This window comes from Homo sapiens, chromosome 16 (genome assembly GCF_000001405.40).
Source record: "Homo sapiens chromosome 16, GRCh38.p14 Primary Assembly".
In the NCBI taxonomy this organism is placed as follows: domain Eukaryota; kingdom Metazoa; phylum Chordata; class Mammalia; order Primates; family Hominidae; genus Homo; species Homo sapiens.
This window is the reverse complement of record NC_000016.10, coordinates 34,124,705-34,268,353: the sequence shown is the minus strand read 5'-3', so window position 1 is coordinate 34,268,353 and position 143,649 is coordinate 34,124,705. Positions and strand designations below refer to the sequence as shown.

The following is a 143,649-nucleotide window of genomic DNA, read 5'->3' as shown; positions in this document are numbered from 1 at the left end:
CTCTAGGAGTCCTAGACGAGGTCGTTCACGTTCCAGGAGTCCAAAAAGAAGATCCGTTTCTTCTCAAAGATCCAGAAGCAGATCTCGCCGGTCATATAGATCTTCTAGGTCTCCAAGATCATCCTCTTCTCGTTCTTCATCCCCATATAGCAAATCTCCTGTTTCTAAAAGACGAGGGTCTCAGGAAAAACAAACCAAAAAAGCTGAAGGGGAACTCCAAGAAGAGAGTCCGTTGAAAAGTAAATCACAGGAGGAACCGAAAGATACATTTGAACATGACTCATCTGAGTCTATCGATGAATTTAATAAGTCGTCAGCCACATGCGGTGATATTTGGCCTGGCCTTTCAGCTTATGATATAGTCCTAGATCACCCCATAGTCCTTCACCTATTGCTACACCACCTAGTCAGAGTTCATCTTGCTCTGATGCTCCCATGCTCAGTACAGTTCACTCTGCAAAAAATACTCCTTCTCAGCATTCACATTCCATTCAGCATAGTCCTGAAAGGTCTGGGTCTGGTTCTGTTGGAAATGGATCTAGTCGATACAGTCCTTCTCAGAATAGTCCAATTCATCACATCCCTTCACGAAGAAGTCCTGCAAAGACAATCGCACCACAGAATGCTCCAAGAGATGAGTCTAGGGGCCGTTCCTCGTTTTATCCTGATGGTGGAGATCAGGAAACTGCAAAGACTGGGAAGTTCTTAAAAAGGTTCACAGATGAAGAGTCTAGAGTATTCCTGCTTGATAGGGGTAATACCAGGGATAAAGAGGCTTCAAAAGAGAAAGGATCAGAGAAAGGGAGGGCAGAGGGAGAATGGGAAGATCAGGAAGCTCTAGATTACTTCAGTGATAAAGAGTCTGGAAAACAAAAGTTTAATGATTCAGAAGGGGATGACACAGAGGAGACAGAGGATTATAGACAGTTCAGGAAGTCAGTCCTCGCAGATCAGGGTAAAAGTTTTGCTACTGCATCTCACCGGAATACTGAGGAGGAAGGACTCAAGTACAAGTCCAAAGTTTCACTGAAAGGCAATAGAGAAAGTGATGGATTTAGAGAAGAAAAAAATGATAAACATAAAGAGACTGGATATGTGGTGGAAAGGCCTAGCACTACAAAAGATAAGCACAAAGAAGAAGACAAAAATTCTGAAAGAATAACAGTAAAGAAAGAAACTCAGTCACCTGAGCAGGTAAAGTCTGAAAAGCTCAAAGACCTCTTTGATTACAGTCCCCCTCTACACAAGAATCTGGATGCACGAGAAAAGTCTACCTTCAGAGAGGAAAGCCCACTTAGGATCAAAATGATAGCGAGTGATTCTCACCGTCCTGAAGTCAAACTCAAAATGGCACCCGTTCCTCTTGATGATTCTAACAGACCTGCTTCCTTGACTAAAGACAGGCTGCTTGCTAGTACACTTGTCCATTCTGTCAAGAAGGAGCAAGAATTCCGATCCATCTTTGACCACATTAAGTTGCCACAGGCCAGCAAAAGCACTTCAGAGTCATTTATTCAACACATTGTGTCCTTGGTTCATCATGTTAAAGAGCAATACTTCAAGTCAGCTGCAATGACCCTAAGCGAGCGGTTCACTTCGTATCAGAAAGCCACTGAAGAACATAGTACTCGGCAAAAGAGCCCTGAAATACACAGGAGAATTGACATCTCACCAAGTACCCTGAGGAAGGATACCCGTTTAGCAGGGGAAGAGAGAGTTTTTAAAGAAGAAAATCAAAAGGGAGATAAAAAATTAAGGTGTGACTCTGCTGACCTTCGACATGACATTGATCACCGTAGAAAAGAAAGAAGTAAAGAACGGGGAGATTCCAAGGGCTCCAGGGAATCCAGGGGATCAAGAAAGCAGGAAAAAACTCCGAAAGATTACAAGGAATACAAATCTTACAAAGATGACAGTAAACATAAAAGAGAGCAAGATCATTCTCTATCTTCATCCTCTTCAGCATCACCTTCTTCTCCCAGTTCTCGAGAAGAAAAGGAGAGTAAGAAGGAAAGAGAAGAAGAATTTAAAACTCACCATGAAATGAAAGAATACTCAGGCTTTGCAGGAGTTAGCCGACCACGAGGAACCTTTCATGACGACAGAGATGATGGTGTGGATTATTGGGCCAAAAGAGGAAGAGGTCGTGGTACTTTTCAACGTGGCAGAGGGCGCTTTAACTTCAAAAAATCAGGTAGCAGTCCTAAATGGAATCATGACAAATACCAAGGGGATGGGATTGTTGAAGATGAAGAAGAGACCATGGAAAATAATGAAGAAAAGAAGGACAGATGCAAGGAAGAAAAGGAATAATAAATATGAAGTAAGATTACAACAGAGCAGAACTTGCACCCACCGTTTTTTTTTTTACCTGATTTTTGTTTTCAAATAAGAATGTAAGCATTTTACTTAAATTTTACTGTTTGCAAGTAGTCTATAGAAATTTTGTTGTAAGTCTTCAAATATCTTGATAAATAGTAGACTGTATGTTGAAAATTGTACTGAAATAAAGTAGAAAATTGTTACGTAAAAAAAAAAAGAAAACTGCTTCATTAAAAGAAAGCTTCAACACTGTTAGTTGATTACACACTTGACAAACAAGTTTCTGAGAATGCTTCTGTCTAGTTTTTATGTGAAGATGTTTCCTTTTTCACCGTAGGCCTCAAAGCGCTCCAAATGTCCATTTCCAGATACAACAAAAAGAGTGTTTCAAACCTGCTCCACGGAAGGGAATGTTCAACTCTGGGACTTGAATGCGTACATCACAAAGAAGTTTCTGAAAATGCTTCCGTATGCTTTTTATATAAAGATATTCCCGTTTCCTCCGAAATCCTCAAAGCTATCCAAATATCCATTTGCAGATCCTACAAAAAGAGTGTTTCCAAACTGCTCTCTCAAAAGAAAGGGTCAACTCTGTGAGTTGAGTACACACATCACAAACAAGTTTCTGAGAATGCTTCTGTCTACTTTTTATGGGAAGAGATTTCCTTTTTCACCATAGGCCTCAAAGCCTTCGGAATGTCCACTTCCAGATACTAGAAAAAGACTGTTTCAAACCTGCTCTGTAAAAGGGAATGCTCAACTCTGTGAGTTGAAAGCAAACATCACAAAGAAGTTTCTGAGATGCTTCTTCTTTTCATATGGAGATAATCCCATTTCCAACGAAATCCTCAAAGCAATCCAAATATCCACTTGCAGATTCTATAACAAGAGTGTTTCAAAACTGCTCTATCAAAAGAAAGGTTCAACTCTGTTAGTTGAGTACACACATCAAAAACTTGTTTCAGAGAATGCTTCTGTCTAGTTTTTATGGGAAGAGATTTCCTTTTTCACCATAGGCCTCCAAGCGCTCCAAATGTCCACTTCCAGATTCTACAAAAAGAGTGTTTCATACCTGCTCTATGAAAGGGAATGTTCAACTCTGTGACTTGAATGCAATCATCATAAAGAAGTTTCTGAGAATGCATCTGTCCCGATTTTATATGAGGATATTCCCGTTTCCAACGACATCCTCAAAGCTATGCAAATATCCACTTGCAGATTCTACAAACAGAGTGTTTCCGATCTGCTCTATCAAGAGAAAAGTTCAACTCTGTTAGTTGAGTAGACACATGACAAACAAGTTTCTGAGAATGCTTCTGTCTAGTTTTTATGGGAAGAGATTTCCTATCCACAATAGGCCTCAAAGCGCTCCAAATGTACACTTCCAGATACTACAAAAAGCGTGTTTCAAACCTGCTCTATGAAAGGGAATGTTCAACTCTGAGACTTGAATGGAAACATCACAAAGACGTTTCTCAGAAGGCTTACGTCTACTTTTTATATGAAGAGAATCCCGTTTCCAACGAAATCCTCAAAGCTGTCCAAATATCCACTTGCAGATTTTACAAAAAGAGTGTCTGAAAGCTGCTGTATCAAAACAAAGTTTCAACAGTGTTAGTTGAGTACACACATCCCAAACAAGTTTCTGAGAATCCTTCTGTCTATTTTATGGGAAGATATTTCCTTTTTCACCGTAGGCCTCAAAGCGCTCCAAATGTCCACTTCCAGATACTATAAAAAGACTGTGTCAAACCTGCTGTGTGAAACGGAATGTTCAACTCTGTGACTTGAATGCAAACATCATAAAGAAGTTTCTGAGGATGCTTCTTCTTTCTATATGGAGATATTCCCGTTTCCAACGAAATCCTCAAAGCAATGCAACTATCCACTTGCAGATTCCACAAAAAGCGTGTTTGGAATCTGCTCTATCAAGAGAAAGGTTCAACTCTATTAGTTGAGTACACACATGAGGATCAAGTTTCTGAGAAGGCTTCAGTCTAGTTTTTATGGGAAGAAGTTTTATTTTTCACCATACGGCACAAGCGCTCCAAATGCCCACTTCCAGATACCACCAAAAGAGTGTTTCAAACCTGCTCTATGAAAGGGATTGTTAAACTCTGTGACTTGAATGCAAACATCACAAATCAGTTTCTGAGAATACTTCTGTCGAGATTTTATATGAAGCTATTCCCGTTTCCAACGAAATCCTCAACGCTATCCAAATAACCACTTGCAGATTCTTCTAAAAGAGAGTTTGAAAACTGCTTCATTAAAAGAAATCTTCAACACTGTTAGTTGAGTACACACATGACAAACAAGTTTCTGAGAATGCTTCTGTCTAGTTTTTATGTGAAGATGTTTCCTTTTTCACCGTAGGCCTCAAAGCGCTCCAAATGTCCATTTCCAGATACAACAAAAAGAGTGTTTCAAACCTGCTCCATGGAAGGGAATGTTCAACTCTGGGGCTTGAATGCGTACATCACAAAGAAGTTTCTGAAAATGCTTCTGTCTGCTTTTTATATAAAGATAGTCCCGTTTCGTCCAAAATCCTCAAAGCTATCCAAATATCCACTTGCAGATCCTACAAAAAGAGTGTTTCCAAACTGCTCTCTCAAAAGAAAGGGTCAACTCTGTTAGTTGAGTACACACATCACAAACAAGTTTCTGAGAATGCTTCTGTCTACTTTTTATGGGAAGAGATTTCCTTTTTCACCATAGGCCTCAAAGCCTTCGGAATGTCCACTTCCAGATACTAGAAAAAGACTGTTTCAAACCTGCTCTGTAAAAGGGAATGCTCAACTCTGTGACTTGAAAGCAAACATCACAAAGAAGTTTCTGAGATGCTTCTTCTTTTCATATGGAGATAATCCCGTTTCCAACGAAATCCTCAAAGCAATCCAAATATCCACTTGCAGATTCTATAACAAGAGTGTTTCAAAACTGCTCTATCAAAAGAAAGGTTCAACTCTGTTAGTTGAGTACACACATCAAAAACAAGTTTCTGAGAATGCTTCTGTCTAGTTTTTATGGGAAGAGATTTCCTTTTTCACCATAGGCCCCAAAGCGCTCCAAATGTCCACTTCCAGATTCCACAAAAAGAGTGTTTCATACCAGCTCTATGAAAGGGAATGTTCAACCCTGTGACTTGAATGCAATCATCATAAAGAAGTTTCTGAGAATGCATGTGCCTCGATTTTATATGAGGATATTCGCGTTTCCAACGACATCCTCAAAGCTGTGCAAATATCCACTTGCAGATTCTACAAACAGAGTGTTTCCCATCTGCTCTATCAAGAGAAAGGTTCAACTCTGTTAGTTGAGTAGACACATGACAAACAAGTTTCTGAGAATGCTTCTGACTAGTTTTTATGGGAAGAGATTTCCTATCCACCATAGGCCTCAAAGCGCTCCAAATGTCCACTTCCAGGTACTACAAAAAGCGTGTTTCAAACCTGCTCTATGAAAGGGAATGTTCAAATCTGAGAGTTGAATGGAAACATCACAAAGACGTTTCTCAGAAGGCTTACGTCTACTTTTTATATGAAGATAATCCCGTTTCCAACGAAATCCTCAAAGCTGTCCAAATATCCACTTGCAGATTTTACAAAAAGAGTGTTTGAAAGCTGCTCTATCAAAATAAAGTTCCAACACTGTTAGTTGAGTACACACATCCCAAACAAGTTTCTGAGAATCATTCTGTCTAGATTTTATGGGAAGATATTTTCTTTTTTACCGTAGGCCTCAAAGCAATCCAAATGTCCACTTCCAGATATTATAAAAAGACTGTTTCAAACCTGCTCTATGAAAGGGAATGTTCAACTCTGTGACTTGAACGCAAACATCACAAAGAAGTTTCTGAGGATGCTTCTTCTTTCTATATAGAGATATTCCCGTTTTCAACGAAATCCCCAAAGCAATCCAAGTATCCACTTGCAGATTCCACAAAAAGCGTGTTTCGAATCTGCTCTATCAAAAGAAAGGCTCAATTCTATTAGTTGAGTACACAGATGAGGAACAAGTTTCTGAGACTGCTTCAGTCTAGTTTTCATGGGAAGAAGTTTTATTTTTCACCATACGCCACAAGCGCTCCAAATGCCCACTTCCAGATACCACCAAAAGAGTGTTTCAAACCTGCTCTATGAAAGGGATTGTTAAACTCTGTGACTTGAATGCAAACATCACAAAGTAGATTCTGAGAATACTTCTGTCGAGATTTTATATGAAGCTATTCCCGTTTCCAACGAAATCCTCAACGCTATCCAAATATCCACTTGCAGATTCTTCTAAAAGAGAGTTTGAAAACTGCTTCATTAAAAGAAAGCTTCAACACTGTTAGTTGATTACACACATGACAAACAAGTTTCTGAGAATGCTTCTGTCTAGTTTTTATGTGAAGATGTTTCCTTTTTCACCGTAGGCCTCAAAGCGCTCCAAATGTCCATTTCCAGATACAACAAAAAGAGTGTTTGAAACCTGCTCCACGGAAGGGAATGTTCAACTCTGGGACTTGAATGCGTACATCACAATGAAGTTTCTGAAAATGCTTCTGTCTGCTTTTTATATAAAGATATTCCCGTTTCCTCCGAAATCCTCAAAGCTATCCAAATATCCACTTGCAGATCCTGCAAAAAGAGTGTTTCAAATCTGCTCTCTCAAAAGAAAGGGTCAACCCTGTTAGTTGAGTACCCACATCACAAACAAGTTTCTGAGAATGCTTCTGTCTACTTTTTATGGGAAGAGATTTCCTTTTTCACCATAGGCCTCAAAGCCTTCGGAATGTCCACTTCCAGATACTAGAAAAAGACTGTTTCAAACCTGCTCTGTAAAAGGGAATGCTCAACTCTGTGACTTGAAATTAAACATCACAAAGAAGTTTCTGAGATGCTTCTTCTTTTCATATGGAGATAATCCTGTTTCCAACGAAATCCTCAAAGCAATCCAAATATCCACTTGCGGATTGTATAACAAGAGTGTTTCAAAACTGCTCTATCGAAAGAAAGGTTCAACTCTGTTACTTGAGTACACACATCAAAAACAAGTTTCTGAGAATGCTTCTGTCTAGTTTTTATGGGAAGAGATTTCCTTTTTCACCATAGGCCTCCAAGCGCTCCAAATGTCCACTTCAGATTCTACAAAAAGAGTGTTTCATACCTGCTCTATGAAAGGGAATGTTCAACCCTGTGTCTTGAATGCAATCATCATAACGAAGTTTCTGAGAATGCATGTGCCTCGATTTTATATGATGATATTCCCGTTTCCAACGAAATCCTCAAAGCTATGCAAATATCCACTTGCAGATTCTACAAACGGAGTGTTTCCGATCTGCTCTATCAAGAGAAAGGTTCAACTCTGTTAGTTGAGTAGACACATGACAAACAAGTTTCTGAGAATACTTCTGTCTAGTTTTTATGGGAAGAGATTTCCTATTCCACCAGAGGCCTCAAAGCGCTCCAAATGTCCACTTCCAGATTCTACAAAAAGAGTGTTTCAAACCTGGTCTATGAATGGGAATGTTCAACTCTGAGACTTGAATGGGAACATCACAAAGACGTATCTCAGAAAGCTTACGTCTACTTTTTATATGAAGATAATCCCGTTTCCAATGAAATCCTCAAAGCTATCCAAATATCCACTTGCAGATTTTACAAAAAGAGTGTTTGAAAGCTGCTCTATCAAAACAAAGTTTCAACACTGTTAGTTGAGTACACACATCCCAAACAAGTTTCTGAGAATCCTTCTGTCTAGATTTTATGGGAAGATATTTCCTTTTTCACCATAGGCCTCAAAGCGCTCCAAATGTCCACTTCCAGATACGATAAAAAGACTGTTTCGTACCTGCTCTGTGAAAGGGAATGTTCAACTCTGTGACTTGAATGCAAACATCATAAAGAAGTTTCTGAGGATGCTTCTTCTTTTTATATAGAGATATTCCCGTTTCCAACGAAATCCTCAAAGCAATCCAAGTATCCACTTGCAGATTCCACAAAAAGCGTGTTTTGAATCTGCTCTACCAAAAGAAAGGTTCAACTCTATTAATTTAGTACACTCATGAGGAACAAGTTTCTGAGAATGCTTCAGTCTAGTTTTTATGGGAAGAAGTTTTATTTTTCACCATAGACCACAAGCGCTCCAAATGTCCACTTCCAGATACCACAAAAAGAGTGTTTCAAACCTTCTCTATGAAAGGGATTGTTAAACTCTGTGACTTGAATGCAAACATCACAAAGTAGTTTCTGAGAATACTTCTGTCGACATTTTATATGAAGCTATTCCCGTTTCCAATGAAATCCTGAACGCTATCAAAATATCCACTTCCAGATTCTTTTAAAAGAGAGTTTGAAAACTGCTTCATTAAAAGAAAGCTTCAACACTGTTAGTTGAGTACACACATGACAAACAAGTTTCTGAGAATGCTTCTGTCTAGTTTTTATGGGAAGAGATTTCCTTTTTCACCATAGGCCTCAAAGCACTCCAAATGTCCACTTCCAGATTCTACAAAAAGAGTGTTTCATACCTGCTCCATGAAAGGGAATGTTCAACTCTGTGACTTGAATGCAATCATCATAACGAAGTTTCTGAGAAAGCAACCGTCTAGATTTCATATGACGATATTCCCGTTTCCAACGAAATCCTCAAATCTATGCAAATATCCACTTGCAGATTCTACAAACAGAGTGTTTCCGATCTGCTCTATCAAGAGAAAGGTTCAACTCTGTTAGTTGAGTAGACACATGACAAACAAGTTTCTGAGAATGCTTCTGTCTAGTTTTTTTGGGAAGAGATTTCCTATTCCACCATAGGCCTCAAAGCGCTCCAAATGTCCACTTCCAGATACTACAAAATGAGTGTTTCAAACCTGCTCTATGAAAGGGAATGTTCAACTCTGAGACTTGAATGGAAACATCACAAAGACGTTTCTCAGAAGGCTTACGTCTACTTTTTATATGAAGAGAATCCCGTTTCCAACGAAATCCTCAAAGCTGTCCAAATATCCACTTGCAGATTTTACAAAAAGAGTGTTTGAAAGCTGCTCTATCAAAACAAAGTTTCAACACTGTTAGTTGAGTACACACATCCCAAACAAGTTTCTGAGAATCCTTCTGTCTAGATTTTATGGGAAGATATTTCCTTTTTCACCATAGGCCTCAAATCGCTCCAAATGTCCACTTCCATATATTATAAAAAGACTGTTTCATACCTGCTCTGTGAAAGGGAATGTTCAACTCTGTGACTTGAATGCAAACATCATAAAGAGGTTTCTGAGGATGCTTCTTCTTTTTATATAGAGATATTCCCGTTTCCATCGAAATCCTCAAAGCAATCCAAGTATCCACTTGCAGATTCCACAAAATCGTGTTTGAATCTGCTCTATCAAAAGAAAGGTTCAACTCTATTAGTTGAGTACACTCATGAGGAACAAGTTTCTGAGAATGCTTCAGTCTTGTTTTTATGGGAAGAAGTTTTATTTTTCACCATAGGCCACAAGCGCTCCAAATGTCCACTTCCAGATACCACCAAAAGAGTGTTTCATACCTTCTCTATGAAAGGTATTGTTAAACTCTGTGACTTGAATGCAAACATCACAAAGTAGTTTCTGAGAATACTTCTGTCGAGATTTTATATGAAGCTATTCCCGTTTCCAACGAAATCCTCAACGCTATCCAAATATCCACTTGCAGATTCTTCTAAAAGAGAGTTTGAAAACTGCTTCATTAAAAGAAAGCTCCAACACTGTTAGTTGAGTACACAGATGACAAACAAGTTTCTGAGAATGCTTCTGTCTAGTTTTTATGGGAAGATGTTTCCTTTTTCACCGTAGGCCTCAAAGCGCTCCAAATGTCCATTTCCAGATACAACAAAAAGAGTGTTTCAAACCTGCTCCACGGAAGGGAATGTTCAACTCTGGGACTTGAATGCGTACATCACAAAGAAGTTTCTGAAAATGCTACTGTCTGCTTTTTATATAAAGATATTCCCGTTTCCTCCGAAATCCTCAAAGCTATCCAAATATCCACTTGCAGATCCTACAAGAAGAGTGTTTCAAAACTGCTCTCTCAAAAGAAAGGGTCAACTCTGTTAGTTGTGTACACACATCACAAAAAAGTTCCTGAGAATGCTTCTGTCTACTTTTTATGGGAAGAAATTTCCTTTTTCACCGTAGGCCTCAAAGCGCTCTAAATGTCAACTTCCAGATCCTACAAAAAGAGTGTTTGAAACCTGCTCTATGAAAGGGAATATTGAACTCTGTGACTTGAATGCAATCATCATAAAGAAGTTTCTGAGAATGCATCTGTCTAGATTTTATATGATGATATTCCCGTTTCCAACGATATCTTCAAATCTATCCAAATATCCACTTGCAGATTCTACAAACAGAGTGTTTCAGATCGGCTCTATCAAAAGAAAGGTTCAACTCTGTTAGTTGACTAGGCACATGACAAACAAGGTTCTGAGAATGCTTCTGTCTAGTTTTTATGGGAAGAGATTTCCTATTCCACAATAGGCCTCAAAGCGCTCCAACTGTCTGCTTCCAGATACTATAAAAGTCTGTTTCAAACCTGCTCTGTGAAATGAAATGTTCAACTCTGTGACTTGAATGCAAACATCAGAAAGAATTTTCTGAGAATGCTTCTTCTTTTTATATAGATGTATTCCCCTTTCCAAAGAAATCCTCAAAGCAATCCAAATATCCACTTGCAGATTCCACAAAAAGTGTGTTTCAAAACTGCTCTATCAAAAAAAAGGTTCAACTCTGTTAGTTGAGTACACACATCAGAAACAAGTTTCTGAGAATGCTTCAGTCTAGATTTTATGGGAAGAATTTTTATTTTTTACCATAGGCCTCAAAGCGCTCTAAATATCCACTTCCAGATACTATAGAAAAAGGTTTTCAATCCTGCTCCATGGAAGGGAATGTTAAACTCTGTGAGTTGAATGCAAACATCACAAAGTAGTTTCCGAGAATACTTCTGTCTACATTTTATATGAAGCTATTCCCGTTTCCAACAAAGTCCTCAGAGCTATCCAAATATCCACTTGCAGATTCTTCTAAAAGAGATTTGAAAACTGATCTAATAAAAGAAAGGTTCAACACTGTTAGTTGATTAAACACATGACAAACAAGTTTCTGAGAATGCTTCTGTCTTGTTTTTATGGGAAGAGGTCTGCTATTCCAACAAAGGCCTCAAGGCGCTCCAAATGTCCACTACCAGATACTATAAAAAGAATGTTTCAAACCTGCTCTGTGAAAGGGAATGTTGAACTCTGGTACTTGAATGCAAACGTCACAACGACTTTTCTGAGAACTCTTCTGTCTACTTTTTATATGAAGATAATCCCGTTTCCAATGAAATCCTCAAAGCTATCCAAATATCCACTTGCAGATTTTACAAAAAGAGTGTTTGAAAACTGCTCTATCAAAAAAAAGTTCAACACTGTTAGTTGAGTTCACACATCCCAAACAAGTTTCGGAGAATTCCTCTGTCTAGATTTTAGGGGAAGATATTTCCTGTTTCACCATAGGCCTCAAAGCGATCCAAATGTCCACTTCCAGATACTATAAAATGACTGTTTCAAACCTGCTCTGTGAAAGGGAATGTTCATCTCTGTGACTTGAATGCAAACATCAGAAAGAAGTTTCTGAGAATGCTTCTTCTTTTTTATAGAGATATTCCCGTTTCCAACGAAATACTCAATGCAATCCAAATATCCAATCGCAGATTCCACAAAAAGGATGTTTCAAAACTGCCCTATCAAAAGAAAAGTTCAACTCTGTTAGTTGAGTACACATCAGGAACAAGTTTCTGAGAATGCTTCAGTCTAGATTTTATGGGAAGAATTTTTATTTTTCACCATAGGCCTCAAAGCGCTCCAAATGTCCACTTCTAGATACTATAAAAGGAGTGTTTCAAACGTGCTCTATGAAAGGGAATGTTAAACTCTGTGACTTGAATGCAAGCATCGCAAAGTAGTTTCCGAGAATACTTCTGTCTACATTTTATATGAAGCTATTCCCGTTTCCAAATAAATCCTCAAAGCTATCCAAATATCCACTTGCAGATTCTTCTAAAAGGGAGTTGGAAACTGCTTTATTAAAAGAAAGCTTCAAAACTGATAGTTGAGTACACACAGGACAAACAAGTTTCTGAGAATGCTTCTGTCTAGTTTTTATGGGAAGATGTTTCCTTTTTCAACATAGGCCTCAAAGCTCTCCAAATGTCCACTTCCAGATACAACAAAAAGAGTGTTTCAAACCTGATCTATGGAAGGGAATGTTCAACTCTGGGACTTGAATGCAAACATCACAAAGAAGTTTCTTAAAATGCTTCTGTCTCCTTTTTATATGAAGTTTTTCCCGTTTCCTCCGAAATCCTCAAATCTATCCAAATATCCACTTACAGAACCTACAAAAAGAGTGTTTCAAAACTGCTCTATCAAAAGAAAGGTTCAACTCTGTTAGTTGAGTACACACATCAGAAACAAGTTTCTGAGAATGCTTCTGTCTAGTTTTTATGGGGAGAATACTTCTTTTTCACCATTGGCCTCGAAGTGCTCCAAATGTCCACTTCCAGATACTATAAAAAGAGTGTTTCAAACCTGCTCTATGAAAGGGAATGTTAAACTCTGTGACTTGAATGCAAACATCACATAGTAGTTTCCGAGAATGCTTCTGTCTAGATTTTATATGAAGTAATTCCTGTTCCCAACGAAATCCTCAAAGCTATCCCAATATCCAGATGCAGTTTTTACTGAAAGTGTGTTTGACAACTGCTCTATCAAAAGAAATGTTCAACTCCCATTATTGAGTACACATATCACAAACAAGTTTCAGAGAATCCTTCTGTCTAGTTTTTATGGGAATATATTTCCTTTTTCACCATAGGCCTCAAAGCGCTCCAAATGTCCACTTCCAGATACTACAAAAAGACTGTTTGAAACCTGCTCCGTGAAAGGGAATGTTCAACTCTGTGACTTGAATGCAAACATCAGAAAGAAGTTTCTGAGAATGCTTCTGTTTGACTTTTATATGAAGATATTCCCGTTTCCAATGAAATCCTCAAGACTATCCAAATATCCAATTGCAGAATCTACAAAAAGAGTGTTTCAAAACTTCTCTATAAAAAGAAAGCTTCAACTCTATCAGTTGAGTACACACATCACAAAGAAGTTTCTGAGAATGCTTCTGTCTAGTTTTTATGTGAAGATATTCCCGTTTCCAATGAAAGCCTCAAAGATATCCCAATATATACTTGTAGATTCTACAAAAAGAGAGCTTCAAAACCACTGTAAAAAAGCAATGTTCAAACCTCTGAGATGAGTACACACATCACATAGAAGTTTCTGATAATGCCTCTGTCTAGTTTTTATGTGAAGATATTTCCTTTTTCACCATTGGCCTCATAGCGCACCAAATGTCCAATTCCAGATACTACAAAAAGAGGGTTTCAAACCTGCTCTATGAAAGGGAATGTTCAACTCTGTGACTTGAATGCAAGCATCACAAAGATTTTTCTCAAAATGCTTCTGTCTACAGTTTACATTAAGATATTCCCGTTTCCAACGAAATCCTCAAAGCTATCTCAATATGCACTTGCAGATTCTACAAAAAGAGTGTTTCAAAACTGCTCTATCAAAGAAAGGTTGAACTCCGTTTGCTGAGTGCACACATCATAAACAAGTTTCTGAGAACACTTCTGTCTAGTTTTTAAGGGAAGATATTTCCTTTTTCATTGTAGGGCTCAATGCGCTCCAAATGTCCACTTCCAGATACTACAAAAAGAGTGTTTCAAACCTGCTCTATGAAAGGGAATGTTCAACTCTGTGACTTGAATGCAAAAATCACAAAGATGTTTCTGAGAATGCTTCTATGTAGATTTTATATGAAGATATTCCCGTTTCCAAGGAAATCCTCAAAGCTATCCAAATATCCAGTTGCAGATTCTACAAAAAGAGTGTTTCAAAACTGCTCTATCAAAAGAAAGGTTCAACTCTGTTAGATGAGTACATACATCACAAACAAGTTTCTGAGAATGCTTCTGGCTAGTTTTTATGGGAAGATATTTCCTTTTTCAGCATAGGCCTCAATGCGCTCCAAATGTTCACTTCCAGATACTACAAAAAGTGTGTTTCAAACCTGCTCTGTGAAAGAGAATGTTCAACTCCGTGACTTGAATACAGAACATCACAAAGGATTTTCTGAGAATGCTTCTGTCCACTTTTTATATTAAGATATTCCCGTTTCCACCGTAATCCTCAAAGCTATCCAAATATCCACTTGGAGATTCTACAAAAAGAGTATTTCAAAACTGCTCTATCAAAAGAAAGGTTCAACTCTGTTAGTTGAGTACACACATCAAATACACGTTTTTCAGAATGCTTCTGTCTAGTTTTTATGGGAATAGATTTCCTTTTTCGCCATCGGCCTCAGAGCGCTCCAAATGTCCACTTCCTGATACTACAAAAAGAGTGTTTCAAACCTGTTCTATGAAAAGGAATGTTCAACTCTGTGACTTGAATGCAAACATCAGAAAGATGATTCTCAGAATGCTTCTGTCTAGATTTTATATGAAGATATTCCCTTTTCCAACTAAATCCTGTAAGCTATCTATATATCCAATTTCAGATTCTACACAAAGAGTGTTTCAATACTGCTCTATCTAAAGAAAGTTTCAACTTTGTTAGTTGAGTTCACACATCACAAAGAAGTTTCTGAGAATGCTTCAGTCTAGTTTTTATGGGAAGATATTTCCTTTTCACCATAGGCCTCATTGTGCTCCAAATGTCCATTTCCGGATACTACAAAAAGAGTGTTTCAAACCTGCACTATGAAAGGGAATGTTCAACTCTGTGGCTTGAATGCAAATATCACAAAGAAGTTCCTGAGAATGCTTCTGTCTACTTTTATATGAAGATATTCCCGTTTCCAACGAAATATTCAAAGCTATCCAAGTGTCCACTTGCAGATTCTACAAAAAGAGTGTTTCAAAACTGCTCTATCAAATGAAAGGTTCAACTGTGTTAGTTGAGTACACATATCACAAACAAGTTTCTGAGAATGTTTCTGTCTACTTTTCTTGGGTAGATATTTCCTTTTTCACCATAGGCCTCAAATCGCTCCAAATGTCCTCTTCCAGATACTCCAAAAAGAGTGTTTCAAAAGTGCTCTATGAAAGGGAATATTCAAATCGGTTAGTTGAGTCCAAACATCACAAAGAAGTTTCTGAGAATGCTTCTGTGTACTTTTTATGTGAAGATATTCCCTTTTCCAAATAAATCCTCAAAGCTACCAAAATATCCACTTGCAGACTCTACAAAACTAGTGTTTCAAAACTGCTCTATGAAACGAAAATATCAAATCTGTGAGTTGGGAACACACATCACAAAGAAATTTGTTAGAATTCTTCTGCGTAATTTTCATCGGAAGATTCTTACCTTTTTCAACACAGGCCTCAAAGCGCTGCAAGCATCCACTTACAGATTCTTCAAGAAGAGTGTTTCAAAACTGCTCTATGAAAATGAATGTTCAACTCTGTGAGTTGAATGCAAGCATCAAAAAGAAGTTTCTGAGAATGCTTCTGTTTCGTTTTTATATGAATATTTTCCCGTTTCCAACGAAATCCTCAAAGCTAACAAAACACCCACTTGCAGATACTTCAAAAAGAGTGTTTCAATACTGCTGTATACAAGGAAAGGTTCAACTCCGTTAGTTGAGTACCTACATCACAAACTAGTTTCTGAGATTGCTTCTGCCTAGTTTTTACGTGAAGATATTACCTTTTTCACCAAAGGCCCAAAAGCTCACAAAGTGTCCCCTTCCAGTTACTACAAATAGAGTGTTTCAGAACTGCTCTATGAAAAGGCATGTTCAGATCTGTGCATTCAATCGAAACATCACATAGAAGTTTCAGAGAATGCTTCTGTGTAGTTTTTATGTGAAGATATTCCCTTTTCCAAAGAAAGCCTCAAAGTTATCCTAATATCAACTTGCAGATTCTACACAAAGAGAGTTTCAAAACTGCTGTATTAAAAGATATGTTCAACTCTCTGAGTTGAGTACACACATCTCATAGAAGTTTCTGAGAATGCTTCTGTCTAGTTTTTATGTGAAGATATTTCCTTTCTCACCATAGACCTCAAAGCCCTCCAAATGTTCGTTTCCAGACAGCACAAAAAGATTATTTCAAAACTGCCCTATGAAATGGAATGTTCAACTCTGTGAGTTGAAAACAAACATGATAAAGAAGTTCCTGAGAATGCTTCTGTTTGTTTATATAAGAAGATATTCTCATTTGCAAGGAAGTCCTCAAAGCTATCCAAATATCCCCTTGCAGATACTACAAAAAGAATCTTCCATAACTGCTGTATCAAATAAAAGTTCAACTCTGTGGGTTGAGTACAGATATCACAAAGTAGTTTGTGAGAATGGTTCTGTCTAGTTTTTAATGTGAAAATATTTCCTTTTTCACCATAGGCCACAAAGCGCTCCAAATGTCCACTTCCAGATACTACAAAAAGGGTGTTTCAAAACTACTCTATGAAAGGGAATATTCAACTCTGTGAGTTGAGTCCAAACATAACAAAGAAGTTTCTGAGAATGCTTCTGTCTAGTTTTTATGTGAAAATATAACAGTTTCCGATGAAATCCTCAAAGGTAATCCAAATATCCACTTGCAGACTCTACAAACTAGTGTTTCAAAACCGCTCTATCAAAAGAAAAGATCAACTCTGTCAGTTGAGAGCACACATCACAAGGAAGTTTGTGAGAATTCTTCCATCTAGTTTTTATGGGAAGATATTTCCTTTTTCACCATAGGCCTCAAAGCGCTCCAAGCTTCCACTTACAGATTCTACAAAAAGAGTGTTTCAAAACTGCTCTATGAAAAGGAATATTCAACTCCGTGAGTTGAATGCAAGCATCATAAAGAAGTTTCTGAGAATGTTTCTGTTTAGTTTTTATGAGAAGATATTCCCATTTCCAACGAAAGCCTCATAGATAACAAAATATCCACTTGCAGATACTACAAAAAGTGTGTTTCAATACTGCTGCATCCAAAGAAAGGTTCAACTCCGTAAGTTGAGTACACACATCACAAAGAAGTTTCTGAGAATGCTTCTGCCTAGTTTTTACGTGAAGATATATCCTTTTTCAAGATAGGCAAAAAATCGCACCAATTGTCCCCTTCCAGATACTATAAAAAGAGTGTTTCAGAACTGCTCTATGAAAGGGTATGTTCAACTCTGTGAGTTGAATCGAAACATCACAAAGAAGTTTCAGAGAATGCTTCTGCCTAGTTTTTATGTGAAGATATTTCCTTTTTCACCATAGGCCCAAAGGCCCATCAAGTGTCCCCTTCCAGATACTGCAAAAAGAGTGTTTCAGAGCTGCTCTATGAAAAGGCACATTCAGCTCTGTGAGTTCAATCAAAACATCACAAAGAAGTTTCAGAGAATGCTTCTCTCTAGTTTTTATGTGATGATATTCCCATTTCCAACAAAAGCCTCAAAGTTATCCTAATATCAACTGGCAGATTCTACAAAAAGAGAGTTTCAAAACCGCTGTGTCAAAAGAAATGTTCAACTCTGTGAGTTGAGTACACCCATCGCAAAGAAGTTTCTGAGAATGCTTCTGTCTACTTTTTATGTGAAGATATTTCCTTTTTCACCATAGGCCTCAAAGCGCTCTAAATGTCCACTTCCAGATAGTACAAAAAGAGAGTTTCAATACTGCCCTATGAAAGGGAATGTTCAGCTCTGTGAGTTGAAAGCAAACATCATAAAGAAGCTCCTAAGAATGCTTCTGTCTAGTTTTTATGTGAAGATATTCCCATTTCCAACGAAATCTTCAAAGCTATCCAAATATCCACTTGCATACTCTACAAAAATAGTGTTTCAAAACTACTCTATCAAAAGTAAAGCTCAACTCTGTGAGTTGAGAATGCACAACACGAAGAAGTTTCTGAGAATTCTTCTGTCTAGTTTTTATGGGAAGATATTTCCTTTTTCACCATAGGTCACAAAGCTCTCCAAGTTTCCACTTACAGATTCTACAAAAAGAGTGTTTCAAAGCTGCTCTATTAAGACGAACGTTCAAATCTGTGAGTTGAATGCAAGCATCACAAAGAAGTTTCTGAGAATGCTTCTGTCTTGTTTTTATGGGAAGATATTCCCGTTTCCAACGAAAGCCTCAAGGCTATCCAAATATCCACTTGCAGACTCTACAAAAAGAATCTTTCAAAAAAGCTGTATCAAAAGAAATGTTCAACTCTGTGTGGTGAGTGCACACATCTCAAAGTAGTTTCTGAGAATGCTTCTGTCTGGTTTTTATGTGAAAAGATATTTCCTTTTTCACCATAGGCCTCAAAGCGCTCAAATGTCCACTTCGAGATACTACAAAAAGAGTGTTTCAAAACTGCTCTATGAAAGGGAATATTCAACTCTGTGAGTTGAATGCAAACATCACAAAGTAATTTCTGAGAATTCTTCTGTCTATTTTTTATGGGAAGATATTTCTTTTTCACCATAGGCCCCAAAGCGCTAAAATTTCCAGTTTCAGATACTTCAAAAAGAGTGTTTCAAAACTGCTCTATGAAAAGGAATGTTCAACTCTGCGAGTTGAATGCAAGCATCACAAAGAAGTTTCTGAGAATGCTTCTGTCTAGTTTTTATGTGAAGATACTCCCATTTCCAACGAAAGCCTCAAAGCTATCCAAATATCAACTTGCGGACTCTACAAAAAGAGAGTTTCAAAACCGCTGTGTCAAAAGAAATGTTCAACTCTGTGAGTTGAGTACATACACCGCAAAGAAGTTTCAGAGAATGCTTCTGTCTTGTTTTTATGTGAAGATATTTCCTTTTTCACCATAGGCCTCAAAGAGCTCCAAATGTCCACTTCCACATAGTAGAAAAAGTGTGTTTCAAAACTGCCCTATGAAAGGGAGTGTTCAACTCTTTGAGTTGAAATCAAACTTCATAAAGAAGTTCCTGAGAATGATTCTGTCTAGTTTTTATGTGAAGATATTCCCGTTTCCAGCGAAATCCTCAAAGCTATCCAAATATCCAATTGCAGACTCTACAAAAAGAGTGTTTCAATCTGCTCTATCAAAAGAAAAGCGCACCTCTGTGAGTTGAGAACACACATCCCAAAGCAGTTTCTGAGAATTCTTCTGTCTAGTTTTTATGGGAAGATATTTCCTTTTTCACCATAGGTCTCAAAGCTCTCCAAGTTTCCACTTACAGATTCTACAAAAAGAGTGTTTCAAAGCTGCACTATTAAAAGGAATGTTCAAATCTGTGAGTTGAATGCAAGCATCACAAAGAAGCTTCTGAGAATGCTTCTGTTTAGTTTTTGTTTGAAGATATTCCCGTTCCCAACGAAAGCCTCAAGGCTATCCAAATATCCACTTGCAGATTCTACAAAAAGAATGTTTCAAAACTGCCGTTCCAAAGAAATGTTCAACTCTGTGAGTTGAGTACACACATCACAAAGTATTTTCTGAGAATGCTTCTGTCTAGTTTTTATGTGAAGATATTTCCTTTTTCACCGTAGGCCTCAAAGCGCTTGAAATGTCCACTTCCAGATACTACAAAAAGAGTGTTTCAAAACTGTTCGATGATAGGGAATGTTCAAATCTGTCAGTTGAATGCAAACCTCACAAAGAAGTTTCTGAGAGTGCTTCTGTCTTGTTTTTACATGAAGATATTCCCGTTTCCATTGAATTCATCACAGCTAGCCAAATATCCACTTGCAGACTCTGCAAAAAGAGTTTTTCAAAACTGCTCTATCAAAAGAAAAGCTCAACTCTGTGAGATGAGAACACACATCACAAAGAAGTTTCTGAGAATTCTTTTGTCTAGTTTTTATGGAAAGATATTTCCTTTTTCACCACAGGCCTCAAAGCACTCCAAGTTTCCACTTACAGATTCTACAAAAAGTGTGTTTCAAAACTGCTCTATGAAAGGGAGTATTCAACTCTGTGAGTTGAATCCAAACATCATAAAGTAGTTTCTGAGAATGCTTCTGTCTAGTTTTTATGTGAAGATATTCCCTTTTCCAAAGAAATCCTCAAAGCTATCCAAATACCCACTTGCAGACTCTACAAAACTAGTGTTTCAAAACTGCTCTATCAAAAGAAAAGATCAACTCTGTGATTTGAGAGCACACATCACAAAGAAGTTTCTGAGAATTCTTCTGTCTAGTTTTTATGGGAAGATATTTCCTTTTTCACCATAGGCCTCAAAGCCCTCCAAGTTTCCACTTACAGATTCTACAAAAAGAGTGTTTCAAAGCTGCTCTATTAAAAGGAATGTTCAAATCCGTGAGTTGAATGCAAGCATGACAAAGAAGTTTCTGAGAATGCTTCTGTCTAGTTTTTATGGGAAGATATTCCCTTTTCCAACGAATGCCTCAAGGCTATCCAAATATCCACTTGCAGATTCTACAAAAAGAATGTTTCAAAACTGCTGTATCAAAAGAAATGTCCAGCTCTGTGAGTTGAGTACACACATCACAAAGTATTTTCTGAGAATGCTTCTGTGAAGTTTTTATGTGAAGATATTTCCTTTTCCACCATAGGCCTCAAAGCGCTCCAAATGTCCACTTCCAGTTACTCGAAAAAGAGTGTTTCAGAACTGTTCTATGATAGGGAATGTTCAACTCTGTCAGTTGAATGCAAACATCACAAAGAAGTCTCTGAGAATGCTTCTGTCTAGTTTTTATGTGAAGATATTCCCGTTTCCAATGAAAGCCTCATATCTATCCAAATGTCAACTTGAAGATTCTGCAGAAAGAGTGTTTCAAAACTGCTCTATGGAAAGCCATGTTCAACTCTGTGAGTTGAATTCAAGCATCACCAGAAGTTTCTGAGGATGCTTCTGTTTAGTTTTTATGAGAAGATATTCCCGTTTCCAACGAAAGCCTCAAATCTATCCAAATATTAACTTGCAGATTCTACAATAAGAGTATTTCAAAACTGCTGTATGAAAAGAAATGTTCATCCCTCTCCCTCTCCCTCTCCCTCTCCCTCTGTCTCCCTCTCTGCACGGTCTCCCTTTCCCTCTCCCTCTTCCTCTCCCTCTCCCTCTGTCTCCATCTCCACACGGTCTCCCTTTCCCTCTCCCTCTTCCTCTCCCTCTCCCTCTGTCTCCATCTCCACATGGCCTCCCTCTCCCTCTCTTTCCACTGTCTCCCTCTGATGCCGAGCCGAAGCTGGACTGTACTGCTGCCATCTCGGCTCATTGCAACCTCCCTGCCTGATTCTCCTGCCTCAGCCTGCTGAGTGCCTGCGATTGCACGTGCATGCCGCCACGCCTGACTGGTTTTCGTATTTTTTTTGGTGGAGACAGGGTTTCACTGTGTTGGCCGGGCTGGTCTCCAGCTGCTAACCGTGAGTGATCTGCCAGCCTTGGCCTCCCGAGGTGCTGGGATTGCAGATGGCGTCTCGTTCACTCAGTGCTCAATGTTGCCCAGGCTGGAGTGCAGTGGCATGATCTCGGCTGGCTACAACCTCCACCTCCCAGCTGCCTGCCTTGGCCTCCTGAAGAGCCAAGATTGCAGCCTCTGCCAAGCCGCCACCCCGTCTTGGAAGTGAGGAGTGTCTCTGCCTGGCCACCCGTCATCTGGGATGTGAGGAACCCCTCTGCCCGGCTGCCCAGTCTAGGAAGTGAGGAGCGCCTCTTCCCGGCCGCCATCCCATCTAGGAAGTGAGGAGCATCTCTGCCCAGCCACCCATCGTCTGAGATGTGGGGAGCACCTCTGCCCCTCCACCCCGTGTGGGATGTGAGGAGTGCCTCAGCCCAGCTGCAATCCCGTCTGGGAGGTGAGGAGCATCTCTGCCTGGCCACCCCATTAGAGAGGTGAGGAGCCCCTCCACCCGGCAGCCACCCCGCCTGAGAAGTGAGGAGCCCCTCTGCCCAGCAGCTGCCCCATCTGAGAAGTGTGGAGCCCCTCTGTCCAGCAGCTGCCCTGTCTGAGATGTGAAGAGCCCCTCCACCCAGCAGCCACCCCGTCTGGGAAGTGAGGAACATCTCCACCCGGCAGCCACCCCGCCTGGGAGGGAGGTGGGGGACAGCCCCCGCCCAGCCAGCCACTCCATCTGGGAGGGAGATGGGGGGTCAGCCCCTGCCCGGCCAGCCACCCCGTCCATGAGGGAGGTGGGTGGTCAGCCCCCACCCGGCCAGCCGCCCCGTCCGGGAGGGAGGTGGGTGGTCAGTCCCCACCCGGCCAGCCACCCTATCTGGTAGGGAGGTGGGGGGTCAGCCCCCGCCCGGCCAGCCGCCCCATCCGGGAGGGAAGTGGGGGGCACCTCCGCCCGGCCAGCCACCCTGTCCTGGAGGTGGGGGGCACCTCTGCCCGGCCGCCCCTTCTGGGAAGTGAGGAGCCCCTCTGCCCGGCCGCCACCCCGTCTGGGATGTGGACCCAACAGCTCATTGAGAACGGGCCATGATGATGATGGTGGTTTTGTGGAATAGAAAAGGGGGAAAGGTGGGGAAAAGTTAGAGAAATCAGATTGTTGCTGTGTCTGTGTAGAAAGAAGTAGACATGGGAGACTTCATTTTGTTCTGTACTAAGAAAAATTCTTCTGCATTGGGATGCTGTTGATCTATGACCTTACCCCCAACCCTGTGCTCTCTGAAACTTGTGCTGTGTCCACTCAGGGTTAAATGGATTAAGGGCTGTGCAAGATGTGCTTTGTTAAACAGATGCTTGAAGGCAGCATGCTCCTTAAGAGTCATCATCACTCCCTAATCTCAAGTACCCAGGGAGACAAACACCCGCGGAAGGCCGCTGGGTCCTCTGCCTAGGAAAACCACAGACCTTTGTTCACTTGTTTATCTACTGAAATTCCCTCCACTATTGTCCTATGACTCTGCCAAATCCCCCTCTGCGAGAAACACTCAAGAATGATCAACAAAAATAAATAAATAAATAAATAAATAAATAAATGTTCAACACTGTGAGTTGAGTACATACATCATAAAGAAGTTTCTGAGAATGCTTCTGTCTAGTTTTTATGTGAAGATATTTCCTTTTTCACTGTAGGCCTCAAAGCACACCAAATGTCCACTCTCAGATACTACAAAAAGTGTGTTTCAAAACTATTCTATGAAAGGGAATATTCAACTCTGTGAGTTGAGTCCAAACATCACAAAGAAGTTTCTGAGAATGCTTCTGTCTAGCTTTAAGGAGAAGATATTCCGTTTTACAAAGAAATCCTCAAAGCTATCCATATATCCACTTGCAGACCCTACAAAACCAGTATTTCAAAACTACTCTATCAAAAGAAAAGATCAACTCTGTGAGTTGAGAACACACATCACAAAGAAGTTTGTGAGAATTCTTCTGTCTAGTTTTTATGGGAAGATATTTCCTATTTCACCATAGGCCTCAAAGCGCTCCAAGCTTCCACTTGCAGATTCTACAAAAAGAGTGTTTCAAAAGTGCTCTATGAAAAGGAATGTTCAACTCTGTGAGTTCAATGCAAGCATCACAAAGAAGTTTCTGAGAATGCTTCTGTTTAGTTTTTATGAGAAGATATTCCCGTTTCCAACGAAAGCCTCAAAGCTAACAAAATATCCACTTGCAGATACTACAAAAAGAGTGTTTCACTACGGCTCTATCAAAAGAAAAGTTCAACTCCGTGAGTTGAGTACACACATCACAAAGAAGTTTCTGAGAATGCTTCTGTCTAGTTTTTACGTGAAGATATTTCCTTTTTCACCATAGGCCCAAAAGCGCACCAAGTGTCCCCTTCCAGATACTACAAAAAGAGTGTTTCAGAACTGCTCTATGAAAGGGCATGTTTAAGTCTGTGAGTTGAATCGAAACATCACAAAGAAGTTTCAGAGAATGCTTCTGTCTAGTTTTTATGTGAAGATATTCCCGTTTCCAACAAAAGCCTCAAAGTTATCCTAATATCATCTTGCAGATTCTACAAAAAGAGAGTTTCAAAACCGCTGTATCAAAAGAAATGTTCAACACTGTGAGTTGAGTACACATATCAAAAAGAAGTTTCTGAGAATGCTTCTGTCTAGTTTTTATGTCAAGATATTTCCTTTTTCACCATAGGCCTCAAAGTGCTAAAATTTCCACTTGCAGATACTTCAAAAAGAGTGTTTCAAAACTGCTCTATGAAAAGGAATGTTCAACTCTGTGAGTTGAATGCAAGCATCACAAAGATGTTTCTGAGAATACTTCTGTCTAGTTTTTATGTGAAGATACTCCCGTTTCCAAAGAAAGCCTCAAGGCTATCCAAATATCCACTTGCAGATTCTACAAAAAGAATGTTTCAAAACTGCTGTATCAAAAGAAATGTTCAACTCTGTGAGTTGAGTACACACATCACAAAGTAGATTCTGAGAATGCTTCTGTCTAGTTTTCATGTGAAGATATTACCTTTTTCACCATAGGCCTCAAAGTGCTCCAAATGTCCACTTCCAGATACTACAAAAAGAGTGTTTTAAAACTTTTCTATGATAGGGAATGTTCAACTCTGTCAGATGAATGCAAACATCGCAAAGAAGTCTCTGAGAATGTTTCTGTCTAGTTTTTATGTGAAGATATTCCCGTATCCAACAAAAGCCTCAAAACTATCCTAATATCAACTTGCAGATTCTACAAAAAGAGTATTTCAGAACTGCTGTATCAAAAGAAAGTTTCAACACTGTGAGTGGAGTACAAATATCACAAAGAAGTTTCTGAGCATTCTTCTGTCTAGTTTTTATGGGAAGATATTTCTTTTTCACCATAGGCCTCAAAGCACTAAAATTTCAACTTACAGATTCTTCAAAACGAGTGTTTCAAAACTGCTCTATGAAAAGGAATGTTCAACTCTGTGAGTTGAATGCAAGTATCACAAAGTAGTTTCTGAGAATGTTTCTGTCTAGTTTTTATGTGAAGATATTCCCGTTTCCAACAAAAGCCTCAAAGCTATCCAAATATCCACTTGAAGATTCTACAAAAAGAGTGCTTCAAAACTACTGTATCAAAAGAAAAGTTCAACCCTGTGAGTTGAGTATACACATCATAAAGAAGTTTCTGAGAATGCTTCTGTCTAGCTTTTATATGAAGCTATTTCCTTTTTCACCATAGGCCTCAAAGCACACCAAATGTCCACTTCCAGATACTACAAAAAGAGTATTTAAAAACTGCTCTATGAAAGGGAATATTCAACTCAGTGAGTTGAGTCCAAACATCACAAAGAAGTTTCTGAGAATGCTTCTGCCTAGTTTTTATGTGAAGATATTCCCTTTTCCAAAGAAATCCTCAAAGCTATCCATACATCCACTTGCAGACTCTACAAAACTAGTGTTTCAAAACTGCTCTATCAAAAGAAAAGATCAACTCTGTGAGTTGAGAACCCACATCACAAAGAAGTTTGTGAGAATTTTTCTGTCTAGTTTTTATGGGAAAATATTTCCTTTTTCAACATAGGCCTCAAAGCGCTCCAAACTTCCACTTACAGATACTTCAAAAAGAGTGTTTTAAAACTGTTCTATGAAAAGGAATGGTCAACTCTGTGTGTTGAACGCAAGCATCACAAAGAAGTTTCTGAGAATGCTTCTGTTTAGTTTTTATGAGAAGATATTCCCGTGTCCTACGAAAGCCTCAAAGCTAACAAAATATCCACTTGCAGATACTACAAAAGCAGGGTTGCAATACTGCTGTATCAAAAGAAAGGTTCAACTCCGTGAGTTGAGTACACACATCACAAAGAAGTTTCTGAGAATGCTTCTGTCTAGTTTTTACATGAAGATATTTCCTTTTTTACCATAGGCCCAAAAGCGCACCAAGTGTCCCCTTCCAGACACCACAAAAAGAGTGTTTCAGAACTGCTCTATTAAAGGGCATGTTCAACTCTGCGAGTTGAATTGAAACATCACAAAGGAGTTTCGGAGAATGTTTCTGTCCAGTTTTTATGTGACGACATTCCCGCTTCCAACGAAATCCTCAAAGCTATCCAAATATCCACATGCAGACTCTACAAAAAGAGTGTTTCGAAACTGCTCTATCCAAAGAAATGTTCAAATCTGTGAGGTAAGTACACACATCACAGAGAAGTTTCTGAGAATTCTTCTGTCTAGTTTTAATGGGAAGATATTTCCTTTTTCACCATAGGTCTGAAAGCTCTCCAACTTTCCACTTACAGATTCTACAATAAGAGCGTTTCAAAACTGCTCAAGACACATGCACACGTATGTTTATTGCGGCACTATTCACAATAGCAAAGACTTGGAACCAACCCAAATGTCCAACAATGATAGACTGGATTAAGAAAATGTGGCACATATACACCATGGAATACTATGCAGCCATAAAAAATGATGAGTTCATATCCTTTGTAGGGACATGGATGAAATTGGAAACCATCATTCTCAGTAAACTATCGCAAGAACAAAAAACCAAACACCGCATATTCTCACTCATAGGTGGGAACTGAACAATGAGATCACATGGACACAGGAAGGGGAATATCACACTCTGGGGACTGTGGTGGGGTCGGGGGAGGGGGGAGGGATAGCATTGGGAGATATACCTAATGCTAGATGACACATTAGTGGGTGCAGCGCACCAGCATGGCACATGTATACATATGTAACTAACCTGCACAATATGCACATGTACCCTAAAACTTAGAGTATAAAAAAAAAAAAAAAAAAGGAATGTTCAAACCTTTGAGTTGAATGCAAGCATCACAAAGAAGTTCCTGAGAAAGCTTCTACCTAGTTTTTACGTGAAGATATTTCCTTTTTCAGCATAGGCCCAAAGTGCACAAAGTGTCCCCTTCCAGATACTACAAAAAGAGTGTTTCAGAACTGCTCTATGAAAGGGCATGTGCACCTCTGTGAGTTGAATCGAAACATCAAAAAGAAGTTTCAGAGTATGCTTCTATATAGTTTATATGTGAAGATATTCCGGTTTCCAACGAAAGCCTCAAAGGTATACAAATATCCACTTGCAGGATCTACAAAAAGAATGTTTCAAAACTGCTGTATGAAAAGAAATGTTCAACTCTGTTAGCTGAGAACACACATCACAAAGTAGTTTCTGAGAATGCTTCTGTCTAGTTTTGATGTGAAGATATATCCTTTTTCACCTTAGGCCTCAAAGTGCTCCAAATGTCCACTTCCAGATACTATAAAAAGAGTGTTTCAAAACTGCTCTATGATAGGGAATGTTCCACTCTGTGAGTTGAATGCAAACATGACAACGATGTTTCTGAGAATGCTTCTGTCAAGTTTTTATGTGAAGATATTTCCGTTTTCAAAGAAATCCTCAAAGCTATCCAAATATCCACTTGCAGACTCTAAAAAAAGAGTGTTTCAAAACTGCTCTATCAAAGGAAAAGTTCAATTATGTGAGTGGAGTACACACATCACAAAGCAGTTTCTGTGAATTCTTCTCTCTCCTTTTTCAGGGAAGATATTTCTTTTTCACCATAGACCTCAAAGCTCTCCAAGTTTCCACTTACAGATTCTACAAAAAGAGTCTTTCAAAACTGCTGTATTAAAATGAATGTTCAAATCTGTGAGTTGAATGCAAGCATCACAAAAATTTCTGAGAATGCTTGTCTAGTTTTTATGTGAAGATATTTCCGTTTCCAATGAAAGCCTCATGGCTATCCAAATATCCACTGGCAGATTCTGCAAAAAGAGTGTTTCAAAACTGTTGTATCAAAAGAAATATTCAACTCTGTGAGTTGAGTACACACATCACAAAGTAGTTTCTGAGAATGCTTCTGCATAGTTCTTATGTGAAGACATTTCCTTTCTCACCAAAGGCATCAAAGAGCTCCAAATGTCCACTTCCAGATACTACAAAAAGAGTGTTTCAAAACTGCTCTATGATAGGGAATGTTCAACTCTGCCAGTTGAATGCAAACATCACAAAGATTTTTCTGAGAATGCTTCTGTCTAGTTTTTATGTGAAGATATTCCCGTTTCCAATGAAATCCTCAAAGCAATCCAAATATCCACTTGCAGACTCTACAAAAAGAGCGTTTCAAAACTGCTCTATCAAAGGAATGTTCAACTCCGTGAGTTGAATGCAAGCATCACAAAGAAGTTTCTGAGAAAGCTTCTGTCTAGTTTTTAGGTGAAGATATTCCCGTTTCCAACGAAAGCCTCAAAACTATCCAAATATCAACTTGCAGATTCTTCAAAAAGTGAGTTTCAAAACTGCTGTATGAAAAGAAATGTTCAACTCTGTGTGTTGAGTACACACATCACAAAGTAGTTTCTGAGAATGCTTCTGTCTAGTTTTTATGTGATGACATTTCCTTTTTCACCATAGGCATCAAAGCGCTCCAAATGTCCACTTCCAGATAGTAGAAAAACAGTGTTTCAAAACTGCACAATGAAGGGGAATGTTCAACTCTGTGAGTTGAAAGCAAACATGATAAAGAAGTTCTTGAGAATGCTTCTGTCTAGTTTTTATGTGAATATATTCCTGTTTCCAACGAAATCCTCACAGCTATCAAAATATCCACTTGCATACTCTACAAAAAAAGTGTTTCAAAACTGTTCTATCAAAAGAAAAGCTCAACTCTGTGAGTGGAGAACACACATCACAAAGAAGTTTCTGAGAATTCTTCTCTCTAGCTTTTATGGGAAGATACTTCCTTTTTCAGCACATGAATCAAAGCGCACCAAATTTCCACTTGCAGATTCTACAAAAAGAGTGTTTCACAACTGCTCTAAGGAAACGAATGTTCAACTCTGTGAGTTGAATGCAAGAATCTCAAAGAAGTTTCCATGAATGCTTCTGTCTAGTTTTTATGTGAAGATATTCCCGTTTCCAACAAAAGACTCAAAGCTATCCAAATATCTACTAGCAGATTCTACAAAAAGAGTGTTTCAAAACTGCTCTATCAAAAGAAAGGGTCAACTCTGTTAGTTGAGTACACCCATCAAAAACAAGTTTCTGAGAATGCTTCTGTCTAGTTTTTATGGGAAGAGATTTCCTTTTTCACCATAGGCCTCAAAGCACTCCAAATGTCCACTTCCAGATACTACAAAAAGAGTGTTTCAAAACTGCACTATGAAATAAAAAGTTCAATCAAATCTGTGAGTGGATTACACACATCAGAAAGAAGTTTCTGAGAATTTCTCTGTCTACTTTTTATGGGAAGATATTTCCTTTTTCACCATAGGTCTCAAAGCTCTCCAAGTTTCCACTTACAGATTCTACAAAAAGAGTGTTTCAAAACTGCTGCATCAAAGGAAAGGTTTAACTCTGTGAGTTGAGTACCCACATCACAAAGTAGTGTTTGAGAATACTTCTGTCTACTTTTTATGGGAAGATATTTCCTTTTTCAACATAGGTCTCAAATCGTTCCAAATGTCCACTTGCAGATTATCCAAAAAGAGTGTTTCAAAACTGCTCTATGAAACGGAATGTTGAACTCTGTGAGTTGAATGCGAGCATCAGAAAGAAGTTTCTGAGAAAGCTTCCATCTAGTTTTTGTGGGAAGATATTCCTGTTTCCAATGAAAGCCTCAAAACTATCCAAATATCCTCTTGCAGATTGTACAAAAGAGTGTTTCAAAACTGCTGTATCAAAAGAGAGGATCAACTCTGTAAGTTGAGTACACACATCAAAAAGAAGTTACTGAGAATGCGTCTGTCTAGTTTTTATGTGAAGATATTTCGTTCTTCACCATAGGTCTCAAAGGGCTCCAAATGTCCACTTCCAGATACTACAAAAAGCGTGTTTCAAAACTGCTCTATGAAAGGGAACGTGCAAATCTGTGATTTGAATGCAAACATCACAAAGAAGTTTCTGAGAATGCTTCTGTCTAGTTTTTATGTGAAGATATTCCCATTTCCAACGAAATCCTCAAAACTATCCAAATATCCACTTGCAGACTCTACAAGAAGAGTGTTTCAAACCTGACCTATCAAAAGAAAAGTTCAACTCTGAGTTGAGTACACACATCACAAAGAAGTTTCTGAGAATTCCTCTGTCTAGTTTTATGGGAAGATGTATTCTTTTTCACCATAAGCCTCAAAGCTCTCCAAGTTCCCACTTACAGATTCTTCAAAAAGATTGTTTCAAAACTGCTCTATTAAAAGGAATGATCAAATCAGTGAGTTGAATGCAAACATTGCCAAGTGGTTTCTGAGAATGCTTCTGTCTACTTTCTATGTGAAGATATACCCGTTTCCATCAAAATCCTCAAAGCTATCCAATTATCCACTTGCAGATTCTATAAAAAGAGTGTTTCAAAACTGCTGTATGAAAAGAAGGTTCAACTCTGTGAGTTGAGCACACACATCACAAAGTAGTTTCTCAGAATGCTTCTGTCTAGTTTTTATGTGACAATATTTCCTTTTTTACCATAAGCCACAAAGCGCTCCAAATGTCCACCTCTAAATACTACAAAAAGAGTTTTTCAAAACTGCACTTTGACAGGGATTGTTCAACTCTGTGAGTTGAATGAAAACATCACAAAGAAGTTTTTGAGAATGCTTCTGTCTAATTTTTATGCAAAGATATTCCCGTTTCCAACGAAATCCTCAAAGCTCTCTAAATATCCACTTGCAGACTCAACAAAAAGAGTGTTTCAAAACTGCTCTATCAATAGAAAAGTTCAACTCTGTGAGTTGAGTACACACATCACAAAGAAGTTTCTGAGAATTCTTCAGTCTAGTTTTTATGGGAAGATATTTCGTTTTTCACCGTAGGCATCAATGAGCTCCAAGTTTCCACTTACAGATTCTACAAAAAGAGTGTTTCAAAACTGCTCTATGAAAAGGAATATTCACCTCCGTGAGTTGAATGCAAGCATCATAAAGAAGTTTCTGAGAATGCCTCTGTCTAGTTTTTATGTGAAGATATTCCCGTTTGCAGCGAAAGCCTCAGAGCTATCCAAATATCCAATTGCAGATCCTACAAAAACAGTGTTTCAAACCTGCTGTATCAAAAGAAAGGTTCAAATCTGTGAGTTGAATGCAAACATCATGAAGAAGTTTCTGAGAATTCTTCTGTCTAATTTTTATGGGAAGATATTTCCTTTTTCACCAAAGGCCTCAAAGCGCTCCAAGTTTCCTCTTACAGATTCTACAAAAAGAGTGTTTCAAAACTGCTCTATAAAAAGGATTGTTCTACTCTGTGAGTTGAATGCAAGCATCACAAAGAAGTTTCAGAGAATGCTTCCGTCTAGTTTTTGTGTGAATATATACATTGTTCTAGCGAAGAACTCAAAGCTTTCAAAATATCCACTTGCAAATTATACAAAAAGAGGGTTTCCAATCTGCCCTATCAAAAGAAAGTTTCAACTCTGTGAGTTGAATGCACACATCACAAAGAAGTTTCTGAGAATGCTTCTGTCTAGTTTTATGTGTAGATATTCCCGTTTCCAACGAAATGCATAATGAAGTCCTAATATACACTTGTAAATTCTATACGAAGAGTGTTTCCAAACTGCTGTATGAAAAGAAAGAATCAACTCTGTAAGTTGAGTACACACATCACAAAGAAGTTTCTGAGAATGCTTCTGTCTAGTTTTTATGTGAAGATATTTCCTTTTTCACCATAGGTCTCAAAGGACTCCAAATGTCCAATTTCAAATATTACAAAAAGAGTGTTTCAAAACTGCTCTATGAAAGGGAATGTTCAACTCTATGAGTTGAATGCAAACATCTCAAAGAAGTTTCTGAAAATGCTTCTGTCTAGTTTTTATGTGAAGATATTCCCGTTTCCAATGAAATCCTCAAAGCTATCCAAATATCCACTTGCAGACTCTACAAAAAGAGTGTTTCAAAACTGCTCTATCAAAAGAAAAGTTCAACTCTGTAAGTGGAGTACACATATCACGAAGAAGTTTCTGAGAATTCTTCTGTCTAATTTTAAAGGGAACATATTTCCTTTTTCACCATAGGCCTCAAAGCGCTAAATGTTTCCACTTACAGATTCTTCAAAAAGAGTGTTTCAAAACTGCTCTTTGAGAAGGAATGTTCAACGCTGTGAGTTGAATGTTAGCATCACAAAGTAGTTTCTGAGAATGCTTCTGTCTAGTTTTTATGTGAAGATATTCCCGTTTCCAACAAAAGCTTCAAAGCTATCCAAATATCCACATGCAGATTCTACAAAAGAGTGTTTCAGAACTGCTGTATCAAAAGAAAGAATCAACTCTGTAAGTTGAGTACACACATCATAAAGAAGTTTCTGAGAATGCTTCTGTCTAGTTTTTATGTGAAGATATTTCCTTTTTCACCATAGGTCTCAAAGGGCTCCAAATGTCCAATTCCAGATACTACAAAAAGAGTGTTTCAAAATTGCTCTATGCAAGGGAATGTTCAAGTCTGTGAGTTGAATGCAAACATCACCAAGAAGTTTCTGAGAATGCATCTGTCTAGTTTTTAGGTGAAGATATTCCCGTTTCCAACGATATCCTCAAAGCTATCCAAATATCCACTTGCAGATTCTACAAAAAGAATTTTTCAAAACTGCTCTATCAAAAGAAAAGTTCAACTCTGAGTTGAGTGCACATATCACAAAGAAGTTTCTGAGAATTCTTGTGTGTAGTTTTATGGGAAGATATTTCCTTTTTCACCATAGGCCTCAAAGCTCTCCAAGTTTCCACTTACAGATTCTACAAAAAGAGTGTTTCAAAACTGTTCTATTAAAACAAATGATCAAATCTGTGAGTTGAATGTAAACATCACAAAGAAGTTTCTGAGAATGCTTCTGTCTAGTTTTTATGTGAAGATATTTCCATTTCCAAAGAAAACCTCAAAGGTATCCAAATATCCACTTGCAGATTCTACAAAAAGAGTGTTTGAAAACTGCTGTATCAAAAGAATGGTGCAACTCTGTGAGTTCAGTACAGACATCACAAAGTGGTTTCTGAGAATGCTTCTGTCTAGTTTTTATGTGAAGACATTTCCTTTTTCACCATTTGTCTCAAAGGGCATGAAATGTACACGTCCAGATACTATAAAAAGAATGTTTGAAAATTGCAGTATTAGCAAAAGAAACTACCATCAGAGTGAACAGGCAACCTGCAAAATGGGAGAAAATTTTTGCAACCTACTCATCTGACAAAGGGCTAATATCCATAATCTACAATGAACTCAAACAAATTTACAAGAAAAAAACAAACAACCCCATCAAAAAGTGGGCTAAGGACATGAACAGACACTTCTCAAAAGAAGACATTTATGCAGCCAAAAAACACATGAAAAAATGCTCATCATCACTGGCCATCAGAGAAATGTAAATCAAAACCACAATGAGATACCATCTCACACAAGTTAGAATGGCAATCATTAAAAAGTCAGGAAAAAACAGGTGCTGGAGAGGATGTGGAGGAATAGGAACACTTTTACACTGTTGGTGAGACTGTAAACTAGTTCAACCCTTGTGGAAGTCAGTGTGGTGATTCCTCAGGGATCTAGAACTAGAAATACCATTTGACCCAGCCATCCCATTACTGGGTATATACCCAAAGGAGTATAAATCATGCTGCTATAAAGACACATGCACACGTATGTCTATTGTGGCACTATTCACAATAGCAAAGACCTGGAACCAACCCAAATGTCCAACAATGATAGACTGGATTAAGAAAATGTGGCACATATACACCATGGAATACTATGCAGCCATAAAAAATGATGAGTTCATGTCATTTGTAGGGACATGGATGAAATTGGAAATCATCATTCTCAGTAAAGTATTGCAAGAACAAAAAACCAAACACCGCGTATTCTCACTCTTAGGTGGGAATTGAACAATGAGATCACATGGACACAGGAAGGGGAATATCACACTCTGGGGACTGTTGTGGGGTGGGGAGAGGGGGGAGGGATAGCATTGGGAGATATACCTAATGCTAGATGAGGAGTTAGTGGGTGCAGTGCACCAGCGTGGCAAATGTATACATATGTAACTAAACTTCACAATGTGCACATGTACCCTAAAACTTAAAGTATAATAATAAAAGAAAAAAAAAAGAAAAGTAAAAGAAAATATGTAACCTAAATATATTAATAAATTATGAAAATTTGAGATCCCATATATAAATGTACAAAATAAATCATTTCAAATCATAAAAAAATGAAGGTTTTGAGAATGCTTCCGTCTAGTTTTTATGGGAAGATATTTCCTTTTTCAACATTGGCCTCAAAGCGCACAAAATGTCCACTTCCAGATACTAGAGAAAGAGTATTTCAAAACTGCTCTATGAAAGGGAATGTTTAACTCCGTGAGTTGAATGCAAACATCCCAAAGTAGTTTCTGAGAGTGCTTCTGTCTACTTTATGTGAAGATATTCCAGTTTCCAACGAAATCCTCAAAGCTATCTAAATATCCACTTTCAGACTCTACAAAAAGAGAGTTTAAAAACTGCTCTATCAAAAGAAAAGTTCCACTCTGTGAGTGGTGAACACATATCACAAAGAAGTTTCTGAGAATTTTTCTCTCTGGTTTTAAGGGAACATATTTCCTTTTTCACCATAGGCCTCCAAGCGCTAAATATTTCCACTTACAGATTCTTCAAAAAGAGTTTCAAAACTGCTCTCTGAAAAGGAATGTTCAACTCTGTGAGTTGAATGCAAGCATCACAAAGTAGTTTCTGAGAATGCTTCTGTCTAGTTTTTATGTGAAGATAGTCCCGTTTCCAACGAAAGCCTCAAAGATATCCAAATATCCAGACGCAGATTATACAAAAGAGTGTTTCAAAACTGCTGTATCAAAAGAAAGGATCAACTCTGTAAGTTGAGTACACACATCACAAAGAAGTTTCTGAGAATGCTTCTGTCTAGTTTTTATGTGAAGATATTTCCTTTTTCACCATAGGTCTCAAAGGGCTCCAAATGTCCACTTCCAGATACCACAAAAAGAGTGTTTCAAAATTGTTCTTTGAAAGGGAATGTTCAATTCTGTGAGTTGAATGCAAACATCCTAAAGAAGTTTCTGAGAGTGCTTCTGTCTACTTTATGTGAAGATATTCCAGTTTCCAACGAAATCCTCAAAGCTATCTAAATATCCACTTTCAGACTCTACAAAAAGAGAGTCTAAAAACTGCTCTATCAAAAGAAAAGTTCCACTCTGTGGGTGGTGAACACATATCACAAAGAAGTTTCTGAGAATTTTTCTCTCTGGTTTTAAGGGAACATATTTCCTTTTTCACCATAGGCCTCCAAGCGCTAAATATTTCCACTTACAAATTCTTCAAAAAGAGTTTCAAAACTGCTCTCTGAAAAAGAATGTTCAACTCTGTGAGTTGAATGCAAGCATCACAAAGTAGTTTCTGAGAATGCTTCTGTCTAGTTTTTTATGTGAAGATAGTCCCGTTTCTAACGAAAGCCTCAAAGATATCCAAATATCCAGACGCAGATTATACAAAAGAGTGTTTCAAAACTGCTGTATCAAAAGAAAGGATCAACTCCGTAAGTTGAGTACACACATCACAAAGAAGTTTCTGAGAATGCTTCTGTCTAGTTTTTATGTGAAGATATTTCCTTTTTCACCATAGGTCTCAAAGGGCTCCAAATGTACACTTCCAGATACCACAAAAAGAGTGTTTCAAAATTGTTCTTTGAAAGGGAATGTTCAATTCTGTGAGTTGAATGCAAACATCACAAAGAAGTTTCTGAGAATGCTTCTGTTTAGTTTTCATGTGAAGATATTACCGTTTCCAGCCAAAGCCTCAAATCTATCCCAATATCCACTTGTAGACTCTATAAAAAGAGTGTTTCAAAACTGCTCTATCAAAAGAAAAGTTCAACTCTGAGTTGAGTGCACATATCACAAAGGAGTTTCTGAGAATTCTTCTGTCTAGATTTATGGGAAGATATTTCCTTTTTCACCATAGGCCTCAAAACTCTCCAAGTTTCCACTTACAGATTATACAAAAAGAGTTTTTCTAAACTGCTCTATTAAAAGGAATGATCAAATCTGTGAGTTGAATGCAAGCTTCGCAAAGACGTTTCTGAGAATGCTTCTGTCTAGTTTTTATGTGAAGACATTCCCTTTTCCAATGAAAGCTTCAAAGCTATCAAATATCCACTTGCATTTTCTACAAAAAGAGTGTTTCAAAACTGCTGTATAAAAAGAAAGGATCAATTTTGTGAGTTGAGTACACACATCACAAAGTAGTTTCTGAGAATGCTTCTGTCTAGTTTTTATGTGAAGATATTTCCTTTTTCAGCATTGGCCTCAAAGCGCACCAAATGTCCACTTCCAGATACTACAAAAAGAGTGCTTGAAAAGTGCTCTATGACAGGCAATGTTCAGCTCTGTGAGTTGAAGGCAAACATCACAAAGAATTTTCTGAGAATGCTTCTTTCTAGTTTTCATGTGAAGATATTCTCGATTCCAACGAAATCCTCAAAGCTATCCAAATATCCACTTGCAGACTCTCCAAAAAGAATGTTTCCAAACTGCTGTATCAAAAGAAAAATTCTGCTCTTTGAGTTGAGTACACACATCACAAAGAAGTTTCTGAGAATTCTTCTGTCTAGTTTTTATGGGAAGATGTTGCCTTTTTCACCATAGGTCTCAAAGCACTCCAAGTTTCCAGTTACAGATTCTACAAAAAGAGTGTTTCAAAACTGCTCTATGTAAATGAATTTTCAACTCTGTGAGTTGAATGCAAGCATCACCAAGAAGTTTCTGAGAATGCTTCTGTCTAGTTTTTATGTGAAGCTATTCAGGTTTCCAACGAAATCCTCAAAGCTATCCAAATATCCACTTGCAGATTCTACAAAAGAGTGTTTCAACAGTGCTGTATCAAAATAAAGGTTCAACTATATGAGTTGAGTACACACATCACAAAGAAGTTTCAGAAAATGATTCTGTCTAGTTTTTATGTGAAGACATTTCCTTTTTCACCATAGGCTTCAAAGCTCTCCAATATTCTATTTACAGATTCTACAAAAAGAGGATTTCAAAACTGCTCTATTAAAGGGAATGATCAAATCTGTGAGTTGATTGCAAGCATCGCAAAGAAGTTCCTGATAATGCTTCGGTGTAATTTATATGGGAGGATATTTCGTTTTTCACTGTAGGCCTCAAACTGCTCCAAGTTTCCACTTACAGATGCTACAAAAAGAGTATTTCAAAACTGCTCTATGAAAAGGAATGTTCAACTCTGTGAGTGGAATGCAAGCATCACAAAGAAGTTTCTGAGAACGCTTCTCTCTGGTTTTTATGGAAGATATTCCCCCTTCCAACGAAAGCCTCAAAGCTATCCAAATATCTGCTTGCAGATACTACAAAAAGAGTGTTTCAACACTGCCATATCAAAAGAAATGTTCAAATATGTGAGTTCAACGCAAACATCACAAAGAAGTTTCTGAGAATTCTTCTGTCTTGTTTTTATGGGAAGATATTTCCTTTTTCACCAAAGGCCTCAAGCACACCAAGTTTCCACTTACAGATCCTAGAAAAAGAGTGTTTCAAAACTGCTCTTTGAAATAGAATGTTCTACTCTGTGAGTTGAATGCAAGCATCACAAAGAAGTTTCTGAGAATGCTTCTGTCTATTTTTTTTGTGAATATGTACCCGTTTCCAGCGAAGACCTCAAAGCTTTCAAATATCCACTTGAAAATTCTAGAAAAAGAGGTTTCCAATCTGCCCTATCAAAAGAAAGTTTCAACTCCGTGAGTTGAATGCACACATCACAAAGAAGTTACTGAGAATGCTTCTGTCTAGTTTTATGTGAAGATATTCCCGTTTCCAAAGAAATCCACAATGCTGTCCTAATATCCACTTGTAAATTCTACAGGAAGAGTGTTTCAAACTGCTGCATCAAAGGAAGGGTTATACTCAGTTAGTTGAGTACACACATCACACAATAGTGTCAGAGAATGCTTCTCTCTACTTTTTATGTGAAGATATTTCCTTTTTCACCATAGGTCTCAAATCGCTCCAAATGTCCTCGTTCAGATTCTACCAAAAGTGTGTTTCAAAACTGCTCCATGAAAAGGAATGTTCAACACTGTGAGTTGAATGCAAACAACACAAAGAAGTTTCTGAGAATGCTTCTGTCTAGATTTTACGTGAAGATATTCCCTTTTCCAACGAAATCCTCAAATCTATCCAAATATCCACTTGCAGACTCTACAAAAATAATGTTTCAAAACTGCCCTATCAAAAGAAAAGTTCAACTCTGAGTTGAGTACAGACATCACAAAGAAGTTTCTGAGAATTCTTCTGTCTAGTTTTATGTGAAGATATTTCCTTTTTCACCACATGCCTCAAAGCTCTCCAAGTTTCCACTTACAGTCTACAAAAAGAGTGTTTCAAAACTGTTCTATTAAAAGGAATGTTCAAATCTGTGAGTTGAATGCAAGCATCGCAAAGAAGTTTCCGAGAATTCTTCTCTCTAATTTTTATGTGAAGATATTCCCGTTTCCAACGGAAGCCACAAAGCTATCTAAATATCCTCTTGCAGATTCTACAAAAAGAGTGTTTCAAAACTGCTGTATGAAAATAAAGGTTCAACTCTGTGGATTGAATACACCCATCAAAAAGTAGTTTCTGAGAATGCTTCTGTCTAGTTTTTACGTGAAGATATTTCCTTTTTCATCATAGGCCTCAAAGCGCTCCAAACGTCCTCTTCCAAATACTACAAAAAGAGTGTTTCAAAACTGTTCTATGACAGGGAATATTCAACTCTGTGAGTTGAATGCAAACATCACAAAGAAGTTTTTGAGAATGTTTCTATCTAGTGTTTATGTGAAGATATTCCCGTTTCCAAAGAAATCCTCAAAGCTATCCAAATATCCACTTGCAGACTCAAGAAAAAGATTCTTTCTAAACTGCTCTATCAAAAGAAATATTCAACTCAGTGAGTTGAGTACACACATCACAGAGAATTTTCTGAGAATTCTTCTGTCTGGTTTTTATGGGAACATGTTTCCTTTTTCACCATAGGCCTCAAAGGGCTAAAATTTTCCACTTACAGAATCTCCAAATAGAGTGTTTCAAAGCTGGTCTATGAAAAGGAATGTCCATCTCCGTGAATTGAATGCAAGCATTACAAAGAAATTTCTGAGAATGCTTCTGTCTAGTTTTAATGTGAAGATATTCCCGTTCCCAACGAAAGCCTCAAAGCTATCCAAATATCAACTTGCAGATTCTACATAAAGAGTGTTTCAAAACTGCTCTATCAAAAGAAATGTTCAAATCTGTAAGTTGAGTACACAAATCACAAAAACTTTCTGTGAATTCTTCTGTCTTGTTTTTATGGGAAGATATTTCCTTTTTCACAAAAGGCCTCATAGCGCTCCAAGTTTCCACTTACAGATTCTACAAAAAGAGTGTTTCAAAACTGTTCTATGAAAAGGAATATTCTACTCTGTCAGTTGAATGCAAGCATCTCAAAGAAGTTTCTGAGAATGCATCTGTCTAGTTTTTATGTGAAGATATTCTCCTTTCCAAAGAAATCCTTAAAGCTATCCAAATATCCACTAGCAGACTCTACAAAAACAGTGTTTCAAATCTGCTCTATCAAAAGAAAATTTCAACTCTCTGAGTAGAGTACACACATCACAAAGAAGTTTCTGAGAATTCTTCTGTCTAGTTTTTATGGGAACATATTTCCTTTTTCACCATAGGCCTCAAACGGCTCCAATTTTCCACTTATAGATTCTACAAAAAGAGTGTTTCAAAACTGCTGTATCAACGGAAAGGTTTAAATCTTTACGTTGAGTACACACATCACAAAGTAGTTTCTGAGAATTCTTCTGACTAATTTTTATGTGAAGATATTTTCTTTTTCACCATAGGTCTCCAATCGCTCAAAGTGTCCACTTGCAGATTTTACAAAAAGAGTGTTTCAAAACTGCTCTATGAGTAGGAATTTTCAACTCTGTGTGTTGAATGAAAACTTCACAAAGAAGTTTCTGAGAATGATTCTGTCTAGTTTTTATGTGAAGATATTCCCGTTTCCAACGAAAGCCTCAAAGCTATCGAAATATCCACTTTCAGATTCTACAAAAAGAGTGTTTCAAAACTGCTGTATCAAAACAAAGGTTCAAATCTGTGAGTTGAGAACACACATCACAAGTTTCTGAGAATGCTTCTGTCTAGTTTTTATGTGAAGATATTTCCTTTTTCACCATAGGCCTCAAAGCGCTCCAAATGTCCACTTCCAGATAATACAAAAAGAATGTTTCAAAACTGCTCTATCAAAGGAAAAGTTCAACTCTGTGAGTGTAGTACACACATCAGAAAGAAGTTTCTGGGAATTTCTCTGTCTACTTTTTATGGGAAGATATTTCCTTTTTCACCATAGGTCTCAAAGCGCTCCAAGTTTCCCCTTACAGATTCTACAAAAAGAGTGTTTCAAAACTGCTCTTAAAAGGAATATTCAAATATGTGAGTTGAATGCAAGCATCACAAAGAAATTTCTGAGAATACTTCTGTCTAGATTTTATGTGAAGATAACACGATTTCCAACGAAAGGCTCGAAGATATCCAAATATCCATTTACAGATTCTACAAAAAGAATGTTTCAAAACTGCTGTATCAAAAGAAATGTTCAACTCTGTGAGTTGAGTACACACAGCACAAAGTAGTTTCTGAGAATTCTTCTGTCTAGTTTTTATGTGAAGATATTTCCTTTTTCACCATTGGTCTCAAAGTGCTGCAAAGGTCCACTTCCAGATACTACAAAAAGAGTGTGTCAAAACTGCTCTATGATAGGGAATGTTCAACTCTGTGAGTTGAATGCAAACATAAAGAAGAAGTTTCAGAGGATGCTTCTGTCTCGTTATTATGTGAAGATATTCCCGTTTCCAATGAATTCCTCAAAGCTATCCAAATATCCACTTGCAGACTCTACAAAAAGAGTGTTTCAAACCTACTGCATCAAAGGAAAAGTTCAACTCTGTGAGTGAAGTACACATATCACAGAGAAATTTCTGAGAATTCTACTATCTAGTTTTTATGGGAAGATATTTCCTTTTTCACCATTGGCCTCAAAGCGCCCCAGGTTTCCACTTACAGATACTTCAAAAAGAGATTTTCAAAACTGCTCTATGAAATGGAATGTTCAACTCTGTGAGCTGAGTGCAAGCATCACAACGAAGATTCTGAGAATGCTTCTGTCTAGTTTTTATGTGAAGATATTCCTGTTTCCAATGAAAGAGTCAAAGCTATCCAAATATCCACTTGCAGATTCTACAAAAAAAGTATTTCAAAACTGCTGTATCAAAACAAAGGTTCAAATCTGTGAGTTGAGTACACACATCACAAAGGTGTTTCTGAGAATGTTTCTGTCTAATGTTTATGTGAAGATATTTCCTTTTTCACCATAGGCCTCAAAACGCTCCAAATGTTCACTTCCAGATACTACAAAGAGAGTGTTTCAAACCTGCTCTAAGAAAGAGAATGTTCAACTCTGTGACTTGAATGCAAGCATCACAAAGAAGTTTCTGAGAATTCTTCTGTCTAGTTTTTATGGGAAGTTATTTCCTTTTTCACCATAGGCCTCAAAGTGCTCCAAGTTTCCACTTACAGATTCTACAAAAAGAGTGTTTCAAAACTGCTCTATGAAAAGGAATGTTCCACTCTGTGAGTTGAATGCAAGCATCACAAAGTAGTTTCTGAGAATGGTTCTATCTAGTTTTTTAGTGAATATATACCCGTTTCCAGCGAAGGCCTCAAAGCTGTCCAAATATCCACTTCCAAATTCTTCAGAGGTTTTCCAGTCTGCTCTGTTGAAAGAAAGTTTCAGCTTTGTGAGTTGAATGCAGACATCTCCAGGAAGTTTCTCAGAATGCTTCTGTATAGTTTTATGTGAAGTTATTCCCGTTTCTTACGAAATACTCAATGCTGTCCAACTATCCGCTTCTAAATTATACAAGAAGAGTGTTTCAAAACTGCTGTATCAAAAGAAAGGTTTAACTCTGTGAGTTGAGTACACACATCACAAAGTAGTTTCTGAGAATGCTTCTGTCTACTTTTTATTTGAAGATATTTCCTTTTTCACCATAGGTCTCAAATCTCTCCAAATGTCCACTTGCAGATTCTATAAAAAGAGTTTTTCAAAACTGCTGTATGAATAGGAATGTGCAACTCTGTGTGTTGAATGAAAACATCACAAAGAAGTTTCTGAGAATGCTTCTGTCTAGTTTTTATGTGAAGATAATCCCATTTCCAACAAAAGCGTCAAAGCTCTCCAAATATCCACTTGCAGATTCTACAAAAAGAGTGTTTCAAAACTGCTGTATCAAAACAAAGGTTCAAATCTGTGAGTTGAGTACACTCATCACAAAGGTGTTTCTGAGAATGCTTCTGTCTAGTTTTTATGTGAAGAGATTTCCTTTTTCACCATAGGCCTCAAAACGCTCCAAATGTTCACTTCCAGATACTACAAAGAGAGTGTTTCAAACCTGCTCTAAGAAAGGTAACGTTCAACTCTGTGAGTTGAATGCAAGCATCACAAAGAAGTATCTGAGAATTCTTCTGTCTAGTTTTTATGGGAAGGTATATCCTTTTTCACCATAGGCCTCAAAGCACTCCAAGTTTCCACTTACAGATTCTACAAAAAGAGTGTTTCAAAACTGCTCTATTAAAAGGAGTGTTCAAATCTGTGAGTTGAATACATGCATCACAAAGAAGTTAATGAGAATGCTTCTGTCTAGTTTTTATGTGAAGATATTTCCTTTTTCACCATAGGCCTCAAAGCGCTGCAAATGTCCACTTCCAGATACTACAAAAAGAGTGTTTCAAAACTGTCCAAGAAAGGGAATGTTCACCTCCATGAGGTGAAAGCAGACATCATAAAGAAGTTCCTGATAATGCTTCAGTCTAGTTTTTATGGGAAATTATTGCCATTTCCAACGAAGTCCCCAAAGCTATCCAAATTTCCACTTGCAGGCTCTACAAAAGGCGTGTTTTAAAACTGCTCTATCAAAAGAAAACGTCAACTCTATGAGTTGAGAACACACATCACTAAGAAGTTTCTGAGAATTCTTCTCTCTAGTTTTTATGGGAAGATATTTCCTTTTTCACCAAAGGCCTCAAAGCGCTCCAAGTTTCCACTTACAGATTTTTCAAAAAGAGTGTTTCAAAACTGCTCTCTGAATAGGAATGTTCTACTCTGTGAGTTGAATGCTAGCATCACAAAGAAGTTTCTGAGAATGCTTCTCTGTAGTTTTTTTTGTGAATATATGCGCGTTTCCAGCGAAAGCCTCAAAGCTGTCGAATACCCACTTGCAAATTCTACAAATAGAAGGTTTCCAATCTGCTCTATCAAAAGAGAGTTTCAACTCTCTGAGTTGAATGTACACATCACAAAGATGTTTCTGAGAATGCTTCTGTATTATTTTATGTGAAGATATTCCCGTTTCCAACGAAATCCTCAATGCTGACATAATATCCACTTGTAAATTCTACAAGAAGAGTGTTTCAAAACTGCTGCATCAAAGGAAAGGTTTAACTCTGTGAGTTGAGTACACATATCCCAAAGTAGTTTCTGAGAGTGCTTCTGTCTACTTTTTTATGAAGATATTTCCATTTTCACCATAGATCTCAAATCGCTCCAAGTGTACACTTGCAGATCTTACAAAAAGAGATTTTCAAAACTGCTCTATGAAAAGGAATATTCAACTCTGTGAGCTGAATGAAAACATCACAAAGAAGTTTCTGAGAATGCTTCTGTCTAGTTTTTATGTGAGGATATTACCGTTTCCTACATAAGCCTCAAGGCTATCCAAATATTCACTTGCGGATTTTACAAGAGTGTTTCAAAATTGCTGTATCAAAAGAAAGGATCAACTCTTTGAGTTGAGGACACACATCACAAAGAAGTTTCTGGGAATGCTTCTGTCTAGTTTTTATGTGAAGATATTTCCTTTTTCTCCATAGGTCTCAAAGGGTTCCAAGTGTCAACTTCCAGATAATACAAAAAGACTGTTTCAAAACTGCTCTATGAAAGGGAATGTTCAAATCTGTGAGTTCAATGAAAACATCATAAAGAGGATTCTGAGTATGCTTCTGTCTAGTTTTTATGTGAGGATATTCCTGTTTCCAACGAAATCCTCAAATCTATCCAAATATCCCATTGCAGACTCTACAAAAAGAGTATTTCAAAACTGCTGTGTCAAAAGAAAGGATCAACTCTGTGAGTTGAGTACACACATCTCAAAGAAGCTTCTGAGAATGCTTCTGTCTACTTTTTATGTGACGATATTTCCTTTTACACCATAGGCGCCAAAGGGCTCCAAATGTTCTCTTCCATATACTATAAAAGGAGTTTTTCAAAACTGCTCTATGAAAGGGAATGTTCAACTGTGTGAGTTGAATGCAAACATCACAAAGAGGTTTCTGAGAATGTTTCTGTGTAGTATTTATGTGAAGATATTGCCATTTCCAATGAAATCCTCAAACTATCCAAATATCCAGTTGCTGACTCTACAAAAAGAGTGTTTTAAAACTGCTCTGTTAAAAAAAAAGTTCAACTCTGTGAGTTGAGTATACACATCTCAAAGAAGATTCTGAGAATTCTTCTGTCAAGTTTGTATGGTAAGATATTTATTTTTTCACCATAGGCCTCAAAGCTCTCCAATTTTCCTATTAGAGATTCTACAAAAAGAGTGTTTCAAAACTGCTCCATGGAAAGGAGTCTTCAAAGCTGTGAGTTGAATGCAAGAACCAAAAAGAAGTTTCTGAGAATGCTTCTGTCTAGTATTTTTGTGAAGATATTCCCGTTTCCAACTTAACCTCAAAGCTCTCAAAATATCCACCAGCAGATTCCACAAAAGAGTTTCAAAACTGCTGTAACAAAAGAAAGGATCAACTCTGTGAGTTGAGTACACAAATCACAAAGAAGTTTCTGAGAATTCTTCTGTCTGGATTTATGGGAAGATATTTCCTTTTTCACCATAGGTCTCAAAATTCTCCAAGTTTCCACTTACAGATACTATAAAAAGAGTGTTTCAAAGCTGCTCTATTAAAAGGAATGTTCATCTCTGTGAGTTGAATGCAAGCATCACAAAGAAGTTTCTGAGAATGCTTCTGCCTAGTTTTTATGTGAAGATATTTCCTTTTTCAGCATAGGCCCGAAAGCGCAACAATTGTCCCCTTCCAGATACTACAAAAAGAGTGTTTCAGAACTGCTCTATGAAAGGGCATGTTCAACTATGTGAGTTGAAAGCAAACAACATAAAGAAGTTCCTGAGAATGCTTCTGCCTAGTTTTTATGTGAAGATATTCCTGTTTCCAAAGAAATCCTCAAAGCTATCCAAATATCCACCTGCAGACTCTACAAAAAGAGTGTTTCAAAACTGCTCTATCAAAAGAAAAGCTCAATTCTGTGAGTTGAGAACACACTTCACAAAGAAGTTTCTGAGAATGCTTCTGTCCAGTTTTTATGGGAAGATATTTCCTTTTTCACCATAGGTCTCAAAGCTCTCCAAGTTTCCATTTACAGATTCTAAAAAAGAGTGTTTCAAAGCTGCTCTATTAAAAGAAATGTTCAAATCTGTGAGTTGAATGCAAGCATCCCAAAGAAGTTTCTGAGAATGCTTCCATCTAGCTTTTATGTGAAGATATTCCCATTTCTAATGAAAGCCTCAAGGCTATCCAAATATCCAGTTGAAAATTCTACAAAAATAATGTTTCAAAACTGCTGTATCAAGAGAAATGTTCAACTCTGTGAGTTGAGTACACACATCACAAAGTAGTTTCTGAGAATGCTTCTGTCTAGTTTTTATGGGAAGATATTTCCTTTTTCACCATAGGTCTCAAAGCTCTCCAAGTTTCCACTTACAGATTCTATAAAAGAGTGTTTCAAAGCTGCTCTACTAAAAGGAATGTTGAAATCTGAGAGGTGAATGCAAGCATCACAAAGAAGTTTCTGAGAATGCTTCTGTCTAGTTTTTATGTAAGATATTCCCGTTTCCAACGAAAGTCTCAAAGCTAACAAAATATCCACTTGCAGATACTACAAAAAGAGTGTTCCAAAACTACTGCATCAATGAAAGGTTCAACTCCGTCAGTTGAGTACACACATCACAAAGAAGTTTCTGAGAATGCTTCTGCCTAGTTATTACGTGAAGATATTTCGTTTTTCACCGTAGGCCCAAAATCGCACTAATTGTCCCCTTCCAGATACTACAAAAAGAGTGTTTTAGAACTGCTCTATATAAGGGCATGTTCAACTCTGTGAATTGAATCAAAACATCACAAAGAAGTTTCAGAGAATGCTTCTGTCTAGTTTTTATGTGAAGATATTCCCGTTTCCAACGAAAGCCTCAAAGTCATCCAAATATCAACTTGCAGATTCTACAAAAAGAGAGTTTCAAAACCGCTGTATCAAAAGAAATGTTCAACCCTGAGAGTTGAGTACACACATCACAATGAAGTTCCTGAGAATGCTTCTGTCTAGTTTTTATGTGAAGATAATTCCTTTTTCACCATAAGCCTCAAAACGCTCCAAATGTCCACATCCAGATAGTAGAAAAAGAGTGTTTCAAAACTGCCCTATGAAATGGAATGTTCAACTCCTTGACGTGAAAGCAAACATCATAAAGAAGTTCCTGAGAATGCTTCTGTCTGGTTTTTTTGTGAAGGTATTCTCGTTTCCAACGAAATCCTCAAAGCTACACAAATATCCACTTGCAGACTCTACAAAAAGTGTTTCAAAACTGCTCTATCAAAAGAAAAGCTCAACTCTGTGAGATGAGAACACACATGACAAAGAAGTTTGTGAGAATTCTTCTCTCTAGTATTTATGGGAAGATATTTCCTTTTTCACCATAGTTCTAAAATCTCTCCAAGTTTCCACTTACAGATTCTACAAAAAGTGAGTTTCAGAGGTGCTCTATTAAAAGGAATGTTCAAATCTGTGATTTCAATGCAGGCATCACAAAGAAGTTTCTGAGAATGCTTCTGTCTAGTTTTTATGTGAAGATATTCCCGTTTCCAACGAAAGCCTCAATGCTATCCAAATATCCACTTGCAGATTCTACAAAAAGAGTGTCTCAAAACTGCTCTATCAAAAGAAAGGTTCAACAGTGTGACTTGAGTACACACATCAAAAAGTAGTTTCTGAGAATGCTTCTGTCTAGTTTTTATGTGAAGATATTTCCTTTTTCACCATAGGCCTCAAAGCACTCCAAATGTCCACTTCCAGATACTACAAAAAGAGTGTTTCAAAACTGTTCTATGATAGAGAATGTTCAACTCTGTGATTTGAAGGCAAACATCACGTAGAAGTTTCTGAGAATGCTTCTGTCTAGTTTTTATGTGAAGATATTCCCGTTTCCAACGAAATCCTCAAAGCTATCCAAATATCCACTAGCAGACTCTGCAAAAAGTGTGTTTCAAAACTGCTCATCAAAGGAAAAGTTCAACTCTGTTAGTGGGTACGCACATCACAAAGAAGTTTCTGAGAATTCTTCTGTCTAATTTTTACGGGAAGACATTTCTTTTTCACCATAGGCCTCAAAACTCTAAATTTTCCACTTACAGATTCTTCAAAAAGAGTGTTTCAAAACTGCTCTGTGAAAAGGACTGTTGAACTCTATTTGTTGAATGGAAGCATCACAAAGAAGTCTCTGAGAATGCTTCTGTCTAGTTTTTATGTGAAGATATTCCCGTTTCCAATGAAAGCCTCAAAACTATACAAATATCAACTTGCAGATTCTACAAAAAGAGAGTTTCGAAACCGCTGTATGAAAAGAAATGTTCAACTCTGTGAGTTGAGTAAACACATCAGAAAGAAGTTTCTGAGAATGCTTCTGTCTAGTTTTTATGTGAAGATATTTACTTTTTCACCATAGGCCTCAAAGCGCTCCAAATGTCCACTTCCAGATAGTTCAGAAAGAGTGTTTCAAAACTGCCCTATGAAAGGGAATGTTCAGCTCTGTGAGTTGAAAGCAAACATCATAAAGAAGGTCCTGAGATTGCTTCTGTCTAGTTTTTATGTGAAGATATTCCCGTTTCCAACGAAATCCTGAAAGCTATTCAAATAGCCACTTGCAGACTCTACAAAAAGAGTGTTTCAAAACTGCTCTATCAAAGGAGAAGTTCAACTCTGTGAGTGGAGTACACACTTCACAAAGAAGTTTCTGAGAATTCTTCTGTCTAGTTCTTATGGGAAGATATTTCTTTTTCACCATAGACCTCAAAGTGATAAAATTTCCACTTACAGTTGCTTCAAAAACAGTGTTTCAAAACTGCTCTATGAAAACGAATGTTCAACTCTGTGAATTGAATGCAAGCATCACAAAGAAGTTTCTGAGAATGCTTCTGTCTAGTTTTTATGTGAAGATATTCCCGTTTCCAACGAAAGCCTCAAAGCTATCCAAATATCAACTTGCAGATTCTACAAAAAGAGAGTTTCAAAACTGCTGTATCAAAAGAAATGTTCAACTCTGTGAGTTAAGTACACACATCACAAAGAAGTTTCTGAGAATGCTTCTGTCTAGTTTTTATGTGAAGATATTCCCTTTTTCACCATAGGCCTCAATGCGCTCCAAATGTCCACTTCGGGATAGTAGAAAAAGAGTGTTTCAAAACTGCCCTATGAAACGGAATATACAACCCTGTGTGTTGAAAGTAAACATCATAAAGAAGTTCCTGAGAATGTTTCTATCTAGTTTTTATGTGAAGATATTCCCGTTTCCAACGAAATCCTCAAAGCTATACAAATATCCACTTGCAGACTCTACAAAAAGAGTGTTTCAAAACTGCCCTATCAAAAGAAAAGCTCAACTCTGTGAGTTGAGAACACACATCACAAAGAAGTTTCTGAGAATTCTTCTATCTAGTTTTTATGGGGAGATATATCCTTTTTCACCACAGGCTTCAAAGCGCTCCAATTTTCCACTTACAGATTCAACAAAAAGAGTGTTTCAAAACAGCTCTATGGAAAGGAATGTTCAACTCTGTGAGTTGAATGCAAGCATCTCAAAGAAGTTTCTGAGAATGGTTCTGTCTAGTTTTTATGTGAAGATATTCCCGTTTCCAACGAAATCCTCAAAGCTATCCAAATATCCACTTACAGATTCCACAAAAAGAGTGTTTCAAAACTGCTGTATCAAAAGAAAGGTTGAACACTGTGAGTTGAGTACACATATCATAAATTAGTTTCTGAGAATGCTTCTGTCTAGTTTTCATGTGAAGATATTTCCTTTTTCACAGTAGGCCTCAAAGCACACCAACTGTCCACTTCCAGATACTACAAAAAGTGTGTCTCGGGGGGAAGGAGCCAAGATGGCCAAATAGGAACAGCTCCGGTCTACAGCTCCCAGCATGAGAGACGCAGAGGACGGGTGATTTCTGCATTTCCATCTGAGGTACCAGGTTCATCTCACTAGGGAGTGCCAGACAGTGGGTGCAGGTCAGTGGGTGCACGCACCTTGCACGAGCCAAAGCAGGGTAAGGCATTGACTCACTTGGGAAGCACAAGGGGTCAGGGAGTTCCCTTTCCGAGTCAAAGAAAGGGGTGATGGACGCACCTGGAAATTCGGGTCACTCCAACCTGAATATTGCGCTTTTCGGACCGGCTTAAAAAATGGCGCACCATGAGATTATATGCTGTACCTGGCTCGGAGGGCCCTACATACATGGAGTCTCACTGATTGCTAGCACAGCAGTCTGCGATCAAACTGCAAGGCGGCAGCGAGGCTGGGGGAGGGGCGCCCGCCATTGCCCAGCCTTGCTTAGGTAAACAAAGCAGCCTGGAAGCTCGAAATGGGTGGAGCCCACCACAGCTCAAGGAGTCCTGCCTCCCTCTGTAGGCTCCACCTCTGGGGGCAGGGCACAGACAAACAAAAAGACAGCAGTAACCTCTGCAGACTTAAATGTCCCTGTCTGACAGATTTGAAGAGAGCAGTGGTTCCCCCAGCATGCAGCTGGAGATCTGAGAATGGGCAGACTGCCTCCTCAAGTGGGTCCCTGACCCCTGACCCCCGAGCAACCTAACTGGGAGACACCCCCCAGCAGGGGCACACTGACACCTCACATGGCAGAGTATTCCAACAGACCTGCAGCTGAGGGTCCTGTCTGTTAGAAGGAAAACTAACAAACAGAAAGGTCATCCACACCAAAAACCTATCTGTACATCACCATCATCAAAGACCAAAAGTAGATGAAACCACAAAGATGGGGAAAAAACAGAATAGAAAAACAGGAAACTCTAAAACGCAGAGTGCCTCTCCTCCTCCAAAGGAACGCAGTTCCTCACCAGCAATGGAATGAAGCTTGATGGAGAATGACTTTGACGAGCTGAGAGAAGAAGGCTTCAGATGATCAAATTACTCTGAGCTACAGGAGGACATTCAAACCAAAGGCAAAGAAGTCGAAAACTTTGAGAAATATTTAGAAGAATGTGTAACTAGAATAACCAACACAGAGAAGTGCTTAAAGGAGCTGATGGAGCTGAAAACCAAGGCTCGAGAACTATGTGAAGAATGCAGAAGCCTCAGGAGCCGATGTGATCAACTGGAAGAAAGGGTATCAGCAATGGAAGATGAAATGAATGAAATGAAGCGAGATGGGAAGTTTAGAGAAAAAAGAATAAAAAGAAATGAGCAAAGCCTCCAAGAAATATGGGACTATGTGAAAAGACCAAATCTACGTCTGATTGGTGTACCTGAAAGTGATGGGGAGAATGGAACCAAGTTGGAAAACACTCTGCAGGATATTATCCAGGAGAACTTCCCCAATCTAGCAAGGTAGGCCAACGTTCAGATTCAGGAAATACAGAGAATGCCACAAAGATACTCCTCAAGAAGAGCAACTCCAAGACACATAATTGTCAGATTCACCAAAGTTGAAATGAAGGAAAAAATGTTAAGGGCAGCCAGAGAGAAAGGTTGGGTTACCCTCAAAGGGAAGCCCATCAGACTAACAGCGGATCTCTTGGCAGAAACCAAACAAGCCAGAAGAGAGTGGGGGCCAATATTCAACATTCTTAAAGAAAAGAATTTTCAACCCAGAATTTCATATCCAGCCAAACTAAGCTTCATAAGTGAAGGAGAAATAAAATACTTTACAGACAAGCAAATGCTGAAAGATTTTGTCACCACCAGGCCTACCCTAAAAGAGCTCCTGAAGGAAGCACTAAACATGGAAAGGAAAAACCGGTACCAGCCACTGCAAAATCATGCCAAAATGTAAAGACCATCGAGACTAGGAAGAAACTGCATCAACTAACGAGCAAAATCACCAGCTAACATCATAATGACAGGATCAAATTCACACATAACAATATTATGTGTGTTTGCTTTCAATGTAAATGGACTAAATGCTCCAATTAAAAGACACAGACTGGCAAATTGGATAAAGAGTCAAGACCCATCAGTGTGCTGTATTCAGGAAACCCATCTCATGGGCAGAGACACACATAGGCTCAAAATAAAAGGATGGAGGAAGATCTACCAAGAAATGGAAAACAAAAAAAGGCAGGGGTTGCAATCCTAGTCTCTGATAAAACAGACTTTCAACCAACAAAGATCAAAAGAGACAAAGAAGGCCATTACATAATGGTAAAGGGATCAATTCAACAAGAAGAGCTAACTATCCTAAATATATATGCACCCAATACAGGAGCACACAGATTCATAAAGCAAGTCCTGAGTGACCTACAAAGAGACTTAGACTCCCACACATTAATAATGGTAGACTTTAACACCCCACTGTCAACATTAGACAGATCAAGGAGACAGAAAGTCAACAAGGATACCCAGGAATTGAACTCAGCTCTGCACCAAGCGGACCTAATAGACATCTACAGAACTCTCCACCCCAAATCAACAGAATATACATTTTTTTTCAGCACCACACCACACTTATTCCAAAATTGACCACATACTTGGAAATAAAGCTCTCCTCAGCAAATGTAAAAGAACAGAAATTATAACAAACTATCTCTCAGACCACAGTGCAATCAAACTAGAACTCAGGATTAAGAATCTCACTCAAAACCGCTCAACTACATGGAAACTGAACAACCTGCTCCTGAATGACTACTGGGTACATAACAAAATGAAGGCAGAAATAAAGATGTTCTTTGAAACCAATGAGAACAAAGACACAACATACCAGAATCTCTGGGACGCATTCAAAGCAGTGTGTAGAGGGAAATTTATAGCACTAAATGCCCACAAGAGAAAGCAGGAAAGATCCAAAATTGACACTCTAACATCACAATTAAAAGAACTAGAAAAGCAAGAGCAAACACATTCAAAAGCTAGCAGAAGGCAAGAAATAACTAAAATCAGAGCAGAACTGAAGGAAATAGAGACACAAAAAACCCTTCAAAAAATTAATGAATCCAGGAGCTGGTTTTTTGAAAGGATCAACAAAATTGATAGACCGCTAGCAAGACTAACAAAGAAAAAAAGAGAGAAGAATCAAATAGACACAATAAAAATGATAAAGGGGATATCACCACTGATCCCACAGAAATACAAACTACCATCAGAGAATACTACAAACAGCTCTATGCAAATAAACTGGAAAATCTAGAAGAAATGGATAAATTCCTGGACACATACACTCTCCCAAGACTAAACCAGGAAGAAGTTGAATCTCTGAATAGACCAATAACAGGATCTGAAATTGTGGCAATAATCAATAGTTTACCAACCAAAAAGAGTCCAGGACCAGATGGATTCACAGCAGAATTCTACCAGAGGTACAAGGAGGAATGGTACCATTCCTTCTGAAACTATTCCAATCAATAGAAAAGAGGGAATCCCCCCTAACTCATTTTATGAGACCAGCATCATTCTGATACCAAAGCCAGGCAGAGACAAAACAAAAAAAGAGAATTTTAGACCAATATCCTTGATGAACATTGACGCAAAAATCCTCAATAAAATACTGGCAAAACGAATCCAGCAGCACATCAAAAAGCTTACCCACCATGATCAACTGGGCTTCATCCCTGGGATGCAAGGCTGGTTCAATATACAAAAATCAATAAATGTAATCCACCATATAAACAGAGCCAAAGACAAAAACCACATGATTATCTCAACAGACGCAGAAAAAGCCTTTGACAAAATTCAACAACCCTTCATGCTAAAAACTCTCAATAAATTAGGTATTGATGGGACGTATTTCAAAATAATAAGAGCTATCTATGACAAACCCACAGCCAATATCATACTGAATGGGCAAAAACTGGAAGCACTCCCTTTGAAAAGTGGCACAAGACAGGGATACCCTCTCTCCCCACTCCTATTCAACATAGTGTTGGAAGTTCTGGCCAAGGCAATTAGGCAGGAGAAGGAAATAAAGGGTATTCAATTAGGAAAAGAGGAAGTCAAATTGTCCCTGTTTGCAGACGACATGATTGTATATCTAGAAAATCCCATTATCTCAGCCCAAAATCTCCTTAAGCTGATAAGCAACTTCAGCAAAGTCTCAGGATACAAAATCAATGTACAAAAATCACAAGCATTCTTATACACAAACAACGGACAAACAGAGAGCCAAATTATGAGTGAACTCCCATTCACAATTGCTTCAAAGAGAATAAAATACCTAGGAATCCAACTTACAAGGGATGTGAAGGACCTCTTCAAGGAGAACTACAAACCACTGCTCAAGGAAATAAAAGAGGATACAAACAAATGGAAGAACATTCCATGGTCATGTGTAGGAAGAATCAATATCTTGAAAATGGCCATACTGCCCAAGGTAATTTACAGATTCAATGCCATCCCCATCAAGCTACCAATGCCTTTCTTCACAGAATTGGAAAAAACTACTTTAAAGTTCATATGGAAACAGAAAAGAAACACTCTCTTTTTAGAATCTGCAAGTGGATTTTTGGAGCACTTTGAGGCCTATGGTGGCAAAGGAAATATCTTTACATAGAAACTACACAGAAGCATTCTGAGAAACTTCTTTGTGAAGTGTGTATTCAACACGCTGAGTTCAACCTATCTTTTGATAGAGCAGTTTTGAAGCTGCCGTCTTTTAGAATCTGCAATTGGATATTTGGAGCTCTTTGTGTCAGATGATGGAAAAGGAAACATCTTCCCAAAGAAACTACACAGAAGCATTTCGAGAAGCTTCTTTGTGATGTGTGCTTTCATCTCACAGAGTTGAACCTTAATTTTGATTGAGCAGTTTGGAAACACTCTTTTTGTAGAATCTGCAAGTGGATATTTGCAGCACTTTGAGACCTGTGATGGAAAAGGAAATATATTCACATAAAAACTACACATAAGCATTCTGAGAAACTTCTTTGTGATGTTTGCATGCTACTCACACAGTTGAACCTATCTTTTGATAGAGCAGTTTTAAAACCCACTTTTTGTCGAATCTGCAAGTGGATATTTGGAGCCCTTTGCAGCCTATGGTGGAAAAGGAAATATCTTCACATAAAAGGTACACAGAAGCATTCTGAGAAACTACTTTGTGATGTGTGCATTCATCTCACAGGGTTGAACCTTCCATTTGATGGAGCAGTTTTGAAACACTCTTTTTGTAGAATCTGCAAGTGCATATTTGGAGTGCTTTGACGCCTATTGTGGAAAAGGAAATATCTTCACATAAAAACTACACAGAAGCATTCTCAGAAACTTCTTTGTGATGAGTGCATTCATTGCACGGAGTTGAACCTTTGTTTTGAATCAGCAGTTTGCATACTCTCTTTTTGTAGAATCCGCAAGTGGATATTTGAAGCCCTTTGTGGCCTATGTTGGAAAAGGAAATATCTTCCAATAAAAACTAGAAAGAAACATCCTGAGAAACTTCTTTGTGATGTGTGCATTCATCTCACAGAGTTGAAGCTTTCTTTTGATTAAGCCATCTTTAAACACTCTTTTTGTAAAATCTGCAAGTGCATATTTGGAGTGCTTTGAGGCTTATTGTGGAAAAGTAAATATCTTCATATAAAAACTACACAGACGCCTTCTGAGAGACTTCTTTGTGATGTGTGCATTCATCTCACTGAGTTGAACCGTTGCTTTGATTGAGCAGTTTGGAAACACTCTTTTTGTAGAATCCACAAGTGGATATTTGGGGCCCTTTGAGGCAGATGGCAGAAAAGGAAATATTTTCCCATAGAAACTACACAGAAACATTCGGAGAAACTTCTTTGCAATGGACGGTTTCATCTCACAGAGTTGAACCTTTCTTTTGATTGAGCAGTTTGGAAACAGTTTTTGCAGAATCTGCCAGAGTATATTTGGATCACTTTCAGGCCTATGGTGGAAAGCGAAATATCTTCACATAAAAACTACACAGAAGCCTTCTGAGAAACAAATTTGTGATGTGTGCATTCAACTCACAGAGTTGAACCTATCTTTTGATTGAGCAGTTTTGAAACTCTCTATTTGTAGAATCTGCAAGTGGATATTTGGAGCCCTTTTAGCCCTTTGGTGGAAAAGGAAATATGTTCACATAAAAACTACACAGAAGCAATCTGAGAAACTACTTTGTGATGTGTGCATTCAACTCACAGAGTTGAACTTATCTTTTCATAGAGCAGTTTTGAAACTCTCTATTTGTAGAATCTGCAAGTGGATATTTGCAGTCCTTTGCCTCCTATGGTGGAAAAGGAAATATCTTCCCATAAAAACTAAACAGAAGCATTCGGAGAAACTTCTTTGTGATATGTTCATTCATCTCACAGAGCTGAACCTTTCATTTGATTGAGCAGTTTTGAAACACAATTTTTGTAGAATCTGCAAGTGGATATATGGAGCTCTTTGAGGCCTATTGTGGAAAAGGAAATATCTCCACATAAAAACTACACAGAATCATTCTGAGAAACTCCTTTGTGATGTGTGCATTCATCTCACAGAGTTGAACATTTCTTTTGATTCACCAATTTTGAAACAATCCTTTCGTAGTATCTACAACTGGGTATTTGGAGCGCTTTGAGGCCTGCATGGAAAAGGAAATATCTTCACCTAAAAACTACAAAGAAGCATTCTGAGAAACTTCTTTGTGATGTGTGCATTCAACTCACAGAGTTGAACTTATCTTTTGATAAAGCATATTTTAAACTCTCTTTTTGTAGAATGTACAAGTGGATGTTTGGAAACCTTTGTGGCCTATGGTGGAAAACGAAATATCGTCCAAGAAAAACTACACAGAAACATTCTAGGAACCGCCTTTGCAACGTGTGCATTCATCTCACAGAGTTGAACTTTTCTTTTAATTGAGTAGTTTGGAAACACTCTTTTTGTAGAATCTGCAAGTGGATATTGGGAGTGCTTTGAGGCCTGTTTTTGAAAAAGACATATCTTCACATAAAACCACACAGAAGCATTCTCAGAAACTTTTTTGTGATGTGTGCATTCATCTCACAGAGTTGAACATTTCTTTTGGTTGAGCAGGTTTGAAACACACTTTTTGTAGAATCTGCAAATGGATATTTGGAGCGCTTTGGGCCTGCGATGGAAAGGAAATATCTTCACATAAAAACTACACAGAAGCATTCTGAGAAACTTCTTTGTGATGTGTGCATTCATCTCACAGATATGAAGCTTTCTTTTGATTGAGCAGTTTGGAAAAACTCTTTTTCTAGTATATGCAAGCAGAGATTTGGAGACCTTTGTGGCTTATGTTGCAAAAGGAAATATCTTAACATAAAAACTACACAGAAGCATTCTGATAGACTTCCTTTTCATGTGTGCATTCATCTCACATAGTTGAACCTTTCTTTCGATAGAGCAGTTTTGGAACTCTCTTTTTGTAGGATCTGCAAGGGGATATTTGGAGGCCTTTGCAGCCCATAATGGAAAAGGAAATATCTTCCAATAAAAACTACACAGAAGCATTCTGGGAAACTTCTTTTTGATGTGTGCATTTATCTCACAGAGTTAAACATTTCATTTGATTTATCAGTTTTGGAACACTCATTTTCTAGAAACTGCCAGTGGATATTTGGATCACTTTGAGGCCTATTGTGCAAAAGGAAATATCTTCATATAAAAACTACATAGAGGCATTCTCAGAAACTTCTTTGTGATGTGTGTATTCATCTCAGACTTCAACCTTTCTTTTGAATGAGCATTTTGGAAACACTCTTTTTGTAGAATCTGTGTGTGGATACTTGGAGCCTTTTGAGGCCTATTGTGGAAAAGGAAATATCTTCACATAAAAACTACACAGAAAAATTTGAGAAACTTCTTTGTGATACTTGCATTCATCTCACATATTTGAAAATTTCTTTTGATAGAGCACTTTTGAAACTCTCTTTTTGTAGAATCTGCAAGTGGATATTTGGAGCGCTTTGAGGCCTATGGTGGAAAAGGAAATATCTTAACATAAAAACTACACAGAAGCATTCTGAGAAACTTCTTTGTGATGTGTACATTCAACTCGCAGAGTTGAAACTATCTTTTGATAGAGCGGTTTTCATACTCTCTTTTTGTATAATCTGCAAGTGGATATTTGGAGCCCTTGGTGGCCTATGGTGGAAAAGGAGATATCTTCACATTAAAACTTCAAAGAAGCATTCTGAGAAGCTTCTTTGTGATGTGTGCATTGATCCCACTGAGGTGAACGTTTCTTTTTATTTAGAAGTTTGGAAACACTCCTTTGCAGAGTCTGCAAGTGGATATTTGGAGTGCTTTGAGGGCTATGGTGGAAAAGGAAATATCTTCACATAAAAACTACACAACATCATTCTCAGAAACTTCTTTGTGATGTGTGCATTCAACTAACATAGTTGAACCTATCTTTGATAGAGCAGTTTTGAAATTCTCTTCTTATAGAATCTGCAAGTGGAGTTTTGGAGCCCGTTGAGGCCTATTGTGGAAAAGGAAATATTTTCACATAAAAACTATACACAAGCATTCTGAGAAACTTCTTTGTGATGTGTGCCTTCATCTCACAGAGATGAACCTTTCTTTTGATTTAGCAATTTTGAAACACTCTGTTTGTATATTCGGCAAGTGGATGTTTGGAGCGCTTTGTGGCCTATGGTCGAAAAGGAAATATCTTCACATAAAAACTACACGGGGACTTTCTCAGAAACTTCTTTGTGATGTGTGCATTCAACTCACAGGGTTGAACCTATCTTTTGATAGGGCAGTTTTGAAACTCTCTTTTTGTAGAATCTGCAAGTGGGTATTTGTAGCCCTTTGTGGCCTATGTTGGAAAAGGAAATATCTTCACATAAAAACTACCCAGAGGCATTCTGAGAAACTTCTTTGTGATGTGTGCATTCATCTAACAGAGTTGAAACTTTCTTTTGATGGAGTAGTTTGGAAACACTCTTTTTCTAGAATCTGCATGTGGATATTTGGAGCGCTTTGAGGCCTATGATGGAAAAGGAAATATCTTTACATAAAAACTACACCAAAGCATTCTGAGAAACTTCTTTGTGATGTGTCCATTCAACTCACAGGGTTGAACCTATCTTTTGATAGAGCAGTTTTGAAACCCTCTTTTTGTAGGATGCGCAAATGGATATTTGGAGTAGTTTGAGGCCAATTGTGGAAAAGGAAATATCTTCACATAAAAACTACACAGAAGCATTCTCAGAAACGTTTTGTGATGTGTGCATTCAACTCACAGAGTTCAACCTATCTTTTCATAGAGCAGTTTTGAAACTCTATTTTGTAGAATATGCAAGGGGATATTTGGAGCCATTTGTGGCCTATGGGGGAAAAGGACATATCTTCACATAAAAACTACACAGAAGCATTCTGAGAAACTTCTTTGTGATGTGCACATTCAACTCGAAGAGTTGAACATATCTTTTGACAGAGCAGTTTTGAAACTCTTTTTTTGTAGAATCTGCAAGTGGATATTTGGAGTCCTTTACAGCCTATGGTGGAAAAGGAAATATCTTTACATAAAAACTTCACAGAAGCATTCTGAGAAACTTCTTCGTGATGTGTGCATGCAACTCACAGAGTTGAACCTATATTTTGATAGAGTAGTTTTGAAACTCTCTTTTTGTAGAATCTGCAAGTGAATATTTTCAGCCCTTTGCAGCCTATGGTGGAAAAGGAAATATCTTCACATAAAAATTAAACAGAGGCATTCTGAGAAACTACTTTGTGATGTGTGCATTCATCTCCCACAGTAGAACCTTTCTTTGGCTTGAGCAGTTTTGAAACACTCTTTTTGTAGTATCTGCATGTGGATATTTGAAGGGATTTGTGGCCTAATTTGGAAAAGGAAATATCTTCACAAAAAAACTAGAAAGAAGCATTCTTAGAAACTTCTTTTTGATGTATGCATTCTAATAACGGAGTTGAACCTTTCTTTTGACTAAGCAGTTATGAAACACTATTTTTGTAGAATCTGCAATTGGATAATTGCAACAGTTTATGACTTCTAGTGGAAAAGGAAATGTTTTCACATACAAACTAGACAGAAGTTTTCTGAGAAACTTCTTTGTGATGTGTGCATTCATCTAACAGATTTGAACCTTTATTTTAATTGAGCAGTTTTCAAACACTCTTTTTGTAGAATCTGCGAGTGCATATTTGGAGTGCTTTGAGGCCTATGGTGGAAAAGGAAATATCTTCACATAAAAACTAGACTGAAGCATTCTCAGAAACTTCTTTGTGATGTGTGCATTAAACTCACAGAATTCAACCTCTCTTATAATTCAGCCGTTTGGAAATTCTCTTTTTGTACTATCTGCATGTTGATATTTGGAGCACTTTGATGCCTACAGTTTTAAAAAAATCTTCACATAAAAACTTGACAGAAGCATTCTGAGAAGCTACTTCATGATGTGTGCATTCAACTCACAGAGTTGAACCTTTCTTTTGATTGAGCAGTTTGGAAACAGGCTTTCTGTACAATCTGCAAGTGGATATTTTGAGCGCTTTGAGGCCCATGGTAGAAAAGAAAATATCTTCACGAAAGAACTAGACAGAAGCATTCTGAGAAACTTCTTTGTGATGTGAGCAATCATCTCACAGGGTTGAACCTTTCTTTCGATTTAGCAGTTTTGAAACACACCTTTTGTAGAATCTGCAAGTGTATATTTGGAGCATTTTGAGGCCTATGGTGGAAAAGGAAATATCTTCACAAAAAAACTAGACAGAAGCATTCTGAGAAACTTCTTTGTGATGTGTGCGTTCAACTGACCGATTCGAAGCTCTCTTTTGCTTGAGCAGTTTGGAAACCGTCTTTTTGTAGGATCTGCAAGTGGATATTTGGAACCATTTGAGGCCTATGGTGTAAAACTAAATATCTACACATAAAAACTAGACAGAAGCATTCTGAGAAACTTCTTTGTGATGTGTGCATTCAGTTCACCGAGCTGAATATTTCTTTAGAGGCAGCAGTTTTGAAACACTCTTTTTGTTGTTTCTGCAAATGGATATTATGAGCAGTTTCAGGCCTATGGTGGAAAAGGAAATGTCTTCACATAAATACAAGAAAGAAGCATTCTGAGAAACTTCTTTGTGATGTGTGCATTGAACTCCCAGGCTTCAACCTTTCTTTTGATAGAGCAGTTTTGAAACACACTTTTTGTATAATCTGCTAGTGGATATTTGAAGCAATTAGGGGCCTATGGTGGAAAAGGGAATAACTTCATCTAAAAAATACATAGACGTATTCTGAGAAACTTCCTTGTCATGTGTGTATTCAACTAACAGAGCTGAATCTTACTTTTGATTCAGCAGTTTTGAAACACACTTTTTGTATTATCTGCTAGTGGATATTTGAAGCAATTAGGGGCCTATGGTGGAAAAGGGAATAACTTCGTCTAAAAAATACATAGAAGTATTCTGAGAAACTTCCTTGTCATGTGTGTATTCAACTAACAGAGTTGAACCTTACTTTTGATTCAGCAGTTTTGAAACACTCTTTTTGTAGAAGCTGCAATTGGATATTTGGAGTGCTTTGCAGCCTATGGTGGAAAAAGAAATATCTTCACATAAAATCTAGCAGAAACATTCTGAGAAACTTCTGTGTGATGTGTGCATTCATTTCACAGAGATGAAACTTTCTTTTGATTGAACAGTTTTGAAACACTCTTTTTGTAGAATCTGGAAGTGGATATTTGGAGCGCTTTGAGGCCTATTGTGGAAAAGGATATATCTTTATCTAAAAACTACACAGAAGCATTCTGAGAAAGTTATTTGTGTTGTGTGCATTTAACTCACAGAGTTGAACTTTTCTTTTGATTGCACAGTTTGAAAACCGTGTTTTTGTGGTATCTGCAAATGAATATTTGGAGAGGTTTGAGGACTATGGTGGAAAAGGAAATATCTTCACATAAAAACAAGACAGAAGCATTCTGAGAAACTTCTTTTTGATGTGTGCATTCATCTCACAGAGTTGAAACTTTCTTTTGATTGACCAGTTTTGAAACCCGCTTTTTGTAGAATCTGCAAGTGGGTATTTGGAGCACATGGATCACTATGGTGGAAAAGGATGTGACTTCACAGAAAAACACAACAGAAGCATGCTGAGAAACTCCTTTGTGAAGTGTGCATTCATCTCACAGAGTTGAAACATTCTTTTTACTGAGCAGTTTTGAATCACACTTTTTGCAGAATCTGCAAGTGGATATTTGCAGCCCTTTGAGGGCTATGGTGGAAAAGTAAATATGTTCACATAAAAACTACACAGAAGCATTCTGAGAAACTGCTTTGTGATGTGTGCATTCAACTCACAGAGTTGAACCTATGTTTTCATAGAAGAGTTTTGAAACTCTCTTTTTGTTGAATCTGCAAGTGATTATTTGGAGCCTTTTGTGACAGATGGTGAAAAAGGAAATATCTTACTATAAAAACTACACAGAAGTATTCTGAGAAACTTCCTTGTGATGTGTGCATTCTTCTCACAGAGTTGAACATTACATTTGATTGAGCAGTTTTGAAACACTCTTTTTATAGAATCTGCAAGTGGCCATTTGGAGCCCTTTGAGGCCAATGGTGGAAAAGGAAATATCTTCACATAAAAACTACACAAAAGCATTGTGGGAATCTGCTTTGTGATGTGTGCATTTATCTCACAGAGGTGAACCTCTCTTTTCATTGAGTAGTTTGGAAAAACTCTTTTTGTAGAATCGGCAAGTGGATATATGGAGCGCTTTGAGGCCTATTGCGGAAAGGGAAATTTCTTCACATAAAACCTACACAGAAGCGTTCTGAGAAACTTCTTTGTGATGCGTGCATTCATCTCATAGAGTTGTACCTTTCTTTGATTGAGCAGTTTTGAAACATTCTTTTTGTAGAATCTGCAAGTGGATATTTGTAGTGCTTTGAGGCCTAAGGAAGAAAAGGAAATATCTTCACATAAAAACTACACAGAAGCATTCTGAGAAACTTCTTTGTGATGTGTACAGTCATCTCACAGGGTTGAACCTATCTTTTGATAGAGCAGTTACGAAACCGTCTTTTTGTAGAATTGGTAAGTGGATATTTGGAACCCTTTGCAGCCTATGGTGGAAAAGGAAGTATCTTCACATAAAAACTACACAGAAGTATTCTGTGAAACTTCTTTGTGATGTGTGCATTCATCTCACAGAGTTGAACATTTCATATGATTGAGCAGTTTTGAAACACTCTTTTTCTAGAATCTGCAAGTGGATATTTGCAGCGCTTTCAGGCCTATTGTGAAAAATTTAATATCTTCCCATAAAAACTACACAGAAGCATTCTCAGAAACTTCTTTGTGATGTGCACATTCATCTCATGGAGTTGAACCTTTCTTTTGATTGAGCAGTTTGGAAACACTCTTTTAGTAGAATCTGCAAGTGGATATTTGGAGCCCTTGGAGGCCTATTGTGGAAAAGGAAATATCTTCACATAAAAACTACAGAGAAGGATTCTGAGAAACTTCTTTGTGATGTGTGCATTCATCTCACAGAGTTGAATCTTTCTTTTTATTGAGCAGTTTTGAAACACTCATTGTAGAATCTACAAGTGGATATGTGGAGCACTTAGAGGCCTATGGTGGAAAAGGAACTATCTTCACATAAAAACTACACAAAAACATTCTGAGAAACTTCTTTGTGATGTTTGCATTCAACTCGCAGAGTTGAACATATCTTTTGATAGAGCAGTTTTGCAACTCGCTTTTTGCAGTCTGTGCAAGTGGTTATTTGGAGCTTTTTTTGGCCAATTGTGGAAAAGGAAATCTCCTCCCCTAAAAACTACACTGAAGCATTCTGAGAAACTTCTTTGTGATTTGTGCATTCATCTCACAGAGTTGAAACTTTCGTTTGATTGAACAGTTTTGAAACTGCCTTTTTTAGAATCTGTAAGTGGATATTTGAAGTGCATTGAGGCTTATGGTGGAAAAGGAAATATCTTCACATAAAAACTACACGGAAGCATTCTCAGAAACTTACTTGTGATTTGTGCATTCATCTCACAGAGTTGAACCGTTCTTTTGATTGAGCAGTTTGGAAACAGTCTTTTAGTAGAATCTGCAAGTGGATATTCGGAAATCTTGGAGGCCTTTTCTGGTAAAAGAAATATCTTCTGATAAAAACTACACAGAAGAATTCTGAGAAACTTCTTCGTGATGTGTGGATTCGTCTCACAGAGTTGAATATTTCTTTTGATTGAGCAGTTTTGCAACACTCTTTTTTGTAGAATCTGCCAGTGGATATTTGAAGCACTTTGAGGCCTATGGTGGAAAAGGAAATATCTTCACACAAAAACTACACAGAAGCATTCTGAGAAACTTTTGTTATGTGTGCATTCAACTCGCAGAGTTGACCCTTTCTTTTGATAGAGCAGTTTGGAAACTCTCTTTTTGTACAGTCTGAAAGTGCTTATTTGGAGCCCCTTGCGGCCTGTGGTGGAAAAGGAAATATCTTCACACAAAAACTACACAGAAGAATTCTGAGAAACTTCTTAGTGATGTGTGCATTCATCTCAAAGAGTTGAAACTTTCTTTTGATTGAGCAGTTTTGAAACACTCTTTTGTAGAAACTGCAACTTAGATATTTGGAGCGCTTTCAGGCCTCTGGTGGTGAAGGAAATATCTTCACATAAAAACTACACAGAAGCATTCTGAGAAACTTCTTTGTAATGTGTGCATTCAACTCACTGCGTTGAATCACTACTTTGATAGAGAAATTTTGAAACTCTCTTTTTGTAGAATCTGCAAGTGGATATTTGGAGTGCTTTGAAGCCTATGGTGGAAAAGGAAATATCTTCACATAAAAACTACACAGAAACGTTCTCAGAATCTTTTTTGTGATGTGTGCATTCATCTCACAGAGCTGAATTTTTCTTTTGATTAAGCAGTTTGGAAATACTCTTTTTGTAGAATCTTCAAGTGGATATTTGGAGCGCTTTAATGCCTATGGTAGAAAAGGAAATATATTCACAAAAAAACTACACAGAAGTATTCAGAGAAACTTCTTTGCAATGTGTGCATTCCTCCCACAGAGTAGAACCTTTGTTTTCATTGAGCAGTTTGGAAACACTCTTTTTCTAGAATCTGCAAGTGGATATTTTCAGCGATTTGAGGCCTATGCTGGAAAAGGCAATATCTTCACATAAAAACTACACAGAAGCATTCTGAGAATCTTCTATATGATGTGTGCATTCATCTCACAGAGTTGAGCCTTTCTTTTGATGGATCAGCTTTGAAACACTGTTTTTGAAGAATCTGCAAGTGGATAATTGGAGCCCTTTGAGGCCTATGGTGGAGAAGGAAATATCTTCACATAAAAAGTACACAGAAGCATTCTAAGAAACTTCTTTGTGATGTGTGAATTCATCTCACAGAGTTGAACCTCTCTTTTGATTGTGCACTTTTGAAACCCTCTTTTTGTGGAATCTGCAAGTGGATATTGGGAACAATCTGACACCTATTGTGGAAAAGGAAACGTCTTGAGATAAAAACTACACAGAAGAATTCCGAGATACTTCATTGTGATGTGTGCATTCAACTCACAAATTTGAACCTATCTTTTGATTGAGCAGTTTTGAAACTCTCTTTTTGTAGCATCTTCAAGTGGATACATGGAGCCCTTTGTGGCTTATGATGGAAAAGGAAATATCTTCACATAAAAACTACACAGAAGCATTCTGAGAAACTTCTTTGTGATATGTGAATTCATCTCACAGAGTTGAGTCTTTCATTTTATTGAGCAGTTTGGAAACACACTTTCTGTAGAATCTGCAAGGGGATATTTGCAGCACTTTGAGGCCTATTGTGGAAAAGGAAATATCTTCACATAAAAACTACACAGAAGCATTCTGAGAACCTTGTTTGTGATGTGTGCACTCAACTCACAGAGTTGAGCCTGTCGTTTGATTGGACAGTTTTGAATTTCTGTTTCTGCTGAATATGTAACAGGATATTTGGATCCCTTTGCGGCCTATTTTTGAAAAGGAAATATCTTCACATAAAAACTACACAGAAGCATTCGGAGAAACTTCCTTGTGATGTGTGCATTCATCTCATAGAGGTGAAACTTTCATTTGATTGAGCAGTTTGGAAACACCCTTTTTGTAGAATTTGCAAGTGGATATTTGGATAACATCGAGGTCTATTGTGGAAAAGGAAATATCTTCACATAAAAAATACACAGAAGCATTCTGAGAAACTCCTTTGTGATGTGTGCATTCATCTCACAGAGTTTAAACTTTCCTTTGATTGAGCAGTTTTGAAACACTCTTTTGATAGGATCTGCAAGTGGATATATGAAGCCCTTTGATGCCTAGAGTGGAAAAGGAAATATCTTCACACAAAAACTACACAGAAGCATTCTGAGAAACTTCTTTGTGATGTGTGCATTCATCTCAGAGAGTTGAACCTGTCTTTTGATTGAGCAGGTTTGAAACAGACTTTTTGTAGAACCTGCAGGTGGATATTTGGGGCGCTTTGAGACCTATTTTGGAAAAGGAAATATCTTCACATAAAAAGTACACAGAAGCATTCTGAGAAACTTCTTTTTGATGTGTGCATTCATCTCACAGAGTTGAACCTCTGTTTTGATTGTGCACTTTTGAAACCCTCTTTTTGTGGAATCTGCAAGTGGATATTCGGAGCAATTTTGAAACCTATGGTGGAAAAGGATATATCTTCACGAAAAACCTGCACAGAAAAATTCCAAGATACTCCATTGTGAAGTGTGCATTCAACTCACAAATTTGAACTTACCTTTTGATCGAGCAGTTTCAAAACTCTCTTTTTGTAGCATATTCAATTGGATGCATGGAGCCATTTGTGGCCTGAGATGAAAAAGGAAATATCTTCACATAAAAACTACACAGAAGCATTCTGACAAATTTCTTTGTGATGTGTGAACTCATCTCACAGAGTTGAGCCTTTCATTTTATTCAGCAGTTTGGAAACACTCTTTTTGTAGGATTGGCAAGTGGATATTGGGAGCGCTTTGAGGCCTATGGTGGAAAAGGAAATATCTTCACATAGAAACTACCCAGAAGCATTCTGAGAAACTACTTTGTGATGTGTGCATTCAACTCACAGAGTTGAACCTATCTTTTGATAGAGCAGTTTTGAAACTCTCTTTTTGTAGAATCTTCAAGTGGATATTTGGAGCCCTTTGAAGTCTATGGTGGAAAAAGGAATATCTTCATAGAAAAACTACACAGAAGCATTCTGAGAAACTTCTTAGTGATGTGTGCATTCATCTCACAGAGTACAAGCTCTCTTTTGATTGAGCAGTTTTGAAACACTCTTTTTGTAGAATCTGCAAGTGGATATTTGGAGTGCTTTGAGGCCTATGCTGGAAAAGGAAATATCTTCACTTAAAAACTACACAGAAGCATTCTGAGAATCTTCTTTGTGATGTGTGCATTCATCTCACAGAGTTGAACATTTCTTTTCATTCAGCAGTTTGGAAACACTCTTTTTGAAGAATCTGCAAGTGGATATTTTGAGCGCTTTGAGGCCTATGGTGGAGAAGGTAATATGTTCACATAAAAAGCACACAGAAGCTCTTTAGTTTAATTAGATCTCATTTGTCAATTTTGGCTTTTGTTGCCATTGCTTTTGGTGTTTTAGACATGAAGTCCTTGTCCATGCCTATGTCCTGAATGGTAATGCCTAGATTTTCTTCTAGGGTTTTTATGGTTTTAGCTCTAACGTTTAAGTCTTTAATCCATCTTGAATTGATTTTTGTATAAGGTGTAAGGAAGGGATCCAGTTTCAGCTTTCTACATATGGCTAGCCAGTTTTCCCAGCACCATTTATTAAATAGGGAATCCTTTCTCCATTGCTTGTTTTTCTCAGGTTTGTCAAAGATCAGTGGTGATTCCTCAGGGATCTAGAACTAGAAATACTATTTGACCCAGCCATCCTATTACTGGGTATATACCCAAAGGTTTATAAATCATGCTGCTATAAAGATAAATGCACACGTATGTTTATTGCAGCATTATTCACAATAGCAAAGACTTGGAACCAACCCAAATGTCCAACAATGATAGACTGGATTAAGAAAATGTGGCACATATACACTATGGAATACTATGCAGCCATAAAAAATGATGAGTTCATGTCCTTTGTAGGGACATGGATGAAATTGGAAATCATCATTCTCAGTAAACTATCTCAAGAACAAAAAAACAAACACCGCATATTCTCACTCATAGGTGGGAATTGAACAATGAGATCACATGGACACAGGAAGGGGAATATCACACTCTGGGGACTCTGGTGGGGTGGGGGAAGGGGGGAGGGATAGCATCGGGAGATATACCTAATGCTAGATGACGAGTTAGTGGGTGCAGCGCACCAGCATGGCACATGTATACATATGTAACTAACCTGCACAGTGTGCACATGTACCCTAAAACTTAAAGTATAATAAAAAAACAGAAAGCTCAAAAAAAAAGATTTTTAATAAAAGTAAATTCTATTAGAACACTAAATAAAAATTTTTTCATTAAAACAAAAAAGTACACAGAAGCATTCTGAGAAACTTGTTTGTGATCTGTGCATTCATCTCACAGAGTTCAACCTCTCTTTTGATTGTTCACTTTTGAAACACTCTTTTTGTGGAATCTGCAAGTGGATATTCGAAGCAATTTGACGACTATGGTGGAAAAAGAAATATCTTCACATAAAAACTACACAGAAGAATACCAAGATACTTCTTTGCAATGTCTGCATTCAACTCACAGATTTGAACCTATCTTTTGATGGAGCAGTTTCAAAACTCTCTTTTTGTAGCATCTTCAAGTGGTTACATGCAGCCCTTCATGGGCTGGGATGGAAAAGAAAATACCTTCAAATAAAAACTACACAGAAGCATTCTGAGAAACATCTTTGTGATGTGTGAATTCATCCCACAGAGTTGAGCTTTTCATTTTATTCAGCAGTTTTGAAACACTCTTTTTGTAGAATCTGCAAGGGGATATTTGGAGTGCTTTGAGGCGTTTTGCGGAAAAGGAAATATCTTCACATAAAAACTACAAAGAAGCATTCTGAGAAACTTCTTTGTGAGGTGTGCATTCATCTCACAGAGTTGAACCTCTCTTTTGATGGAGCAGTTTGGAAACACTCTTTTTGTAGAATCTGCAAGTGGATATTTGGAGCGCTTTGAGGCCTATGGTGAAAAAGGAAATATCTTCACATAAAAACTACACAGAAGCATTCTGAGAAAGTTCTGCATGACGTGTGCATTCAACTCACAGGGTTGAACCTGTCATTTGATTGAACAGTTTTGAATCTCTCTTTTTGTAGAATCTGCAAGTGGATATTTGCAGCCCTTAGCGGCCTATTATTGAAAAGGAAATATCTTCACATAAAAACTACACAGGGCCGGGCGCGGTGGCTCACGCCTGTAATCCCAGCACTTTGGGAGGCCGAGGCGGGTGGATCATGAGGTCAGGAGATCGAGACCATCCTGGCTAACAAGGTGAAACCCCGTCTCTACTAAAAATACAAAAAATTAGCCGGGCGCGGTGGCGGGCGCCTGTAGTCCCAGCTACTCGGGAGGCTGAGGCAGGAGAATGGCGTGAACCCGGGAAGCGGAGCTTGCAGTGAGCCGAGATTGCGCCACTGCAGTCCGCAGTCTGACCTGGGCGACAGAGCGAGACTCCGTCTCAAAAAAAAAAAAAAAAAAAAAAAAAAAAAAAAAAAAAAAAACTACACAGAAGCATTCTGAGAATTTTCCTTGTGATGTGTGCACGCATCTCATAGAGTTGAAAATTTACTTTGATTGAGCAGTTTTGAAACACCCTTTTTGTAGAATTTGCAAGTGGATATTTGGATCGCATCAAGGACTATTGTGGAAAAGGAAATATCTTCACATAAAAAAAACACAGAAGCATTCTGAGAAACTTCTTTGTGATGTGTGCATTCATCTTACAGAGTTTAAACTTTCTTTTCATTGAGCAGTTTTGAAATACTCTTTTTATAAAATCTGCAAGTGGATATTTGAAGCGCTTTGATGCCTATAGTGGAAAAGGAAATACTTTCACATAAAAACTACACGGAAGGATTCTGAGAAACGTCTTTGTGATGTGTGCTTTCATCTCAGAGAGTAGAACCTGTCTTTTGTTTGAGTCGTTTTGAAATAGACTTTTTGTAGAACTTGCAGGTGGATATTTGTAGCACTTTGAGACCTATTTTGGAAAAGGAAATATCTTCACATAGAAACTACACAGAAGAATTCTGAGAAACGTCTTTGGATGTGTGCATTCCTGTCACGGAGTTGAACCTTTCTTTGGATTGACCAGTTTGGAAACACTCTTTTTGTAGAATCTGCAAGTGGATATTTGGAGCGCTTTGAGGCCCGTAGTGGAAAAGGAAATATCTTCACAAGAAAACTACACAGAACTATTCTGAGAAACTTCTGTGTGATGTGTACATTCAACTCACAGAGTTGAACCTGTCATTTGATTGAACAGTTTTGAATCTCTCTTTGTGTAGAATCTGCAAGTGGATATTTGGAGCCCTTTGTGGCCTATTTTTGAAAAGGAAACATCTTCACCTAATAACTACACAGAAGCATTCTGAGAAACTCCTTTTTGATGTGTGCATTCATCTCATAGAGTTGAAACTTTCATTGGATTGAGCAGTTTGGAAACACCCTTTTTGTAGAATTTGCAAGTGGATATTTGGATTGCATCAAGGTCTACTGTGGAAAAGGAAATATCTTTGAATAGAAAATTCACAAAAGCATTCTGAGAAACTTGTTTTTGATGTGTGCATTCATCTCACAGAGTTCAACCTCTCTTTTGATTGAACAGTTTTGAAATACTCTTTTTGTAGAATCTGCAAGTGGACATTTGGAGTGCTTTTAGGCCTATTGTAGAAAAGGAAATAGCTTCACATAAAAACTACACAGAAGCATTCTGAGAAACTTATTTGTGATGTGTGCATTCAACTCACAGAGTTGAACCTATCTTTTGACAGAGCAGTTTTGAAACTGTCTTTTTGTAGCATTTGCAAGTGGATATTTGGAGCCGTTCTTGGCCTAAGGTGGAAAAGGTATTAACTTCACATAAAAACTATACAGAAGCGTGGTACTGCTACCAAAACAGAGATATAGATCAATGGAACAGAACAGAGCCCTTAGAAATAACGCTGCATGTCTACAACTGTCTGATCTTTGACAAACCTGAGAAAAACAAGCGATGGGGAAAGGATTCCCTATTTAATAAATGATGCTGGGAAAAATGGTTAGCCATAGGTAGAAAGCAGAAACTGGATCCCTTTCTTACAGATTATACAAAAATTAACTCAAGACAGATTAAAGACTTAAACATTAGACCTAAAACGATAAAAACCCTGGAAGAAAACCTAGGCATTACCATTCAGGACATAACCATAGGAAAAGACTTCATGTCTAAAACACCAAAAGCAATGGAAACAAAAGCCAAAATTGACATATGGGATCTAATTAAACTAGAGCTTCTGCACAGCAAAAGAAACTACCATCAGGGTGAACAGGCAACCTACAAAATGGGAGAAAATTTTCGCAATCTACTCATCTGACAGAGGGCTAATATCCAGAATCTACAATAAACTCAAACAAATTTACAGGAAAAAAACAAACAACCCCATCAAAAAGTGGGTGAAGGACATGAACAGACACTTCTCAGAAGAAGACATTTATGCAGCCAAAAAACACATGAAAAAATGCTCACCATCACTGGCTATCAGAGAAATGTAAATCAAAACCACAATGCGATACCATCTCACACCACTTAGAATGGCAATCATTAAAAAATCAGGAAACAACAGATGCTGGAGAAGATGTGGAGAAATAGGAACACTTTTACACTGTTGGTGGGACTGTAAACTAGTTCAACCATTGTGGAAGTCAGTGTGGTGATTCCTCAGGGATCTAGAACTAGAAATACCATTTGACCCAGCCATCCCATTACTGGGTATATACCAAAAGGACTATAAATCATGCTGCTATAAAGACACATGCACATGTATGTTTATTGTGGCACTATTCAGAATAGCAAAGACTTGGAACCATCCTAAATGTCCAACAATAATAGACTAGATTAAGAAAATATGGCACATATACAACATGGAATACTACCCAGCCATAAAAAAAGATGAGTTCATGTCCTATGTACGGACATGGATGAAATTGGAAATCATCATTCTCAGTAAACTATCGCAAGAACAAAAAACCAAACACTGAATATTCTCACTCATAGGTGGGAATTGAACAATGAGAACACATGGACACAGGAAGTGGAACATCACACTCTAGGGATTGTTATGGGGTGGGGTGAGGGGGTAGGGAGAGCTTTAGGAGATATACCTAATGCTAAATGACGAGTTAATGGTTGCAGCACACCAGCATGGCACATGTATACATATGTAACTAACCTGCACATTGTGCACATGTACCCTAAAACTTAAGGTATAATAATAATAATAATAAAAACTACACAGAAGCATTCTGAGAAACTTCTTTGTGATGTGTGCATTCATCTCACAGATTTGAACCTATCTTATCATTGAGCAGTTTGGAAACACTCTTTCTGTAGAATCTGCAGGTGGATATTTGGAGTGTTTTGAGCCTTATAGTGGAAAAAGAAATATCTTCACATAAAAACTACACAGAAGCATTCTGAGAAACTTCTTTGTGATGTGCGCATTCAACTCCAATAGTTGAACCTATCCTTTGATTTAGCAGTTTTGAATCTCTCTTTTTTTAGTATCTCCAAGTGGTTATTTGAAGCCCTTTGCAGCCTATTTTGGAAAAGGAAGTATCTTCATATAAAAACTACACAGAAGCACTCTTAGAAACTTCTTTGTTATATGTGCATTGAAATCACAGAACTGAACCTATCTTTCGATAGAGCAGCTTTGAAACTCTCTTTGTGTAGAATCTGCAAGTGTATATTTGGAGCCCTTTGTGGCCTATGGTGGAAAAGGGAATATCTTCACATAAAAACTACACAGAAGCATTCTGAGAAACTTCTTTGTGATGTGTGCATTCTTCTCACAGAGTTGAATCTTTCTTTTGATTGAGCAGTTTTGAAACACTCTTTTTGTAGAATCTGCAAGTGGATATTTGGAGCACTTTGAGGCCTACTGTGGAAAAGGAAATATCTTCACATAAAAAATATACAGAAGCATTCTGAGAAACTTCTTTGTGATGCGTGCATTCAACTCACAGTCTTGAACCTTTCTTTTGATAGAGCATTTTTGAAACTCTCTTTTTGTAGTATATGCAAGTGGATATTTGGAGCCCTTTGTGGCTTATGGTAGAAAAGGAAATATCTTCACATAAAAATTACACAGAAGCATTTTGAGAAACTACTTTCTGATGTATAAATTCATCTCACAGAGTTGAAAGTTTCTTTTGATTGAGCAGTTATGAAACGCTGTTTTTTATAGAATCTGGAAGTGGATATTTGAAGCCCTGTGAGGCCTATTGTGGAAAGGGAAATATGTTCACATAAAACTACACAGAAGCATTCTGAGAAACTTCTTTTTGATGTGTGCATTCATCTCACAGTGTTGAACCTTCGTTTTTTTTTTTTTTTTTTTTTTTTTTTTTTTTTTGACCGGAGTCTCGCTCTGTGGCCCAGGCTGGAGTGCAGTGGTGAGATCTCGGCTCACTGCAAGCTCCGCCTCCCGGGTTCCCACCATTCTCCTTCCTCAGCTTCCCGAGTAGCTGGGACTACAGGCGCCTGCCACCAAGCCCGGCTAACTTTTTGTATTTTTAGTAGTGACGGGGTTTCACCGTGTTACCCAGGATGGTCTCGATCTGCTGACCTCGTGATCCACCCACCTCGGCCTCCCAAAGTGCTGGGATTACAGGCAGGAGCCACCGCACCCAGCCTGAACCTTCGTTTTGATTGAGCAGTTTTGAAACACTCTTTTTGTAGAATCTGCAAGTGGATATTTGGAGCACTTTGAGACCTACTGTGGAAAAGAAATATCTTCACATAAATAATATACAGAAGAAGCATTCTGAGAAACTTCTTTGTGATGTGTGCATTCATCTTACAGAATTGAACCTATGTTTGGATTGAGCACTTTTTAATCTATCTTTTTGTAGAATCTGCAAGTGGATACTTGGGGCACTTTGAGGCCTATTGTTGAAAAGGAAATATCTTCAGAAAAAAACTACACAGAAGCATTTTGAGAAAGTTCTTTGTGATGTGTCCATTCCACCCACATACCTGAACCTATCTTTTGATAGACCAGTTTTGAAACTCTCTTTTTGTAGAATCTGCAAGTGCATATTTTCAGCCCTTTGTGGCGTATGGTGGAAAAGGAAATATCTTCACATAAAAAGCCCACAGAAGGATTCTCAGAAACTTCTTTGTGTTGTGTGCATTCACCTAACAGAGTTGAACCTTTCTTTTGATTGAGCAGTCTTGAAACACTCTTTTTGTAGAATCTGCAAATGGATATTTGGGGAGCTTAGAGGACCACTGTGGAATAGGAAATATCTTCAAATAAAAAGTACATAGAAGCATTCTGAGAAACTTCTCTGTGATATGTGCATTCATCTCACGGAATTGAACCTTTCTTTTGATTGAGCACTTTGGAAATACTCTTTTGGAAGAATCTGTAAGTAGATATTTGAGGCGCTTTGAGGTCTGTTGTGGAAAAGGAAATATCTTCACATAAAAAGTACACAGAAGCATTCTGAGAAACTTCTTTGGGATGTGGGCATTCATCTAACAGAGTTGAACCTTCATTTTGATTGAGCAGTTTTGAATCTCTCTTTTTGTAGAATCTGCATTTGGATATTTAGAGCGTTTTGAGGCCTATCGTGGAAAAGGAAATATCTTCACATAAAAACTACACAGAAGCATTCTGAGAAACATCTTTGTGATGTGTGCACTCATCTCACAGAGTTGAAACTTTCTTTTGATTGAGCACTTTTGAAACATTCTTTTTGTAGGATCTGCAAGTGGATGTTTGAAGCACTTTGAGGCCTATGGTGGAAAAGGAAATATCTTCACATAAAAAGTAGACAGAAGCATTCTGAGAAACTTCTTCTTGATGTGTGCATTCATCTCACAGAGTTGAACCTTCGTATTGATTGAGCAGTTCTGAAACTCTCTTTTTGTAGAATCTGCAATTGGATATTTGGAGCACTTTGAGGCCTATAGTGGAAAAGGAAATATCTTCAGATAAAAACTACATAGGAGCATTCTGAGAAACTACTTTGTGATGTGTGCATTCATCTCACAGTGTTGAACTTTTCTTTTGATTGAGCAGTTTGGAAACACTCTTTTTGTAGAATCTGCAAGTGGATATTTGGAGCACTTTGAAGCCTATGGTGGAAACGGAAATATCTTCCCATAAAAAACAGACAGAAGCATTCTGAGAAACTTCTTTGTGATGCGAGCATTCAACTCACAGAGTTGAACCTATCTTTTGATTGAGCAGTTTTGAATCTCTCTTTTTGTAGAATCTACAAGTGGATATTAGGAGCTCTTTGCAGCCTGTTTTGGAAAAGGAAATATCTTCACATAAAAACTACACAGAAGCATTCTGAGAAGCTTCTTTGTGATGTGTGCATTCATCTCACGGAGTTGAAACTTTCTTTTGATTGAGCAGTTCTGAAACACTCTTTTTGTAGAATCTGCAAGTGGATATTTGAAGCGCTTTGAGGCCTATTGTGGAAAAGGAAATATCTTCACATAAAAACTATACAGAGGCATTCTGAGAAACTTCTTTGTGATGTGTGCATTCATCTCACAGAGTTGAACCTTTCTATTGATTCAGCAGTTTTGAAACACTCTTTTTGTACAATCTGCAAGTGGATATTTGGAGTGCTTTGAGGCCTATGCTGGAAAAGGAAATATCTTCACATAAAAACTACACAGAAGCATTCTGAGAAACTTCTTTGTGATGTGCGCATTCATCTCACAGTGTTGAACATTTGATTTCATTGAACAGTTCTGAAACACCCTTTTTTTAGAATCTACAATTGGATATTTGGAGCACTTCGAGGACTATATTGGAAATGGAAATATCTTCACATAAACACTAGACAGAAGCATTCTGAAAAACTTCTTTGTCATGTCTGCATTCAACTCACAGAGTTGAACATATCTGTTGATTCAGCAGTTTTGAATCTCTCTTTTTGTAGAATCTGTAGGTGGAAATTGGGAGCCCTTTGATGCCTACGGTGGAAAAGGAATTATCTTCACATAAAAATTATGCAGAAGTATTCTGAAAAACTTCTTTGTGATGTGTGCATTCATCTCTCACAGTTGAGCCTTTCTTTTGACTGGGCAGAAAAACTTTTTTTGTAGAATCTGGAAGTGGATACTTGGATTGCTTTCAGGCCTGTTGTGGAAAAGGAAATACCGTCATATAAAAACTACATAGAAGCATTCTGAGAAACTTCTTTGTGGTGTGTGCAATCATCTCACAGTGTTGAAACTTTCTTTTGACTGAGCAGTTTGTAAACACTGTTTTTGTAGAATCTGCAAGTGGATATTTGGAGCACTTTGAGGCCTATGGTGGAAAAGGAAATATATTCATATAAAAACTAGACAGAAGCATTCTGAGAACCTTGTTTGTGATGGGTGAATTCAACTCATAACGTTTAACCTTTCTTTTGATTGAGCAGTTTTTAAACACCCTTTTTGTAGAATCTGCAAGTGGATATTTTACATCATTTGTGACCTTTATTGGAAAAGGAAATATCTTCACATAAACACTAGACAGAAGCATTCTGAAAAACTTCTTGGTGATGTGTGCATTCATCTCACAGAGTTGAAACTTTCTTTTAATTAAGCAGTTTTGAAACACACTTTTTGTAGGATTTGCAAGTGGATATTTGGAGTGCTTTGAGGTCTATGGTGTAAAATTAAATGTCGTCACATAAAAAGTGGACAGAAGCATTCTGAGAAACTTCTTTGTGATGTGTGCATTCATCTCAGTGTTGAAACTTTCTTTTGATTGAGCAGTTTTGAAACACTCTTTTTGTGGGATCTGCAATTGGATATTTGGAGTGCTTTGAGTCCTGTGGTGGAAACGGAAATATCTTTCCATAAAAAACTAGACAGAAGCATTCTGGGAAACTTCTTTTTGATGTGTGCATTCATCTCACAGAGTTGAACCGTTCTTTAGATTGAGCAGTTTTCAATCAGTCATTTTGTAGAATCTGCAAAGGGATATTTCTGAGCCCTTTTGTGGCCTCTAGGGAAACTAAAAGTAATTTCACATAAAAACAAGACAGGAACGTTCTGAGAAACTTCTCTGTGATGTGTGCCTTCTTCTTACAGAGCTGAAACTTACTTTTGATTGAGCAGTTTGGAAACAGTCTTTTTGTAGAATCTGCAAATGGATATTTGGAGTGCTTTGCAGCCGCTGGTGGAAAAGGAAACATCTTCACATAAAAACTAGAGAGAAGCATTCTGAGAAACTTCTTTGAGATGTGTGCATTCAGCACACAGAGTTGGACCTATCTTTTTATTGAGCAGTTTGGAAACTTTCTTTTTGTAGCATCTACAAATGTATATTAGGAGCACTTAGAGGCCTATATTTGAAAAGGAAATATCTTCACATAAAATCTTGACAGAAGCATTCTGAGAAACTTCGTGATGTTTGCATTCATCTGGAAGAGTTGAACTACTCTTTTTATTGACCAGTTTGGAAACAGTCTTTTTGTAGTATCTGCATGTGGATATTTGGAGCACTTTGCAGCCTATGGTGGAAAAGGAAATATCTTCACATAAAAACTAGATGGAAGCATTCTGAGAAACTTCTTTGTGATGTGTGCATTCATCTCACAGTGTTGAAATTTCTTTTCATTAAACAGTTTTGAAACACTCTTTTTGTAGAATCTTCAAGTGGATATTTGCAGAGCTTTGTGGCCTAAAGTGGAAAAGGTAATATATTCACATAAAACCTAGACAGAATCATTCTGAGAAACTTCTTTGTGACGTGTGCATTCAACTCACAGAGTTAAACCTTTTTTTGGATTGAGCAGTTTTGAAACACACTTTTTGTAGAATCTGCAATGGATATTTGAGTGCTTTGAGGCCTAAGGTGAAAAAGGAACTATCTTCACTTAAAAACTAGACAGAAGCATTCTGAGAAAATTCTTTGTGATATGTGCATTCAACTCACAGAGTTGAACCTTTCTATTGATTGAGCAGTTTGGAAAAAGGCTTTTTGTAGAATCTGCAATTGAATTCTTGGAGCGCTTTGAGGCCTATGGTGGAAAAGGAAATAACTTCACATAAAAACCACAGAGAATTCTGAGAAACTTCTTTGTGATGTATGTATTCAACTCTCAGAGTTGAAACTTTCTTTTGATTGAGCAGTTTGGAAACAGTGTTTCTCTAGTATCTGCAAATGTATATTTGGAGTGCTTTGAGGCTCATGGTGGAAAAGGAAATATCTTCACATAAGAACTACAGAGAAGCATTCTGAAAAACTTCTTTGTGATATGTGCATTGACCTCACATAGTTAAACCTTTCTTTTCATTGAGCAGTTTTGAAACCCTCTTTTTATAGAATCTTCAAGTGGATATTTGGAGCACTTTGTGGCCTCTACTGGAAACGGAAATAGCTTCACATAAAAACTAGACAGAAGCATTCTGAGAAACTTCTTTTTGATGGGTGCATTCATCTCACTGAATTGAACGTTTCTTTTGACTCAGCAATTTTGAAACACTCTTTTTGTAGAATCTGCAATTGTATATTTTAGTGCTTTGAGGGCTACGTTCAAAAGGAAATATCTTCACATAAAAACTACACAGAAGCATTCTGAGAAACTTCATTGTGATGTGTGCATTCCTATCACAGAATTGAACTTTTCTTTTGATTGAGAAGTTTTGAAACACTCTTTTTGTAGAATCTGCAAGTGGATATTTGGAATGATTTGAGGCCTATGGTGGAAAAGGAAATACCTTAACATAAAAATTAGACAAAATCTTTCTGAGAAACTTCTTTGTGATGTTTGCATTCATCTCACAGAGTTGAACCTTTGTTTTGATTCAGCAGTTTTGAAACACTCTTTTTGTACAATCTGCAAGTGGATATTTGGAGCGATTGTTGGACTACGATGGAAAAGGAAATATCTTCACATAAAAACTAGACAGAAGGATTCTGAGAAACTTCTTTGTTATGTGTGCATTCAACTCACAGAGTTGAACACCTGTTTTGTTTGAGCAGTTTGGGAATAGTCTTATTGTGGTATCTGCAATTCGATATTTGGAGTGTTTTAAGGCCTATGGTGGAAAAGGAACCATCTTCATATAAAAATTAGACAGAAGCATTCTGAGAAACTTCTTTGTGATGTGTGCATTACCTCAAAGAGTTGAACATTTCTTTTGATTGAGCAGTTTTGATACACTCTTGTTGTAGTATCTGCAAGTGGATATTTTGGCACTTGGCAGCCTCTAGTGGAAAAGGAAATATCTTCACATAAAAACTAGACAGAAGCATTCTGAGAAACTTCTTTGTGATGTATGCATTCACCTAACAGAGTTGAACCTTTCTTTTGATTGAGGAGTTTTGAAACATACTTTTTGTAGAATCTGCAAGTGGATATTTGGTGCGCTTTGGGGCCTATGGTGGAAAAGGGAATATCTTCACATAAAATCTAGACAGAAACAATCTGAGAAACTTATTTGTGCTGTGTGCACTCAACTCACAGAGTTGAAACTTTCTTTTGTTTGAGCAGTTTTTAAACACTCTTTTTGTAGAATCTGAAATTGGATATCTGGAGTGCTTTGTGGACTCTAGTGGAAAAGGAAATATCTTCACATAAAAACTCGACAGAAGCATTCTGAGAAACTGCTTTGTGATGTGTGCATTCATCTCACAGTGTTGAGCCTTTCTTTTGATTGAGCATTTTTGAAATACTCTTTTTGTAGAATCTGCAAGTGGATATTTGTGTCGCTTTTAGCCCAATGTTGGAAAAGGAAATATCTCCACATAAAAACGAGACAGAAGCCTTCTGAGAAACTTCTTTGTGATGTGTGCATTGAACTCACAGACTTGAACCTTTCTTTTGATTGAGCAGTTTTGAAACTGTCTGTTTGCAGGATCTGCAATTGCATATATGGAGCGCTTTGCGGCCTAGAGTGGAAAAGGAAATATCTTCACATAAAAACTAGATAGAAGCATTCTGAGAAACTTCTTTGTGATGTGTGCATTCATCTCACTGAGTTCCAACTTTCTTTTGATTGACCAGTTTTGAAATCCTCTTTTTGTAGAATCTGCAAGTGAATATTTGAGGTGATTTGATGCCTATGTTGGGAAAGGAAATATCTTCATATATAAACTAGACAGAAGCATTCTGAGAAAATTCTTAGTGATGTGTGTATTCATCTGAGAGAGTTGAACCACACTTTTGATTGAGCAGTTTGGAAACAGTCTTTTTGTCGTATCTGCTTGTGGATATTTGGAGCACTTTGATGCCTATGGTGGAAAAGGAAATACCTTAACATAAAAATTAGACAGAAGCATTATGAGAAACTTCTTTGTGATGTTTGCATTCATCTCACAGAGTTCAACCTTTCCTTTGATTGAGCAGTTTGGAAACACTCTTTTTGTAGAATCTGCAAGTGGATATTTGGAATGCTGTGAGGCCTATGGTGGGAAAGGAAGTATCTTCACAGAACAACTGTGAAGCAGGTTTCCTAAAAACAGCCTTGTGATGTGTGCATTCATCTCACAGAAGTAAGCATTTCTTTTCTTTGATCAGGCTGGGAACTCTGTTCTTGTACAATCTGAAAAGGGTTATTTTTGATCACTTTGAGGCCTATGTTGCCAAAGGAAATATCTTCACCTACAAAGTATAAGGAAAGTTTCTGAAATACTTCTTTGTGATATGTGCATTCATCTCACAGTTTTGAACCTCTCTTTTGATTCAGCAGTTTGGAAACAGTATTTTTGCAGAATCTGCAAACGGATATTTGTGAGCACTTTGAGGCCTATGCAGAAAAAGTGGTATCTTCACAGAAAACTATAAAGAAGTTTTCTGAGAAACAGTTTTGTGATGTCTGTGTTCATCTCACAGAGGTAAACGATTCTTTTCTTTGATCATTTGGGAAACTCTGTTGTTTTAGAATCTGCTAAGGGGTATTTGTGAGTGCATAGAGCCCTATGGTGAAAAAGGAATTGTCTTCACATAAAAACTAGACAGAAGCATTCTGAGAAACTTCTTTGTGATGTATGCATTCACCTAACAGAGTTGAACCTTTCTTTTGATTGAGGAGTTTTGAAACATACTTTTTGTAGAATCTGCAAGTGGATATTTGGTGCGCTTTGGGGCCTATGGTGGAAAAGGGAATATCTTCACATAAAATCTAGACAGAAACAATCTGAGAAACTTATTTGTGCTGTGTGCACTCAACTCACAGAGTTGAAACTTTCTTTTGTTTGAGCAGTTTTTAAACACTCTTTTTGTAGAATCTGAAATTGGATATCTGGAGTGCTTTGTGGACTCTAGTGGAAAAGGAAATATCTTCACATAAAAACTCGACAGAAGCATTCTGAGAAACTGCTTTGTGATGTGTGCATTCATCTCACAGTGTTGAGCCTTTCTTTTGATTGAGCATTTTTGAAATACTCTTTTTGTAGAATCTGCAAGTGGATATTTGTGTCGCTTTTAGCCCAATGTTGGAAAAGGAAATATCTCCACATAAAAACGAGACAGAAGCCTTCTGAGAAACTTCTTTGTGATGTGTGCATTGAACTCACAGACTTGAACCTTTCTTTTGATTGAGCAGTTTTGAAACTGTCTGTTTGCAGGATCTGCAATTGCATATATGGAGCGCTTTGCGGCCTAGAGTGGAAAAGGAAATATCTTCACATAAAAACTAGATAGAAGCATTCTGAGAAACTTCTTTGTGATGTGTGCATTCATCTCACTGAGTTCCAACTTTCTTTTGATTGACCAGTTTTGAAATCCTCTTTTTGTAGAATCTGCAAGTGAATATTTGAGGTGATTTGATGCCTATGTTGGGAAAGGAAATATCTTCATATATAAACTAGACAGAAGCATTCTGAGAAAATTCTTAGTGATGTGTGTATTCATCTGAGAGAGTTGAACCACACTTTTGATTGAGCAGTTTGGAAACAGTCTTTTTGTCGTATCTGCTTGTGGATATTTGGAGCACTTTGATGCCTATGGTGGAAAAGGAAATACCTTAACATAAAAATTAGACAGAAGCATTATGAGAAACTTCTTTGTGATGTTTGCATTCATCTCACAGAGTTCAACCTTTCCTTTGATTGAGCAGTTTGGAAACACTCTTTTTGTAGAATCTGCAAGTGGATATTTGGAATGCTGTGAGGCCTATGGTGGGAAAGGAAGTATCTTCACAGAACAACTGTGAAGCAGGTTTCCTAAAAACAGCCTTGTGATGTGTGCATTCATCTCACAGAAGTAAGCATTTCTTTTCTTTGATCAGGCTGGGAACTCTGTTCTTGTACAATCTGAAAAGGGTTATTTTTGATCACTTTGAGGCCTATGTTGCCAAAGGAAATATCTTCACCTACAAAGTATAAGGAAAGTTTCTGAAATACTTCTTTGTGATATGTGCATTCATCTCACAGTTTTGAACCTCTCTTTTGATTCAGCAGTTTGGAAACAGTATTTTTGCAGAATCTGCAAACGGATATTTGTGAGCACTTTGAGGCCTATGCAGAAAAAGTGGTATCTTCACAGAAAACTATAAAGAAGTTTTCTGAGAAACAGTTTTGTGATGTCTGTGTTCATCTCACAGAGGTAAACGATTCTTTTCTTTGATCATTTGGGAAACTCTGTTGTTTTAGAATCTGCTAAGGGGTATTTGTGAGTGCATAGAGCCCTATGGTGAAAAAGGAATTGTCTTCACATAAAAACTAGACAGAAGCATACTGAGAAACTTCTTGGTGATGTGTGCATTTATCTCACAAAATTGAAACTTTCTTTTGATTGAGCAGTTTGGAAATGTCTTTTTGTGGAATCTGTAAAGGGATATTTCTGAGCACTTTGAGGCCTATGGTGAAAGAGAAAATATCTTCACATAAAAACTAGACTAAAGAATTCTGAGAAACTGCTTTGTGATGTATGCATTCATCTCACAGAGTTCAACAATTCTTTTGATTGAGCAGTTGGGAAACTGTCTTTTTGTAGAATCTGCAAAGGTATATTTGTGAGTGCTTTGAGTTCTATGGTTAAAAGGTAATATCTTCACATAAAAACTATAAAGAAGGTTTGTGAGAAACTTCTTTGTGATGTGTGCATTCATCTCATAGAGTTGAACCATTCCTTTCACTCAGCAGTTTGAAAACAGTCTTTTTTTGGGATCTGCAAAGGGATATTTTTGAGCACTTTGAGGCCCATGGTGAAAAAGGAAACACATTCACATAAAAACAAGATAGAAGCTTTCTGAGAAACATCTTTTTGATATATGCATTCATCATTCATCCCACAGAGATGAACCTTTCTTTTGATGAGCAATTTGGAAACAGTATTTTGCAGAATTTCCAAAGGGTTATTAGTTAACGCTTTGTGTCCTGTGTTGAAAAAGGAATTATCTTTACATAAATACTAGACAGAATATTTCTGAGAAACTGCTTTGCGATGTGTGCTTTCATCTCACAGAGGTAACAATTTCTCTCCTTTGAGCAGATTGGAAATTCTGTTCTTGTAAAATCTGCAAAAGGATATTTGTCAGTGCTTTGAGGTGTATGGTGAAAAAGGAATCATCTTCAAGTAAAAACTAGACAGAAGCTTTCTGTGAAACATCTTGGAGATGTGAGAACTCATCTCACAGAGTTGAAACATTCTTTTGATTGAGCAGTTTGTAAACAGTATTTTGGTAGGTAGAATCTGCAAAGGAATATTTGTGATGCTTTGAAGCCTATGGTGGAAAAGGAAATATTTTCACATGAAAACTAGAGAGAAGTTTTCTGAGAAACCTCCTTGTGTTGTGTGCATTCATCTCACAGATTTGAACCTCTTTTTGGATTGAGCAATTTGGATACGGTATTTCTGTAGAATCTGTAAAGGCATATTTTTGAGAGCTATGAGACCTATGATGAAATAGGAAATATCTTCACATAAAAACTAGACAGAAGCTTTCTGAGAAACTTCTTTGTGATGTGTGTATTCATCTCACAGAGTTCAACCATTCTTTTGATTGAACAGTTTGGAAACAGTCTTTTTGTAGAATCTGCAAAGGGATATTTATGAGTGCTTTGAGACCTATGGTGAAAAAGGAAATATATTCACATAAAAAGTATAAACAAGGTTTCTCAGAAACAGCTTTGTGATATATGCATTCATCTCACAGAGGTAAACGTTTCTTTTCTCTGGTCAGTCTGGAAACTGTTCTTGTAGAGTCTGCAAAGGGATATTTGTGAGTGCTTTGAGGCCTATGGTGAAAAAGGAAATATCTTCACATAAAAATTAGAGAGAGGCTTTCTGAGAAATCTCTATGTGATGTGGGCATTCATCTCACAAAGATGAAACTTACTTTTGATTGAGCAGTATGAAAACGGTCTGTTTGTGGAATCTGCAAGGGATATTTGTCAGAACTTTGAGTGCTATGGTGAAAAAAGAAATATCTTCACATAAAAAATGGACAGAAGATTTCTGAGAAACCTCTTTGTAATGTGTGCATCCGTCTCACAGAGTTTAAACATTTATTTGATTGAGCAGGTGGGAAGCAGTCTTTTTGCAGAATCTGCAAGGGAATATTGCTGAGCATTTTGAGGCCTATGGTGAAAAAGGAAATATCTTCACATAAAAACTATAAAGAAGGTTTCTGATAAACTTCTTTGGATGTATGCATTCATTTCATGGAGTTGAACTATTTTTTTGATTGAGCAGTTTGGAAACAATCTTTTTGTAGAATCTGCAAAGGGATATTTTTGAGTGCTTTTTGTCCTAGGGAGAAAAAAGAAATATCATCACATAAAAAGTATAAAGAAGGTTTCTGAGAAACAGTTTTGTGATGTGTGTATTCATCTCACAGAGAAAGACGTTTGTTTTCTTTGATCAGTCTGGACATTCTGTTCTTGTAGAATCTGCTAAGGGATATTTGTGAACAGATGGAGGCCTATGGTGAAAAAGGAAATGTCTTCATATAAAAATTAGACAGAAGCTTCCTGTGAAACTTCTCAGTGATGTGTGCATTCATCTCACAAACTTGAAACTTTCTTTTCATTGAGCCGTTTGGAAACAGTCTTTTTGTAGAACCTGCAAATGGATATTTGGAGCACTTTGAGGCCTATGGTGAAAAAGGAAATATATTCACATAAAAACCAGACTGAAGGTTTCTGAGAAACTTCTTTGAGATGTGTGCATTCATCTCACAAAGTTCAATAATTCTTTTTATTGAGTGGTTTGGAAGCAGTGTTTTTGTAGAATCTGCAAAGCGATATTTGTGAGGGCTTTGAGGCCTATGGTGAAAAAGGAAATATCTTCACAGAAAAACTATAAAGAAAGTTTCTGAGAAACTTCTTTGTGATGTGTGCATTCATCTCACACAGTTCAACCTTTTGTTTTTGGTTGAGCGGTTTGGAAACAGTCTTTTTAAATATTCCTCAACTGGATATTTGTGAGCACTTTGAGGCTCATGGTGAAAAAGGAAACATTCACATGAAAACTTAATAGAAGCTTTCTGAGAAACTTCTTTTTGACACATGCATTCATCTCACAGATGCGAACCTTTCCTTTGATGAGCAGTGTGGAAACAATGTTTTTGTAGATTCTGCAAAGCAACAATTTTGAGCGCTTTGCATCCTGTGGTGAAAAAGGAGATACCTTCACATAAAAACTAGACAGAATGTTTCTCAGAAACTGCTTTGTCATATGTTCATTCATCTCCCAGATGTGTCTCTTTTCATTGAGAAGATTGGAAACTCTTTTCTTGTAAAATCTGCAAAGGGATATTTGTGAGCCCTTTGAGGCGTATGGTGAAGAAGGAAATATCTTCACATAAAAACTACACAGAAGCTTTCTGAGAAACATCCTGGTGATGTGAGCATTCACGTCACAGAGTTGAAATATTCTTTTGATTGAGCAATGTGTAAAGAGTCTTTTTGTAGAATCTGCAAAGGGATATTTGTGAACACTTGGAGGCCTATGGTCAAAAAGGAAATATCTTCACATAAAAACTAGAGAGAAGCTTTCTGAGAAACCTCTTTGTGGTGTGCATACATCTCACAGAGTTGAACCTTTCTTTTGATTGAGCAATTTGGAAAAAGTATTTTTGTAGAATCTGTAAAGGGATATTTGTGAGCACTTTGAGGCCTATGGTGAAAAAGCAAGTATCTTCACATAAAATCTAGACAGAAGCATTCTGAGAAACTTTTTCATGATGTGTGCATTCATCACACAGAGTTGAACCTTTGTTTTGATTGAGCCATTTGGAAACAGTCTTTTTGTAAAATCTGCAAATGGATATTTGGAGTGCTTTGAGGCCTTAAAAGGAAATATATTCATATAAAAATCAGACTGAAGGATTCTGAGAAACTTCTTTGAGCTGTGTGCATTCATCTCACAGTGGTCAATAATTATTTTTATTGAGCGGTTTGGAAACAGTCTTTTTGTAGAATCTGCAAAGGGATATTTGTGAGGGCTTTGAGGCCTATGGTGAAAAAGGAAATATCTTCACAGAAAAACCATAAAGAAAGTTTCTGAGAAACTTCTTTGTGGTGTGTGCATTCATCTCACAGAGTTGAAACATTCTTTGGATTGAGCAGTTTGCAAACAGTCTTTTTGTAGAATCTGCAGAGGGATATTTGTAGTGCTTTGAGGCCTATGGTGAATAAGGAATTAACTTCACATAAAAACTAGAAAAAAGTATTCTGAGAAACTTTTTGTGATGTGTGCATTTATCTCATAGAGTTTAACATTTCTTTTGATTGAGCAGTTTGGAAACAGTCTTTTTGTACAATCTGCAAAGGGATATTTAGGAGTGCATTGAGGCCTATGGTGAAAAAGGAAATATCTTCACATAAAAACTAGAAAGAAGCATTCTGAGAAGCTGCTTTAAGATATGTGTATTCATCTCACAGAGGTAAACGTTTCTTTTCATTGAGCAGTTTGTAAACTCTGTTATTCTAGAGTTTGCAAAGGGATATTTTTGAGTGCTTTGAGACCCACATTGAAAAAGGAACTATCTTCACATAAAAACTAGTGAGAAGCTTGCTGAGAAACTACTTTCTGATGTGTGCATTCATCTCACAGAGTTGAAACTTTCTTTTGATTGAGCACTTTGGAAACAGTCTTTTTGTAGATTCTGCAAAGGTATATTTGAGAGTGAATTGAGGCCTATGTTAAAAAAGGAAATATCTTCACATAAACACGAGAAGGAAGTTTTCTGAGAAACTTCTTTGTGATGTGCACATTCGTCTCACAGGGTTGAACCATTCTGTTTATTGAGCAGTTTGGAAACAGTCTTTTTGTAGAATCTGCAAAGGGATATCTGGGAGTGTGTTGAGGCATATGGTGAAAAAGGAAATATCTTCACATTAAAAGTAGAAAGAAGTTTTCTGAGTAACTCCTTTGTGACGTGTGCATTCATCACACTCAAGTAAAAGTTTCTTCCCATTGAACAGTTAGTTTTTATGTGAAGATATTTCCATTTTCACGATAGACCTCAAACCACCCACATATATCCCTTTGCAGATTCTACAAAAAGACTATTTCCAACCTGCTCAATCAAAGAAAGCTTCCACGCTGTGAGATGAATGCACACATTACAGAGAATTTTCCCAGAAAGTTTCTGTCTAGTTTTTATTTGCTGATACTCTTTTTTTCACCATAGGCCTCAAACCACTCATAAATAACCCTTTGCAGATTCTACAAAAAGAGTGTTTCCAAACTACTCAATCAAAAGAAAGGGTCAACTCTGTGAGGTGAATGCACACATCACAAAGAAGTTTCTCAGAAAGCTTCTGTCTAGTTTTTATTTGAAGATGCTTCCTTTTTCAATATAGGCCTCAAAGTGCTCACAAATGTCCCTTTACAGATTTTACAAAAAGACTGTTCCCAAACTGCTCAACTGAAACAAAGCTTCAACTCTTTGAGATGAATGCACACATCACAAAGAAGTTTCTAGAAAGCTTCCATCCAGTTTTTATGTGAAGATATTTCCTTTTTCACCGTAAGTCTCAAAGCATTCAAATTATCAACTTGCAGATTCTACAAAAAGGCATTTTCCAACCTGCTCTATCTAAAGAAAGGTTCAACTCTGTGAGAAGAATGAACAGATCAAAAAGAAGTTTCTCAGAATGCTTCTGTCTAGTTTTTATGTGAAGACATTTCCTTTTTCACCATAGGCCAAAAAGGGATCTCAAATATCCCTTTGTACATTCTACAAAGGACTGTTTCCAAACTGCTTAATCCAAAGACAGGTTCAACTCTTTGGGATGAATGCACACATCACAACGAAGTTTCTCAGAAACTTCTGTCTAGTTTTTGTGTGAAGATATTTCTTTTTTCACCATAGGCTTCAAAGGGCTCACAAATATCACAAAGCAGATTCTACAAAAAGACTCTATCCAAGCTGGTCAATGAAAAGAACACTTCAAATCTGTGAGATGAATGAGCACATCTCAAAGAATTTTCTCAGAAACCTTCTGTCTAGTTTTTATGTGAAGATATTTCCGTTTTCATGATAGACCTGAAACTGCCTACATATATCCCTTTGCAGATTCTACAAAAAGACTGTTTCCAAACTGCTCAATCAAAGAAAGTTTTTACTCTGTGAGATGGATGCACACATCAGAGAGAAGTTTCTCAGAAAGTTTCTGTCTAGGTTTTATTTGTTGATACTCCGTTTTTCACCGTAGGCCTCAAACTGCTCATAAATAACCGTTTTCAGATTCTACTAAAGGACAGTTTCCAAACTGCTCAATCAAACGAAAGTTCAGCTGTGTGAGATGAAAGTGCATATCACAAAGAAGTTTCTCAGAAGGTTTCTGTCTAGTTTTTATGTGAAGATACTTCTTTTTCACCATGAGCCTCAAAGCGTTCACAAATTTTCCTTTGCAGATTCTATGAAAAGACTGTTTCCAAACTGCTCAATCAAAAGAAAGGTTCAATTCTGTGTGATGAACACACACATCACAAAGAAGTTTCTCAGAAGGGTTCTGTCTAGATTTTATTTGTGGAGATTTCCTTTTTCACAATAGGCCTCAAAAAGCTCACAAATATCCCTTTGCATATTCTACAAAAAGACTGTTTCCAAACTGCTCAATGAAAGAAAATTCAACTCTGTGAGATGAATGCACACATCACAAAGTGATTTATCATAATGTTTCTGTCTAGTTTTTATATGAAGATATTTCCTTTTTCACCACATGCCTCACACCACTCAAAAACATCCCTTTGCAGATTCTCCAAAAAGAGTGTTTCCAAACTGCTCAATCAAAACAAAGATTCAACTCTTTGAGATGCATACACCCATCACAAAGAAGTTTCCCAGAAAACATGAGTCTAGTTTTTATGTGAAGATATTTCCTTTTTCACCATAAGCCTCAAACAGTTCACAAATATCACTTTGCATGTTCTATGAAAAGACTGTTTCCAAACTGCTCAATCAAAAGAAAGTTTCAACCCTGTGAGATGAATGCACACATCACAAAGAAGTTTTTCAGAAAGCTGCTGTCTACATTTTATTTTTTGATATCTCCTTTTTCACCATAGGACTCAAACCGCTGAAACATATCACTTTACAGATTCTACAAAAAGACTGTTTCCAAACTGCCCAATCAAAAGAAAGGTTCAACTCTGTGAGATAAATGCACACATCACAAAGAAGTTTCATAGATAGCTCTTATTATTTTGAGATACGTCCCATCAATACCTAAGTTATTGAGAGTTTTTAGCATGAAGGTTGTTGAATTTTGTCAAAGGCCTTTTCTGCACCTATTGAGATAATTGTGTGGTTTTTGTCTTTGGTTCTGTGTATATGCTGGATTACATTTATTGATTTGTGTATATTGAACCAGTCTTGCCTCCCAGGGATGAAGCCCACTTGTTCATGGTGGATAATCTTTTTGATGTGCTGCTGGATTCAGCTTGCCAGTATTTTATCGAGGATTTTTGCATCAATGATCATCAAGGATATTGGTCTAAAATTCTCTTTTTTGGTTGTGTCTCTGCCAGCTTTAGTATCAGGATGATGCTGGCCTCATAAAATGAGTTAGGGAGGATTCCCTCTTTTTCTATTGATTGCAATAGTTTCAGAAGGAATGGTACCAGTTCCTCCTTTTACCTCTGGTAGAATTTGGCTGTGAATCCATCTGATCCTGGACTCTTTTTGGTTGGTAAGCTATTGATTATTGCCTCAATTTCAGAGCCTGTTATTTGTCTATTCAGAGATTCAACTTCTTCCTGGTTTAGTCTTGGGAGGGTGTATGTGTCAAAGAATTTATCCATTCCTTCTAGATTTTCTAGTTTATTTGCATAGAGGTGTTTGTAGTATTCTCTGATGGTAGTTTGAATTTCTGTGGGATAGGTGGTGATGTACCCTTTATCATTTTTTATTGCATCTATTTGATTCTTCTCTCTTTTCTTCTTTATTAGTCTTGCTAGTGGTCTATCAATTTTGTTGATCCTTTCAAAAAACCAGCTCCTGGATTCATTACTTTTTTGAAGAGTTTTTTGTGTCTCTATTTCCTTCAGTTCTGCTCTGATTTTAGTTATTTCTTGCCTTCTGCTAGTTTTTTAATGTGCTTGCTCTTGCTTTTCTAGTTCTTTTAATTGTGATGTTAGTGTGTCAATTTTGGATCTTTCCTGCTTTCTCTTGTGGGCATTTAGTGCTATAAATTTCCCTCTACACACTGCTTTGAATGTGTCCCAGAGATTCTGTTATGTTGTGTCTTTGTTCTCATTGGTTTCATGCTGCTATAAAGACACATGCACACGTATGTTTATTGTGGCACTATTCACAATAGCAAAGACTTGGAACCAACCCAAATGTCCAACAATGATAGACTGGATTAAGAAAATGTGGCACATATACACTATGGAATACTATGCAGCCATAGAAAATGATGAGTTCATGTCCTTTGTAGGGACATGGATGAAATTGGAAATCATCATTCTCAGTAAACTATCGCAAGGACAAAAAACCAAACACCGCATGTTCTCACTCATAGTTGGGAATTGAATAATGAGAACACATGGACACAGGAAGGGGAACATCACACTCTGGGGACAGTTGTGGGGTGAGGGGAGGGGGGAGGGATAGCATTAGGAGACATACCTAATGCTAAATGACGCGTTAATGGGTGCAGCACACCAGCATGGCACATGTATACATATGTAAGTAACCTGCACATTGTGCACATGTACCCTTAAACTTAAAGTATAATAATAATAAAATAAAATAAAATAAAAAGAAAGTGCACATCACAAAGAACTTTCTCAGAAAGTTTCTTTCTAGTTTTTATGTGAAGATATTTCCTTTTTCACCATAGTCTACAAAGTGCACAAAATATCTTTTGTAGATTGTACAAAAAGACTTTTTCCAAACTGCTCAATCAAAAGAAAGGTTCTACTCTGTGAGATGAAAACACAAATGACAAAGAAGTTACTCAGAATGCTTCCATCTAGTTTTTAAGTGAAGGTATTTCCTGTTTCACCATGGGCCTCAAAGGGCTCACAAATATCCTTTTTGCAGATTCTACAAAGAGACTGTTACAGAACTGCTCAATGAAAAGTAAGTTTCAACTCTGTGAGATGAATGCACACCTAAAAAAGAAGTTTCTCAGAATGCTTCTGTCTAGTTTTTATGTGAAGATATTTCTTTGTTACCATAGGCCTCAAACTGCTCAGAAATATCCCTATGCAGATGTTACAAAAAGACTGTTTCCAAACTGCTCAATGAAAAGAAAGATTCTACTCTGTGAGATGAAAGCACACACACAAAGAATTTTCTCAAAAAGTTTTTTTCTAGCTTATATGTGAAGATATTTCCTCTTTCACCATAGGCCTCAATGGGCTCAAAAATATCTCTTCTCAGATACTACAAAAGGCCTCTTTTCAAAGTGCTCAATCAAAAGAAAGTTTCAACTCTGTGAGATGAAAGCACACATAACAAATAAGTTTCTCAGAATGTTTGTCTAGTTTTTATGTGAAGATATTTCCTATTTCACCATAGGCCATAAAGGGCTCACAAATATCCCTTTGCAGACTCTACAGAAAGAGTATTTCCAATCAGCTCAATCAAAACAAAGGTTCAACTCTGTGAGATGAATGGACACATCACAAAGAAGTTTCTCAGAAAGCTTCTGTCTGGTTTATGTGTAAAGATATGTCTTTTTCACCATAGGCCTCAAATGACTAAAAAATATCCCTTTGCAGATTGAACAAAAAGACTTTTCCAAATTGCTCAATGAAAAGACAGGTTCAACTTTGTGAGATGCATGTGCACATCATAAAGAAGTTTGTCAGAATGCTTCTGTCTAGTTTTTATGTGAAGATATTTCCTTTTTCACCATAGGCCTTAAACCACTCCCAAATATCCCTCTGCAGATACTACAAAAAGACTGCTTGAAAAGTGTTCTATCAAAGGAAACTTTCGTCTCTGTGAGATGAATGCACACATCACAAAGAACTTTCTCAGAATGCTTCTGTCTAGTTTTTATGTGAAGATATTTCCTTTTTCACCACAGGCCTCAAAGTGCTCCAAATATCCATTTGCAGATTGTAGAAAAAGACTGTTTCCAAACAGCTACATGCAAAGAAGGGTTCAACTCTGTGAGATAAATGCACACATGAAAAAGAAGTTTCTCAGAATGCTTCTGTCTAGTTTTATCTGACATATATATTTTTCACCATAGGCCTCAAACCGTTCAGAAATATCCCTTTGCATATTGTACAAAAAGACTGTTTCCAAACTGTCAAATGAAAAGAAAGGTTCCACTCTGTGAGATGAATGCAAACATCACAAAGAAGTTTCTCAGAAAGTTTCTGTCTAGTTTTTATGTGAAGATATTTCCTTCTTCACAATAGGCCTCAAAGCGTTCCAAATATCCATTTGCAGATTCCACAAAAAGACTGTTTCCAAACTGCTCAACCAAAAAAAGGTTCAACTCTGTGAGATGAATGCACCCATCACAAAGAAGTTTTTCAGAAAGCTTCTGTTTAGTTTTTATGTGAAGATATTTCCTTTTTCACTATAGGCTTCAAAGCACTCCACACATCCATTTGCAGATTCTACAAAAGAGTGTTTCCAAACTGCTCAATCAAAAGTAATGTTCAACTCTGTGAGATGAAAGGACACATCACAAAAGTTCCTCATAATGCTTCTGTCTAGTTTTTATGTGAAGATATTTCATATTTCACCATAGGCCTGAAAGAGTTCACAAATATCCCTTTGTGGACTCTACAAAAAGATTGTTTTTGAACTGCTCCATGCAAAGAAAAGTTCAACTCTGTGAGACGAATGCACACATAAAAAAGAAGTTTCTCAGAATGCTTCTGTCTAGTTTTTATGTGAAGATATTTCTTTTCCACCATAGGCAACAAACCGTTCAGAAATATCCCTTTGTAGATTGTACAAAAAAACTGTTTCCAAACTGCTCAATCAAAAGAAAGGTTCAAACCTGTGAGATGAAAGTACACATCACAAAGAAGTTTCTCAGAATGCTTCTGTCTAGTTTTTATATGAAGATATTTCTTTTTCACTGTAGGCCTCAAACCCCTCTGAAATATCCCTTTGCAGATTGTAGATAAAGACTGTTTCCTAACTGCTCCATCAAAAGAAAGGTTCAACTCTGTGAGATGAAAAAGCACACATCACAAAGAAATTTCTCAGAATCCTTCTGTCTAGTTTTTATGTGAAGATATTTCCCTTCTAATGATAGGCCTCAAAGTGATCCAAATATCGATTTACAGATTCTACAAAAGACTGTTTCCAAACTGCTCAATCAAAATAAATTTTCACCTCTGTGAGATGAAAGCACACATCACAAAGAAGTTCTTCAGAAAGTTTCTCACTAGATTTTATGTGAAGATATTTAGTTTTACACCACAAACCACAAAGCACTCCAAATATCCATTTGCAGATACTTCAAAAAGAGTTTTTCCAAACTGCTCAATCAAAAGAAAGTTTCAACTCTGTGAGATGAATGCAAAGATCACAAAGGAGTTTCTCAGAATGCTTCTGTCTAGTTTTACTGTGAAGATATTTCCCATTTCATCATGGGCCTCAGTGGGCTCACATATATCCTTTTGCAAATTCTACAAAAAGACTATTTCTGAATTTCTCAATGAAAAGAATGGTTTAACTCTGGAAGAAGAATGCACACATGAAAAAGAAGTTTCTCAGAATGCCTCTGTCTAGTTTTTATGTTAAGATATTTGTTTTTCACCTTAGGCCTCAAACCGCTCAGAAATATCCCTTTGCAGATTGTACAAAAAGATGGTTTCCAAACTGCTCAATGAAAACAAAAGTTCAACACTATGACATGAATATGCACATCACAGAGAAGTTTTTCAGAAAGCTTCTGTTTAGTTTTTAAGTGAAGATATTTCCTTTTTTCACCATAGGCCTCAAAGTGCTCCAATTATCCTTTTGCAGAATCTACAAAAAGAGAGTTTCCAAACTGTTCAATTAAAAGAAAGATTCAAATCTGTGAGAAGAAAGCACACATCACAAAGAAGTTTCTCACAATGCTTCTGTCTACTTTTTTTGTGAAGATATTTCCTATATCACCATAGGCCTCAAAGGTCTCACAAATATCCCTTTGCAGACTGTACAAAAACACAGTTTTTGAACTGCTCCATGAAAAGAAAGGTTCAGCTCTGTGAGATGAATGCACACATAATAAATTACTTTCTCATAACGCTTCTGTCTAGCTTTTATGTGAAGATATTTCTTTTTCACTATAGGCATCAAACCATTCAGAAATATCCCTTTGTAGATTGTACTAAAAGACTGTTTCCAAACTGCTCAATCAAAAGAAAGGTTCAAACCTGTGAGATGAATGCACACATAACAAAGAAGTTTCTCATAAATCTTCTGTCTTGTTTTTATGTGAAGATATTTCCTTTCTCAACATAGGCCTCAAAGCAATCCATTGGCAGATTCTACAAAAAAACTGTTTCCAAACTGATCAATCAGAACAAATTTTTAGATCTCTGAGATGAAAGCACACATCACAAAAAAGTTACTCAGACAGCTTCTCTCTAGTTTGTATGTGAAGATATTTCCTATTTCACCTGAGGCCATAAAGGGCTCACAAATATGCCTTTGAAGGTTCTACAAAAAGACTGTTTCCAAACTGCTTAATCAAAAGAAACGTTCAACTCTGTGAGATGAATGGACACATCAGAAAGAAATTTTTCGGACTGACTCTGTCTAGTTTTTACGTGAAGATATTTCTCTTTCACCATAGGCCTCAAATGTATCAGAATTATCCCTTTGCAGATTGTACAATAAGCCTCTTTCCAACCTGCTCAATCAAAAGAAAGGTTCAACTCTGTGAGATGAATGCACACATCACAAGGAAGTTTCTCAGAAAACTTCTATTTAGTTTCTATGTGAAGATATTTCATTTTCCACCATGGGCCTCAAAGCGCTCCAAATATCCATTTGCAGATTCTAGAAAAAGAGTGTTTCCAAACTCCTCAATTAAAAGAAAGTTTCAATTCTGTGAGATGAAAGCATACATCACAAACAAGTTTCTTAGAAAGCTTCTGTCTAGTTTTTATGTGAAGATATTTCACATTTCACCATAGTACTCAATGGGCTCAGAAATATCCCTTTGCAGATTCTACAAAAGGACTGTTTCCAAACTGCTCAATCCAAAGAAAGTTTCAACTCTGTGAGATGAATGCACACATCACAAAGAAGTTTCTCAGAATGCTTCTGTCTAGTTTATATGTGAAGAAAATTCCTATTTCACCATAGGCAATAAAGTGCTCACAAATATTTTTTGCAGATTCTACAAAAAGACTGTATCCAAACCGCTCTATAAAAAGAAAGTTTCAACTCTGTTAGATAATGGACACATCAAAAAGTAGTTTCTCAGAAAACTTCTGTTTAGTTTTTATGTGAAGATATTTCCTTTGTCACCATTGGCCTCAAAGCACTCCTAATATCCACTTACACATTTCACAAAAAGAGTGTTTCCAAACTGCTCAATCAAAAGAAAGGTTTAACTCTGTGAGATGAAAGCACACATCTCAAAGAAGTTTCTCAGAAAGCTTCGGTCTAGTTTTCATGTGAAGATATTTCCAGTTTCACCATAGGCCTCAAAGGGCTAAGAAATACCCCTTTGCAGATTCTAAAAGAGGACCATTTCCATACTGCTCAATCAGAAGAAAGGCTAAATTCTGTGAGGTGAATGCACACATTAGAATGAAGTTTCTCAGAATTATTCTGTCTAGTTTTTATGTGAAGATATTTACTATTTCACTATAGGCTTCAAATGGCTCACAAATATCCCTTTGCAGATTCTACAAAAATACCATTGCCGAACTTCTGAATGAAAAGAAACGTTCAATTCTGTCAAATGAATGGAGACATCACAAAGAAGTTCCTCAGAATCCTTCTGTCTAGTTTAAATGTGAAGATATTTCTTTTTCACCATAGACCTCAAATGGCTCAGAAATATACCTTTGCAGATTGCAGAAAAAGACTGTTTCTAAACTGCTCAAGCAAAATAAAGTTTCAACACTGTGAGATGAATGCACACATCACAAAGAGGTTTCTCAGAAAGCTTCTTTCTAGTTTTTATGTGAAGATATTTACTTTTTCACCATAGGCCTTAAACCGCTAACAAATATCCTTCTGCAGATACTAAAAAAATACTGTTTCCAAACTGCTCCATCAAAAGAAAAGTTCACCTCTCTGAGATGAATGCACACATCACAAAGAAGTTTCTCAGAATTCTTCTGTCTAGGTTTTATGTGAAGATATTTCCATTTTCACCTTAGGCCACAAAGTGCTCCAAATATCCATTTGCAGATTATACAAAAAGACTGTTTCCAAACTGCTCAATCAAAAAAAATCTTCAACTCTGTGAGATGAAAGCACACATCACAAAGAAGTTTCTCAGAAATCTTCTGTCTAGTTTTTATCTCAAGATAATTCCTATTTCACCATAGGAATCAATGGGCTTACAAATATCCCATTACAGATTCTACAAAAGTTCTGTTTCCAAACTGCTCAATCAAAAGAAAGGTTCAACATTGTGAGATGAATGCACACATCACAAAGAAGTTTCTCAGAATGCTTCTGTCTAGTTCTTAAGTGAAGATATTTTCTTTTTCACCATAGTCTTTAAACAGCTCAAAAATATCCCTCTGCAGATACTACAAAAAGACTATTTCCAAACTGGTCCATCAAAAAATGTTTCAACTCTGTGAGATGAATGGACTCATCACAAAGAAGTTTCTCAGAATTCTTCTGTCTAGTTTTTATGTGAAGATATTTCCTTTTTCACCATAGGCCTCAAATCTCTCCAAATATCCATTTGCAGATTCTACAAAAAGAATGTTTCCAAACTGGTCAATCAAAAGAAAGGCTCAACTCTGTGAGACGAAAGCACACATCACAAAGAAGTTTCTCAGAAAGCTTCTGTCTACTTTTTATGTGAAGGTATTTCCTTTTGCACCATAGGCCTTAAACCGCTCACAAATATAACTCCACTTTCGCCAAATTGCTAAATCAAAAGAAAGTTTCAGCTCTGTGATATGAATGCACACATCACAAAGAAGTTTCTCAGAAAGCTTCTGTTTAGTGTTTATCTGAAGATATTTCCTTTTTCACCATAGGCCTCAAAGCACTCCGAATATGCATTTCCAGATTCTATAAAAAGTCTGTTTCCAAACTGCTCAATGAAAAGAAAGGTTCGACTCTGTGAGATGAAAGCACATATCACAAAGAAGTTTCTCAGAATGTTTCTTTCTAGTTTTTTTGTGAAGATATTTCTTTTTTCACTATAGGCCTCAAAGCACTCCAAATATCCATTTGCAGATTATACAAAAAGACTGTTTACAAACGGCTCAATCAAAAGAAAGTTTCAACTCTGTGAGATGAATGCACGCATTACAAAGTAGTTTCTCAGAAAGCTTCTGTTTAGTTGTTATGTGAAGATATTTCCTTTTTCACCATAGGCCTCAAAATGCTCCAATTATCCATTTGCAGATTATGCAAAGAGTGTTTCCAAACTTCTCAGTCAAAAGAAACACTCAACTCTTTGAGATGAAAGCACCCATTGAAAAGAAGTTTCTCAGAAAGCTTCTGTCTAGCTTTTATGTGAAGGTATTTCCTATATCACCAAAGGCCTCAATGGGCTCAGAAATATCCCTTTGGGGATTCTACAATAGGACTGTTTCCAAACTGCTCTAGCAAAAGAAAGCTTCAACTCTGTGAGTTGAATGCACCCATCACAAAAAAGTTTCTCAGAATGTTTCTGTGTAGTTTTTATGTGAAGATATTTCCTACTTCACCATAGGCCTCAAAGGGTTCACAATTATCCCTTTGTAGATTTTACAAAAAGACTGTTTCCAAATCTTCAATAAAAGAAATGTTCAACTGTGTGAGATGGATGCCAACGTCACAAAGAAGTTTCTCAGAATGTTTCCGTCTAATTTTTTGTGATGATATTTCCTTTTTTACCATAGGCCTCAAAGTGCTCCAAATATCCATTTGCAGATTCTACAAAAAGAGTGTTTCCAAACTGCCCAATCAAATGTTCAACTATGTGAGATGGAAGCACACATCTCAAATAAGTTTCTTAGAAACCTTCTGTCTAGTTTTTATGTGAAGATATTTCCTTTTTCACCATAGGCCTCAAACTGCTCGCAAACATCCCTCTACAGATACTACAAAAAGACTGTTTCCAAAGTGTTCAATCAAAAGAAAGGTATAACTCTGTGTGATAAATGCACACGTCACCAAGAAGTTTCTCAGAATGCTTCTATCTAGTTTTTATGTGAAGATATTTCCATTCTCACCAAGGCCTCAAAATGCTCCAAATATCCATTTGCAGATTCTACAAAAAGATGGTTTCCAAACTGGTCAATGAATAGAAAGGTTCAACTCTGTGAGATGAAAGCACACATCACAAAGAAGTTTCATAGAATGTTGCTTTCTAGTTTTTATGTGAAGATATTTCCTTTTTCACCATAGTTCTCAAAGCGCTCTAAATATCCATTTGCAGATTCTACAAAAAGTATGTTTCCAAACTGCTCAATCAAAAGAAAGTTTCATCTCTGTGAGATGAAATCACACATCACAAGGAAGTTTCTCAGAAATCTTCTGACTAGTTTTTATGTGAAGATATTTCCTAATTCACCATAGGCCCCAATGGGCTCACAAATATCCCTTTGCATATTCTACAAAAGGACTGCTTTGAAACTGCTCAATCATAAGAAAGGTTCAACTGCATGATATGAATGCATACATCACAAAGAAGTTTCTCAGAATGCTTCTGTGTAGTTTTTATGTGAAGATATTTCCTTTTTCACCATAGGCCTCAAAGCGCTCCAAATATCCAATTGCATATTCTACAAAAAGACTGTTTCCAAACTTCTCAATCAAAAGAGTGGTTCAACTCTGTGAGATGAATGCACATATCACAAAGAAGTTTCTCAGAATGCTTCTGTCTCGTTTTTAGGTGAAGATATTTCCTTTTTCACCATAGGCCTAAAGCCACTCACAAATATCCCTTTGCAGATTTTACAAGAACAGAGTTTCCAGACTCATCACAGAATAGAAACTTTTATCTCTCTGAGATGAGTGCACATCTTGCAAAACAGCTTCTCAGAAACATTCTTTATAGTTTTTATTGAAGATATTTCCTTTTTCACCATAGGCCTCATACAGCTGACAAATATCCCTTTGCAGATTCTACAAAAAGTCTGTTTACAAACTGCTCAATCAAAAGAATGGTTCAACTCTGTGAGATAAATGCACACATCACAAAGAGGTTTCTCAAAAATCTTCTGTCCAGTTTTTATGTAAAGATATTTCCTTTCTCACCATAGGCCTCAAAGCACTCATAAATATCCTTTTGCAGATTCTACAAATAGACAGTTTTCAAACTGCTCAGCAAAAAGACTGTTTCTACTCTGTGAGATGAATGCACACATGACAGGGAAGTTTCTCAGAGAACTTCTGTCTATTTATTATGTGAAGGTATTTCCTTTTTCACCAAAGGCCTCAAAGTGCTCACAAATATCTCCTTGCAGATTCTACAAGAACAGAGTATCCAAACTGATTAATCAAAAGAATGCTTCACATAAAATCCCTGGAAGAAAACCTAGGCAATACCATTCAGGACATAGGCATGAGCAAGGACTTCATGTCTAAAACACCGAAAGCAATGGCAACAAATGACAAAATTGACAAATGGGATCTAATTAAACTAAGGAGCTTCTGCACAGCAAAAGAAACCACCATCAGAGTGAACAGTCATCCTACAGAAAGGGAGGAAATTTTTGCAACCTACTCATCTGACAAAGGGTTAATATCCAGAATCTACAATGAACTCAGACAAATTTACAGGAAAAAAACAAACAACCCCGTCAAAAAGTGGTTGAAGGATATGAACAGACACTTCTCAAAAGAAGACATTTATGCAGCCAATGAACAAACGAAAAAATGCTCATCATCACTGGCTATCAGAGAAATACAAATCAAAACCACAACAAGATACCATCTCACACCAGTTAGTATGGCGATCATTAAAAAGTCAGGAAACAACAGGTGCTGGAGAGGATGTGAGAAATAGGAACACTTTTACACTGTTGGTGGGACTGTAAACTAGTTCAACCATTGTGGAAGTCAGTGTGGTGATTCCTCAGGGATCTAGAACTAGAAATATCACTTGACCCAGCCTTCCCATTACTGGGTATATACCTAAAGGATTATAATTCATGCTGCTATAAAGACACATGCACACGTATGTTTATAGTGGCACTATTCACAATAGCAAAGACTTGGAACCAACCTAAATGTCCAACAATGATAGACTGGATGAAGAAAATGTGGCACATATACATCATGGAATACTATGTAGCTATAAAAAATGATGAGTTCATGTCCTTTGTAGGGGCATGGATGAAGCTGGAAACTATCATTCTCAGCAAACTATCGCAAGGACAAAAAATCAAACAAATGTTCTCACTCATAGTTGGGAATTGATCAATGAGAACACATGGACACAGGAAGTGAAACATCACACACCACACACCAGGGACTGTAGTCGGGTGGGGGGAGGGTGAGGGATAGCATTAGGAGATATACTTAATGCTAAATGATGAGTTCATGGGTGCAGCACACAAACATGGCACATGTATACATATGTAACAAACCTGCACATTGTACATATGTTCCCTAAAACTTAAAGTATAATAATAATAAAAGTAAATAAATAAATAAACCCAGAGCTCCAAAAAAAAAAAAAAAAAAAAAGGAGAATGGTTCAACTCTATGAGATGAATGCACACATCACAAATAAGTCTCTCAGAAAGCTTCTGTCTACATTTTATATGAAGATATTTCCTTTTTCACCATAGGCCTCAAAGGGCTCACGAATATCCCTTTGCAGATTCTACAAGGAAAGAGTTTCCCATCTGCTCAATGAAAAGTAACATTTACCTCTGTGAGATGAATGCACACATTACAAGGCAGTTTCTCAGAAACCTTCTGTCTAGTTTTCATGTGAGGATATTTCCTTTTTCCCCATAGGCCTCAAAGTGCTCACAAATATCCCTTTGCTGATTCTACAAAAAGGCTGTTTCCAATATGCTCAATCAATAGAAAGGTTTAGCTCTGTGAGACGAATTCACACATCACAAAGCAGTTTCTCAGAAACCTTCTTTCTAGTTTTTATGTGAAGATATTTCCTTTTTCACCATAGGCTTCAAAGCGTTCACGAATATCCTTTTGCAGATTCTACAAAAAGATTGTTACCAAACTGCTCAATCAAAAGAATGGTTCAACTCTGTGAGATGAATGCATACATAACCAGGAAGTTTCTCAGAAACTTCTGTCAAGTTTTTATGCGATGATATTTCCTTTTTCACCATAGGCCTCAAACTGCTCACAAATATCCCTTTGCAGATTCTACAAGAAAACAGTTTCCCATCTGCTCAATGAAAAGAAACGTTTACCTCTTTGAGATGAATGCACACATTACAAAGCAGTTTCTCAGAAACCTTCTGTCTAGTTTTTATGTAAAGATATTTCCTTTTTCACCATAGGCCTCAAAGTGTTCACAAATATCCCTTGGCAGATTCTCCAAAAAGACTGTTTCCAAAATGCTCAATCAATAGAAAGGTTCAACTCTGTGAGATGAATTCACACATGACAAAGCAGTTTCTCAGAAACTTTCTTTCTAGTTTTTATGTGAAGATATTTCCTTTTTCACCATAGGCTTCAAAGTGCTCACAAATATCCCTTTGCATATTCTACAAAAAGACGGTTACCAAACTGCTCAATCAAAAGAATGGTTCAACTCTCTGAGACGAATACACACATCACAAAGCAGTTTCTCATAAACCTTCTTTCTAGTTTTTATGTGAAGATATTTCCTTTTTCACCATAGGCCTCAAAGTGCTCACAAATATCCCTCTGCAGATTCTACAAAAACACCATTTCCAAGCATTTCCATCAAAAGAATGGTTTAACTCTGTTAGATGAATGCACACGTCACAAAGTAGTTTCTCAGAATGTGTCTGTCTAGTTTTTATGTGAAGATATTTCCTTTCTTACCATAGGCCTGAAAGCACTCACAAATACCACTTTGCAGATTGCACAAGAACAGAGTTTCCAGACTGATCAAAGGAATGAAACGTTTAACTTGGTGAGATGAATGCAGACATCACAAAGCAGTTTCTCACAAACCTTCTTTATAGTTTTTATGTGAAGGTATTTCCTTTTTCACCATGGCCTCAAAGGGCTCACAAATATCCCTTTGCAGATTCTACAACAACAGAATTTCCAAACTGCCCATAATTAGTTTTTAGGACCAACATCAGCATTTAGACACACTGCTTGTGGTGCAGCACACATGTATTATCCACACTGAAATTAGGAATTCAACTGAAGTTCATGTAGAGCCGAAAATGTGAATATTTGGGGGACCTCGGAGATGATCTAGCTCACTTTATTTTGTAGAAAAGAAAACAGGTTCAGGGAAAGGGCATGCATTGCCTAAGGTGATTCAGCAGCTTTGGCACAGAAACACAACACATCTAAGGTGATTCATCAAGTTTGGAGCAGAAATGCAATACAATCTCTGTTCTTTTGCTTCTCAGATCCAGAATTTTTTCACAATACTGAACTACTTATGTTTCTGATTCCTTATTTTTCTTTCTAAATTTTGCCAGTATTGTCTAACGAAGATCCTATTCTTTACCCTAAATATTTAAATTCATTACCACTATTGTCTCTTTATAAGTAAAATTACTAGTTGCTATTATAAATGATTATTCAATCATTTTTCATTTTGGGGGTGTTCAGTACAAAGTTAGTAACAAATAAACACTATCGGCCTTGGCAATCCAAGAGGAGCTCAAGTCCTCCAGGGCACATCAGGAAAAGGCTAAATGACAGCTGTGCTGCAAGTGGACAGAATACAGCTCTCATACAGACTATTGAGTATTTGATGTTCTTCAACAATTTCATTAATCTTCAGTTTTTTTCCTCCTTGAAGTGAAAGTCTGCTATGACTTTCAAGTTTCTTTTGAAATAATTATAGATTCACAGGAAGTTGCAAAAGGTACAGGGATGTCTTAGGTACTCTTCACTAATTCCAGTGGTGACATCTCACATAGCCATAGAGCATTATCAAAACCTGGAAACTGACATAGGTACAATTCAGAAAGCTTACTCAGATCGCAACCGTTTTGCATGCATTCATTTTTGTATGTGTGTATGTGTGTGCGTTTGTTCTGTTCATTTTTATGTGGTGTAGATCTCTGTAACTACCACTTCGACAGTCAAGATGCAGAACAGTAGCCTCACCACCAGGCTCCAACTTGCGATCTTTGCTGACACTCTGACACGTTTTCCTCCACCCCTTCCCCTTGGCAATCCCATAGCCTGTTCTCCATCTTTACAATTTTATTTCAATAGTTTATATAAATGTAATTGTACAAAATCGTATTTTTAAAGGGAAAAAACAAGTCACAGATAGTTTTGTTAGCACTGTAAAATAGTCTTTAACATTCATTTGTTTTATGTTCTATTTGTCTCAAAAAAATGTGCTTTGTTCTTTCCCATACTTTCTGATATCAGGATAGGAAATCAATACCAAACAAAACATTTCCATTCATTTCTTTCCACGGCTTGGTTTTCACTGTTGTTGCCTAACATTTGTTGTTCCATTTACTCTTTTTCTCTGTTTTCCATCACATAAAAGTAACTTTGTGCTCTTTTTCTCTTCTAAGAAAACTTGGTAATGAGCCTTTAATGTGACGCCTGGACCATCCTTGTTTTGATTTTGTGTTATGGGTGTTCTTTTGTGTGATCGTTCTTATGGGGGAGTCCTTGTGAAGCTGGGCTTTTCCAGTGGTTTGTCAAAATGGAAATAGATATTTAACAAACCAAACACAAAATGACCTTGCTCCAGGAATGCATCATTTCTGAGAAAACACTACCTCTTCCAGCTAGAGATTGTGAATATTACTCATATTATCCTTTACTCCCTTTTATTAAAACTGTATTTTTTTTTACACATTTGTATACCTTGGGTAATGAAATGTGAAACTAAGTGATTGCCTACCAATTACAATTGATGTTAATGATGCTACTGGGAGGCCACCCCTACAGTCGCTGCGCCGAGTTTAGGGACTTGCTAGCTTTGCTAAGTTACATGGGATTGCCTACGTACTAAATGGAGGTGGGGGACGGGTCCGAGGAAGCGGCGGCGACGCCCTTCCCCGACGTGGAAGCTACAGACCGGGCCCCAGGCACCGCGCGGCCGAGAGTCGGAGGCGGGCGCGCGATGGCGGACGACACTGCAGCATCCAGCGAGTCACCGCCAGGGGCACGTGAACCCCAGGACCGCGGCCACTAGCGCTGCCAGACGGGCCGCGTGGCGGGCTTCCGGCCCCAGACACAACCGCGACGCGCGCCGGGTAGGCGGGGGGCGGGCGGGCTAGGAGGACTGTGCCTCGGAGGGGTGTTGGGGAGGAGGGGCGCTGGAGCGATGGTGGGCCGGTCGCCGGACCGCCACCAGGGGCGGCGGCGAACCGCGGCGACCGGGACGGGCTCCCCCACCCTCTCCCTGGCGGATCCTTCCTACTTGCCTTCCTCCCCCCGGCAACAAGCCCCCACTACCCACGACGATCGACAACGACGGCACGGGACCTTCCACCCCGCCAGGGCCAACGAACCCCGCACCACGAGCTGCGTGAGGCGCGAGGGAGCCTCCGAGGGAGGAATCTGGACCGCGGTGGTGGCCACGGGAACTCGGCCCCAGCCGGCTCTCTTCCCTCTCTGTTTTCGCGGGTGGCGGTGCCGCCCTCTCTCTCTTCCTCACAGCCGGGAGTCCCCCTTCCCCATGCCACCCAATGCGTGACCACACAGGGCCTGCGGGGGGAGGGAGAAGGGGCGGGCACGGCGGCAGAGGAGGGCGGACGTCGCCGGTCTGCACTTGGGGGGACGGAGGGCCCCGGCAGGCCACGTCAGGGAACCCCCAGCCATGCACCCCGAGGAGCCCGGAGGCACCCCCGGGGACTACTGATCGGCAAGCGACGCTCAGACAGGCAAAGCCCTGGGAGGAACCCGGGCTGCAATTGCGTTCGAAGTGTCGATGATCAATCTGTCCTGCAATTCACATTAGTTCTCACAGCTAGCTGCGTTCTTCATCGACACAGAAGCCCAGTGATCCACCGCTAAAAGTCATACAAGGTGGATTTGGCAAGGGCGCTCCCAACACCAGGAGGCCCTCCTGGCACAGCACGTCCGCCAGAGGGTTTCCCTCAGGCCCGCCAGTCAGACAGCAACGAGACCAGACTCCAGAGAGGGGTAGGAAGGTTTCACAACACAGGGAGGCGGTGTCGACCACGGGGGCGGAGGGCGAACACTGACAGCACCCCACGGGCGCCCGGGGATTCCCGCCCCCACAGCACGGTGCACAGGCCATACGCGCGGCAGGCGCGCGATGGCACGACGGCCGCCGGTAAAGCCCCCACCAGCGTCAGCGGCGACTTGAAAGTGAGGCGCGGCCCCGGCTGGCCGAGGGGATGGAGTCGGCGGGGGAGGCGAGGGAGGGGCGGGCCCCTCCCGAACGGACTCCCCCGCGGGCCCACCGCACCCGACCCATGGGCGGACGGACAACCCCCCAAGGGGTCCTTAAACCTCCGCGCCAGAACGCGCTAGGTACCTGGACGGCGGGGGCGGACGAGGAGGGGGCGACAGGCGTCCGGCCCCCTACCCTCGAGACGCCCTAGCGGGAAGGCTGGAGAGAGCAAGCGGGCCAGGCCGGGCCCGGTGGCGCGGTGTGGCAGAGGCAAGGATGGCGGCAGCGGCAGCAATGGGAACCCGGCCGGCCCCAACGGGAGCCGGCGGGATGGGGCCGAGCTGGTGGGACAGGGCGGGACGACGGCTCCGGCAGGGAGGGCACCGAGACCCCCACCCCGCCATGACGCCGAGAACCATCCCCGCGCCCGCCGACTCACATGTAGGGGCCACGGCAGGGGGGCGCTCCCCGATACTCACCAGGCTGGCGAGCCATCCAGCCTGCCCCACGACACGAACACAAGGTTTCGTCCCCGCACGCGTGTCTCTCTCTCCCCCCCTCTCCCTCCCGAGTTCTCCGGCTCTCAGGGCAGGCGGGGCCATGCAACAAACAAAGGGCACGACCCCGCCCGCGCACGCGCCACACGGGGAACAGGGTCTGCCAAGGAGGAAGGACGCGGCGGCGCCGCCGTGGCTTCGCCGCCGCGGCTTCGAGGCTCTTCTCCGTTAATGATCCCTCCACAGGTTCACCTACCGAAACTGTTACGAATTTTACTTCCTCTAGATAGTCAAGTTCGACTGTCTTCTCAGCGTTCCACCAGGGCAGTGGGCTGACCCGGCGGGGCTGATCAGAGGGCCTCACTAAACCATCCTATCAGTAGTAGAGGCGGGCAGTGTGTACATAGGGCAGGGACTTCAGGCAAGCTTATGACCCGCACTTACTGGAAATTCCTCCTTCATGGGGAATAATTGCAATCCCCCATCCCCATCACGAATGAGGTTCAACAGGTTACCCGCCTCTGCCACGTAGGGTAGGCACACGCTGAGCCAGTCAGTGTAGCGCGCGTGCAGTCCCGGACATCTAAGGGCATCACAGATCTGTTATTGCTCAATTTCGGGTGGCTGAAGGCCACTTGTCCCTCTAAGAAGTTGGGGGACGCCGACCGCTCGGGGGTCACGTAACTAGTTAGCATGCCAGAGTCTCGTTGGTTATTGGAATTAACCAGACAAATCACTCCACCAACTAAGGCCATGCACCACCACCCATGGAACAGAGAAACAGCTATCAATCTGTCAATCCTGTCCCTGTCCGGCCCGGGGGATTTTTCCCATGTTGAGTCAAATTAAGCCGCAGGCTCCACTCCTGGTGGTGCCCTTCCACCAATTCCTTTAAGTTTCAGCTTTGCAACCGTACTCCCCCCGGAACCTAAAAACCCAAAGACTTTGGTTTCTTGGAAGCTGCCCAGCGGGTCATGGGAATAACACCGCCACGTTGCCAGTCGGCATCGTTTATGGTCAGAACTACCACGGTATCTGATCGTCTTCGAACCTCCGACTTTCATTCTTGATTAATGAAAACATTCTTGGCAAATGCTTTCACTCTGGTCCAAACTGCGCCGGTCCAAGAATTTCACCTCTAGCGGTGCAATACAAATGCCCCCAGCTGTCCCTCTTAATCATGGCCTCAGTTCCATAAACCAACAAAATAGAACCGCGGTCCTATTCCATTATTCCTAGCTGCGGTATCCAGGCGGCTTGGACCTGCTTTGAACACTCTAATTTTTTCAAAGTAAACGCTTTGGGCCGCGGAACACTCAGCTAAGAGCATCGAGGGGGCGCCAAGAGGCAAGGGGCGGGGACGGGCAGTGGCTCGCCTCATGGCGGACTGCCCGCCCGCTCCCAAGATCCAACTAGGAGCTTTTTAACTGCAGCAACTTTAATATACGCTATTGGAGCTGGAATTACCGCGGCTGCTGGCACTAAACTTGCCCTCCAATGGATCTTCGTTAAAGGATTTAAAGTGGACTCATTCCAATTACAGGACCTCGAAAGAGTCCTGTATTGTTATGTTTCATCACTACCTCCTCGAGTCAGGAGTGGGTAATTTGCATGCCTGCTGCCTTCCTTGAATGTGGTAGCCATTTCTCAGGCTCCCTCTCCAGAATCGAACCCTGATTCTCCTTCACCCGTGGTCACCTTGGTAGGCACAGCGACTACCATCGAAAGTTGATAGGGCAGACGTTCGAATGGGTCGTTGCTGCCACAGGGGGGCATGCGATTGGCCCGAGGCTATCTAGAGTCACCAAAGCCGGTGGCACTCGACCCCTAGGCAGGGGCCGGAGAGGGGCTGACCGGGTTGGTTTTGATCTGATAAATGCAGGCATCTTCCCCGCGAAGGGGGTCAGCACCCTTCGGCATGCATTAGCTCTAGAATTACCACAGTTTTCCAAGTAGGAGAGGAGCGAGCGACCAAAAGAACCATAACTGATTTAATGAGCCATTCGCAGTTTCACTGTACCGGCCCTGCCTACTTAGACATGTATGGCATAATCTTTGAGACAAGCATATGGTACTGGTAGGATCAACCAAGTAGGTAGAAAGCGGCCTCCAGGCCTCGCGAGGATGAGCCCGGCGTCCCAGTCGCGAGGATGGGCGCGGCAGGGCGGGCGACCCGGCTTGTGGGAGGGAGGGAGCAGCGCGGGGCGGTGGGAGGGGGGTGGTGGGGCGGCGAACCGGACATCCCATACACCCACACTACAGAACACCCCCCGATGGGCTCACCACTCCCGAACCTTCGCGCCCACGTGCGAACAGGCAGACCGCCCGACCCGTGCACGGCAGCTGCGAGGGACCGGCGGCCACTCGGGCGTGGCGGGCGCGGGGCAGCCCAGACGTTTGGGCAGCGAACCAGAGGCGGACCGCGGTGCCCGGGATCTCACCGCCAGCGGCCTCCAAGCATGAAGGCGGCCCCGCGGCTCCCCCACCGCCTCCGCCATCGCGGCCAGCCCCCGGAACCCTCTTCCCTGCGCGCGCTGCACGCCGACCCCATACCCTCCGGGCTCTCACCAGGCCCATGCGGAGCGCCGCCGACCTGGTCCGGAAGGCGCGCGCCCGGGGACAGGGACAACCGGCCAACCAGTGGCCCGTGGCAGCGCCACACAAGGCGGAGCCGGGTTTGGTCCCAGAGGGGGCCACCACAGCCTAAGCTGGTGAGCCGCTCGGGGAGAGAGGATACGCGGGCGGGGAGGGGGGCACAGACAGGCAAGGCCAGGGACCGCAAGGGCAAGGGCACCCGGGAGCCCGCAGAGGGGCGGCTCGGGAAGAAACCTCAGGCAAAGCCGGGCCACCAGGAAAACACGGCCACGGGATCCCACCGCCACAGATACGAGGGAGGTCCCGCGGCGCCCCGCCTAGGAAGCCGGACGGCCCCTGGCACCCACCGAGACCCGCCTCACGAGCCTGGGTCCCGCCATCGGGACCCCGAAGCGACCTCAGCCACAAACCCAACGCCAGGGCCACGTTGCTGGTTTCTTGTCCATCCTCCGACACTGTCAAGCTCCGGGAGACCGGCGCGCCCCCCACTTGGGATGCTTCCCATGGCCAGGCATCCCAACCCCGTGCCACGCAAACGCGGTTGTCGGCACCGGTCGCTGCTCCTCAGGGGAGCGGGTGGAGAGCCGGCTCGCAGCGGAGCGGGTCACGCGCCGGACGGAACGCCTGGCACAGCCACCGCTCGCGCAGCCTCCCAACCGCTAGGACGCCGGCCCGGCCCGGCGGGATCCTCCCCCGACTCGGAAGGGGGAGGCGCGGGCCACACAGTAGGTGACGAGCCGCCCTCGGTCCCCACCGCGGAGGACTCTCTCAAGAGAGAGTCGGTAAGAGACTCATCATTCTCTCCCGAAAGCAGTGAGGTGGATGGTGGCTTGTGTTCCGAGCTCCTGTGGTTTCAGTTGGCCGCGCGTAGAAGAGAGATTTCCAATGTTTCCAGAGAGGCGCGAGCCACAGTCATTGAACCCAGGAAGTGGAGGTTGCAGTGAGCCAAGATTATGCCATTGCACACCAGCCTGGGCGACAGAGCGAGACGCCGTCTCAAGAAAAAAATAAAATAAATAAATAAATAAATAAATATCAAGAGAAAGTATAATTCTGAAGTCATAACTGTGGAAGCTTTTTTGTCAGATACGGTTATCTTTGGGGTTAATTATTATAGCAGTTGAGTTTTAACACTTGATTTGCTTTTAAATCTGAAGCATTATATTACTAAAACATTTTTTGATTTGTGAATATGTTGTTTAATGGATTATATCTCATTTTGCAGTAGTAGTTGCAGTGCCTGAAAGATTGCCAAAAAAAATAGTGCTAGCTTTTGCTGAAAAATGTAACAATCAACTTACCAATACTGCCTTCTCTTCCGATAGCTATGTTCTCCGTAATATTTTAAGAACTCAGTTTTTCATAAGACTTGTGTTGTTTTTGATTTTTTCCCAAGTCTGGTTGATCCTTGTGTTGTTCTTTTTTAAATGTGTATTGTCTGTTCAGCTATTCTGCAGGAGTTGCATTCTTAAAAACCTTAACCATATCAAAAATTGTGTTTAAAGGAGGATTATTGAGATTGGCAAGCTTTTACTAGGAGGAGTTTAAATGCTGACGTATTTAGGAAACTCTAAATACTGAGCAACTTTATTCTAACTACAAAATAGATAGCCTTTCTTTTGTTTTTCACTTTCACTATCATTAGCACTGTGTTAATATCTTTTCTTCATCTATAACACAATTATAACGATATATAAAGCCACTCAAATAAAGCAGATATATTGTGCTTAAAAAAAAAAAGAAAAAAAAAGAAGTCATTATGTGGCACACAATGAGGTGTGACTTGAATCTAGAATCTCCAGTGAAAACCAATGAAACAGGGTCAAACCCTGTGTCTACTAAAAATAAAAAAATGAGCCAGGCGTGGTGGCGCTGAGACAGGAGAATCACTGGAACTCAGGAGGCAGAGGTTGCAGTGAGCTGAGATCATGCCACTGCACTCCAGCTGGGGTGGGGGACAGAGCAAGACTCAATCTCAGAAACAAACACACGAAGCCAATAAAGTTGTTTCACTCAACGTGTCAGGCTCAGGTCTCTTGACAGGATACATCCGGCATCCGGGGAAACGTCGAGGGGTGGGGTGGAATCTATTTTGTGGCCTCAAGGGAGGTTTTGAGAGATAGTCTTGCAAACGTGATGGCCTAAGGAAGCCCCTCTGCCCAAGAAGCCATATTCATTTGTATCCTGTAGCCACCCACGAGGGAGAATCCGGCTCTCTACAGACACCCCAACCCCCACCCCACCCCACCCCCTGCCTCGTGAAATGAGCTCTCGCTCCATCAGGCTCTATTCACACCGTCTGGTTTTGTAACCTCCAGCGTGTGTGCATGGGTTGCGGGGTGGGGTGGGGGCGGCTGTGGACAGAGAAGGGGATAAAGCGGCGGTGTCCCATGGGTGCCCGGGACGTGGGACATGAGTAGAGTGGCCAGAGCCTAGTTAACTCATCGCCTGTCAGGACGTCTCCCCTCCTGGTCCCCTCTCTGACCTACGCTCCACATCTTAGCAGTTCAGTGGGGACCTTGTGGGTGGAAGTTGCCAACCCTTTGTACTTTAGCCGACGAAGACTGGGCTCCCAAGAGTCTCCCCGGAGTCGGGGCCTTGGGCAGGTTCACAAGGATCCTGATGGCGACGGTTGGTGATGGTGATGTAAGTTGGAAGCCTCGGACCAAATCAGAGGTATCCATTTGACCTCGGTGGGACAGGTCAGCTTTGCGGAGTTCCGTGCGTCCTTCCAGAGATTCATCCAGCGCTAGCAAGCATGGTCCCGAGGATCCCAGCTCCCAGCAGAGGCAATTTTGTTCACACAGAATCCTGGGCAGGAAAGTTCTCAGCAGATTTAGGCCTCCTAGCCAAAAAGTCAAAGCCACTTCTGGGATTTTTTTTCAAAGAGCCAATGGTTCCACAATGGGCCATGGGTAGTTGTGGAAATGGAGAGACGTGTTTGCAGATACATATTTGAGACAGAACGGACAGGGCTCGGTCACAGTTCATGTAGGACACGAGCAGATGCACATTGAGAAAACCTTCCCAGCATCCTAGGTGAACAGAGGTATGATTTTTTGAGACAGTCGAGGGAGACGCAACCCCAGATTTTAGGGTTGGATCTTTATTAATATGTAGTATCTATGAGGAATCCAAGTCCAGAAATCAACTCGCCAGTTCTGTACAGCATTCTGTAGGGAGATCAAATCTGGGATGTCTAAAGTTAAGAATTCAGGCCGTGGTAATGGATTAGATTAGACGTACTTGAACTTATTTTGCAAAGAAAGAGAGGGTGGGAGATAGCGAGAGCCAGAGAGAAGGCGAGAGAGAGAGAGAGAGAGAGAGAGAGAGAGACAAAGACAGAGACAGAGAGAGACAGACAGAGAGACACAAAGATACACAAAGAGAGAAAGACAGAAAGAGAGAGAGAGACAGACAGATAAAGACACAGACAGAGAAAGACAGAGATGGACAGAGACAGAGAGAAACAGAAAGAGAGACAGACAGAGACAGACAGGCAGACAGTCAGAGAAAGAGAGTAAGACAGAAGGCAGACACACACACACACACAGAGAGACAGATGGACAGACAGAGAGAAAGAGAGAGACAGAGAGAGAGACAGACAGAGAGAAAGAGACAGAGAGAGAAAGAGACAGAGATAGACAGACAGAAACAGAGACAGAGAGAGAGAGAGAAACAGACAAGGAGAGAGAGAGACAGACAGGCAGAGAAAGACAGTAAGACAGAAGACAGACACAGAGAGAGACAGGCAGAGAGAGACAGACAGAGAGACAGAGACAGAGAAACAGACAGGCAAAGAGAAAGAGAGAAAAAAAACAGACACACAGGGAGAGAGAGACCTACAGACAGACAGGCAGAGAGAGAGACAGAGACAGCGAGACAGAGAAACAGAAATACAGACAGGCAGACAAAGAGACACACAGAGAAAGACAGAGATGGACAGAGAGAGACAGAGAGAAACAAAGAGAGAGAGACAGAGAGAGAGAGAGAGAGAGAGACCGGCAGAGAAAGAGAGTAAGACAGAAGACAGACACAGTGAGAGAGACAGGCAGAGAGAGAGACACACAGAGACAGGGAGACAGAGAGAAAGAAAGAGAGAGAGACAGAGAGACAGACAGAGAAAGACAGAGACGGACAGAGATAAACAGAAAGAGAGAGAGACAGAGACAGAGAGAAAGAGACAGAGAGAGAGAGACAGACAGGCGGAGAGAGAGACACACACACAGGCAGAGAAAGGGAGTAAGACAGAAGACAGACACAGTGAGAGAGACAGACAGAGAGAGAGAGAAATAGGCAGAGAGAGACAGAGAGAGAGAGAAGACGGAGAAAGAGAGACAGAGAGAGGAGGAGGAAGGGCGTGCTCAGGAAATAATTACACATATTTTATAACGCTTTTGATCCCATAAACGGTGGCCGAGGTGTGCTTTGAAAACAACAACAACAACAGCAACAAGAGCAGCAGCAGCAGCAAGAGCAGCAGCAGCATTCACTTACGGATTTCTAGAACATAAGATGTTCTGAAGAGTAGTAAACATCAACCGGCTCTCACTATACGTTCAGAGATTCACAAAATCGTTAGTAAACAACAGGAGAAAACCGCAGCTTACATGTCTTGGGGAAAATATACGTCTTCCTGAAAACTGGGGATTTCTACTTCATCTAAAAAGAAATACATAAGAAAAAGGAAAAACACGAACGAAACAAAACAAGCCAACAAACACGGGCCAAGGCACTGTCCCTGGAAATCTTAAGTGAGCAAAGTATTAGTTTTCAGAAAGCGTTTCTATTTTGGACAAATACTAAGAAGGCCCAGACTAGAGCTGTGACGTCATTCCTATTGTGAAACTATGCTGGCCGGAGGGCGGAGAAACTAAAACATCATGATAAAAGGTGATTGAAACCCAGCCGGGGTGAAGGTTTCCTAGGGAGGGAGGCCTGAGGAAGGAAGCGGGGTAAAAAACCCACAACTGCAGACCCGCCCGCTTGCCGACGCGGGTCAAGGGCTATGCCATCGGCCCAAGCTGCCTCTGGGGAAGTGGGACCGTGCCACCCCCATCTTCAAAAACGGTGGCCACTGAGTAAGGCCTGACGCCCACCGTTGCAAATGTCAGCCTGGCAAGAATGAGATCGCCGACAAGGGGTGGGGGAAGGGGAGAGAAGACGGAGGCACACCGGGTTGGCTCCGGAAGGTTTTCAAGCAGGGTGTTGGGAGGCGGGGGGTAGGGGGTTTGTGGGGAACCCACCTAACTGACTCACTAAACGAAGGTAAAGGGACGTGGGTAGTGGGGGGAGCCGGGGGGCGACTTGAAAATTAAACTGACCCCTCCTAAAACCCAAGTAGAAGAGTCTATGCGCATGAAAGAAACCAACACACAAAGAAAACTAAAGCGCTGATCAAAGAACGATAGGGCCCCCGCCAGGGCGGAGGTTCCCTAGGCAACGAGGGAGAGAGGGAGGGGCCTCCAGAAGGGAGAGGGAGAAATCGGTTGCCCCAGGCTCCGTGAAGTCGGCGAGACCTCCCTCCCGTGTCACCTCGACTTTCAATAACAGTGACCGCTAGGTGATGCCCGAAGACAACCGATGCCTGCAAGTGTCAGTCAGCAGGGAAAAGAATGTATGTATGTATGTATGTATGTATTTATTTATTTATTTATTTAGAGACAGAGTCTCACTCACTCTACAGCCGGGGCGGTAGTGCAGTGGCGTGATCTCGGCTCACTGCAGCCTCCGCCTCCCAGGTTCAAGTGATGCTCCCTCCTCAGCCTCTCGAGTAGCTGGCATTACAGGCGCCTGCCCCCCCGCGCCCGACTCAATTTAGTATTTTTAGTAGAGACGGGGTTTCGCCGTGTTGGCAAGGCTGGTCTCGAACTCCCAATCTCAGGTGATCCACCCGCCTCGGCCTCCCAAAGTGCTGGGATGACAGACGTGAGTCACCGAGCCTGGCCTTAACCGTGTATTTTTAAGTCAAGGAGCTGATCAGGGAAATATGAGAAGTAGGGACGCCACACGTAACAGAGAGAAAAGCTTGAAAATGCCCCTTCCATCCAAGTGGGGACCCGGCCTCGACCTCCCGAAATCATACGCCGAGTGGCGAAGCCTAGCAAGTCTCATCTGTCTAGATTCCTCTCGGCCTCTCTAAGCAGGCGCTTCTCACTTTCGTGGAAGGGGCAGGACCCTCCCCGGCACGGGGGGTCTGACAGACTGACAGAGAAAGAGACAGACATAGAAAGACAGAGATGGACAGAGAGAGACGGAGAGAAACAGACAGAAAGAGAGAGAGACAGAGACAGAGAGAGAGAGAGAAACAGACAGGGAGGGAGAGAGACAGAGAGAGAGAGACAGACAGAGACAGACAGAGAGAAACAAACAGAAAGAGAGAGAGACAGAAAAAGAGAGAGAAACAGACAGACACAAAGAGACAGAGAGAGACAGAAACAGAAAGAGAGAGAGACGGAGAGAGTGAGAGATAGAGAGAGAGAGAGAAACAGAAAGAGATGGGGAGAGAGAGACAGACAGGCAGAGAAAGAGAGTAAGACTGAAGACAGACACAGTGAGAGAGACAGGCAGAGGGAGAGAGAGACAGAGACAGAGAGAAAGAAAGAGAGAGATGGAGAAAAAGACAGAGACGGACAGAGAGAAATAGCGAGAGAGAGAGAGAGAGCGAGAGAGACAGAGTGAGAGAAACAGACAGGGAGGGAGAGAGACAGATAGAGAGAGAGAGACAGACAGGCAGAGAAAGAGAGTAAGACAGAAGATAGGCACAGAGAGAGAGAGAGAGAGAAAGAGAGAGAGAGAAAGAGAGAGAGAGAGAAAGAGAGAGAGAGACAGTCTGGGCGTGGTGGCTCACTCCTGTCATCCCAGCACTTTGGGAGGCCAAGGCGGGCGGATCACGAGGTCAGGAGATCGAGACCATCCTGGCTAACATGGTGAAATCCCGTCTCTACTAAAAATACGAAAAATTAGCCAGGCGTGGTGGTGGGCGCCTATAGTCCCAGCTACTCGGGAGGCTGAGGCAGGAGAATGGCGTGAACCTGGGAGGTGGAGCTTGCAGTGAGCCAAGATGGCGCCACTGCACTCCAGCCTGGGCGACACAGCGAGATTCCATCTGAAAAAAAAAAAAAAAAATAAGAAAGAGAGAGACAGACAGACAGAGGAAGAGACAGACAGAGACAGACAGAGAGAAACATACAAAGAGAGAGAGAGAGAAACAGAAAGGCAGGGAGGGAGAGAGAGAGAGACAGGCAGAGAAAGACAGTAAGACAGAAGACAGACACAGTGAGAGAGACAGGCAGAGAGAGACAGACAGAGGTAGAGAGAAAGAAAGAGAGACAGACATGGAGAGAGAGAGACAGAGAGAAACAGACAGAAAGAGAGACAGACAGAGAGTGAGAGAGAGAGAGAGACAGAAAGAGAGGGAGAGGGACAGACAGAGAGAGACAGACGGGTAGAGAAAGAGAGTAAGACAGAAATAGGCACAGACAGAGAGAGACAGCGAGAGAGACAGACAGAGAGACTCAGAAAAAGAAATAGAGAGACAGAGAAAAACAGAGAGAGACAGAGAGAAACAGAGACAGAGAGAGACAGAGAGAAACAGACAGAAAGAGAGAGACAGAGAGAGAGAAACAGAGAGGGAGGGAGAGAGAGAGAGACAGGCAGAGAAAGAGAGTTAGACAGAAGACAGACACCGTGAGACAGGCAGAGAGAGAGAGAAAGAAAGAGACAGACAGACAGGCAGACAGAGAAAGAGACAGATAAAGACAGAGATGGACAGACAGAGACAGAGAGAAACAGACAGAAAGAGAGAAAGTCCTAGCCCAGTAGCGATACAGTGCCTTCTCTTTCATTTTATCTTTCTTTTCTGGTCTTTTCTTTTCTTTTCTTTTCTTTTCTTTTCTTTTCTTTTCTTTTCTTTTTTTTCTTTTTTTTCTTTTTCTTTTCTTTTCTTTTTTCCTTTCTTCTTTTCTTTTCTCTTTCTTTCTTTCTTTCTTTCTTTCTTTCTTTCTTTCTTTCTTTCTTTCTTTCTTTCTTCCTTTCATTTATTTATTTGGAGACCAAGTCTCACTCTGTCGACCAAGCCTCACTCTGTCGACCAAGCTATAGTGCAGTGGAGCCATCCCGGGTCACTGAAACCTCTGCCTCCCAGGTTCAAGCTATTCTCCTGCCTCAACCTCCCGAGTAGCTGGGATTACAGGTGTCTGCCCCACCGCTCCCGACTCAGTTTTGTATTTTCAGTAGAGATTGAAAATACGAAACTGAGTCGGTTTCACCATGTTGGCTACGCTGGTCTTGAACTCCTGACCTCGTGACCCACCCACCGCGGCCTCCCAAAGTGCTGGGATGACAGACGTGGGCCACTGCCTTCAGTGTACAGTGCCATTTCTTAGAAATCACTCATGGGAACACACACTTATAGGTCATGTGTAGAGATTTTATTTATTTATTAATTTGCACGGGAAGGTGGGGGGACGGAGTTTCGTTCTTGCTGCCCAGGCTAGAGTGCAATGGCATAGGGGACTCAACGAGTCAACCTATGGCAGACAGGACACGTCATTCTGAGCATAAGGGTCGCAGCGAAAAGTGTCAGGGCCCGCGCTTTTAAAGGCTGAAATCCCCGCGGCTCAGGCCTGTCGTCCCAGCACTTGGAGGCCCAGGAGAGTGGATCACTTGAGGTCAGGAGTACAATACCAACGTGGCCAACATGGAGAAACCCCGTCTCTACTAAAAATAGAAAAATTAGCCGGCTATCGTCATGCGCGCCTGTAATCCCAGCTACCGAAGAAGAATCACTGGAACCCGGGAAGCAGAGGTTTCAGTGAGCCGAGAGAGCGCCACTGCACCGCAGCCTGGGTGAAAGAGCGAGAGAGACTCAGTCCAAAAAAAAGAAAAGAAGAAAAAAAAAGAACAGGCCCAAGTACTGCATTGTTGCTGAATGTTCCCCCGAAAGGCCAGAAACACCTTGACTCAGGTCAAGGAGGTGGTGTTTCGTTTCAGTTCTCTCTCTCTCTCTTTCCCTCTCTCCCTCTTTCTCTCCTTTTCTCTCTCTTTCTCCCCTAACTTTCATTTCTTGTTCAAACATACATGTGCAAGATCGTTACATAGGTAAACTTCTGACGGGGGTTCAGTGTGCAGATGATTTCATCACCCAGACACTCAGAGCAGTACTCGACAGTTTTCATGTTTTGTTTTGTTTTGGTTTCTCCTGAAGCTGTCTGTCCTTCCACCCCTCCTCCCTCAAGTAGGCTCCCGCGTCTCTCGTCCCCCTCGTTCTGCCCATGCAGAACTCTCATCTATAAGTTCCCACTTAGGGATGAGAACATGCGGTATTTAGCTGATTGTTGCTTTCATCTTCGGTGGTGGCGGTGAAAGAGGCAAGACACTAAATCGACCCTTAGGACGCTCCCCTCCGTCCCCACCACGCACTCCCTCCCCACACACACCTTCATTCCTGCACCCCCTCCTCAAACGCAGGAAAGGAAGAAAGACAGAAATTAAAGTAAGAGTTCAGCCTCCAAGGCAGTGGAGGTAGGGGATCTCAAAGGGTGAGCAAGCGATGGGGGTCGGGGGATGTCTTGGCTGAGCTTGCAACAATGGGGGACCGAGTTTCCAGCCCCACCACACCCCCTAATCCTCAGCCGCAGCCAGCCTCTGGGTGGGGTTGCGCATGTAAAATCTTCTGAATGGAGAGAAGCCCAAGGCAATGGAAGGCATCAGCTCCAACTCCAGGAAGGGAATAGGGCTTTGTGCATTTGAATGGGGCTTTAGAAGGCAGCGCTGCGGCTTCCAAAGCGATGCGCCTCGCCTCGCCTCGCCTCAACCAGAGTGAGACTCCGTCTCAAAATCAATCAATAATAAAAAATTTCATCAATAAATGAAAGAAGAGAGAAAGAAAGAAAGAAAGGAAGGAAGGAAGAAAGAAAGAAAGAAAGAAAGAAAGAAAGAAAGAAAGAGAAAGAAAGAAAGAAAGACTACAGCAGTCGTGGTCGTGAATCATTCCCCGGAGTCAAGCCTCAGTGGCTCAAGCCCTGCACGCCAGCACTTTGAGATGCCGGGTCAGGAAGGTTGCAACAAAATGATGAGACCCTCTCTGTGGAAAAACATTTAAAAATGAAGGCCAGGCGCAGTGGCTCACCCCTGCCATCCCAGCAATTTGGGAGGCCGAGGAGGGCGGATCACCTGAGGTCGGGAGTTCGAGACCAGCCTGACCAACATGGAGAAGCCCCTTCTCTACTAACAATACAAAATCAGCCAGACGTGGTGGCGCATGCCTGCAATCCCAGCTACTCAGGAGGCTGACGCAGGACAATAGCTTGAACCCGGGAGGCAGAGGTTGTGGTGGGCCAAGATTGCGCCATTGCACTCCAGTCTGGGCAACAAGAGCGAAACTCTGTCTCGGGGAAAAAAATAAATAAGTAAATAAAAATATCTGGGCACAATGGCACGTGCCTGTGGTCCCAGGTACTCTACTCTGGAGGCTGATGTGGAAGGATCGCTTGAGTCCAGAAGCGTCCACGCTGCAGTGAGTGAGTTATGATGGCACCACTGCCAGGGTGACAGAGTGAGACGTTGTCTCTAAATCAGTCAATCAATCAATCAGATCACTGGAAAGCGCTGTCTGTGTCTTACTTTCAAAGGGCGTCCCTTTAGGCCAAGCAGGCATGGTGCCTCACGCCAGTAATCCCAGCACTTTGGGAGGCCGAGGCGGGAGGAAAGAAGGAAGGGAGAAAGGGAGGAAAGAAGAAAGGCAGGAAGGCAGTGAGGCAGGAAAGAAAGAAAGAAAGAAAGAAAGAAAGAAAGAAAGAGAGAAAGAAAGAAATAATGGGAGAAGAAGAGAGAAGAAAAAAGAAGAAAAGAGAAGAAAAGAAAAGAAAGAAAACGGGGAGGGGCATATCTCCTTGACTGGTGACTGCCCAGGATACAGTGGGTCACAGCTGACTGAAGCCTTGACCTGTGGGGCCTCAAGTGATCTTCTCCTTATCTCAGCCTCACGAGTAGCTGCGACTACAGTCGGGTATCAGCACGCACAACTAATCTTATAATAATATTATGATTATTGAGAGAGTCTCGCTCTGTCTCAATAATTGCCATGGCATGATCTCAGCTCACTGCAACCTCAGCCTCCCTGGTTCAAGCAATCCGCCCACCTCAGTCTCCTAAGTAGTTGAGATTACAAGCCTAGGCCACCAGGCCTGGCTAATTTTTCATAGAGATGGGGTTTCGCCATGTTGGCCAGCCTGGTTTTGAACTCCTGGCCTCAAGCGATCCACCCGCCTTGGCCTCTCAAAGTGTTGGAATGACAGGTGTGAGCCACTGTGCCCGGCCCAGATAATCTTTTTAATAAATTGTAGAGAAGGGGTTTCGTCAGCCGCCGGGTGGAGGGTGGGGTGGGTTTTACTCAGACTGCATACTGTGAAAAGGGTAAATTAGTGTGGTTTGTGAACTAGATGTGGAAATTGTGTGTGTGTGTGTGTGTGTGTGTGTGTGTGAGAGAGAGACAGAGAGAGAGAGACCAATCCCACCATGAGGACCCGGAAATGGAGTTTGATTTGGGTCCCTGTCTAGTCACCTCTCTGTCTGTAGATGACTGAGGATTCCACAAATGAAGGTCAGCAGTATCTATTGAGATGTTTCTCCCTCTCATGCGTCTCATCTGTGTGGTGGAGAAAGGGAAGAAAAGAGGTTCTGATGGGAAGTTGTCTTCATGCCTGAGGAAGCTGAAGGCAGGCTGACGGGAAGGAGGGCATCCTATGTGACATTTCCATACCTGGGCACCCTTTACAATGCTGGGGCTGCCAGTCCACCCTGTACGTCAACCCACCCCCAAGAACAGCATGGTCCGGGGTGGTCCAGTCTCGTCCCATCCATCCGGCCCACCCGGGGCATCTGGTGGAAGTTTTTGCTGGAGGATTTGACACCTTGGAATACTATGCAGCCATAAAAAATGATGAGTTCATGTACTTTGTAGGGACATGGGTGAAACTGGAAACCATCATCCTCAGCAAACTATCACAAGGACAAAAGAACAAACACCACGTGTTCTCACTCATAGGTGGGAATTGAACAATGAGAACACATGGACACAGGAAGGGGAACTTCACACACCGGGGACTGTTGTGGGGTGGGGGGAGGGGGGAGGGATAGCATTAGGAGATATACCTAATGCTAAATGACGAGTTAATGGGTGCAGCACAACAACATGGCACATGTATACATATGTAACAAACCTGCACTTTGTGCACATGTACCCTAAAACTTAAACTATAATAATAATAAAATAAAACAAGAAAAAAAAAGAAAGCCTCAACGCGGCTCCCTTGGGGTCGCCGGGCGTAGCCCAGCCAGGGGAGGGTGGCGGGACGTGAAGGGGGCGGGGCATCGGCTTCAGAGCTCCTTGGAAGGTGGCAGGCAGCCGGTGGGGGACGCTGAGCCAGAGACGTCTGGCAGGATATAGATCTGGAAGCTGCGTCAGTCCTCTCCCATACTTCTCCCACGGAAAATCCCACAGCGGCGGTGGGAGCCTTGGCTGGTGGAGAAGCGGGGACAGGGGGGAGAGGGAAGGAGACCCTCGGGAGGATTTAGCACCGAAAACCCACCCAGCCAAGTTCCCTCCCACCTATCGGGTCCAAGGTACACCCTGGGAGGCGGCAAGAGAAACCTTCACCCCGTGCTTTTTGTCTTTCTCTTTATTTTTTTCATCTTTTCAATTTTACAAGAGATGCTCATTTCAACAACCAGGCGGTTGATGTGACGGAAGAAGTGTCAAGTCCAGGAGTTTGAGACCAGCCTGAGCAACTGAGCAACACAAGTAGGAGAGCCCAGCTGAAAAAAATGAAAAAAAGAAGGAGGAGGAGGAGGAAAGAAAAGAAAAGAAAAGAAAAGAAGAGAAAAAAGTTAAAATTATCCAATGGTGCAGGCACAAAAAAGAGTGATTTCACGTCTTTTCCCACAACATGGATAGAGCTGGAAGCAAGTATGTACCGAGTGAACTGCCTTCTGCTTACAAGTGGGAGGTAAATAATGGGTACGCGCACGGTCATCAAGATGGAAATAACAGACACTCCAAAAGGGAGGAGGAGGGTAAGAGGGGGAGGAGGAGGGTAAGAGGGGGACGAGGAATGAATAAATCGCCCGTCAGAGACAACGTTCGCCACGTGGGTAAGGCATACACTGGAGGTCCACTTCTGCATCCGGAAGCAGTAGTATGCTGATCTAACAAACAAGCACATACACCCCCTGAGTCTGTAAAATACCAAAACAACGACGACAGCACCAGCAGCAGCAGCAACAGCAGCAGCAGCACCAACAACAACAACAACAGAACAGAAGCTGGAACACAAAACCACCACCACCACCACCACAGTCGCCAGTCGGGGGTTGGGGGAGGGTGGCCGCGCTCGAGACCCTCAGGCACAGTCCCCTCGGGTTTAAAAAAGAAAACTGCAGACTCATTCCTGTCTGTAGGCAGGAAAAATCCAATCAAAGTTCTCCATTGCTAGAAAGGGAAGTAGAATAAGGAGAAGGGCTTATTGATCTTCTTGTGATCGATTGAGACCACACATGTAGGAAAAAATTAAATACAGACAGCAACACTTTCTACACTGTTCAAAAGCATTGGAGATCAGGCGCACCACACACCATGGGCCTTGAGCCACTAGAGAGAAAAGGCAGGCCAGGTGCGGTGGCTCACGCCTGTCATCCCAGCACTTTGGGAGGCCGAGGCGGGTAGATCACGAGGTCAGCAGATCGAGACCATCCTGGCTAACACGGTGAAACCCCGTCTCTACTAAAAATACAAAATATTAGCCAGGCCTGGTGTGGGCGCCTGTAGTACCAGCTACTCGGGAGTCTGAGGCAGGAGGATGGTGTGAACCCGGGAGGCGGAGATTGCAGCGAGCCGAGATAGCGCCACTGCACTCTGGTCTGGGCGAAAGAGCGAGACTCCGTCTCAAAAAAAAAAAAAAATATATATATATATATAGCCAGGCATAGTGCTGCATGCCTGTAGTCCCAGCTACTCAGGAGGCTGTGGTAGAACAATCACTTGACCCAGCAGTTTGAGGTTGCAGTGAGCTATGATCATGCCACTGCACTCTGGCCTGGGTGACAGAGCGAAACCCCATCTCAAAACAAAGAACAACCAAAAACCTACAAGCATACTCAGAGATAGTGTGGGTTTGGTTCCAGACAACCACAATAAGGAAAATGTTACAATCGAGTTAGTTGCATACACATTTTGTTTCCCAGTGCTTATAAAAGTTATGTTTAAATTATGTTGTAGTCTAATGAGTATTTAATAATTAATAATTAATTAATTAGTAATCGCATTATGTCTAAAAAACTATGTACATACCTTAACTTAAAATACCTCATTGCTGAAAAATACTAATGAATATCTGAGCCTCATCAAGTCATAATCTTTTTGCTGGTGAGTGAAGGGGTGGTCTGCCCCTCCACACTTGTGGGTATTTCTAGTGAGGTGGGACGAGAGACTGAGAAAACAAGTAAGACATAGAGACAAAGTATAGAGAAGCAACGGTAGGCCAAGGGGACCGCCGCTTAGCGTGCCAAGGACCTGCACCAGCACCGGCCTCTGAGTTCCCTTAGTTTTTATTGGTTATTGTTTTCATTATTTCGGCAAAAAGGAATGTAGTAGGAGAGCAGAGTGATAATAAGGAGAAGGTCAGCAAAAACATGTGAGCAAAAGAATCTATGTCATAATTAAGTTCAAGGGAAGGTACTATGATTGGACGTGCACGTAAGCCAGATTTATGTTTCTCTCCACCCAAACATCTCAGTGGAGTAAAGAATAACAAAGCAGCATTACTGCAAACATGTCTGGCCTCCCACCATAGGGCGGTTTTTCTCCTATCTCAGAATTGAAGAAATGTACAATCGGGTTTTATACTGAGACATTCAGTTCCCAGGGGCAGGCAGTAGACAGTGGCCTTCCTCTATCTCAACTGCAAGAGGCTTTCCTCTTTTACTAATCCACCTCAGCACAGACTCTGAATGGGTGTCGGGCTGGGGGACAGTCAGGTCTTTCTCATCCCATGAGGCCATATTTCAGACTCTCCTATGGGGAGAAACCTTGGACAATACCCCGCCTTCAAGGGCAGAGGCCCCTGCGGCTTTCTGCAGTGCATTATGCCCCTCATTTATTGAGATTAGAGAATGGCAATGACTTTTACCAAGTATACTGCTTGTAAACATTTTGTTAACAAGGCACATCCTGCACAGCCCTAGATCGCTTAAACCTTGATTTCATACAACACATGTTTTTGTGAGCTCCAGGTTGGGGCCAAGTGGCTGGGGCAAAGCTACAAATTAACAACATCTCAGCAAAGCAATTGTTAAAGTACAAGTCTTTCAAAATGGAGTCTCTTATGTTTTTTCCTTTCTATATAGACATAGTAACAGTCAGATCTCTCTTTCTTTTCTCTACAGTGAGGGTCTTGCCGCTATGTTGATGGCTGCTGACTGATCAGTGTGGGGGCTGCTGAAGGTTGGGTGCCTGTGTCAATTTCTTAAAACAATGAAGTTTGTTCCTTTCACAAAACATTTCCCTGTAGCATGTGATGCTGTTTGATAGCATTTTATCCACAGTAGAACTTCCTTCAAAATTGGAGTAAACCCTCTCAAACCCTGCTGCTGCTTTATCAACTAGGTTTATGGAATATTCTAAATCCTTTGTTGTTATTTCAACAAAGTTCATAGCATCTCCACCTGGAGTAGATTCCATCTCAAGAAAATATTTTCTTTGCTCATCCATAAGAAGAAACTCCCCACTTGTTCAAGTTTCATCATGAGTTTACAGCAATTTAATCTCGTCTTAAGGCCCTAATTCTAATTCTGGTTGTCTTGCGATTTCTACCACATCTGTAGGGACTTCCTCCACTGACATCCTGAGCCCTCAAAGTCTTCCATGAGGGCTGGAATCAACTTCTTCCAAACTCCTGTTAATGTTGATATTTCAACCTCCTCCCATCAATCACAAACGTCCTTAATGGCATTTGCTATTAAGGACATTTGTGATTCATGGGAGGAGGTTGAAATATCATGAAGGGATTAATGGTGAAACCTTTCCAAAAGGTATTCAATTCAGTTTATCCAGATTCATCAAAGAAATTACTATCTATGACAGCTATACCTTTATAAAATGCATTTATTAGTTAATATAAACACTTTAAAGTCAAAACCACTCCTTGATCCACAGGCTGAAGGATATATGTTGTATTAGCAATAGCAGTCATGAAAATAACATTAATTTCCAAGTACATCTCCATCTAAGCTTCTGGGTAGCTAGGTGAATTGTCAATAAGCAGCAATCTTTTTTCTTTTTTTCTTTTCTTTCCTTTTTTTTTCCTTTATGTAGTTTCCCTCTTGTTGCCGAGGCTGGAGGGCAGTGTCATGGTCTCGGCTCACTGCAACCTCTGCCTCCAGGGTTCAAACCATTCTTCTGCATCAGCCTCCCAAGTAGCTGAAATTACAGGTACCACCACCCTGGCCGGCTAATTTTTTTGTATTTTTATTAGAGACAGGGTTTCATCATTTTCACCAGGCTGGTCTCCAACTCCTGACCTCAGGCAATCCACCCACCTCAGCCTCCCAAAGTGCAAGGATTACAGAGGTGGAGGTGCCCGGTCTTCGGTTTCCCACGCTGCCCTGGCGACCTGGGGCTCCAGCCCCACCGCGGACTCCGGTGGGACGTGGGTGGCGCAAACACACCTTGCCCCTGTGACTCAGCTTGAGGGGGCCCAAGCTGTCCCACTGAGCATGCACCAAATAGGCCACCGTGCTGCAGGTCCTCTTCCTCCTGGCGTTTGTTAGGGTGTGGAGGCTACCGAGGAGTCTGAGGGTGGGACAGTCCTACTTCCAGAGGAGCCAGGACAGTGAACACAAAATCCCCGCGTGCAGGGGCAGGTTGAGAGATTCCTTCTGCCTGCGCAGCCTGGCTGGGCTGGAGAGGGGGAGAGGCCCTTGCTCCCTGGCTCACGAAAGCCCCATGTGGGAGAGCCCCAGGCATGCAGGGCGTGTGGGGTGCGGGAAGCCCGGTTCCCCACTCCCCGGTGTGAGCCACTGTGCCTGGCCAAGCAGCAATCCCTATAAAGGAATCGTTTTTGTTTTTTCTTTTTTTGTTTTTTTCTGAGCAGTAGGTCTCAATAGTGGGATTAAAATATTCAGTAAACCGTGCTCTTAACAAATGTGTTGTCACTCAGATTGTGATCTTCCATTTCTAGAGCACAGCAAGAATAGATTTTGCATAATTCTTAAGGGCCCTGAGATTTTCAGAGTGGTCAATGAGCATTGGCTGTAACTTAAAGTCACCAACTGCAGTGGTCCTCAAAGACAGACAGCCCTTCCTTTGAAGTTTTGAAGCCAAGTGTTGACGTCTCTCTAGCGATGAAAATTTTACATCTTCAGTAAGCTTAATCATTTCTAGCTCTGGACTTAAAGTGAGAGACATGCAATTCTTCCTTTCATTTGAGCTCTTTGAGGCCACTGTGGTTACTAATTAACACCCCGGGCGGGTGTCATCCTCCTCCCTCCTCAATCGAGTTCACCCACACCAGGGCTTGGGGAACTGGGCTTCCTGCACTCCATACGCCCTGCATGCCTGGGGCTCTCCCACATGGGGCTTTCGTGAGCCAGGGAGCAAGGGCCTTCCCCCCGCTCCAGCCCAGCCAGGCTGCGCAGGCAGAAGGAATCTCTCAACCTGCCCCTGCACGCAGGGATTTTGTGTTCGCTGCCCTGGCTCCTCTGGAAGTAGGACTGTCCCACCCTCAGACTCCTCGGTGGCCTCCGCACCCTAACAAATGCCAGGAGGAAGAGGACCCGCAGCACGGCGGCCTGCTGGGCGCGTGCTCAGTGGGACAGCTTGGGCCCCCTCAAGCTGAGTCACAGGGGCAAGGTGTGTTTGCACCACCCACGTCCCACCGGAGTCCACGGTGGGGCTGGAGCCCCGGGTCCCCAGGGCGGCGTGGGAAACCGAAGACCGGGCACCTCCACCTCTGAAGCTCGCGACCCCGGAGGCCTCCGCGTCAAGCACATATGCAAGCCATCCAGGCACCTCCCAACCGCTCCAGGAGTCGGGGCGCTTGTCTACACACACCCCCAGACTGTTAGATGAGCTCCTGCCAACCCCAGAGTTTCAGAAAAAGGCACAATCTTTCCTAGATCCGGCGCCACTGGGGAAGCTGAAGGAGGTGGAAGAGCCCGCTCCGTTGGAACCACTCCTCAGCCAGGAAGAACACCGGGCTCTGCTGGAGGAGCTTTAGGACACGGGGTTGGGGCGGGGTGGGGGCAGGGCGGCGGCCTCTCTTTCGCGGTGAACCTCTGACTCGGTATGGAGAGGCGTGTCTTCCCTTCCAGCTGATCTGCCTAGGATCCCTGAGTTCCAGGTCCCGTGAGAGACTCCACTCAGAGGAGGGGTATCATTCTTTCCTGAGCATCCCGGGGATCCCAGGGCCGGTCCAGGTACTGGGAGGCGGACTGTCTACTGCTCATGCGCGGGTTAGCAGGCAGTAGCCTAGGTTTTCTAACTAGTCTAGGAGGAGTTCTCATCCCTTCCCTCTTGCCCCCTGCCGCGTTCTTCTTTGGGGCGGGCGGAGACCTACATCCCGGGAAACACTGGCCCGGGCAGACGCCAGGCCTGCTCTTCTTTCTGCGTCTCGCCCCCTCTGCCTCCCCGCCCCACCGTCACTCGCCTACTCTTGCCACGCCAGCTTCCTCGGCATCGCCGTGGAGCGCCTGACAGCTAAATGCAGACCCGAGACCCCGTGCAAGCCGGAGTACTGCCCTTTCTACGCAGGAGGGAACTCAGGCAGAGATGGGGAGAGGAACGGAGACAGAGAGGGAGGGAGCGATGGAGGGAGAAAATAACGGATGGACCGTGGGACCTTGGAAAGGATGGAGGGATAGAAGGAGGGAGAGAGGGAAGGAGGGAGGGAGGGAGGAAGGGAGGAACTGAGGGAGGGACGGAGGGAAAGAGGGTGGGAGGGAGCAAGAAACAGAGAGAGGAAGGCAGAGAGAAAAGCAGTCTTCTGCCTCCAGGACCAGCAGGATCTCCCACTCCGGGAAAATGTTGGGTGCCCAGTGCAGGCTGAGTGCTCTGCCCACAGCCGCGTCGGCCTGCGGCGCTCTCACCGGCCCTCCGGATCGCCAGCCTGGGTTGCTTCATCCGGGAGCGATTCAGACGAATTTCGTCTCCCAAGGAATGAGCGAATTGCCCAGAGAGCAATGAGCCGAGACTCGGGTGATTGTCCATTTTTCATCCACATGGTTCACAGATGAGATAGCCCCACGTTGAGCCTGCAACGGAGCGCGAGGTGGATAGTCCCGTCCACACAGGAGTCACATTCAGGCCGACTGAAGCGTGGTTTCGGGTTCCACGTTCCTTTGCCTTCTGCAAGGGGGCCTGTTGCTCATGCGTCTCTGGCCCCCGAAAGCGTGGCCCTGTTGACTGTTTGTTTCCCGAGCTCTGTGGGGACACAGAAACCTCCAGAGAAGTGTGGAAAAGCAGCTTCGTGTATTCGCTCTCCTTTCCAGTTTCCTGTTTGGAAACAGGCCATAGTGGAGACTTCCCATGTCGCAGGAAACAGGAATCCATCCTCAGGACGTGATGCACCAGGCGTTTGTTTTCTCTGTAGTTTCTCTCTCATTTTCTACATGAAAATGAATGAGATCCGTAAGGAATCAGAAAAGGGAGAATCAGAAATAGTACACAAGTCTTGACTACTGTTACATTCCACTTTGAAATCACTCTGAGGTGAAACAACAATTTTCCAAGATTTAAAGAAAAATAGATTTTATAAAAAGGATTCTTTTATTCACCCGATACATCATTTATGTTACTGACAGTAACAAGTGGTATTTTTTCCACCATAATTTGCTCTGATGAAATAAATAATTCTTTTAATTCCTAACAAATGCTACATTTTCAAGACTAAAGGAATTATCAGTAGGCATTCTTTCTTTTTGATCTAAGTTATTTGTCTCTAAAATATGTCAAGTAAGCTTTTAAAGATTCAGGGAGGGGCAGCTTCATGATTTTTTCTGTCAGTAAATATTGAGGTGGCTCCTCTGGCTTCATCGCTTCACTGTGATCTTTTTCTTCCTCTTCTTTGTTATCTTCTTCCATTTCTTCATCCTCCTCACTGTCTAGAGGCTGAAGAATAAGCTGATTACACACACATACGTAAATGGTAATTCTCTGTTTAACTCTCTTTCTTTTCCTTTTGGGTGGAGCCCTTTGAGGAATCCCCTTGGCCTGCATCTCATCATTTATGAAATTTCTAAGTGTGCGTCGAATGTAAATAAGAGCCAAGTCCTGTAGATTCCTGACAGTGATTCCTTACAGATTTGTAGTGGTGAGGGTTAGATTTAGTTTTATGTAAGGTTTAAGTAATTGTTAAGCTTATGTAACCTGATCTGAATTTGCACTTCCTCTATGAAAACTTCATTTATCTAATAAGGAAATCAAATGCTTTGTAGACCTGTTTACCTTACTTTTGTTGCAATCACTGTTGCTGGGTTGCTGTATATATATTCTGGGCAATATATGAGTGCAATAACAATACAAAATATTGAATAATTTAGCTTTTAAAAATCCCACAAATTTTATGAAATTTTACAGCCCTGCTACTTTTGCTTTTGAATCCCTTGCCAAAAGACATGAGTAAAATATCTGCTTCTCTCAGAGAGATTTTAAGAGCACAGCAATTGAATTATTAAAATAGGAACTGTGTACTTAATACAACCCTTTATATGGACCCTTTACATTTTCAGTATTTTAAAAAATGAGGTTACCTTAACTCTCTAGAATTTTAAAAGTATATTTAGAATTGTTTTTTCTGTAGTTCACTGTATAGAGTATTTGGTTTTTTTAAAAAAGCAAAACCATTGTTATGTGTGACTCTTGATAGGCCACAGAACGAGTGAATGAGCATGAGTGAGGCCACTTTCTTAGATGGCTGTAAGTGCAGGGCCATGGTAGACCTGGTCAGCCGATGCACTTTAGCAGATGGAACTTCTAGTTTATCTGAATATTTATCTTTGACAAGGTAGGGCTGAGCCTACATTTGCTTTGGATCTTTCTAGTACAAGAAATATTCACAGAAATTTTATGTAGATACCCTTTGTTTGGAAAATCCTGTTCAGAATCATAGTGTAACTTTGGGACTTATGCCATGCTCATTTGACTTCTTCCCATATTTTTTATGTTTCTTTTGGTAAAACTATAATGGTTTTCATTTTTTACTTAATATCACACAATTAAACTCTCATATTTGAGTTTTATTGTAGCTTATCAGTGATAAAAAACAGATAGTAACTGCCATTGTTTGTTTCTTTGTTTTCCTAATAAGGCCTGAAAACAGCCAATCCTTGTTAAGAAAGTGTGCAATGTAACATATTTGCTAGAATTACATGCATTATATATTTCTTAAAGGGAAAAATTTGAGAGTATCATGGATTACCACCAGCATTATTATTACAGTAGTTGCTCAGATTTGGTTAAGGAAGCCCAATCAATGTATAGTGAAAGTATTTTTAGCTCTCTGCTAAGATTCAGATATTGTTTCAAAAATCTCAGCTCCAATAATTCCACAACATCTAAAAATAAGTGTTTGTGATCATGTGTAAGCATGAAATTGTTCCAAGTAAGTGAGGATATTTTAGTTATGTGAAAGACAGTATCAATGGAAGGTTATTTGTTTTATACCAGTGGCTGGGATGGTGGAATTGGGGTTATTTCTACAGTTAATTCTTAGATGATTACTAAACTGTTAAGCAATGCCCTATATCATTTGTATCTATGAAAGAAAAAAATCAGTATCATACTGCTGTCATCTGTCAGAAATGTTCATTTTATTTTGAATTAAATGTGGCTTTTGAAGTTACCTTGAATTCCTGGTGACCACATGTTTTTGTCTAGAAAACCTGGGGAAAGTTATCTGTCCCATCTCCCCTGCTTTTTTTTTTTTTTTTTTTTTTTTTTCTCGGTTGGAGCTGCTGTTTAGATTATGCTTTTACTATGTAGGAGAGAGTTTTTGTTAAGGATATATTTGAAGATTGGCTTTTCCATATTGTCTTTCATTCTTTGACCTTGGCAAAGTGTACAGTAGATTTTCATGATCATTGCATATTTCTTGTCATTGAAATGTATCTTTTATGTTTTTAAATGCATTCATTTTACACTTGTGACTTTATCATTGACTTTAAGAGGTAGAAATAAAAAATAAAAATAAAAATAAAAAAATGAATGAGATCCACACACCTGCGTGTGTGAGACTATCACGGCAACGGCGACACCCACAGGCATTGCCGCCTTCACGGAGAGGGCCTGGAAAACTCAAGACTGTCATGGAGGTTCAGTTCCACACTCCACCCTTCCAGGGTGGTTTCTCCCTGAAATCGTATGTGAGCCCAGAGAGAAATTTCCAGTTTCCGTAGAATTCTGGAGAACTCAGAGAGCCAGCCCCAAAAGCCCCCCTTTCCTGGCCGATCTGGCCCCACCTTCGCCTACCACACAAGGCCCTGTGTCTGTGGTTTCTGGCTTCGGAGGGTGGGTTACCCAGGGCCCTTGGGTGCTCATGCATATTCATGAAGGGGTGAAGCTGGTGGGTTTTTATAAGGGCCACTGGCGTGCGTGCAGCACAGAGGCCAACTGAGGCCCACGGGAGCCGCCGGCCTCTCTCTGCCCGTGTGTGTCCGTGAAATTCCAGCGAGGTGCCCTCGCGATGGCTCTCCCACCCCCTTCTGACAGCCCCTTCCCCGCGGAAGCCCGAGGACGAGGAGGGCGAAGGAGACTGGTTTGTAACGTGAACGAAAATGATTCCCTGCTAGCGTGCTTTGAGCGGAACCCGTACCCGAACAGGCCAGAGAGACCTGCCTTTTGGAGTCCAGGATTCAGATTTCGTGTCAGAATCGAAGGTCCAGGCATCCAGGCCAGGGTGGCAGGGAACCCGCGCACGCAGGCGGCCTGTGCAACGCGGCCGACCGCGGGTGCCACCCTCCCTCCTTGGGCGCCTTCACCCACGCCAGGGCGCGGGGAACAGGGGGCTTTCGTGAGCCAGACAGCAAGGGTGGCCCCTCTGCTGCAGCCCAGCCAGGCTTCGCAGGCAGAAAGAATCTCCCGACCTGCCGCGGCACTTGGGGATTTTGCGTTTGCTGCCCTGGCTCTTTCGGAAGTGGCGCTGTCCCACCCTCAGAACCTGGGTGACCTCCGCACCCGAACAGACCAGGGGACCAGGACCCGCAGTACGGTGGCTTTCTTGGGTGCTGTGCTCAATGGGACAGTTTGGGCCGCTCAGGCTGAGTCAAACAGATGGCAGGGGGACCAGGACTCGCAGCACGGCGGCCTTCTGGGTGCGTGCTCAGTGGGACAACTTGAGCCGCTCAGACTGAGTCACAGGGGCAAGTTGTGCTTGCGCCACACACGTCCCACATGAGTCCGTATTGGGGCTGGGGCCAGGGTCCCCAGGTCGCCAGGGCGCATGGGAACGTGAAGCCGAGGCACATCTACCTCCGCAGCTCGCGCCCATGGAGGCCTCTGCGTGTCAGAAGCTGATGTAAGCCATCCAGACACCCTCCCAACCGCTCCAGGAGTTGGAGCTTTCATCTGCACTCGCATCCACCCTGTTATATGAGCTCCTGTCGACCCCAGAATTTCAGCAAAAGGCACAACCTTTCCAAGCAACGGAGCCACTGGGGTAGTTGAAGGACGTGGAAGAGCCGGCTTTTTTGGAACCACTCCTCAGCCAGGAAGAACACCAGGCTCTGCAGGAGGAGCTTTAGGACGCGGGGTTGGGACTGGGTGGGGGCAGGGCGGTGGCCCCTCTTTCGCGGTGAACCTCTGGCTCGGTATGGAGACCTATGTCTTCCCTTCCAGCTGACCTGTCTAGGATCACTGAGTCCAGGTCCAGCGAGAGACTCCACAGAAAGGAGGGCTGTCATTCTTTCCTCAGCATCCCAAGGATTTCCGAGCCTGCCCAGGTACTCAGAGATGGACTGCCTACTGAGCATGCGCGGGTGTGCGGGCAGCCGGCTAGTGTTTGGGACCAGCCCGGGCAGGGCTCTCATCCCTTCCCCCGCCCCCCCACACCGTACACCTCCCCCCCGCCCCCGCGTTCTTCAGTGGTGTAGGGGGAGACCTCCACCCCGGGAAACACAGGCCCGGGCAATGGCCAGGCCTGCTCTCCTTTCCGCAGCTCAACTTCACTACCTCCCCTCTCCACCCTCCCTCGCCCACCCGTGCCCCGCCACATCACTTGGAGCGCCCGGCAACTAAATGTAGACCCCGAGATCTTGCGCAAACCATGGTTCTGCCCTTTCTAGGCGGGAGGAAAGCCAGGCAGAGATGGGGAAAGGAACGGAGAAAAAGTGAGAGGTTGGGACAGAGGGAGGAAAGGACGGATGAAAGGAGAGACCTTGGAAGAGATGGAGGGAGGGAGAGAGGGAAAGAAAAAGAGAGGAAGGGAGGGAGGGAAGGAGGGAGAAAGGGAGGTATGGATGGAGGGAGAGAGGGAAGGACAGAAGAACAGAGGAAAGGAGGGAGAGAGGGAGGGAGGGAGAGAGGGAGAGAAGGAAGAACAGAGGGAAGGATGGACAGAGGGAGAAAAGGAGCAAGAAACAGAGAAAGGAAGGCAAAAAGAGAAAAGCGGTCTTCTGCCACCAGGACCAGCAGGACCTCGAACTCCGGGAAAATCTTGGGTGCCCAGTGCAGTCTGTGTGCTCGGCCCACGGCCGCATCGGCCGGCGGTGTGCTCACCCGCCCTCGGGATCTCCAGCCTGGGTTACTTCACCCGGGAGCGATTCAGACGAATTCCGCCTCCCAAGGAATGAGCGAATTCCCCAAAGAGCAGAGCCGAGACTCGAATTGTTGTCCGTTTTTCATCCACATGGTTCACAGATGACATGTGAGCCTCCCCACGCTGAGCCTACAACAGAGCGCGAGGCAGATACTCCCATCCACACAGGAGTCACACTCAAGCCGAGTGAACCATGATTCCGGATTCCACGTTCCTTTGCCTTCTGCAAGGGGGCCTGTTGCTCACGTGTCTCTGGACCCCGAAAGCGTTACCATGTTGACTGTTTGTTTCCCGAGCTCTGTGGGGACACAGAAACCTCCAGTGAAGCTTGGAAAAGCAGCATCGTGTCTTCGCTCTCCTTTCGTTTCCAAACAGGCCATTTTGGAGACTCCCCATGTTGCAGGAAACAGGAATCCGTCGTCAGGCCGTAATGCCTCAGTCCCCTGCCCAGGCTCAAGGCCCATCAGGCGGCCTCTCTTTCACTCACATTCCAGGCCTTCCCCCAGCTCGCGAGCTCCCGAGCTTCCAATATATCGGGCTGGCTCAGGACAGGGTGTGCTCCGAGGCGTCAGGGCCCGGGGCCCACAGTCCTGGGATCACCTCTGGTCCTCCGCCTTGCCACGGAAAAATTGTTTTGGATCCCTCGCCGCCCTTCTTGCAAGGCCCCCTCTTGCCCCACACACAGAGAACAGCCGCCAGGGCTGCCCAGGGGCGAACAGCCGGCCCAGCCCCACGGGGCCTTTTTCTCACAACGCCCACACCATCGTCGCTTCTTCCAACGAAGACCCGCCAGTGGCCAACAGGACAGGAAGGCCCTACTTTGCCCCGCGCTGGCACTAGAGCCCCAGCAGCCTGATCCCGGGAAAGAGGGGCTGACAGACACCCAGACACACCACACCACCACCACGAGCAAACCCACACAGACACACACACAGATACACACGGGTGCACGCGCACAGGCACACACGCACACACAGGGACACACACAACACACAGACACACACACATGGACACACAAAGACTCACACACAGACACATGGACACACGCACACGGACACACACTGAAACACACACAAGGACATACAGACAAAGACACAGACACAGCTTGAAAGAGAGCTAGGGAGACCGGGATGGAGAGATAGAAATGGGGGGAGAGAGAGAAAGTTGCAGGGGGAGAGAGACAGAAGGTAACAGAAGAGTGAGAGGTGGAGGGTGAAGTAGAGAAAGGGAGAGGGTGAGGGAGTTGCAGAGCAAGAGAGACAGAACCTTGGAGAGGGAGGCTCTGCTCAGGTAGACAGAGCACTTTGAGCAGGCTGGGGTGAGGTGGAGGGTGCTTAGGCCAGGCTAGAACAGGGGGTCAGGGCCGCCCACGCGGGAAAGCCAGCGGAGCCCTGAGACGTGTTTTTTTTTTTTCTTGGATTGGTTGGTTGCTTTGGGGGTGCGTTTCATAGGGTCCTTCCTTTGTTTGCTTTTTTCTGTCTCCTTGGTGCTGTGGGCCCCGAGATTTGTAGAGTGCACCCATCCGTCTGGTGGAAGCCGTGGCACAGAGCGTGTCCACGGGGCCAGGTCTGTGTATCTCTCGTGTCCTCGGGACTACAGTTTACACGAAGTCGGTGGCAATGGGAAACAAGGTGCACAGGGACGGATTTCTTCGTGGCTGGCGAAGACAATATCCTTCCCCCGGGGAAAGCATCCCATGGTTTCTGGAGCGGAGGTCTTGGCTGGCAACTGTGGGACCTGCTGCTCCAACTTGGATGGTTGCGGCGGCAATTGATGAATGAATTGAAATGCCTGTGGTCCGGGGAGTGGGAAGACACCCTGAAGGGCAGGAAACCCGCGCCTGCGCCTTCCGGGTCTAGTACGTGCCGCAGCGCCCCGGCTGGAGCCGGGCTCCTGGTGGGGCTGCAGCCAGGCGAAAGAGGTGGGATGCTGTGGCCTGGCAGTATTGCAGTTGTGGATCCCCACGAGGAAGTTTCATCTCGACATAAATCTTTTTCTTTCCTCAGCTGATCTGTATCCTTAATTTTAGATTAGTGGTAACTCCACAAATTTAGAGGCACAAAATATGGTTGCCCATAGCTTATAATCGCATTACCCCCTCCCATTACCACCACCTTTCCCCTCCTCCCCACCCTCAACCTGTACACTAGGTCTCGCCATGTTGCCCAGGCTGACCTCAAACTCCTGGGCTTAAGTGATTTGCCTGCCTTGGCCTCTCAAAGTGCTGGGATCAGCGGTGTGAGTCACCATGCCCAGCCAACCACCACCAAGTTTTGTTTCACCAACACTGGGTCATGGAGCTAAGGACCCACAAATTTAGAAAAGTTTTTAAATATCATAACGTTTCTGTGAGGAAATAGTATTTGGTATTACATTTTTAGACTCTTTTATAATGTTCTGTTTTTTTCCACTGAACACAGTACTAAGTAGTAATTGGAAAATCACAGCATAAGTCATATTACTTTTTCTAATACAGAGTCCTCAGCTGCTCTCTAAGCTAAACCTGATCACCTACATTGAGAAAAAAAAAAAAAAAACCCAGAGTGTGAGGAGACAGGAGATAGTAGCCAAACATCCAAATAGGTGGGAGTGAATAAGGCAGATGACACAGACGAGATGTCCAAAGGTCAAGGAGAAAGCCAGATCTTAAAGTGTGGTTTGCGAAGCTAAACTCCAATGGCAACCTTTTCTGCAAAGCCCTGATTTCTTTCTCTTGCTTTCATTAGAGACTGACATCCTCTGCCCCATGCTTTTCAATTTTCTAGGACTGGACTTCCCCTTCAATGATCATTCTTCTAGGTTACAAAGAAGATCAAAGCCCTTTGCATGGCTTACAAGGGACTGGAGGACCTGGCTGCTTGCTCTTTCATTCCTTTTGAGGACATGGGGCCGTCTGTGATTTTTAAGGAACTCTATGTTAAACATTTTCTAATTTCCATTTTGAGTCTTGTCTAAAATGTGTGAGAGTAGTGGAGATATTGGGATTTGGTTTAGAAATCCCAGAAACACCACATCCAGATGTCTTATGTTTTCTGCTTTATAATTTCATATCCTGTGAAGGTTTCAAATGTGATTCTACAGAAATTCATACTCAATAATTTTATCAGAACACTAAGCATCTGCCCCATATAGTAAAACCTAATGTTATTTTACTTCAAAATTTTAAGTTTTTGGTATGTATTGAGGCTAATATTGTAAACACTCTGTGCCATAATTCCTAAACTGTAATATGGTTTAAAGTATCTACTTTCTTCATTTAAAACATGTACTTTGCCATTGAGGAAGTCAGAATATTGCTGAGCATGTATTAAATACCCATTTGTTTCCTGTTTTTTAACTAGTTATCATTTTATAATTTTCTCTTGTTTAGTTTGAAGCTTACTAGGATTTTTTCATTGATATGTATGCATATATATATACACACACACAAGTATATACATAACAACATATGTAATTGATATATATGTATAAGCTTTATATATGTGTATATACACACTTATGTGAATATATGCATGTGTACATAACATTAATTTTCTGACCAATAAAAATTGCATAATTATGTATAGTGTACATTATAAAAATTTGATATGTATATATATTGTAAGATGTTTAATACAATTAAGGTGATGAACATTTATGTCACCTCACATGGTTATGTTTTTTGTAGTGAGAGAATTTGAGGTATCCTACTGTTGCAGCAAATTTTAAGCATAGAAAACACTGTTATTAACTACATCTTAAAGCTATACATTAGACCCCCAAAACTTATTTATCTTATAACTGGAAGTTTGAACTCTTTGAACACCTTATCATTTTTTCTACCTCCAGGCCTGGTCATTACCATTGTACTCTCTGCTTCTATGAGTTCAGGCTTTTTAAATTGTCCACTTAAGTGAGAACATACAGTGTTTGCCTTTCTGTGCCTGGCTTATTTTGCGTAGCATAATGTACCCAGGTCCATTCATGGCCTTGAAATAGCAGAATTTCATTCTTTTTTATGGGTGAATAATATTCGGTTGTCTATTTATACCATATTTTCCTTATCCATTCAGCATCTACAGATAAGTCATTTAAAAAAAATACCCTTGACAGTTGTGAATAACGCTGCATTGAATATAGGGGTGAAGATTATTTTTGAGATGCTGATTTTAATTTGTTTATAGACAGAAGTGGAATTTCGGGATTGTACAATAGTTCTATTTTTTAAAATGACCTGCAAACTAATTTTCATAATGACTCTTCCAGTTTGCACCTCATTAAGACTGTACAGAAATATTTTGTCACATCCTTGTTAACACTTGTCATATTTATTTTTTTGATAGCCATTCCAACTGCTCTAAAGTTGTATCTTTTTATTTGCAATTTTTTCATGGATGGTAATGTTTAGCGTCTTTCTACACACCTGTTGGCCATTTGAATATGTTTGTAAAAAATATTTAGTATTGGTTGGTGGAGCCAAGATGGCCAAATAGGAACAGTTCTGGTCTACAGCTCACAGCTTGAGTGACGCACAAGATGGGTGATTTCTGCACTTCCAACTAAGGTACCAGGCTCACCTCACTGGGGAGTGCTGGTCAGTGGGTGCAGGATAGTGGGTACAGCCCACCACGCATGAGCCAAAGAAGGGCAAAGCATCACCTCACCTGGGAAGCACAAGGGGTCAGGGAATTCCCTTTCCTCCTCAAAGAAAGGGGTGACAGATGGCAACTGGAAAATCGGGTCACTCCCACCTTAATACTGTGCTTTTACAACCGGCTTCCAAACAGCACACCAAGAGATTATATCCTGCACCTCGCTCGGAGGGTCCTATGCCCACGAAGCCTCACTCATTGCTAGCACAGAAGTCTGAGATTGAACTCCAAGGTGGCAGTGAGCCTGGGGGAGGGTTGCCCACTATTTCTCAGGCTTGAGTAGGTAAACAAAGCAGCTGGGAAACTCGAACTAGGTGGAGCCCACCGCAGCTCAAGGAGGCCTGCCTGCCTCTGTAGGCTCCACCTCTGGGGGCAGGGCACAGACAAATAAAAGACAGCAAAAACTTCTGCAGACATAATTTTCCTTGTCCCACAGCTTTGAAGAGAGTAGTAGTTCTCCCAGCACACAGGTTGAGATCTGAGAATGGGCAGACTGCCTCCTCAAGTGGGTCCCTGACCCCTGAGTAGCCTAACAAGGAGGCACCCTCCAGTAGGGGTGGACTGACCCTGCACAGGACCGGGTACTCCTCTGAGGCAAAAATTCCAGAGGAACCATCAGACAGCAGCATTTGCAGTTCACCAATATCCGCTGTTCTGCAGCCTCCACTGCTGATACCCAGGCAAACGGTCTGGAGTGGACCTCCAGTAAACTCCAGCAGACCTGCAGCTGAGGGTCCTGTCTGTTAGAAGGAAAACTAACAAACAGAAAGGACATCCACACCAAAAACCCATCTGTACGTCACCATCATCAAAGACCAAAGATAGATAAAACCACAAAGATGGGGAAAAAACAGAGCAGAAAAACTGGAAACTCTAAAAATCATAGCACCTCTCCTCCTCCAAAGGAACACAGCTCTGCACCAGCAACAGAACAAAGCTGGACAGAGAATGACTTTGATGAGTTGAGAGACGAAGGCTTCAGGAGATCAAACTACTCTGAGCTAAAGGAGGAAGTTCAAACCAATGGCAAAGAAGTTAAAAACTTTGAAAAAAAAAAGTACACGAATGTATAACTAGAATAACCAATGCAGAGAAGTCCTTAAAGGACCTGATGGAGCTGAAAACCATGACACAAGAACTACGTGACAAATGCACAAGCCTCAGTAACTGATGCAATCAACTGGAAGAAACGGTATCAGCGATGGAAGATGAAATGAATGAAATGAAGCATGAAGAGAAGTTTAGAGAAAAAATAATAAAAAGAAATGAACAAAGCCTCCAAGAAATATGGGACTGTGTGAAAAGACCAAATCTATGTCTCATTGATGTATGTGAAAGTGACGGGGAGAATGGAACCAAGTTGGAAAACAATCAGGATATTATCCAGGAGAATTTCTCCAATCTGGCAAGGCAGGCCAACATTCAAATTCAGGAAATACAAAGAATGCCACAAAGACAGTCCTCGAGAAGAGCAACTCCAAGACACATAATTGTCAGATTCACCAGAGTGGAAATGAAGGAAAAGAAGTTAAGGGCAGCCAGAGAGAAAGGTCGGGTTACCCACAAAGGGAAGCCCATCAGACTAACAGCAGATCTCTCGGCAGAAACTCTACAAGCCAGAGGAGAGTGGGGGCCAATATTCAACATTCTTAAAGAAAAGATTTTTCAACACAGAATTTCATATCCAGCCAAACTAAGCTTCATAAGTGAAGGAGAAATAAAATCCTTTACAGATAAGCAAATGCTGAGAGATTTTTTCACCACCAGACCTGTCCTAAAAGAGCTCCTGAAGGAAGCACTAAACGTGGAAAGGAACAACCGGTACCAGCCACTGCAAAAACATGCCAAATTGTAAATACCATCGAGGCTAGGAAGAAACTGCATCAACTAATGAGCAAAATAACCAGCAAACATCATAATGACAGGATCAAATTCACACTTAGCAATACTAACCTTAAATGTAAACGGGCTAAATGCTCGAATTAAAAGGCACAGACTGGCAAATTGGATAAAGAGTCAAGACCCATCAGGGTGCTGCAATTCAACAAAAAGAACTAACGATCATAAATATATATACATCCAATACAGGAGAACCGAGATTCATAAAGCAAGTCCTTAGTGACCTACAAAGAGACTTAGACTACCACAAAACAATAATCAGACATTTTAACACCACACTGTCAACATTAGAGAGATCAACAAGACAGAAAGTTAACAAGGATATCCAGGAATTGAACTCAGCTCTGCACCAAGCGGACCTAATAGGCATCTACAGAACTCTCCATCCCAAATCAACAGAATATACATTCTTTTCAGCACCATACCACACATACTCCAAAATTGACCACATAGTTGAAAGTAAAACACTCCTCAGCAAATGTAAAATAACAGAAACCACAACAAACTGTCTCTCAGACCACAGTGAAATCAAACTAGAACTCAGGATTAAGAAACTCACTAAAAACCGCTCAACTACATGGAAACTGAACAACCTGCTCCTGAATGACTACTGGGTACATAACGAAATGAAGGTAGAAATAAAGATGTTCTTTGAAACCAACAAGAGCAAAGACACAACATACCAGAATGTCTGGGACACATTCAAAGCAGTGTGTAGAAGGAAATGTATAGCACTAAATGCCCACTAGAGAAAGCAGGAAATATCTAAAATTGACACCCTAACATCACAATTAAAAGAACTAGAGAAGCAAGAGCAAACACATTGAGAAGCTAGTAGAAGGCGAGAAATAACTAAGATCAGAGCAGAACTGAAGGAAATAGAACCACAAAAAACCCTTCAAAAAATCAATGAATCCAGGAACTGGTTTTTTTTTGAAAAGATCAACAAAATTGATAGACTGCTAGCAAGACTAATAAAGAAAAGAGAGAAGAATCAAATAGACCCAATAAAAAATGACAAAGGGGATATCACCACTGATCCCACAGAAATACAAGCTATCATCAGAGAATACTATAAACACCTCTACGTAAATAAACTAGAAAATCTAGAAGAAATGGATAAATTCCTCGACACATACATTCTCCGAAGACTAAACCAGGAAGAAGTTGAATCTCTGAATAAACCAATAACAGGCTCTGAAATTGATGCAATAATTAATAGCTTACCAACCAAAAAAAGTCCAGGACCAGATGGATTCACACCCAAATTCTACCAGAGGTACAAGGCGGAGCTGGTATCATTCCTTTTGAAATTATTCCAATCAATAGAAAAAGAGGGAATCCTCCCTAACTCATTTTATGAAGCCAGTATCATCCTGATACCAAAGCCTGGCAGAGACAAAACAAAAAAAAAGAGTATTTTAGACCAATATCCTTGATGAACATTGACACAAAAATCCTGAATAAAATACCGGCAAACTGAATCCAGCAACACATCAAAAAGCTTATCCACCATGATCAAATGGGCTTTATCCCTGGGGATACAAGACTGGTTCAACATACAAAAATCAATAAATGTAATCTAGCATGTAAACAGAATCAAAGCCAAAAACCACAAGATTATCTCAATAGATGCAGAAAAGGCCTTTGACAAAATTCAGCAACGCTTCATGCTAAAACCTCTCAATAAATTAGGTATTGATGGGATGTATCTCAAAATAAGAGCTATCTATGACAAACCCACAGCCACTATCATACTGAATGGACAAAAACTGGAAGCATTCCCTTTGAAAACTGGCACAAGACAGGGATGCCCTCTCTCACCACTCCTATTCAACATAGTGTTGGAAGTTCTGGCCAGGGCAATCAGGCAGGAGAAGGGAATAAAAGGCATTCAATTAGGAAAAGAGGAAGTCAAATTGTCCCTGTTGGCAGATGACATGATTGTATGTATAGAAAACCCTGTTGTCTCAGCCGAAAATCTCCTTAAGCTGATAAGCAACTTCAGCAAAGTCTCAGGGTACATAATCGATGTGCAGAAATCACAAGCATTCTTATACACCAATAACAGACAAACAGAGAGCCAAATCATGAGTGAACTCCCATTCACAATAGCTTCAAAGAGAATAAAATACCTAGGAATCCAACTTACAAGGGAAGTGAAGGACCTCTTCAAGGAGAACTACAAACAACTGCTCAATGAAATAAAAGAGGATACAAACAAATGGAAGAAAATTCCATGCTCGTGGGTAGGAAGAATCAATGTTGTGAAAATTACCATATTGCCCAAGGTAATTTAGGGACTCAATGCCATCCCCATCAAGCTACCAATGAGTTTCTTCACAGAATTGGAAAAAACTACTTTAAAGTTCATGTGGAACCAAAAAAGAGCCTGCATTGTCAAGTCAATCCTAAGCCAAAAGAACAAAGCTGGAGGCATCACGCTACCTGACTTCAAACTATACTACAAGGCTACAGTAAGCAAAACAGCATGGTACTGGTACCAAAACAGAGATATAGATCAATGGAACAGAACAGAGCCCTCAGAAATAATGCCACATGTATACAACTATCTGATCTTTGACAAACTTGAGAAAAACAAGCAATGGGGAAAGGATTCCCTATTTAATAAATGCTGCTGGGAAAATTGGCTAACCATATGTAGAAAGCTGAAACTGGATCCCTTCCTTACACCTTATACAAAAATTAATTCAAGATGGATTAAAGCTTACATGTTAGTCCTAAAACCATAAAAATACTAAAAGAAAACCTAGGCAATACCATTCAAGACATAGGCATGGGCAAGGACTTCATGTCTAAGACACCAAAAGCAATGGCAACAAAGGCCAAAATTGACAAATGGGATCTAATTAAACTAAAGAGCTTCTGCACAGCAAAGGAAACCACCATCAGAGTGAACAGGCAACATACAGAAAGGGAGAAAAATTTTGCAATCTACTCATCTGACAAAGGGCTAATAACCAGAATCTACAATGATCTCAAACAAATTAACAAGAAAAAAACGAACAACCCCATCGACAAGTGGGCGAAGGATATGAACAGACACTTCTCAAAAGAAGACATTTATGCAGCCAAAAAACACATGAAAAAATGCTCATCATCACTGGCCATCAGAGAAATGCAAATCAAAACCACAATGAGATACCATCTCACATCAGTTAGAATGGTGATCATTAAAAAGTCAGGAAACAACAGGTGCTGGAGAGGATGTGGAGAAATAGGAACACTTTTATACTGTTGGTGGGACTGTAAACCAGTTCAACCATTGTGGAAGTCGGTGTGGCGATCCCTCAGGGATCTAGAACTAGAAATACCATTTGACCCAGCCATCCCATTACTGGGTATATACACAAAGGATTATAAATCACGCTTCTATAAAGACACATGCACACATATGTTGATTGCGGCACTATCACAATAACAAAGGCTTGGAACCAACACAAATGTCCAACAATGATAGACTGGAT

General features: G+C 40.6%; 1 long non-coding RNA gene, 1 other non-coding gene and 7 pseudogenes across 2 annotated transcripts, besides 11 other annotated features; 4 read left to right on the top strand and 5 right to left on the bottom strand.

Moving 5' to 3' along the window:
• Nucleotides 1-2,441, top strand: part of BCLAF1P2 (BCL2 associated transcription factor 1 pseudogene 2) — a 2,921-nt pseudogene extending 480 nt beyond the window's left edge.
• Nucleotides 47,852-48,684: an enhancer, noted in NCBI's record as "OCT4-NANOG-H3K27ac hESC enhancer chr16:34022137-34022969 (GRCh37/hg19 assembly coordinates)". NCBI's record gives its function as "activates a minimal SCP1, AML or CMV promoter by ChIP-STARR-seq in primed H9 embryonic stem cells {active_cell/tissue: H9 hESC(primed)}" and the evidence as "EXISTENCE:reporter gene assay evidence [ECO:0000049][PMID:30033119]".
• Nucleotides 48,685-49,518: an enhancer, noted in NCBI's record as "OCT4-NANOG-H3K27ac hESC enhancer chr16:34021303-34022136 (GRCh37/hg19 assembly coordinates)". NCBI's record gives its function as "activates a minimal SCP1, AML or CMV promoter by ChIP-STARR-seq in primed H9 embryonic stem cells {active_cell/tissue: H9 hESC(primed)}" and the evidence as "EXISTENCE:reporter gene assay evidence [ECO:0000049][PMID:30033119]".
• Nucleotides 72,094-72,944: an enhancer, noted in NCBI's record as "OCT4-NANOG hESC enhancer chr16:33997877-33998727 (GRCh37/hg19 assembly coordinates)". NCBI's record gives its function as "activates a minimal SCP1, AML or CMV promoter by ChIP-STARR-seq in primed H9 embryonic stem cells {active_cell/tissue: H9 hESC(primed)}" and the evidence as "EXISTENCE:reporter gene assay evidence [ECO:0000049][PMID:30033119]".
• Nucleotides 73,598-74,582: an enhancer, noted in NCBI's record as "OCT4-NANOG hESC enhancer chr16:33996239-33997223 (GRCh37/hg19 assembly coordinates)". NCBI's record gives its function as "activates a minimal SCP1, AML or CMV promoter by ChIP-STARR-seq in primed H9 embryonic stem cells {active_cell/tissue: H9 hESC(primed)}" and the evidence as "EXISTENCE:reporter gene assay evidence [ECO:0000049][PMID:30033119]".
• Nucleotides 74,583-75,567: an enhancer, noted in NCBI's record as "OCT4-NANOG hESC enhancer chr16:33995254-33996238 (GRCh37/hg19 assembly coordinates)". NCBI's record gives its function as "activates a minimal SCP1, AML or CMV promoter by ChIP-STARR-seq in primed H9 embryonic stem cells {active_cell/tissue: H9 hESC(primed)}" and the evidence as "EXISTENCE:reporter gene assay evidence [ECO:0000049][PMID:30033119]".
• Nucleotides 86,599-87,226: an enhancer, noted in NCBI's record as "OCT4-NANOG hESC enhancer chr16:33983595-33984222 (GRCh37/hg19 assembly coordinates)". NCBI's record gives its function as "activates a minimal SCP1, AML or CMV promoter by ChIP-STARR-seq in naive H9 embryonic stem cells {active_cell/tissue: H9 hESC(naive)}" and the evidence as "EXISTENCE:reporter gene assay evidence [ECO:0000049][PMID:30033119]".
• Nucleotides 94,454-95,253: an enhancer, noted in NCBI's record as "OCT4-NANOG-H3K27ac hESC enhancer chr16:33975568-33976367 (GRCh37/hg19 assembly coordinates)". NCBI's record gives its function as "activates a minimal SCP1, AML or CMV promoter by ChIP-STARR-seq in naive H9 embryonic stem cells {active_cell/tissue: H9 hESC(naive)}" and the evidence as "EXISTENCE:reporter gene assay evidence [ECO:0000049][PMID:30033119]".
• Nucleotides 95,254-96,052: an enhancer, noted in NCBI's record as "OCT4-NANOG-H3K27ac-H3K4me1 hESC enhancer chr16:33974769-33975567 (GRCh37/hg19 assembly coordinates)". NCBI's record gives its function as "activates a minimal SCP1, AML or CMV promoter by ChIP-STARR-seq in naive H9 embryonic stem cells {active_cell/tissue: H9 hESC(naive)}" and the evidence as "EXISTENCE:reporter gene assay evidence [ECO:0000049][PMID:30033119]".
• Nucleotides 96,053-96,853: an enhancer, noted in NCBI's record as "OCT4-NANOG-H3K27ac-H3K4me1 hESC enhancer chr16:33973968-33974768 (GRCh37/hg19 assembly coordinates)". NCBI's record gives its function as "activates a minimal SCP1, AML or CMV promoter by ChIP-STARR-seq in naive H9 embryonic stem cells {active_cell/tissue: H9 hESC(naive)}" and the evidence as "EXISTENCE:reporter gene assay evidence [ECO:0000049][PMID:30033119]".
• Nucleotides 100,717-101,282: an enhancer, noted in NCBI's record as "OCT4-NANOG hESC enhancer chr16:33969539-33970104 (GRCh37/hg19 assembly coordinates)". NCBI's record gives its function as "activates a minimal SCP1, AML or CMV promoter by ChIP-STARR-seq in naive H9 embryonic stem cells {active_cell/tissue: H9 hESC(naive)}" and the evidence as "EXISTENCE:reporter gene assay evidence [ECO:0000049][PMID:30033119]".
• MIR9901 (microRNA 9901) lies at nucleotides 104,681-104,776 on the bottom strand. Its single transcript, NR_162093.1, has one exon. It is a non-coding gene; the product is annotated as a microRNA 9901 (primary transcript).
• RNA5-8SP2 (RNA, 5.8S ribosomal pseudogene 2) lies at nucleotides 105,244-105,395 on the bottom strand (annotated as a pseudogene).
• Nucleotides 106,460-108,324, bottom strand: LOC110262331 (RNA, 18S ribosomal pseudogene; annotated as a pseudogene).
• LINC00273 (long intergenic non-protein coding RNA 273) lies at nucleotides 108,381-109,769 on the top strand. The gene has a single exon (XR_004837543.1). It is a non-coding gene; the product is annotated as a long intergenic non-protein coding RNA 273 (long non-coding RNA).
• Nucleotides 122,292-122,527: a silencer, noted in NCBI's record as "fragment chr16:33948294-33948529 (GRCh37/hg19 assembly coordinates)". NCBI's record gives its function as "represses an EF-1alpha promoter that drives an FKBP-Casp9 reporter gene in an ReSE screen in K562 erythroleukemia cells {active_cell/tissue: K562}" and the evidence as "EXISTENCE:reporter gene assay evidence [ECO:0000049][PMID:32094911]".
• Nucleotides 125,505-125,898, bottom strand: DUX4L47 (double homeobox 4 like 47 (pseudogene); annotated as a pseudogene).
• Nucleotides 126,344-127,286, top strand: DUX4L46 (double homeobox 4 like 46 (pseudogene); annotated as a pseudogene).
• A 1,326-nt stretch (nucleotides 127,287-128,612) lies between these two features.
• PCMTD1P2 (protein-L-isoaspartate (D-aspartate) O-methyltransferase domain containing 1 pseudogene 2) lies at nucleotides 128,613-129,168 on the bottom strand (annotated as a pseudogene).
• On the top strand, nucleotides 131,473-132,615 carry DUX4L45 (double homeobox 4 like 45 (pseudogene); annotated as a pseudogene).